The sequence below is a fragment of the Protomyctophum bolini genome (assembly GCF_963924005.1).
Source record: "Protomyctophum bolini genome assembly, chromosome: 12".
Lineage (NCBI taxonomy): Eukaryota > Metazoa > Chordata > Actinopteri > Myctophiformes > Myctophidae > Protomyctophum > Protomyctophum bolini.
The window spans coordinates 39,395,847-39,540,025 of record NC_137873.1 but is presented as its reverse complement, the minus strand read 5'-3'; the positions used below and the strand labels follow the sequence as shown (position 1 = coordinate 39,540,025).

The following is a 144,179-nucleotide window of genomic DNA, read 5'->3' as shown; positions in this document are numbered from 1 at the left end:
TTTATTTATATATATTTTTGAAAAATAGCCTACTGTTTAAATTCTAAAGTAGCCGACCTTAAAGCTCACAACGTTTCGAATTAATGTGAGCTTGATCAACAAGCCTTTAGAATAACCTTCCTTTTGAATAGCACTAGCTAAAATGCGGCTTTTAATATTACGTAAAAGCAGTAAAAAATATTTATTGCATATCACAATATATCTAGTCTCATATCACAATGTCAATTTAATGGCACCGATGCATTATTATATAATAACATAATATTACCAAACACACTATTTATGACGGGGCGTACTACATCTCCCACAAGGCACCGCGGTCCCCTGGCTGAGAGGGGACTCTTTTTTTCCTCTCAACAACACATTCTTCTTTCTCCAGCTGAGCTGTTGGAACAGGATCTGCTGCTGCTCTGAACAACCGTCAACGTTGACAAATCCCTTTACAACCGACTGACGTCGTTTTGTTCTCTCGTTATATGTATACACAACTAGCTCATAAAAAAGGGAACGTAGTTTTTAGGGATAGCAGCAGGACTGGAGCCCTCAGCCATAGGGTTCAGTTGTCAGCTCACGTTAGCACAGCACAGCAGCTATCGTTTTAGATTTGCAGCTTATCCGGGGTTGACCTGCTTGCTTGTTGTGTTCAGGATCCAGGACTAGTTATACCCCACCGGGTGGGGACAGACCCAGACCGAGGGCCATGCTGGGGTCACTTGACACCGATCATCCAATGTATCGATCCAGCTAAAAATAATAATAATAAGCTGCTCGCTTTTAGTGGAAAAGAAAAGACATTCAACAAAAGCCTTTGTCTGTCCGACTTTGTGCGCAGCAGCAGCTTCGCCAGGAGGATTGGCCTTGTTCATTGTACCCCGATCCACAAACACAACAAAGAGGATCGTTTATTTATTTTTTTATTTTAATAAGTCTTCGATCAGATCGAACATATCATCTTTTAGGGAAATCTTTTTTATTTTAATAGAATGGCTCAGCACGGAGGAGGTGGCGGCCCCACTCATGTGGCGAGCTCCCAGAAAGCTCTGATGTTGGAGATGAAAAGCCTTCAAGAGGAGCCCGTGGAGGGCTTCAAAATAACACTGGTGGACGAGGCGGATCTGTACAACTGGGAAGTGGCTATTTTTGGGCCCCCCAACACTCATTACGAAGGGGGGTACTTTAAGGTGAGAGGGAGACTTTGTTTATTACATGGTAATTAATTACATAACTGACAGGTGATCATATTGATTGATTACTTTATTAGACATAAATGTAAACAAGTGTAGTGCTTTATTAAATTATTGGGTCGTCCACTCACTGTTTGAAATGCTTGAAATGTACTGTAATTCTGCAAACTGTTAATACATACTTAAATCAATCAAAAACCAAAACAACAGTGTGATCATAATCATATGAATGTGTCTAAGCTAATTGTGTACTACACACTCGGTGAAGTTAATGTTACTATCGTTGTTTATTATTGTATGTCTTTAACATGTCTATATGAATTGAATGCATACACAGTCGGAACACAATGGAAACAACAAGCCCATGTGGGTCTTTGTGTTATTTTAGCACTCATTGTAAATCGTATCTCTGTACAATCCGCAAACTCTTCATAAAGTATTCAATCAATAATAATAATAGGCAACTGGGCATGCTGATTTTTGGGTGTTCCTGTTGAGTTTTGGGGGAGCATGAATAAGACAAAAGTCCATAGTCTCGGCTGCCACATCACAATGTCATGTCTGAAAGCCAGAGTTGGTGGGGCTAGCGCCCCTAAAAATGTAGTGACTCAGTGAGTTTCCGGCCCATTTGGTTCCATTTGTACACTGAGTTACACATTGATGATGGCATTACTGTGTGAGAACACATGGATTTACAAATAATACAAATGAATTTGATTAAAATACACATGGAACCGTTTTTTTAGGATATATATATTTATTTCTTTTTTGTCCCCTAGTCTCGGGTCAAGTTCCCTATTGACTATCCCTACTCTCCACCCGCCTTTCGCTTCCTGACAAAGATGTGGCACCCCAACATTTATGAGGTGAGTATATTCATTGCCGTCTGTCACTGTGTTAAGCTATTCTGAGCTTTGCTCTGTATGTAGAGCACTGTTTCCCTGCCCAAACAGTTGGGTAATATTTGTTTACAACATTTTGTTTTCAATTATTATTTCACAACTTTTTCAAAAATAATTCCAAAAAGCAACGAAAGAATTGATTAAAAATAAATAAATTCTTTCTTTTTTCAGTAATTTCACAAAGAATTAAAATAAAATAAATGGCCATAACAAATGTTTAAGTAGTACTAGTGAAAATAGCCGATCTGTTGTGAGCTTGTAGATCTGCTATTTTCACTATTTTCACAACATTTACACTTTCGAGAAAGGGGTAAAGAAAGAGGAAGACATGTCATATGTAAATGTTGTCTAATATCACTCATATAATATAAGCAGTGTCAACTGTCAAGTAGATACATAAAAAGGTGGAGTTTGAAATGGTAATAAAATGGGTCAGTTAAAAATAGCAGCAGATATGTAGTGTCACGGTGTCTTGTGCAGTCACCTTAGCAGCAGAGATCAAAAACATGTCCCGTGTACATGAGTAACATGTGCTTCAGTTCTTTTTTATTGGTTTATAATTTATTTATTTTTTCTTTGTGTCTTTCAGAACGGAGATGTGTGTATTTCCATACTGCACCCCCCAGTGGACGACCCCCAGAGTGGAGAGCTGCCTTCAGAGAGATGGAATCCCACCCAGAACGTTAGGTATGTACACCATAGACTGTACACACACACACGCCACCAACTACCAAGTCTTCATGTTGGATTAGAACATGGATTAGCCCAGTGGATCTCAACCTTTCCAGGCCGTGATCCCCCAAACATATTCATATTTGAACTGGGGACCCATGACCTGACAAGCACTCGGAATGTAGGACATGAGGCGTTACACTGTACATATACAGTAGTAATCTAGAACCATGCAAGACGTCACCTGTGGCAGATGCCACAAATATATATTATATATATTTTTTATTATTATATTTAAACTGTTTTTTTTAGGGGCATGTCACGTGGTGTACCTGCACAGCCTTTGTGATCTACTGGTAGATCGCGATCTACCTTTGGGTTTAGACTGATGTCAGGGTTCTTGGTTTACCAAACCAGGCTGTGCAGGTAGAATACATAACCTGCCCCTAAAAAAACCATAATTTAAATATAAAATATATATATATTTGTGGTATTGGCCACAGGTGACTGATTGACAACAAAATGGGACTTTTGGCTAAAATCCACAATGCAATACTTTGTTTCCAATCGTGTTGCATACAAATTTCAGTAGCAAGTTATATACAAAGAAAAAATCCCATTTGACCAATTCCATTTCCAAGTGAATTTGTCTCATGTAACGCCAACCCCGCTATTTTCAGCAATGGGTTAAGTGGTCATTTTGAAAAGTAGCTCTGGGCATTTAACCGAGAAAATATTGAAACCGACATTTAATCCCATGATCGAGAAGCGAGATTCTTTAACAAAAATGTGTTTACAATACATTGTGCACTTCTAGTGTTTGTACGTGATTCAATGACCAAATATTACTAAAAACATCAGCATACCTTGCTCAGAACAGAAGTGCATTTTAGACTTCTCCCCTTTTAATGCAAGTAACTCAGCCTCTGCGGTTTGGAAAGTGAAATCAATTGTTCATATCTTCAGCATTATAATTAAACTACTAATGGATGGGCGTGTTGCTTTGCCTCCAGGACCATCTTGCTGAGTGTGATTTCCCTGCTGAATGAACCCAACACCTTCTCCCCCGCCAACGTAGACGCCTCCGTCATGTACCGCAAATGGAGGGAGAGCAAGGGCAAGGACCGAGAATATGCAGAGATCATCAGGTAAAACACCCCCGCTGGAACACTGGTCCTCAAGGAGGTTCCAGGTGCTTCCCCAGCTAAATGATGGAGAGTTGGCAACCAAATGGACCCTTTATAGACCTTTAACTTGGAAGGGTCCATTTGGTTTCATTTCTACACTCAAGAGCACACGGTTGCGCTCGCCTGCATTTTAGGCAGTATCGGCAGCCTTTGTGATACTGCTATCGGTATCGGAAGAACTCCAGTTGCAGCCCCAACAACACAAGTCTAACCAATGACTACCGGTAGTCTAAACTAAAGTATGCACCCCAGGTAATGCATCAAATGCATATAAATAGTCCTCTAGGAAGTGAGCCAAAAACTATAAACATTGAAACTATAAACACTGTAGGATGCCAGGTCGTCTGTCTACATAACGTGCTATCTAAATTGCATTTTTAGCCTTCGCATAAGCCTGCTAGGGCAAGTGCTATACGGGCTCTGAATAGGCGAGTCTTCAGACTACTACAAGTGTGGGCTGACCCCTTAATTGCTTTCAACAGGAAACAGGTGCTGGCCACCAAGGCGGAGGCGGAGCGCGACGGGGTGAAGGTGCCCACCACCCTGGCAGAGTACTGCGTGCGGACGCGCGCCCCGCCCGCGGACGAGGGCTCCGACCTCTTCTACGACGACTACTACGACGACGAGGACCTGGAGGACGAGGACGAGGACGCCGACTGCTGCTACGACGACGACGACTCGGGCAACGAGGAGTCATGACGAGATGGAGAGTGGAATCTTCCCCCATCCAACCCCCACCCCACCCCCTCCTCAATCTAGCTGCAATACACACCCCTCCCTCGCCCCCCCCCCCCCCCCCCCCCCCCCTTTCCTTCCCGGCCGGGATGTCAGGGATTGTAGGACTATAAAAGCCTCATTTGTGCTCCGTTGGCATGACGGCGCCGCACATTGGAAACAGACGATGCACAATCTTGTGGACCGGCTATTTCTGACGCGTGGCGCACCGTCGTGCGACTAAAGTATAATGTTGGCTTTATCCAGAAATAATTCACGTCGCCTCAGTTTGGAGCCACTTGGACCCTATAGCGTACCCACCTATTCTGGGGCTAATATTGGGGGGGGAAATTTCTGGGACAAAGATATTTAGTCTTGAACGAAAGCGATAGGGGGCCTGGGTATAGAGCCCTGTCCATCTAAAGTATAGGGTTTAAGTGGTCAATTCATCAACAGCAAATGTTGTTTTTTGGTTTGCTGTTTTTTTCCTTTTTGCTCTCACTCTGAACTCTTCCAGAGACTAAAATCGGATGCATCAGCTGGACAGGGTCTGATCTGGTTAGGATTTTGCACCAGCATAATTGTGCACCTATAATAGTAATTGTTTTGCAAACTGTTAACTGAAAACATAAGGTGAGACGTAACAATTTAAAGAAGACAACAAAAGCACTCATGGCGAAAGTCCCTGGTGCTGGGCAAATACAAAATGGATCATCCTCCCATGTACAGTAATTTAGTTTAATTAAAGACCACCGAGGTCATTAATGCGGCTATGGCGGTGCTTGGCGAGCTTAACAAAGTCTAAAGTTTAAAGGACAACAATATTTGTTTTAATACTAGCTGTACTTAATTTGCTAGGCCCCGCCCACTCACTAGTCTGCCTAGCAACGCTGCGGCTCACTCTGAGTGAGACGCTCAACAAAGTTGATGTTGGTATGTTGGCTCTTCCTCAGACGAGACGAAGAGCTTCCTTTGACTGAAGAAGGCCTGGATTAAGACCTATGTTGATCCCGCTGGGGATCAGCGGTAAAAAACTGTAATTGGATGCCGATCCCCATCTGAAAATATGTTGTTCCAGGGAACCCCCCCCAGAAGATTTGAGTTAAAAACTTTGGCTCTGAAAGAATATATATTCAAAGATTTGCGCCACATTTTCATGACTTTTCAAAAAATAGCAGACCTACAAGCTTGTAGCGCGGCACAGAGTGCCGTGCTATGAGATTGTAGATCTGCTATTTTTCAATGGCTAAAGTATAACAATGCTTAAAACACCAAAAGGGGTTCCTGCCCAAAATGGGTTCAACTATGTATGGGAGCAGGATGATCCAGTGTGTGTGGACCGGGTCTTTCTACATCAGCCAACAGTACCATTCATAGCTATATCCTATTGATACCTTATCTGTGCAACGACGAACACGTAATCATGCCACTGTCAGAAGGAAACCTGTGGCCACTACACTGGTGCAAAGGCTTAACGAATCACGTCCTAATATTAAAGTCTCGCTGCGTAAAGGCCATGTTGGTAGTCTTTTTGGTTACATCCTCCGTTAGCTCCTGTTTTCCATTTTGAACCGCGATTCCCAGAATGCAGTTCAAAACTAAAACGGCAAAACGAACGCTGCAGGGGCCTGTAGTACAGAGGATATTTCATGATATAATATATTAACTTTAAAATAAATAAATACATTTCCGGCACGAACCTATCATGTGGTATGGCTGTTGTTAAACAATATATACCAGTAAAATAAAATAATTGTTCAATTGTAAAGGTTACAAGGTATTGACTTTAACAATTTCCCTGGATGGAACTGGGTCATGCACAGCTGTTGTCAGCATCTGTGATTTTCCAGGGACTAAAGACTGCAACAGCCTTTCTTTTTTGTGGGTAAACGATGCACTGCAAATATCAAAGCTTAACATCCCCAGGAAATACAGTCTTGTCTCCATTCTTTATTCATGACATGTAACGTTTGGACAAGGATATCTGCGCCCCTGCGTTTTCACAAGATACTCCTTGTGTCCTAGTGCATGTCTGAGTCGGACATCTCGGAATCGTTGCCGTTTGTTTTCGAGTTGGACTGTTTACCAATCTCCTCGTCTTGCTCAATCGAAGAGAAAGAAACAAAAAAATAAGACTTGTGATCGAGCATGTCGCAATGACTTCTCGGTCTCGGAGGAACTGCTGAAATGAGTGGAACATTGGGTTAAACCCGCATGTCAACATTTCACTGAAATGTGCTAGTGTGGCGATTAACTATCAGATCTGTTTTGTCTTCTTTTATTAATTGTAAAGTAGCTCATTTGCAAAGTTTCCCAGGACGTTTGGAGCTCATCAGGAGGGCAAAACTAATTACTGACTGACCGACCGGAGGTGTGTATCTCCGTAGTCACTTGAACCCTAGCATCCCTATTCCTTGGCTAACATTCGGTGATCGTCAAGCTCAGTGTGGCACGTTTTGAGCTTGTAGATTGGCTAGTAAAATATAAGATATTTTGGTGAAAACAGGAGAAGGCTTAGTAAAGAGCCCTTGGGAATCAGTTCAGCTAAGGTTTTAAGTGGTTAGAGCCCCTCTCTCATAGGCCTAGTGGAGGTATGTTTCTACCTTAGGGGCCCCTGTCTCTCATAGACCTAGTGGAGGTATGTCTACCCTACCTTAGAGGCCCCTGTCTCTCATAGACCTAGTGGAGGTATGTCTTCCTTAGGGGGCTCCTGTCTCACAGGCCTTGTGGAGCCAAAGACGGTAGACTATAGTAAAGGAAAGCCCAACACATTTAATGACTGAGAAAATGTTTGCTGTATTCTTTGTCTTATCTAAACAATTTACTGTCTTGGAAGCTTTATTTTTTATTTTTCTTCTTCGATTAGACATTATGCCCGTAGGGTTTTGAATAATGATTTGTAATGGTCTGTGGGATGAGGTCGCTGGGTTTTACAGACAAAGGTTTGTTTTTATGGAAGAAAAAAAAGGGGTCTTTGTTGAATAATATATGTGTCCGGTTCTAGAAACTCTTTGGAGAGAGGCCACTTAAAATGAAAAGAAAAAACATGTCCACTATGGTTTAATTTTAACATATTTATTTTTGTGTGTGTGCTGGTGTAGGGTGGGATGGGGTGATGCTATTGGATTTTAAGAGTATGGGTGTCTTTGTGTGTACTTCAACATTGTTTTTATTTCACTCAAATTGGACTTCAAACTTGCGATTCTCAGGACAATGTGTGGTTGGTGTAACGAGAGGAGAGAAACTGGTTCAAGTCCTTTTAGGTGGTCTGCAAAATTATTCGTTTACAGTTTCAACAGGAACCACAAGGTTTTATGAATGATAAGCTCACTTTATTTACCTGTATGTCTTTTATTTTTGGCTATTTAAAAAAGAATAAAGATCTTTATTGTGAATGAAATGAGTTCATGATTACTGCAATGATATCCATTGATGTCTATATTTTAAAATAGTTAAACAATGCCTGATCCATGAAACATTTTGCCTAATGATATCCCCAAAATGATCAATTATGAATCAATTAATTCATTAAATTATTGATTATCAATCATGTGCAATTTCCGCAATTTCCGTAATTTCCGCAATTTCTGCAATTTCCAATTTCTGCAATTTCCGCAAATTTCCACAATTTCCGCAATTTTCAATTTCCGCAATTTCGAATTTCCGCAATTTCGAATTTCCGCAATTTCTCCCCACTCGATGTCCCCATTGAGTGTGTCGGTGTCGACTTATCAACAGATGCGTTTTACTTTGATTTGTAATTTGTACCGCCATCCATCTGCTAAAATACATTTCTGCAATGTGAGTGATTTCAAAGTAAACGGGGACAGAAAAAAGGTCAGGAAGAATATTACTTGTGTAATTAATAGAAAATAAGTAATTTTGGGGGTTAACTAGTCCTTAACCTTGAGCAAACTACTGGAGTTGCTTAATGTCAACCACCACTCCAAAACCATAAATCTCTGTTCAACAAGTAAAACTAGAATACATCCATTTGAGATTGGGTTGAGATTAGGCATGTTCCGATCAGGTTTTTTTGGGGGGATTGATTTGATGCCGATCACAGATTGTTTTTTTCATGATCGTACAGCTGATCTTGTGAAATGTTGCATTCTTCTTAGCCAAGATCATCTTTCACCACAGGGGGGAGCCAAAGGAAAGGGCAAGGAATAACATTAGCCTGCCACACACACACACACACACACACACACACAGCTAATGTGACAACAACACAGCAACCACTTGAATCACATACCCAGTGTGTCTACAATTACACAAGTTACTTGCATACTACAATGCTGTTTTCATCCGATTAGCTCAAATAGAAAACATACAATCAAAGAATACAAAAACAAAACATACAAATCTGCCATATAACCAGTGTTTCTCAATCTTTTTTGGGGCCAGTGCCCCTATGCAATAGCCACCACAATGGGAATCACCAAAAATGTTTGGTCAAACTATGTGACTCCCAAAGCATTGTGGTGGCCTAAAAAAACTAACAAACGACCAAACATTTGCTTGATTGGTGCTTGGTGCTTGATGCGTGTTAATGAGTTGTGGTGTTTGGGCCAGTGCCCCCATTTAGTATCCCAGGTCCCTTACATAAAATGTAACCTTGTTTTCTATTGTGTCGTGTAGAGCCTCACCTTTAGGTCCTGCAGCAAGGGGCAACTGGTATGTGACTATAGTTTGACACATGCACATAATATTTCAATGTCCAAGAGTTGTTGTGTCTTCGTTGGATATGTCAATCCGTTTATGCACATGAAGCCATTCAGATAAACCTAAAACTCACTTGATAATATTACATTGAAGTGAACACTGAAGCAACACACAGTGGCAAACTGTGGCTACATTCTCCCATTGCACACCTGCAAGCCATCACACGCTGCCAGGCATGAATGGTAGCCATAGCAACCAGCCACCCTCTGATTGACATGACATGAAGGCATCACTGTTTAGCAAGGTCACACCATTCAATTAAATAAACGCAACAAAATAAAACAGTCAGGAAGGCAATTTGGCTCCAACAGTAGGAAAATAATTGTATCATATAATATAACATGTCATTCTGTTAAATGTCACAATACTATAACATATTGTTAAATAAATTGTTATTAGATGCTAAAGGGATGTTTGACAGGTTTATTGCAATGAAACATCATTCCATCATCATGTACTGTTTCCTTTACAGATCTATAGCAGAAATAAGACCATCATATTTTCATTATTTTGCACAGTGACAGGATTATCCAAATGTACTGAATCCAATAGTTCAGTAAATCTGTGAAATTCAAGCAACATGTATTTCTACACATTCAGCGAGTCTACATTTGCCCAAAAAAAAGCTATATGTAGAAATAGATTAGAAGCCAGTTAGACTATTTACATTTACAACAGTACTCATAAAACACATGCTAATCCTCTTCTATAAAGGTCACACACGTGCGATCATGAATTCTTATTTTAAAGAAATACGCAATTAGATTAAAATTATTCAGCTTCAATGGGAGAACATGCAGTGGCTGATCCTGAGGTGCTTGCTGTCTACCTCTGATAACACACCCATTATCAAGGGTCTACTGTCTACTCTGCAACATCCCAGCTGTGACTCAAGACCATCATTGTTTGTCTGAACTTCAGAGCGGATACATACCTCTTCAGACATGCTCCGAGTCTCGGATTGGCAGTGTTGCAGCCCAGAATTTGAATGTCAAGTGTTTGGCCATATCTACCACTGCTTCTGATGCTGCTTTAAGCCAGATTGAAATTCGTACATTTTGTTTGTGGAAAGATACTTTTCAACCTGTTCATAGACAATTTTTTCCATCACTTTCCGAGATGGAGCTAATGTTAATTCAGCCATTTGTACCTGGAGTAAATTGTGCGGCTGGCATGAAAAGCCTGATATGATGAAGGCCTGATGCTGATGGACCCAAACATTGGGTCTAATACAATTACGAGTTTAGTATAATCTACACATGATTATGTTAACCGCTCTCTTTGGGAGGAGTCAGAGTTTAGACTGCAGAGGAACCGATCACACCACTAGCAGTGATTGGTGGGAAACTCATACACACTCAGCCCGCGCTCTCATCCGTCTCTATGATTGGCGGGGCGCACAACCCCACACTATACTTTACTAAGCTGAATATATAAAAGGTCTCGCACGCCTCTACTCTAGCATATTTCTTCGATTGCTTATTATTCTAGTCATAAACCTAACCTACTACAAAATGAGTGGCCGAGGAAAAACTGGAGGAAAGGTCAGGCAGAAGGCCAAGACCCGCTCATCCCGTGCCGGGCTCCAGTTCCCCGTGGGTCGTGTCCACAGGCTGCTGCGTAAAGGCAACTATGCCCAGAGAGTCGGTGCCGGCGCCCCGGTCTATCTGGCGGCTGTCCTCGAGTATCTGACCGCTGAGATCCTGGAGTTGGCTGGAAATGCTGCCCGCGACAACAAGAAGAGTCGTATCATCCCCCGTCACCTCCAGCTGGCCGTCCGCAACGACGAGGAGCTCAACAAACTGCTGGGTGGAGTGACCATCGCTCAGGGCGGTGTGCTGCCCAACATCCAGGCTGTTCTGCTGCCCAAGAAGACCGAGAAGGCTGCCAAGAAATAAACCTGCTTCATTTCGACTAAATAAACCCCACAAAGGCTCTTTTAAGAGCCACCCACTCTTTCTATACGAGAGTCATTTCCAATATCCCCATCAAAGTAAGCGCACTTTATAAGGGTATCGCTATTACGCTTCCTAGTTCATAAGACTAAATGTTTCCTGTCAGTCTGACCATATGTCTACATCAACGGCACAGTGCGTTATTAATCTATTTGTTCAGTTGTAATTTAATTACAAGTAGGCCTAATTAATCAAATTACCTTAAACTGCTGTAGTTTTTTTTACTCATTCGAGGGCTCAATTGATGCCATGCTTGGATGACAAAATAATGCAGTTTGTCTTCTATATCTATAGCAGCATGAGCATTTAAATCACAATGATGTATTCACAAATTCGCACCTTAACTCGCGTGGATGATAACATTGGCCTTTAATACGCATTGAAGCGAATGCAATAGAAATAGGAATCTATTCTACATGTTCACAAGCTCCTCTACACAGAGGGAGGACTAACACTGTCTTTGTTACTGCATAATGTTCTCCCGCCCGCCTGATCTATTGTCCCGCTAAAATACAGACTATAGGGTAGGGATATATGATAATACACATTTAGAGTGAATCTATATTCCAATAGTTCTATTCAACGCTCCAAACTAAATCCAGTTATAACACACGTTATAAACTCTTATAATCTAGTCTATTGTATGCATTTGTGACAGTTTTAAAATATTTTGAAAACTCGGTGCAACATGTATTATGTAACATATGCAGACACTGTGTGTATAACCTCGATGTTATCTTTATCTGATGTAATGTCAAGCCTTGGCTATTATTTGTACTGTGATATTTTGTAAAATTGTGGAAAACCGATACAATTATTTGAAATGGCTGCTTATGACTTTGATTCTGCATAATTTTCTGTTCTCCCGCCAGCTTGCTCAGCTCTATTGTCCAGCTAAAATATTTACTATAGGGTAGTCAATGAGTAAATCTATATTTCAACAGTTCTATTCCACGCTCCAATCTAGTAGTCATAACACCAACTGGAGCTATTCATCCGAAATTATATTTCTATGACCCATGTTCCTGAACCATATATGTGATGAGTGGTCTGACTTCAGACCTAAACGTGCGTGTAAGTATGTGACATTAATTGGGTTGTGGGAGTGAATATGAACTCGTATAGTACTAACCTTTTACAGTCTATGGTACTAACAGACGGTCAGATGTCTTATAAGGACTACATCTGATAGTCAATTTTACTGCAGGGGATGCACAAGGCCCTATGCAAGAAGGGAATTAACTCTGTAGAGAAAACGTGGGCGGCTCTTAAAAGAGCCTTTGGGTTGTTGGTAGATTAGATCAAGTCAGCGTTATTAACCTCCGAATCCGTACAGAGTGCGTCCCTGTCTCTTCAGAGCATAGACGACATCCATGGCGGTCACGGTCTTTCTCTTGGCGTGCTCGGTGTAGGTGACGGCGTCACGGATGACGTTCTCCAGGAACACCTTGAGGACACCGCGGGTCTCCTCGTAGATCAGACCGGAGATACGCTTCACTCCGCCACGGCGAGCCAGACGGCGGATAGCGGGCTTGGTGATTCCCTGGATGTTATCACGAAGAACCTTGCGATGACGCTTGGCGCCTCCTTTCCCAAGACCTTTTCCTCCCTTGCCTCTTCCAGACATCGTTGATTCGGCAGTAGTTCAAGAAGTGAATGATTTGAGAAGCAGAGCCTTGCCTTTTTATGTGTGTTCTGAGGACGTAAGGGAGGCACAGAGAGACAGGCACAGAGAGATCTGCGTGGGCGTTGCCAATGTGCACTCCCCCCCACACACACACTCATACTCCTCCCCCGTTTTTACGTCACACATTTGTTTTTACAGTAATTGCTATTCAACTCTATAATCATATAATTGCTGTTATTTTTTGGCCACTACAATATTGCTTTCCCTGTTTTTATTGGTTTTATTCCTTGACATTTTTCTTCTTTTTAACTCCCTAATAAAGTTGATTTTACATGTTGCTTCTTCTTACCGTCATGTGTAAAGTGTATTTGGGTACTCACTACTCAGAAAAGGTTATTTTCCTATGCTGTACTCTCAATAATGTAGGCCTTTATGATTTGGAACTATATGTCATTGTCCACTATTCAATGTTGATTTAAACCAAACTGATTCATGGTTTAGCAAAATTAGGTGTGAATAGAAATGCCATTAGAACTGGCCTTTTAATAGTTGCGTGGTGTTTTACTTCTAGGTATAAACTGCCTGGTGCTCACATTGTAACAATTGCCCTTTAACACTTAAGGAAAACCATTAGCTAAGGAAAAATAAACAACAGGATCGTAGTTTAAGTTATTTATATAGAGAGGCAGAAAAGTAATACTGTCAAACAAACGGTGTTCACTTAAACCAATGCACCTAGCACACTGGCAGTGCGTCTGTCCATGTCGCTCTCCCTATAACATAAAATAAATAAACAGGCAAACAAACTGAAATCTACAAACAATATACTCTTTCAAAACCCCTCCCGCCCCAAACAGGTCCCGACCTTAGAGGTCCCGACGCTCTCTGTAGCGTCCTGCGCCACAACGTTCACAAACAAACAAAACAATAAACAATCCCCCCACCCAAAGTCAAGTGCGCAGAACCACGCTATGTATTAAATAAACTAGAATTTCGGCCCCCTTTGGGGGCCTCATCCCAGTGTCGTTGCAGCGTAATATGGGAAGAAAGAAATAGCGGGAGGTGACAGACTCCACTTCATGTTTCAGCTGTGTTTTTAAACTCAGTAGTGTGCCCTGCACACAGCGCACACTCGCAATTGCAGCTGGAGGGCGACGCGACACACACACACGCCAACACACACACACAGAGCGATGTGTGGATAAATCACTGAGATTTGGGAAATGTGTTCTGAATGGGCCTGAATATATGTGTGTAGGCTGCAACAATGATTTCATAAAGTGTAGTTTAGTTTGAACAGGCAACTAATGTAGTGATAGATTAATTGAATGGGCCTGAATAGATAGATAGATTTCTTTTTTTTTGTGTCATGCACCAAAGGCGCCCAGCCCACATGGGCTTACAGGACACACCATATCATTGCATTCAATATTGCATTGTGTACAATAAACAGATATGTTTTGTTGATATTCCCTTTTTTTTTTACACAAACAAAAGATTCCACTTCATGTTTCAGCTGTGTTTTTAAACTCAGTAGTGTGCTATGCACACAGCGCACACTCGCAATTGCAGCTGGAGGGCGACGCGACACACACACACACACACACACACACACACACACACACACACGCACACACACACACACACACACACACACACACACACACACACACACACACACACACAGAGCGATGTGTGGATAAATCACTGAGATTTGGGAAATTCGCACGCAAGCACAGAATGCACGGCGTTACAGGATTGTATAGGTCACCAGTTTTGGTGTGACACACACGGCTTCCACATTTAGCTTCATACTGGGTGAAAGTGTCGTTATATAGGCGAGTAATAATTGCGGCTGGAGGGCGACGCGACAGCGACACACACACACACACACACAGGGCGATGTAGTAAATATAGGCGAGTATTAATAATGTGCATGGATAGTGCGTGAGTTTGGGTTCAAATCTGCGCACACTCGCAATTGCAGCTGGAGGGCGACGCGCCACACACACACACACACACACACAGGATGTGATTTGGGAAAAGCACTGAAAGAACAAACGATGCACGGGCGTGCAAGCGATTAAGCACGCACAGGCAAATGTTTACACACACACACACACACACACACACACACGATGTGATTTGGGAAAAGCACAGAAAGAACAAACGATGCACGGGCGTGCAAATGATTAAGCACGCACAGAAGCACGCACAGGCAAATGTTTGGAGAAGCTGAGAAGCACACGCATGGAACATGCTGTGATTAGAGACTGACACGGGAGTGGATTTCCACTCCTGTCGTGTCCCACTCCCACAGAAAAAATCCTGTCCTGTCCCAATCCTGGACCAATGTAAAAATAAAATTCCTGTCCTGTCCCACTCCTGTAGAATGACTCCTGATCCCATCCCGCTCCCACTCGAGATGACTCCCACTCCCATCCCGCTCCTGTTTTTTTTTTTTTTTTTTTAAATACCGCATTGTGCCGATTATAGACCACTCCAATAATAAGATGACCCCCATTTTTAAAGACTAATTAGTGAAAAAAGTACATTGAAATTCAATTAGTCTAGTCCCCGTCCCCGATAACAAAATAAATAGTCTTATATTCAGCACAATATGGTAAGTTAGTCATTAAGGCAATGGATGGCGTTCTTTTTTTTTTTAAGAGTATTGTTTCATGCCATTAAACAATGTGGCACCAGGAACAGTTAACGTGGTAAATGTAATGTTATATTATATATATACCATACGGCATATAATTCCTTAATCCAGTGTAAACAACAATCTTCAAAGGCCCCAACACATAATACCTTACCATACCTTGCTATGGTGGAATGTATGTCAGTTAAAAAACAAAACATTGGTCAGTCACACCACGCCTATGGTAACAGTACCTTAGTTGAATAAACCCAAACATGGTATTTAATGTTTTATTTTATTAAGACATTGTTTCCTTCTCTCAGTCCCTGTCGCAGGGTAAACAAAACGTCATATAGCACATGGCTAATTGTACCGTGCCAGGGAGGAGGAGGAGGCGGAGCGGCTGTAACTTTCTCCAGGCCAATAATGGATTTAATCATTCCAAAAAGGTCTCTCCATTCATTGCTACGGTCGACATGCTCGTCTCACTGTAACTCGCTTTTAGTTTTGACTAACGCAAGCGCAAAGCAAAGGTACTGCTGCGCTGTGCAGAAGAGCCATTTAAGTTGAAGTGAATGCGCAAGATGTGCGACATTGAGGGGGCAGAAAACTGAGCGCTCGAGCACTGTTCATGCAGCCTGGAGTTCAGAGGAGTGGGACTATAGCTGGAGTTTGATAGTTGAGATTGTAGAGCTTGTAGATCTGTCTGTTTTTGCAGCTCCGGTGTCAGGGTAACAATAAGAAATTATAGGCAGAGATGAAGTGAAGTTGAACAGCCAAGCAGCAGCAAGCTACGCTACGCTAAGCTAAGCTAACATCACCACCACCATGGCTGGTGTTGTGTTAGCTTAGCAGCGAAGCCTTAGCTTCTTGCAATGCCATAGCGTTCTCACTGCGGTCTCACGGTTATGTGGGCTGCTGCTTGGAGAGGAGAGGGGTTTCTACAGGCGGCTCAGCGGCTGCTATATGACCGTCCGGTACAGTGGGTCGGTCACACACAGCACAGAGGAGCAGTGAAAGGGGGAGGAGGCTCTGTGCTGGTGGAGAGTTTGGCAAACATGACGATTTTGACGTCACAGAAAGTTGTCCCATGGGATCGTGTGGTGATGTAAAACAATATTTATAGAGTAATTAAGACATTTCTTTCAATTAAATGTAGCCTATATGTATTCTGGGAGTGTGCCGAATTTATTTTGCATATAGAGATGTGTGGTAAAAGTGTGTTTCGGTCGGAGAAAGCTGTTGGATAAACGGCCACTGTGCTTATGTACCCCTGTCTATTAGGGTAGCAGGATAAATAAAGTCCGCGTTCGTCCTCTCCTCTTCCTTAATGAAGCGCGCGCCCGCGGCCGTTTACAATAGTTCCTTGAGAGTTCCTATGTGTCCAAAGAAATATAAAATATCCGCTCCGAATAATCTAACGAAAAAACATATTAGCTTTTGTAAATGTTGTGATACAATATATGTCCACATGGACAGACATGGAAGTGTTTTGCATATCAAACAATGTGATAAAATCAACCAGTAATGCATAAACAGCAAGACTGTTAAACTACAGCATGTGATACCAATAGACATACCAATGCAACATTACTTTGATGAAATTGTGAATGAAACAAGTTAATGTCTAGGAGTGTTGAGGGTATTTCAACATAATCTACTGTATATGTAATTTAATTTGGGAGAAGGGTGCTTTTGGTTTGGTCTAAATTTGATCAGAGATAATAATTACTATAACTGTATAGTAATTATACAGTTATATAATTGTTAGTTATGCCGAAACCAAATGGATTGTGTGATCAAGTAGGCCTACTTGGATCACCTCAATCACTCAGGTACTCAGGCTCCACCCTGTGGGGGAGGGGAGGCATTGTTATCATTGTGTTGAACTCAACAAGATGCTTTTCACAGTTCAGACCAAAACCATTTGCAGATACTAAATATTCATAGTCCTGGAAAGAGACACTTCTGTACAAAACAAAGTTGTGGTGTAAATCTAATCAGCATGTCTATCAGTTGATAGACAGATTTGATTTGCATGTGGGTGTCAAAGCCACACCCCCTGTCAGACTCATCACACATGATAAAAGCTTCAGCTTCAGATCAAACCCACACACCTTCCAGACAGTGAGGACAGACTGTCCTTCCATCCACGACCCAGACCACTGGAACCTACTGCTGGCTCAAGGGACTTCAACAAGAACCAGGATCCACAGTGAAAGTCAACTTCAGGCTGAATACCTGTCTCAAGCAGTTTGCGGCTTCCTCCGAAGGGAAACAAAATGTCTTCAAAGTTTTCTTTTTCAGAAGAGGATTTCTTCTGTCCTGTGTGTCATGACATCTTTAAAGATCCTGTTGTCCTCGCGTGTAGCCACAGCTTCTGTAAAGCCTGCCTGCAGAGATGGTGGACAGCGAAGAAGATAGCAGGATGTCCTGTTTGTAAGGAGATATCTCCAACGTCTAATCCACCCTGCAACCTGGCTCTGAAGAACCTGTGTGAAACTGTCACACAGGAGAGACAGCTGAGAGCTTCGAAACACCGAAGACCGTCATCAGGGTCAGAGGATCTCTGCCGTCTGCACTCTGAGAAACTAAGACTGTTCTGTCTGGAATGTCAACAGCCGGTGTGCCTTGTGTGTCTTCATTCAGAAAAACACACCGACCACATATCCAGAACCATGTGTGAAGTTGCACTGGACCGCAGGGAGGAAGTCCAGAGATCACTGACACCTTTACAGAAGAAACTGGGGGTTTTCAATGACTTTAGAACAAACTGTGACCAAACAGCAGAATACATTAAGATCCAGGCCATGAACATGGAATGGCAGATAAAGGGGCAGTTTAAGAAGCTTCATAAGTTTCTACAAGAGGAAGAGGATGGTAGGATCGCTGCACTGAAGGAGGAAGAGGAGCAGAAGTGTCAGATGATGAAGGAGAGGCTTGAGGATCTGGACGGGAAGATATCAACCCTTTCACACACAATCAGAGACATAGAGGAGGACCTGAGAGCTGAACACATCTCATTCCTGCACAACTACAAGACCACCATGGAAAGAGTCCAGTTCACACTACCCACAGACCCACATATGGACCCAGAAGCAGTGATAGATATGGCCAAACACGTGGGCAACCTGACAATCACTGTCACCTACACTCCTGTCATTCTGGGCTACAACATTGCCAATCCGAGACTCGGATCATGTCTGAAGAGATATTTATCCGCTCTGAAGTTCAGACATTTATTTGAATAATTTTAATCTAATAGCCTATTTCTTTAAAATAAGGTTGTGGGTTTTCATGATTCATGATTGCACGTGTGACGTTTATAAGCATGTGTTTTATGAGTGCTGTTGTAAATGTAAATAGTCTAACTGGCTTCTAATCTATTTCTACATATATAGCTTTTTTTGTATAATGTAAAACTTTGCTTGAATTTCAAAGATTTACTGAACCATTTGGATAATCCTGTCACTGTGCAAAATAATGAAAATATGATGGTCTTATTTCTGCTATAGATCTGTAAAGGAAACGGTACATGATGATGGAATGATGTTTCATTGGAATAAACCTGTCAAACATCCCTTTAGCATCTAATAACAATTTATTTAACATTATGTTATAGTATTGTGACATTAGACAGAATGACATGGAGCCAAATTGCCTTCCTGTTTTATTGTGCTGCGTTAATTTAAATGAATGGTGTGACCTGTAATTCCAAGCCTTGATATGTACTGTGATGCCTTGTAATTTGTGGAAATTTAATAAAATACTTAAAATGCTAAACAGTGATGACATGTCAATCAATCAGAGTTTGGCTGGTTACTATGGCTACTATTCATGCCTGGCAGCGTGTGATGGCTTGCAGGTGTGCAATGGGAGAATGTAGCCACAGTTTGCCACTGTGTGTTGCTGCAGTGTTCACTTCAATGTAATATTATCAAGTGAGTTTTAGGTTTATCTGAATGGCTTCATGTGCATAAACGGATTGACATATCCAACGAAGACACAACAACTCTTGGACATTGAAATATTATGTGCACGTGTCAAACTATAGTCACATACCAGTTGCCCCTTGCTGCAGGACCTAAAGGTGAGGCTCTACATGACACAATAGAAAACAAGGTTACATTTTAACCGGATTTGTTGGTAAGGTAAGGGACCTGGGGTACTAAATAATAGGGGCACTGGCTTTGTACAGAAGTGTCACACTTTTGATACAAAGAAACATTTAGTTAATCTCATTTATTGTAAAGTCATTGTTTGCATGAGAGTATAGTAATATAGTAATAAAGTAAGAAACTACAATGAACAATCCTATTGAAACCTTATGTCCCATGGGGGATAAGAGGAGTAAGTAAGTAAGACGAAGTAATAGTTTATGAATATATAGATAAAATGGAGTGAGATGGGCATGTACAAGAGGTCATAATATAGGAAGACACTGCACTTTGAACATATTCAAAAATGAAATGGTTCGAATATGTGTTGGTAAATTGTTAATTCCAATCAGAGGGGGATTTAAATATGATGGTGATCATGTTGTGACAAAGCACATTTCTACGTTTTTCTGCTTTATTTCCCCTATACGTGTTATTGTTTATGAAGAGAAATGTAACATGTGATGCTGCATACTTAAGATAGTATTATTCTCTATTCACAAGAATGGTAATGGAACTGTACAGGGGTGATTGACAGCTGCCAGGGACTGATGGCACCACCCACACTAAGGTTTCATGTGGATAGAGTGGCACACAGGGAACAGGGGGAAAACTGCAAACAGAGGTGTGGGCCAGGCATTGTAGTGGAGCAAATGCAATGCATTTTGACAAAGTTCATACAAATGTTGACACTCACTTATACCAAACATTTGCTAGTAAATGAATGCGCAGTAATGAATTAAAGTTACATGCCCAGTATTAGCAGTTATTCAGAAGAGCGTCAGAAGACTGACCTGGACTAACTGGTTTAGCCTACAGGCCATTTGCTTATATAGTATTTGGATGAACTCTTTCTTGGAAAAGATGGGTGGTCCTTAAAAGGACCGTTGTGTTTAGAGCAGATGGAACAGTTTACTTGGAGCTGGTGTACTTGGTCACAGCCTTGGTGCCCTCAGACACTGCGTGCTTGGCCAGCTCACCGGGGAGCAGCAGGCGGACGGCGGTCTGAATCTCCCGGGATGAGATTGTGCGGCGCTTGTTGTAGTTAGCCAGTTTGGAGGCTTCACCGGCAATGCGCTCGAAGATGTCGTTGACGAAGGAGTTCATGATGCCCATGGCCTTGGAAGAGACACCGGTGTCGGGGTGGACCTGCTTCAGGACCTTGTAGATGTAGATGGCGTAGCTCTCCTTCCTTCCCTTTCTGCGCTTCTTGCCGCCCTTCGTGGCGGTCTTGGTGACGGCGCCCTTCTTGGAGCCCTTCTTGGGCGCTGGCTTTGCTACTTCAGGCATATTTCTATCTTCTCAGTGGAACGAAGAAGTGAATGTGATATGTGGTCGAGTTGCACCAGTATTTATAGCACGCCTATGCAAATTAAGTGTGCGGACTGTGCGACTCCCACTATATGATTGGCTGGTCTGATCCTGCCACAAAGAGGGTGGTGTCTTGTCTTTGTTCCTGCATACTGTTTTCCCGCTCGTGCAACATGGTGAGGGGTTAATATACATTTAGAGTAAATTAAGAATGTACAGATATTTTGAGTATTAGGCTATTATGTTTTTCCACATTGATAAAGGTCTATCTATTCTAGATGTTCATTAAGAAGTGGTTATTTCACAAAAGAACACAAATCGAATCTAAAATGGAAGGGAAAGGGACAGTTTGTTCAACCAATTGTTTATTGTTTAATGTTTATATGGATCCCCATTAGCTTTTGCCTTGACAAAAGCTAGTCTTCCTGGGGTCCGACACAGACAAACATTTAACAAAGGCAATACTTACAATTGTTTACAAACACTAACTCAAAATAAAACATAACATAAAATAAGAAATAAAAAACAAAGAAAAACATAGCAAAAAATCACTTTCAACACATTTTACATTTGAATTATTATTTTCCCAGGGTTACTGCAGTGTGGTTTACATAAGGTGTTCTTTTAACTTGATTTTAAAGATTAATTTTGTATTTGTATTGGTTATACACTTTGGTAGTGCATTCCAACCAAACAGGTCAGTGTCGTGCACAGATATAATAATAGAGTGTATGCGCGTGACATCATCATCATCAAACCCGAAAGTTATGCAGGAAGGCCTACTGAGTGGCAAAAAAAATACTTTCTGGTTGCATTAAACATCGTCAAACAATCGTTAAACAATGTTAAACTCACTTTGCCACTCGATTTGCCATTGACTTTATGCATGTGCATACCCTCTATAGCAGTGGTTCCCAAATTGTGCCATGTCAAGGACCCCCAAATTGACACTAATGAGCCCACAGAGTCACGGACCCCCATTTGAAAGATATATGCCTGGGACCTCCATAAGAGAAGATGATGACAGCTCTAGCATAGCAGCAATTTGCAACTCTAGATTTTACTCTAGAGTAAAACGACGTTAAACTCACCAACATTGCAGCTGTAGTACAAGCTTGAATTATCCTCTTTTAATCTGCCGAGCTTGTTTTTCATGAAAATCCACCATAGATATGTTATGACTCTGAGCTACTTTCTGTCAAGACATCCTCTGCAAGTGATTCTTTTTATAAGTGTTGCAGTTTGGAAGCACTCGTTTTTATTAACGGGTCGCGCTGCTGCCTCCTGCATTATGTGCACATTCGAAACAGGTTGAGCGCAGGGCCGTTCAGTGACATACGACGAGTGCTTCCAAACTCCAGCACTTAGAGAAATAATCACTTGTAGAGGAAAGTAGCTCATAACATCTCTACGGTGGAAAATAGAGTTGCAAATTGCGGCTAGCTCTAGCAGTGATTCTCAACCAGTTTAATTTCAAGGACCCCCAGTTTGACATGCATTAGTCTACAGACCCCCATTGAATGACATTTCTATCTCTGGGACCCCTGATTTATATTGTAAAATCAATGTTGATGTAACTCTGAGAGTGTACGAATGGAACCAACATGTCCATTTGGTACCATTCAGAGTTACAGAACCATAAGGGTCCATTTGGTTCTAAAATATCATTTAGCTGGGTACCCCCTCAAGGACCCCTGGGGGTCCCCGGACCCCACTTTGGGAAACACTGCTCTATAGCATGCACCCATAAGCAATGAGCCAACAGTTGAATAATATACAAATTACAATATCAGGTATGCTGCCAAATCTATAATGTAATGCACAACTGTCACAATTCAATATTGAGAATAAATTATTAGGTTTAATTAAATGTCACAATTCAATATTGAGAATAAATTCTTAGGTTTAATTATTGACAGTAAACTTAATTGGAAACCGCGTATAAATAATCTAAGGACAAAATGATCTAAAACCATTGCTATAATGTATAAAGCTAAATCTATTCTAAACCAGAACTCACTATATATGCTGTATTGCTCCCTCGTACTCCCATACATCAATTACTGTGTGGAGGTATGGGGGAACAACTACAAAACAACTATCCAGCCAATATTCCTACTGCCATAAGAATTGTCACCCGATCTGATTATTACGCACCAACCAACCTATTATTCATTCAATTAAACAACCTAAAACTCCAAGATATAGTAGATCTAAATACCGCTCCCGAGCTGTATCCAAGAGCTGTTCTGGCCTAGAGAGAGCCGCCTAGAGAGAGCCGCTACAACCTAATGAAGAGGCACTTCCATATTCAAACAAACAAATGCTAGAATAAACATCAAAGAGAGGTGCATATCGGTCAGAGGGGTCAAGCTGTGGAATGGATTGGATGACGAACTAAAAAACTGTAGTACAATAAATAGATTAATTAAGATAATATAGAACATTGATGTGATGTTTTGTTTTCTCGTTTTGTTGTTTTTGTCTTGTTCCTGTTAACTGTATTGTCCTGTCTGTCTTTGTTTTTGTTTTGTTTTCTTGTTTTTTTCCCCTTCTGTTTGCTTTGTTGTATTATTTTACCTATGAAAGCCATTTATCTGTTAGAAGGGTAGGCACTATAAGCTTAGGCTTCAGCCTACACCTTTTTGGTCTGTTTCTTTTGCACAACAAAAAGCAGGCACTGTATTGATTTGTTATAATGACCAAAATAAATAAACTCTACTCTACTAATATAGCATATAATATATAAACACAATATAAAACACACGTCAGTGAAATAATAATTATATATATATATATATAAATTTAGTTTAGAAGATTTAGCCACGCCCCAAACATATCTTCAGAGAACTGTATCCGAGTACAGCGCACTGCAACAAGTGACCTGACAATATGAAAATACTCTCATTTTAGATCATACAAAACCCATGACAACCCATAGATACATATAGCCTACAAAACGAACATATAGGCTTACCAAATGACCAAGTCAGCAGCCGAGCATACCTCTCATCGTGATGGGGTTGTGAGGACCCACAACTGACGTCCTGTCAGCTGCCTGTTCAGAACACCCTTAATAAACGTCTCACTCAGGACTCACCTATTGTATTATTGCACAGTAGTTCATTAAAAAAAACACCTAGTTTTATCATTGTAATTCAGATTAGCGTGAGACGGTTTATCTGACAGGCTCTGAAATGACAAATGTATTTGGATAGACAGTTTAATTGGAGCTCGTGTAGTTAGTAGACATGGCGTGCTAGACCTCATGGGGCAGTTCCTTTAGTTAATAAAGTACAAATATAGCTACACGTTACATTAATTTATAAATACTGTAGTTGCTATATGGTATTATCTAATATAAGTGTCTGAATAAACTCTTTAAAGAAAACGTGGGTGGCTCTTAAAAGAGCCTTTGGGTTGTTGGTAGATCAAGTCAGCATTATTAACCTCCGAATCCGTACAGAGTGCGTCCCTGTCTCTTCAGAGCATAGACTACATCCATGGCGGTCACGGTCTTTCTCTTGGCGTGCTCGGTGTAGGTGACGGCGTCACGGATCACGGACTGTGATATTTTGTAAAATTGTGGAAAACCAATACAATTATTTGAAATGGCTGCTTATGACTTTGATTCTGCATAATTTCCTGTTCTCCCGCCAGCTTGCTCAGCTCTATTGTCCAGCTAAAATATTTACTAGGGTAGTCAATGAGTAAATCTATATTTCAACCGTTCTATTCCACGCTCCAATCTAGTAGTCAGAAAACCAACTGGAGCTATTCATCCGAAATTATATTTCTATGACCCATGTTCCTGAACTTCACAGACCTATGAGACATTGGGTTGTGGGTGTGAATATGAACTAGTATAGTACAAACAGACGGTCAGATGTCTTAGTCAATTTTACTGCAGGGGATACACAAGGCCCTATGCAAGAATGAAATTAACTCTGTAGAGAAAACGTGGGCGGCTCTTAAAAGAGCCTTTGGGTTGTTGGTAGATTAGATCAAGTCAGCGTTATTAACCTCCGAATCCGTACAGAGTGCGTCCCTGTCTCTTCAGAGCATAGACGACATCCATGGCGGTCACGGTCTTTCTCTTGGCGTGCTCGGTGTAGGTGACGGCGTCACGGATCACGGACTGTGATATTTTGTAAAATTGTGGAAAACCAATACAATTATTTGAAATGGCTGCTTATGACTTTGATTCTGCATAATTTCCTGTTCTCCCGCCAGCTTGCTCAGCTCTATTGTCCAGCTAAAATATTTACTAGGGTAGTCAATGAGTAAATCTATATTTCAACCGTTCTATTCCACGCTCCAATCTAGTAGTCAGAAAACCAACTGGAGCTATTCATCCGAAATTATATTTCTATGACCCATGTTCCTGAACTTCACAGACCTATGAGACATTGGGTTGTGGGTGTGAATATGAACTAGTATAGTACAAACAGACGGTCAGATGTCTTAGTCAATTTTACTGCAGGGGATACACAAGGCCCTATGCAAGAATGAAATTAACTCTGTAGAGAAAACGTGGGCGGCTCTTAAAAGAGCCTTTGGGTTGTTGGTAGATTAGATCAAGTCAGCGTTATTAACCTCCGAATCCGTACAGAGTGCGTCCCTGTCTCTTCAGAGCATAGACGACATCCATGGCGGTCACGGTCTTTCTCTTGGCGTGCTCGGTGTAGGTGACGGCGTCACGGATGACGTTCTCCAGGAACACCTTGAGGACACCGCGGGTCTCCTCGTAGATCAGACCGGAGATACGCTTCACTCCGCCACGGCGAGCCAGACGGCGGATAGCGGGCTTGGTGATTCCCTGGATGTTATCACGAAGAACCTTGCGATGACGCTTGGCGCCTCCTTTTCCAAGACCTTTTCCTCCCTTACCTCTTCCAGACATCGTTGAGTTAGCAGTAGTTCAAGAAGTGAATGATTTGAGAAGCAGAGCCTTGCCTTTTTATGTGTGTTCTGAGGACGTAAGGGAGGACAGGCAGAGTGAGAGCTGCGTAAGCGTTGCCAATGTGCACCCTCCCCCACCCACACACATACTCCTCCCCTTGGTCACATCACCCATTTGTTTTTACAGTAATATTGCTATTCAACTCTATAATCATATAATTGCTGTTATGTTTTCCACTCCAATATTGCTTTCCCTGTTTTTATTCCATGGCAATTAATCTTCTTTTTAACTCCCTAATAAAGGAGATTTTACATGTTGCTTCTTCTTGCCCCTCATGTGTAAAGTGTATTTGGGTGAGTACCCAAATACACTTTACACATGAGAATACACTTTACACATGAGGGGCAAGAAGAACCTGAAAAAAGCGCTACATAAGTTTGAGATATTATTATTAAATATCAAATTGTATTATCATGAAAGAGACAATAAAGACAATCATTTATATGTAAACATTTGTAGAAACCCTTGGAAAGCATAAATAATAACATTACATGACTTTATGGCTTATTTTCCTATGCTGTACTCTCGATAATTCTAAATACTACAGCATGCAGAGGAGAAGTCATAACAGATCTAAATACTACAGCATGCAGAGGAGAAGTCATAACAGAACCATCTAAACACTACAGCATGCAGAGGAGACGTCATAACAGAACCATCTAAATACTACAGCATGCAGAGGAGAAGTCATAACAGAACCATCTAAACACTACAACATGCAGAGAAGTCATAACAGAACCATCTAAATACTACAACATGCAGAGGAGAAGTCATAACAAAACCATCTAAATACTACAACATGCAGAGAAGTCATAACAGAACCATCTAAATACTACAGCATGCAGAGAAGTCATAACAGAACCATCTAAATACTACAACATGCAGAGGAGAAGTCATAACAGAACCATCTAAATACTACAACATGCAGAGGAGAAGTCATAACAGAACCATCTAAACTACAACATGAGGGCCGCTAATTGGGGAACCCGTCCTTTATTTTGATTTATTTGGAACTACCGTATGTCATTGTACACTATTCAAAGTTGATTTGAACCAAACTGATTCATGGTTTAGCAGTGTGAAGATAAATGCCAGATTAGAACTGGCCTTTTAATAATTGCGTGGTGTTTGACTTCTAACAAACAGGTATAAAGTGCCTGCTGCTCACATGAACACCATTATAGTGAGGATAGGATACTCTTATAAAACAATGTGGTTGGCTCTTAAAAGAGCCTTTTGTGGGTATATAAATATGGAGCAGACAGTTTACTTCTTTTTGGGCGCTGCCTTCTTTGCTGCCTTGGGTTTGGCAACCTTCTTGGCTGGAGCTTTCTTGGCTGCTGCGGGCTTCTTAGCCACTTTCTTGGGGCTCTTGGTGACCTTCTTCGGGCTTTTAGCTACTACTTTCTTTGCGGCAGGCTTCTTGGCTTTCTTGGGTGATTTCTTGGCGGCTGCGGGCTTCTTTGCTACCGCCTTCTTGGGCGATTTCTTAGCCGCTGCGGGTTTCTTGGCTGCAACGGGCTTCTTTGCTTTGACTGCTTTCTTAGCTGCAGGCTTCTTTACCTTCACCGCTTCTGCCTTGTTGATCTTGAAAGAACCAGACGCGCCGGTGCCTTTGAGCTGGACCAGGGTGCCTTTAGTGACCAGGCTCTTTACGGCGGTCTTTACGCGGACCTTGTTCTTCTCCACATCGTAGCCGCCGGCAGCCAAAGCCTTCTTGACCGCAGCGAGAGACACACCGCTCCGCTCCTTGGAGGCGGACACAGCCTCGACGACCAGCTCAGCGACGCTGGGGCCGGTCTTCTTGGGTCGGGGAGCTGCCTTCTTCTTAGCGGCCTTGACCGGCTTGACCGGAGCTGGTGCTGGAGCGACTTCTGCCATTATTCTCTCGGATAGTAGGTTGTTGCTCCTGTAATACTTTACATAATACATAATGTATGCTGTAATACATAATGATGCTGAACGCTCTGAAGGGGCTGGACTTAAACACCACATGAGAACCATGTAGACTCAACACACACAGCAGCTCTACTGAAGTATCTTAATGTGACACTTTTGTGTTTTCTCCTCGATTAAAACATCATATAACTATCTACTGGGTATATTATGTAATGGAACAAAGAGCTGACCAGTTAACACACATGTTCCTTTTTTACATGAATACATCTGAGATGAAAACGGCACTCTAGTTTTTAAGTTATATGATAAAAACGCCACCCTTCCACAGTCCGACACCAGCGTTTACTAGACAATTTGTCTTCTAAAACATTTTAAACTACGATAAATTAACAATGTTACTCAAACTCGTCTTAGCAGACATGCATGGCGACGCAATAACATAAACTATACTTTTGTTTTGTCTTCCGTTTTCCTACAAACAGAAGGTTTTCTGACACAAGTAAACACACTCCAGTTGAGAACAGCATGGTGGAGTTGATACTAACTTCCAATGACAGAGGTTGTACACTTGGTCAATTTGTGTTCAAAAACGTATTGCTATCAAAATACAGAAAACTACACGTGTTTTCATCTTCAATCAACTGCATGTATTTGTGCATGTTTATTTATTTGGTTATGGCACACATTACCTCACTTTCACTGATATGCCTACACTCCTTCCATGCATTACCACTAAAAATAATGTGATGATGTAGGCAGACAAATGTGACTTTGGAACATGATGTTGTATTTTGGCATGAATTACTTAACTTAAACTGGTGTGTACAGTAGACTATACTTTTGTATTAATACGAAAGTATTTGTTGTATTGTCACATTATGGACAACATGGAGACTATAATGTATTTTATGGACACACTAGTCACGACTTCATATGTATTATTTTCAGAGCCACCCACACTTTCAATATTTATTCAGCTAAGTTTCATGATCAATGAGGCCAATAATTAACTACTTATATGTAACCCGTTCTCAACAGTGATAGTAGTAATGGATGAATTGATTACAGAGGTGGCAGTGCATATTTAGGTGAGGAGACTTTGAGACAAGCTTGGTTATGGTTATGGAGCCTCACACAGCTGGACTCAAGTTAACATTATATGAATTGCAGTGATCAAACTGTTTTCTTTCTCCAGTATTGTGCCAGTTCAACATACGAGTCTGAAAGGTTGTGATTATTTGGGTCAGGATGTATTTTTTCCCCCTAGCAATGCTGATAAACAGCACCAACATCACTTTAACCATATTTTTAAATTGTTTTAAGAATAGCAGATCTACACGATTACACATAGTCACAGACTTACAGTGTTGTTGTTTTTTGAGGGGATGTCAAAGACTTTGGTATGCGTGTAAACACAAACTTTGTCCCAATACAAACATGAAATGTCATTGACAATGAATGGCCAGTTCTGAGTGTTTGTGTTAAGCCATTGACAATGAATGGAGAAATTAGGTCAAGTGTCTGCCAAATAATGCAGAAATTCATTCGTAATGAATGGACTCATTCGAGTCATCAGAATAAGAATGTTCAAGACCTCAATTTTAATAGAATATCCCATTCCGGTAGGCCTATAGATCACCACACTTAATTCCGAATGCTACTGGGAGTTTGGAATACAATTATTATTTTACACATGTCTGCCCTTAGTAGACTATCGTGCTTTATGTCCATGCAGAAATGCGCTATTTTACCCATTCGAAAAATACACATATACCAGTTTTCCCCATAATAAAATGCGCTATTTACAAACCCATCAGCGAATTACAGTGCCATTGCCAATTTCAGTGTATGGAACTATGGATGCTATGTTTTTTTTCGTTCTGGGTGGAGGCCGTGTGTGGTTGCAGGGACTGCGCTTCAAAATATATATTTTATCAGATAATAGCCGTTAGTTTATCGGTTATTAATTTCTTAAGGTATACCGGTTATGGGTTTGCCATCTCTATAATCCAGTTATATTAAAAATTAATCTTGGTCATGTTAACAATTGAGGATAGGAATACTCGTATTCAGGTTCCATGTAAACAGCTGGGTATGAATCTGTTCAGAATGAACTAATTAATTCTGAATACATTTTGTGCATTTAACTGCCAGTGTACCGATTTTAAAGTAGGCTACTTATTGCCTAAAATAGTCTGCCTCAGGACTGTAAAAATATAGGGGAATAATAATCTTTTTCAAACACATTTGGTGGCTCTTAAAAGAGCCGTTTTTGGGCTGCGACAGTGACGGATTTGTTTAAGCACGTTCTCCACGGATACGACGAGCCAGCTGGATGTCTTTGGGCATGATGGTCACCCTCTTGGCGTGGATGGCGCACAGGTTGGTGTCTTCAAACAGACCGACCAGATAAGCCTCGGCGGACTCCTGGAGAGCCATGACGGCGGAGCTCTGGAAGCGCAGGTCGGTCTTGAAGTCCTGGGCGATCTCCCTCACCAGGCGCTGGAAGGGCAGCTTGCGGATCAGCAGCTCGGTGGATTTCTGGTAACGACGGATCTCCCTCAGAGCCACTGTACCGGGACGGTAACGGTGAGGCTTCTTCACTCCACCGGTGGCCGGCGCGCTTTTACGCGCTGCCTTGGTGGCGAGCTGCTTCCTGGGCGCTTTGCCACCGGTGGACTTACGAGCTGTCTGCTTAGTTCTTGCCATTGCTTATACTATCAAAGCTCTGACTAGTAGAATATTTTTCTCAGAGCAAACTGCTGCGTTTTATTAGCGCCTCGATGACGCCTTCGTCCTCTGATTAGTCAGTGGTCAGGAACCTCCTTGTTTGGGGAGGTACCATGCATCACTGGCACCGATTGGAGGACAACTCTTACGGAATAGTAGTTTCCACTGCAAAATAAAATGCATTGCTCTATCTTGTATGACACGGCGCAAATAAATAAACATTTCTACTTGTGACAAAAATCTTGTCTTAATCATAGACTGTAAAAAGGTCTTAATACATAATTAACACTCACAACATATTAATGTGATCAAACTTTGGACGCTTTTGGCACACAGAAGGGATGATGATGAACTAAAATGTGCCTTGCACTGTCTTGAATGCAGCAGTTTGCTACCCTTTTTGCAACAATACAACTTGTTTAAAGAGAGAAAAAATTGCAAGAACCAAGCAGACCTAAATGATTAAGATGCCTCAGCTGACTGCCTTAGTGCCTGCCGCCTTAAACTGACTATCTTAATATCATAACTATAAGGCAATTGTATGTTCATACTTTATGTACATTTAGCCTACAACACTACATTTAGTCTCATATTGCATGGATAATATTTTATCCCACTTGCTCTGACTCTGAGAGACGTGCGGTCAAGAACCTCCGTCTTTGGGAAGAGTCACAGTGTTGCCAACTCTCCAGTAACGGAAGTAGCTAGTGGCTCCTCGAAAAGTCGCCAAAAGTCGCCAGGGGTGGGATATGCGCGCGCGTAGCGCGCGCCGCCCCTAGCGACTTTTTTGCGTCCCTAGCGACTTTTAGGCGCCCCTTAGTGCACTTAGTTTGTATCATCTCTTCATTTGATAACACATCGTTTAAACTCATTGTAATATTAAAAAAAAACATACCTCAATTTAACTAATGTTTAGAACGCTATTTTGTTCCGATCCATACAGGAATTAGAAGGTTAATACTTTATGCATCCGAGTGTGTATTTTATTTTTTACTAGCAGACTAAACTGAGCTGCCAGTGCTTCCTCCTTTCTTGCTCTGTCGAGCTCGAGGGGCGCGTTCGGAAATACCGCACCGGAGCGCACTCGCCTAGGCAGAGCAAGAAAGGAGGAAGCACTGGTAGACAGTCTGTGCAGTGTGCACATAACCGAGCCAAGGAAGCCACTGAGCCTGCTGTGACCTGTGAGCCAGACCAGACGCGCCGACCACTTTTAGTTTTGCCAATTTCGCGGATTTGAGGCTGAGAAAAAAAAAAAAAGATTTTATCTCTGGCGCATATCTGGCGCCTGTCAACACGATTTGTCCCCAATTCACCAGGGGAAAAAAGCTAGATTTCTCGCCAGAAGCTTTTCACTAATTCAGTCGCTAGGGGGGTCTGGAAAGAAGCTAAATATGACGACAAATCCGCTAAGTTGGCAACACTGAAGAGTCAGAGTTTAGACTGCAGAGGAACCGATCACACCACTAGCAGTGATTGGTGGGAAACTCATACACACTCAGCCCGCGCTCTCATCCGTCTCTATGATTGGCGAAGCGCACAACCCCACGCTATACTTTACTAAGCTGAATATATAAAACGTGTCGCACGCCTCTACTCCCGCATATTTCTTCGAGTGCTTATTATTCTAGTCATAAACCTAACCTACTACAAAATGAGTGGCCGAGGAAAAACTGGAGGAAAGGTGAGGCAGAAGGCTAAGACCCGCTCATCCCGTGCCGGGCTCCAGTTCCCCGTGGGTCGTGTCCACAGGCTGCTGCGTAAAGGCAACTATGCCCAGAGAGTCGGTGCCGGCGCCCCGGTCTATCTGGCGGCTGTCCTCGAGTATCTGACCGCTGAGATCCTGGAGTTGGCTGGAAACGCTGCCCGCGACAACAAGAAAAGTCGTATCATCCCCCGTCACCTCCAGCTGGCCGTCCGCAATGACGAGGAGCTCAACAAACTGCTGGGTGGAGTGACCATCGCTCAGGGCGGTGTGCTGCCCAACATCCAGGCTGTTCTGCTGCCCAAGAAGACCGAGAAGGCCGCCAAGAAATAAATCTACTTAACTCGACTGAACGAACCCCCACAAAGGCTCTTTTAAGAGCCACCCACTGTTTCTGGATTAGAGTAATTTCCAATATTCTAAGTGCGCACTTTTATAGTTTAATTATTTATAGCTTCATTTCTTCAGTTGGAATGGGAAAAAAATAAATGAACCCACACTGCTTGTCCATTCATTTCCCGCTCTATTCTACATGAGGCCCTAAAAATGTCTCTATGCTCCAAATGCTGTTCATGTAATGCTTGCATGATATTTAGTAATATTCATCTATACACATGTCTGAGCACATGAACACAAGACTCGGACTAACTGGTATTGGTTTAGCCGACATGTAGTGGAGTAAATCTGATGTAAATGAATGCGCCGTACTGAATTAAAGTTACATGCCCAGTATTAGCAGTTATTCAGAAGAGCGTCAGAAGACTGACCTAGACTAACTGGTTTATAGTATTTGGATGAACTCTTTCTTGGAAAAGATGGGTGGCCCTTAAAAGGACCGTTGTGTTTAGAGCAGACAGAAGAGTTTACTTGGAGCTGGTGTACTTGGTCACAGCCTTGGTGCCTTCAGACACTGCGTGCTTGGCCAGCTCACCGGGGAGCAGCAGGCGGACGGCGGTCTGGATCTCCCTGGATGTGATGGTGCGGCGCTTGTTGTAGTTAGCCAGTTTGGAGGCTTCACCGGCGATGCGCTCGAAGATGTCGTTGACGAAGGAGTTCATGATGCCCATAGCCTTGGAAGAGACACCGGTGTCGGGGTGGACCTGCTTCAGGACCTTGTAGATGTAGATGGCGTAGCTCTCCTTCCTTCCCTTTCTGCGCTTCTTGCCACCCTTCGTGGCAGTCTTGGTGACGGCGCCCTTCTTGGAGCCCTTCTTGGGCGCTGGTTTCGCTACTTCAGGCATCGTGGTTGTATTCAAGAGAATACTTCAGTTGCAGTGAAGAATGTGTAAGATGGCGCTCTCGTACCACTATTTATACAGAGCCAATCCAAATGAAGCGTGTGACTCCTAGCATATGATTGGCTGATCCTGTCACAAAGAGTCTTTGTTTTCTGTATTATGTTTTCCCGCTCCTGTGCTCTATTGTCCCTGTAACATTGTGAGGGGCTAAATATAATAGCCCCTTTAGGCTTTATTATTAATATGTATTGTAAATGTATAATTTAAAGCCCCTTTTTTGACACCCACATTTCCCCATTATAAAGGTATATCTATATCTATATCTGCAAATTAATTTGCCACAACTTAAACTAACTTTGCCTAACTATACAGGGAAACACTGTATTCTGAATATTGCAAATTAAGATAATGAAACCGGCCTGCTGAAACCAGGAACCGGATTAACTACTACATTCATTAACATGTTCTTTATTGGCACCAAAATGCATTCATCCAGAGAGAGTACAAGCTTTACCAGAAGTAATAGAAACTGTTTTGATAGTTGTTTTTATCCCTTCCTATAATGTTTGTTTTAAAAAGGGATAATTCATGTTTGTTTTTAGTTCAATGTTTTAAAAACACCAATGACAAAGATAACGTTTTGTTGATTTTTATACAGAGCGGTCCAATGTTATACAGAACATCCACATTCATAGTTATGCAATGATGTTTTACAATAAACTTGATTGAGACATTCAGTCAGAGGCCCTTAACCTCTATATTTGGAAGGTTGAACTTGGAGATAGAGTTGGCTATGTACTATAATGTTCTCCTCCACCCTGTCTGCTCTTAATGCCCTGTAGGCCTACATCTGTTTCAATGTGTTGCACTGTCAGCTTGTAGATCTGCTATTATGTTTTCTATCCTAACTATTGTATTCGTTACCCCTCCAGGGGCAATTCGTGTCTGTGTGTGTAATGTTTAACAGCACACAAAGCCCTTCATTAAAGGCCAGAGGATTTGTGTAAGTTTCAACTTTCAATTATTCCAAAGTCGTTGTTCAACAATACTATACATCTATACTATGCTATACATATGTACTATGACGTGCTATGACTACATACAATGCAATTATAGTGCTGTCTACATAACATGCTATAAGTCTGTATCAAATGCTATCTGACGTATTATAGCCTTCACACAATACATGCAACTCCAATGATATACAGTATTTGTATTGTTTTTGTTGTGCTACGGATCTCCCATGAGTGAAATAAAGATTGAATATACACTGCATAATCTGCATTAGTCTCCCACAATGCAAGGGTTACAAATTGATGAATGAACCCTGAGGGTTTTACTGTGCACATGTGAGTTGGCCAAATTGAAAGTAATACACATTTAACACAACTTTGAACATTCCCCCAAAAATACTAGAAACATGCTCAACCCCCACCTCAACTTTGAAAGGCCAACGCTGATAAATGTTGATTAGGATTTATACTAAAACTGTGTCTCTTACCAGGACTATGAATAACTGCTGGTTTTGGTGTAAACAGTGAATTCTGTTGAGATAAACACAATGGAACAATGCCTCCATTCCCCACAGGGTGGAGCTGAATTATTCATGCATATTAACAGTCACTATATACATGTACATGATCAAGTTACAGAATATTTTGCATACACTATAAATTGAGTATGTGCCAAGTTAGATACTGCAACAATGGCACTTTTGGTCGGCACACATTACAAAATGAAACCATTTCATTAGCTTCTGGCTCATTGTGAAGTCAGTTTTAAGTGCATAAGCAGTCAATATCAAAGGATAATAGCTCTTTAAATAACACATTTGGTGGCTCTTAAAAGAGCCGTTTTGGGGATGGGACAGTGACAGATGAGTTTAAGCACGTTCTCCGCGGATACGACGGGCCAGCTGGATGTCTTTGGGCATGATGGTCACCCTCTTGGCGTGGATGGCGCACAGGTTGGTGTCTTCAAACAGACCGACCAGATAAGCCTCGGCAGACTCCTGGAGAGCCATGACGGCGGAGCTCTGGAAGCGCAGGTCGGTCTTGAAGTCCTGGGCGATCTCCCTCACCAGGCGCTGGAAGGGCAGCTTGCGGATCAGCAGCTCGGTGGATTTCTGGTAACGACGGATCTCCCTCAGAGCTACTGTACCGGGACGGTAACGGTGAGGCTTCTTCACTCCGCCGGTCGCCGGGGCGCTCTTACGAGCTGCCTTGGTGGCGAGCTGCTTCCTGGGCGCTTTGCCGCCGGTGGATTTACGCGCTGTCTGCTTGGTTCTTGCCATTGCTTATTCTCTCAACGCTGCGAGAAGTAGAATATGTTCTAAAGGGAAAACTGTTGCCTTTTATTAGCGCCTCGGAGACGCCGTCGTCCTCTGATTGGTCAGTGATCAGGAACCGCCTCGTTTGGGGAGGTACTATAGGCATCACTGGTACCGATTGGAGGGAAACTCTATACAAACGTCAACTGGACTGGGGCTGCTGTAATAATAAATAATAAGTGGACGTTTATTGTCTTAATGCATGTTAAAGCCAGGCACTGTAACCCATGCAATGTGACACAATGTAGGCTAATATAACGGATCATTATGACTACATACAATGGTGTATGATGACTCATCATCACTGACAAACTTGATGTGGCCAACTACTTGAACATCTTCTTTACAAAACTAAACTATACTTGGAGTGTTACTAGATCCTAAACTTTATTGGACTAAACAAGAAGAAGTATTGCCGTAACCAGGAAATGTTCTAGCTACATAACACTAAACACTAGGAAAGCAGTAATTCAAGCTCCAGTGTTATCACATCTTGAGTATTGCCCAGTAGTCATCTGGTCATCGGCTACAAAAACAGACATACATAAATTACAAATAGCTCAAAACAAAGCTGCCAGATTAGCTCTCCAGTGTTCCAACAGGACACACATTGCAGAAATATATCATGGTTTACTGTTGAGAATAGATTACATTCACGTATTCTTACGTTTTTCAGAAATGTATTAATGGACAAAAAACCACAGTATTTCTTTGAACAGGTAACACATGTAAGAGACGAACATAACCATATGACTAGACAAGCCAGTTCGGGTGTTTTGGTGGCACCTAAACCAATAAAGAACAGATATTCTTAAATCTTCTATTATCTATAGAGCAGTAATAGGTTGGAATGCACTACCAAAGTGTATAACCAATACAAATACAAAATTCATCTTTAAAATCGAGTTAAAAGAACACCTTATGTAAATCATACTGCAGTAACCCTGGGAAAATAATAATTCAAATGTATAATGTGTTGAAAGTGATTTGTTGCTATGTTTTTCTTTGTTTTTTATTTCTCCTATATGTTTTTTATTTTCTTATTTTATATTTTATTTTACTATGTTTTATTTTGAGTTAGTGTTTGTAAACAATTGTAAGTATTGCCTTTGTTAAATGTTAAATGTTTGTCTGTGTCGGACCCCAGGAAGACTAGCTTTTTTCAAGGCAAAAGCTAATGGGGATCCTTATAAACAATAAACAATAAACAAACATAGCAACAACGCTGGTTAACAAACTGCCCTCCCACTCTGGGACATCAAAACCTTCTACAGAAACCTAGGTGTAAAGACATTTAAACTAGTTATGGTAACAACTGATGAGGTACTTAAAATTAAAAAAAAAAATTGAGTGTCCTCCAACCCCAAGGCCAACCCCATGACAATATTCCCTCCAAATTTCTCAAGATACTCGGCCATCTCTATAGCTCCAATCATCACCCACATAGTAAACCTCTCCATCAAACAGGGATATTTTTGTTTTGTAACTTAATGTAATTTGCAAACAATTTTCAATAAAGTATATAAAAAGTGAGCTAGCAACCGTGGGATGTGAGGATTCGAGACGCTGTCGTAGACTGTTCGCCGCTCTATTGTGCCTCTGTATTAAATTGACTAACAGCCTGAATTCACACCAACTTGACTGTCAACACTATCCCTGATTCAGTTTGTGATATGACAGAGAGCCACTCACCCCAGATGTGGTGGTCATAGCTGTGTTAATGTGCGTTAATGATATTAAAAATTACTCTCATATTGAAACAGTGGGTGGCTCTTAAAAGAGCCTTTGTAGTTTGTTCAGTCGAATTGAAGCAGGTTTATTTCTTGGCGGCTTTCTCGGTCTTCTTGGGCAGCAGAACAGCCTGGATGTTGGGCAGCACACCGCCCTGAGCGATGGTCACTCCACCCAGCAGTTTGTTGAGCTCCTCGTCGTTGCGGACGGCCAGCTGGAGGTGACGGGGGATGATACGACTCTTCTTGTTGTCGCGGGCAGCGTTTCCAGCCAACTCCAGAATCTCAGCGGTCAGATACTCGAGGACAGCCGCCAGATAGACCGGGGCGCCGGCACCGACTCTCTGGGCATAGTTGCCTTTACGCAGCAGCCTGTGGACACGACCCACGGGGAACTGGAGCCCGGCACGGGATGAGCGGGTCTTGGCCTTCTGCCTCACCTTTCCTCCAGTTTTTCCTCGACCACTCATTTTGTAGGTTTAGTTATAGAGTAATAACAGCTCGAAGAAATGTGATGAAACACAGGCGAGCGAGATCTTTTATATGTTCAGCTTGGTAAAGTATAGTGTGGGGCTGTGCGCCCCACCAATCATATAGACGGATGAGAGCGCGGGCTGAGTGTGTATGAGTTTCCCACCAATCACTGCTAGTGGTGTGATCGGTTCCTCCCATTCTAAACTCTGACTCCTCCCAAAGAGGGAGGTTCCTGACCACACATCTTCAACAACACTGAAAACTGTGCCTCTCAGAGCTACAAGTTAAGTTACACGTCAGTACAACTGCTTTACAGAGAGAGAAATGTCAAGAACCAAGCAGACCACACCTAAATAAGAATAGATTATTTATTTATTCTTGTAAGTAAGCATAATTGTATATTGTATTGTAATGTACATAATAATAGATAATATTGCATACATTGTATGCAATAACAAGTGCAAGACCCCGTTTTTTTCATTGACATTGAGTATTTGACTGCATGTGTACACGTAGGTTTATCTGATTTAAATTATTACACCATTCCAAATTTCCACACATACAGCTCCCCAGCTCCACCCTGTGGGGGAGGGGAGGCATTGTCCCATTGTGTTGAACTCAACAAGATGCTTTGATTTCAGTTGTTAAAATGTTTTACAAATATAGTACATTTGAGACTTTGAGCCTTTTGGCCTACACTTTCTACAGGGCTATAACTGACAACAGGTTTCTGAACTGAACAACCGATGGCCTTCATTCTGACGACAGAGGGCTTTCACTGTGATAAATGAGAACTCACATTTATTTCTGGAGTTTTTATTTGTATTGATTTTAAACAGAAAAAAACACGTACATGCTGGCATCATTACAATAATAACACCCAGATACTAGGAAGTTGGAACAGATGTTACATGAAATAGATTTCCTCCATATTGTTCTGTTCACAGACCTATAGATTAGTGCAGTAATGTACAGTCTAATCATCACATCATTGAATCACATCAACATAATAGTTACCGGTAAGCAAGTAAAATAAAATAAGCAAATGAAACACAATGTAAAAATACTTTTGAATTCAGTAAGAATCGTATAATGTTATATGATCGCTGTGCCCCAGTTGCAAGTATTATGATGTGTTTATGCATTGCATTTTGAAGAGAGCTTTTTTTTTTTTACTGCTCGGGTCTCTCTTGGAAAATGTATAGTTTTCATCTCAATGTGCCGACCTGATTAACTAAAGGTATTAATGCGGTGACATACTCTTACCCAGCACCTACTTATATATTGAAAACAAAATATGTATTTTAAGGTCATTCATTAAAGCTCCTACTAACTGACGTGATAAACGAATTAATTAATGTGCTAATCACCAAGTGTGTCCTGTTGTTCATGTTGTTACAATCATGAACAACAAGTATTACAAGTATTCAGATTGTCATGCTAGCTAAGTTTGTATTCCCCACTGCCATCATTTTCACTCTGCATTAGTAGACAGTGCCGTGAGTGCCTTCATCAGAACATTGTTGGCATCAGTTGCCAGGTCATCCAGACATTTATTCAACATATAGTATGTGCTGCTAAAGGACATACTAGCTGCTATAGCGGAACCAATTAAAGGGATCAGGCTGAATAGATACTCAGCAGTACTTTCCGCAGCCGCACATGTTGAATAGGCAGCAAGAAGTTGTGAAACCGCTTTGGGACCAAATTCACTAAACTTAAACTGTGGTGCAAATTTCATTTCAGCCTTCAACTCCTCCACTGGCACACCTGATCTGTCTGCAAGTTTCTGCAGGCTCTCATCATCAAGGTTGAAAGCCTTATAATAGCTCTTAATCTCTGACACCAAAATGCCCAAATCCACAGCGATTGAGAGGCCTGGGACTGGCAGTGCAGCCCCAAGTCCAGACACAAATGATACCTTCCAGATGCGTGTGTGTAGGGCTTCCTTCTTCTTCTGGAGGATCTCCATGGTGATGGTGGGCACAGCGAGGAGCAGCGCATGTTTCTTCTGGTTAGGGAGATCCTCTTCTATGTGGCGAAAAAGCCGGTCGAAGTCGTAGAGACCAAGGTCATGGCAGGAGATCAGGAAGACATCGGCTACTTTGGTTTGTCCAAGCCCTACAATAAATGAAACATTAAGACAAAAAATTGAAATCTTTTAGACAGTAAACAAAGTAAACACACTTATTCACATTCTAATCAGACTCTAAACCGAACCCTTGCATTATTGTATTTGTTAAAATTGTTTATTTATTAGTGCTGGAGGTGGGACCAAACACAACACAGTTTTTCCTCATGCCTCCCATACATGAAATGGATTCTTATATAGGCCTACAACTAAATTAAAAATAAGGCCTGTCCGTCTGGACATTAGTTAAGCTCATGTAGATTCACAATGGAAGCTCTGAGAGGTTTACAACTTGGCATACTTGAAGCCAGGACATGCATCCCTCTACATTCTAGGAAAATAATAATGTCAATGTCATTTGAACACAATACAACAACACAATGTAAGTCTATGAAGAATGTATTTTTTACTTTGTAGTGACTCTACCATGGATTGTCATAGCACATATAAGGGCTTGTCCAGCAATACCAATTGAAGTCAACATAAAACTAATGTTTGATACTGTAGATAGATTGAATTATGACTGCCACCACTTTTGTAGTAAAGTATTTTTATACAAGAATCAATTTCATGTATGGGAGGCCTTAGAGATGAGGAAAAACTATGTTTTAACTTTTTGACTGTTCGTCACAAGACTATATGGTATATGGTGCAGCTGCAGCTGACGATTTTAAATACTATAAGCATACTTAGTGTAATCTAAGAGAACTGTAATCTAAGAGAGTAAAACAGCCAAACCTTTGATGCAGTCTTGTCGGATGGATTCCAGTACACTTCTCTCATTGAATCCACGTTTCCTTTTCTCTGCCCTAATGTCGGTGTCAATCTGATTGCGTATGAAGTAGAAGTTCTTTTTCATTTTCTGAATCTCACGGACGAGGTCAACATTACATTCTCTGAAGCGTTGCGATGCGACAATGATGAAAAAGTCATATCGTTTAAATTTAACATCAACAAGGTATCGGTCTGCTTTGAATGCAGATGTACCAATGCCAGGGAGGTCCCACAATGTGACATTTGGGTAGTCAGGGTGCGGATATGCTTTTGGCTCCTTGGTGCACTCCACAACGTCAGTCTGGGCAGAGCCGGGGTCATCATCCCGCAAACGGCGGAAGGCGTTGATGAATGATGACTTTCCAGAGCCTGACTCCCCTGTGACGGCGATGTTCAGCTGCACTTTGTTTATGTTTGCTAAAAACTCCTGAATCTTTGCCACTGCTGAGGCCGAGTCCTGATTCTCCAAGGCGTCTTTCATGGCTTTTACTTCATCCACATTAAATTTAGCCATAATTGTGTGTAAAAAAAATCAAAGAAAAAAAGAAAAGTTGAATAAAGTTGAAAAATATAATAACAGATGGAAGACAATTGATTCCTTTTTCCCTTGTGGAGGAGCAGGAGTAACCAGACTGGATACAGAAGAAAAGTTATTCTGTGAAATCTAGGCTTTAGGTCTATGGAGTTGCAACAGTCTCAGATTCTCCTTACATACTCGAGGCCGAGGGGCAGTCCTTCATGGTTCCACCCAGTGGAGTAAAGGACATTTACTTATAAGTGCTGTAGCCTACTGAATTACAATCTTGAGGTATTTGCACTTTACTTGAGTATTTCCATTTTCCAATACTTGTCCATGGCAATACCCGGTCCCACTACATTGATAAACTTTGGTTACTATAGTTACTTTTATTATTATTATTACAAAACACAGCCCGATATACATTTTGGCCATTTGAAAATAGCCGATAAGCTCACAATGTGATGCATTGTGAGCTTGTAGATCTGCTATTTAATTTCAAAAGCTTTGTATACATTGGAAAACGTGAAATGGGACATTCTGCATAGTGAGTATGTTCTACTTTTGGTCAAGAGGCCAAAACCTTTGTACTTTTACTCAAGTAAATTTTTTTATTCCTTTTTCTTGTAACGGAGTAAGTTCTACATTGCAGTGATACTTTAAATTATAAGTAAAACTATTGAGTACTTGTTTCTAACACTTGCAGGTGGATTCCTTCATGACCAATCAAATGATAGCTTTTCATTGTGAAGTGCTCAGTGCAACAATTCAGGTGATTTCAGTTTCAGTTTGACGAGATCAAACTGTCCTTGTGTGGAAAGGGCAGAGTCAACATTTTACAACAGCAGAGTCAACATTGTACTATTCTGCTTATCTCTAGCAGGACGCCCACACCCTCACTGCGTTGGTTCCCAAACTTTTCCATGCCAAGGACCCCCAAATTGACACTAATTATCCCCCATAAGAGAAGAGTTTTACGGCTCTAGCAGTAATACTAATAACAATAATAATAAACTTTATTTTTCATGACATGAAATGCAGCTCAAAGTGCTTACAGAGCAATGGAGGGGGAAAAAAGAAAAGCAAGGCATAAAATACATTAAAATAATAGCAGTGAGGACATGAATAACAAGGATTTAAAAGCTGTGCTTTAAAAATGTCTCCAGAGGCTGCCTGTCGAAGGTACAGTGGGAGTTTGTTCCACGCAGGCATTACATTTAAGACAAATGCACTTGGAATGGGAAATAGAGGGGGAGAAATTAAATAGTTTTTTAATTTGTAATTCTACCAACAATCGGTTCGGTAGTGTCATATCCCTAATATGTATGGCATGGTGTAGTACAGTTGAGTTTTGGTTTTGCACCCCAGCCTACTGACAGGAAATATGCTGAGCTGTGTATCGGACGGTTATTCTCTTGAAACCACATGGTTTCATGGAAATCATCCACCCACATTTCTTATCTCTTTACACAACTAACAGTAATAAAACAGGGGAGTAAATTATGCCTCTCAGTCACACATCATGATGATATCAGATTATCTAATTGTGAAAGTACAACAGAGGTTAACGTTATGCGATAACCAGCATTGCTGTGTCTACCTGTTATTACTTCATAAAAGATAACAAACACTTTCAGTTTCATGATATGGTGTCCTGACTCAGGAGCATCCATCCCATTTCGGTCACTGGAGGAAGACCAGGGTGTGGCAAGTGAGCTTGGTTCCAGACAAGAGCTTGATAATGGGAACTGTAATGACGATTTCCTGTATTAGCAGGTAGCTGTCAGTGGGCTGGTGTAAGTTTGGGGAGGGAGTCGAATGCTTGAGCCCAGTATATTTAGGGTACCTCTTTTTATATTGCTTGGAAGTATATTATTATATTATATTATTGAAAAAACAAACTGTAGAACATATGAAACACATCTATTCATACTGTACAGCAGGGGTGCCCACACTTTTTTGATTTGCGAGCAACTTCAAAATGACCACCTCAACAAGATCTACCCACCAAAAGAAGTGGTGAAAATGTATAGCAGCGCATTTGGGATGGGAAATAGAGGGGAGGAAATGGAATTAGTAGGGTTTTTTTAAAATATATAACTAACTTGATAATGCAACTGACGTCTGTGCTCAACACTCTTAACAAAGTATTGCATTGTGGGTTTGAGCTGACAGGCCCTTTTTTATGTCAATCAATCAAGTCACCTTAATTCAAGTGTCAGATGCCAATTCTTTTTTTAATTATATTTATATATTTTAGGGGCATGCCATGTGGTCTACCTGCACAGCCTTTGTGATCTACTGGTAGATCACGATCTACCTTTTGGGCACCCCTGAATCGGTCTACAGTGTAGACCGATTCAGAAACGGGTCTCATGGCAACGCATGTCCTAGGCGGAGACAACATATCTGCAGTGTAAACAGTCGGCTCTTCTACTACATTGAATGGGAAAGTGACTAATGTTAGTCTGCTCAAACGTTACTCTTTTACCTAACACTAACTTTACAATGATGCCCAGAACATCGGGATGAACCTGTGTGGGGTTATGGCTGCGCCAACAGTAGTGGCCACATTCTTTGGAGAGAAACGGAATGTCAAACTAGATAAAGTGCCCCTCAGGGCACAGGTCTCCTCTCCACCAGGGCAGGTCAGGTTGTGGCCTCCTGGTGGCGCTATAATAGGCCAATGTGAAAAGGGTGCCATTTCTTCTTAAGCCTTTGATGACAATTGGATGATTTGAGGCATTTCTTTCCCCCAAAAATGGGTTGGTGGCACTATAACAGGCCAATGTGAAAAGGGTGGCATATATTCCTCAGCCTAGTTGGAAAGTCTGTGAAAGATTGCACGTAAATTGCACGATGCGTTCATGATTTGAGGCTTTTTGTTCAAAACGGGAAACCAATCCTGCTAAATTTGAAAGCCAATGTTAGCCTATTAGGATGGAATAATATATGAAATATCGGACAGATCCGTCTTGAACACATGACTATAGAGATACTGTGTAACAATTTGCGGGATTTTTGCTCAGAATCTGGAGGAGTAAAAATTGTTAAGTCGGCCTATAAAAAGTCGGCCTCCTGAACAGGCAGTTCTGGAAATGTTCTAGAGGAGGTTCATCGTTGGCATCCAGGGAGTGTGTGTGCATCGACCAGGTTTTTTAAGGATGCTATATTATGCAGATAGGCTACAAATGTAAACTACTTGTTCATCAAAAAATAGGAATTTTTAAAATTCCAAAAAGGTAGCACATCCAAACATTTTTTTAATGTATACTGGATTTGGGTTTGGCACTCCACTGAAAACCATTGCTGATGCACAACCTCTTTTTCTCATTTACTTTACTGTTCATATTTGGAAGCCTTTGGAATGTCCATAAATCAGCCGTGAGGGCCTGATGCAGATTGCAGGCATGCCCAAGCCGAGAGCTATACATAAGGCATCGGAAAATTTCTGTTTAGTGTCTGCAATAATTGACAATCGCCATATACAGTATGGAGAAGGCGATGCTTTCTGTACCCGTGATCTGTATCCTGAAGCACTTGTCGAGTTTTCCAAGTTCCAAGCACGTGTGTGTGTGTGTGTGTGTGTGTATGTGCGCATATGGTCAGTGTGGACTTCCTTTGCAAAGGATCAGGCCATTTTCAAGAAACGCCCACACGTGTGTGTGTGTGTGTGTGTGTGTGTGTGTGTGTGGGAGGGGAGGGGGGCATTTCTTGTAAACGGCCTGATCGGCTGTAAAGCGCATTCACGCAGCCAGGGGCGCGCACAAAAGAACTCAGGCAAGCAGCCAGGGCAGCTTCAAACACCCTTCCCTCAAAACAAACAAATCACTGGCTTCCTTTAAAACCGGTCTGAAAAATCACCTTTCAATGTCAGTCTCAGAGTGATTTATGTGTATTTAGATTTTTTGGTACTTACACCTGTAAATAGTTATCATGTTTTTGAGGTATCTCGATTACTGTCATCATTGTGTTGTGAATGAATGCATGGGACCCGAATGGAAACAAGACCGCAAGCCGCAAGGTCTTTTTTGACTGTATACCATGTACTGTTTTGAATTTGTTATTTTCTAATAAAATAATCAATCAATCAAAAGCCAGGGAGCCAGTCACCCAAAATTGGACAGGACCTGTGATGTCATGCGGTACTTTTTATGTGTGTTTGCCCCTCCTATATACTGTCAGGAATGCATTACTGGTGGACCCAAAAGGCAACAGGATGCAAAGCAGACTATCTTCAAAGTGTTTATTTCACTAAACCAAGATAGGGCAAAACAAAGGCACAGCAAAACATGTACACTGACTTGACAGAGGTCTATATGGACCAACAAGGACACACTGCAAACAAAGGGCTTAAATAGACAGGGGTAACAGGACACCGGTGAACTAAAAATACAATCAAACACAGGATAGGCTAGGGGACTAAAAGGACACAGGTGGAAACACTGACAAATAACAAGGTAGGATAGACAAGGTAACTAACAGTAACTAGGAAGACAGGACACACTAGGAACAATACTACAAAATAAGATACACTAAACTAAGGCAACAACAGAGTAACAGAAAACCAAAACCAACGAGAAACAGTCAGGAATACATGAGCAAATACATATAAATGACAGAAATATAGTCCAAAAACTAAATAAGGACAGTCAAAGTTCACGGTCCGAGGAGCGGACCGTGACATATACAGGTTTAATGTTTGTCTTTACCAGGGTTACAGGTTTAATGTTTGTCTTTACCAGGGTTACAGGTTTAATGTTTGTCTTTACCAGGGTTACAGGTTTAATGTTTGTCTTTACCAGGGTGGAAAAAGTACTCAATTGTTTTACTTAAGTAAAAGCACCAATACTGCAATTTAGAACTACTTTGTTGCAAGTAAGTACTAAGAGTAAAAATATTCATATTGCAGAATGTCCCATTTCACAAGTATGTAAAAAAAATCTATTGAAAAAGCCGATCTACAAGCTCACAATGCGTCGAGTTGCGACACATTGTGAGTTTGTAGATTTTCAAATGGCCGAAATGTATAGGGTTGAAGTGGTTAATGTATGTTTTCTAATCAAAATTTGAATCGCCAAAGTAACTAGTAACTAACGTTTTAAAATAAACTAATTTAATAAAGTAAAAGTACAAATTTTGGCTCCGAGATGTAGTGGAGTGTAATGTTTGTTTAATAAACGCCATTGACAATGAAGGGAAAACTTACGTCATTTTTTTACTCATTACGTCATATTGTCTTTTTATTGTTAATGGCATTTAATGTTTGTGTTTGCACCGTTTGTTTTACATCTGCCATTACATCACCTAATCAACATGACCATAAGTTAGACTTTAATATATTAGCGCCCCTCACTTCACACGGCGTGATTTATATCTATTAATTTGGTCATTAAGGTCCACAGAATGAGAGGCCTGCTCTGCCGGAAACATCACGAAAACAAGTTAAGTTATGGCCATTTTTGTATACCACACCATAGACAACCAATATAACACCACACCCATATAATAATATAATACCACACCATAGACAACCAATATAATACCACACCATATAATAATATAATACCACACCATAGACAACCAATATAATACCACACCATATAATAATATAATACCACACCATAGACAACCAATATAACACCACACCCATATAATAATATAATACCACACCATAGACAACCAATATAATACCACAACATATAATAATATAATACCACACCATAGACAACCAATATAATACCACACCATATAATAATATAATACCACACCATAGACAACCAATATAATACCACACCATATAATAATATAATACCACACCATAGACAACCAATATAATACCACACCATATAATAATATAATACCACACCATATAATAATATAATACCACACCATAGACAACCAATATAATACCACACAATATAATAATATAATACCACACCATAGACAACCAATATAATACCACACCATATAATAATATAATACCACACCATAGACAACCAATATAATACCACACCATATAATAATATAATACCACACCATAGACAACCAATATAATACCACACCATATAATAATATAATACCACACCATAGACAACCAATATAATACCACACTCACACCATAGACATACATAAAGGCAAAATTCCCCAAATTTCATCATGCTTTAATTCTCCCAACCCTCCCTCTCTTCTTCCCTGTCTTTATTTTATTGCTTGGAAGAATGCACAAAAACTAATTTCACCCACTTTTTCACCTGTAAAAAACAAAGATGTGACAACAAAGGTGATTCAGATTCTGAACAGCTAACAGGCACAATAAAGCACTCCGAGTCAAACTCCAGTTGTAATATGCCAGTAGCAGCAGCACTGTGTCCTGTAGCATGCTCAATATGGCAATGATTAACCACACTGACTATAAACGAAAGTGAAAATGCCCCAGGCTGCAAAGGTTAGTAATGACCTGAGACATGATGTTCTCTTTTGTCTGACCCTTCCTCACCCAGGAGTCACCACAGCTCCTCCAGACAACAGTCTGACCCTTCCTCACCCAGGAGTCACCACAGCTCCTTATCTGACCCTTCCTCACCCAGGAGTCACCACAGCTCAGGTATCTGACCCTTCCTCACCCAGGAGTCACCACAGCTCCTTATCTGACCCTTCCTCACCCAGGAGTCACCACAGCTCCTCCAGACAACAGTCGTATTGTAGCCTCGGAAACCCAGACGTTTTTATTTCCAGGGAGAAAAAAAAAGTCTGAGTCCACTTCAATTCGGCATAGAGTAGCGCAAACATTGCTCACTCTCTGCTGATTTCTGATTGTCTGCACCTTTGTAAAATTGACATACACACGCACACACACACGCTCCTCTCTCTCTCTGTCGCTCTAAGTAATTAGTCTCATGTCACGCAGCTGCGCATATATTCTCCCGGCGGATCCTGCCGGGAGCTGCCTATGCCATAAAAAGCATAGGTGAGTTCCAGGCTAGTCGTATTGTAACTCCCTCCCTACTAAGTTACTGGCCTACCGGCATGTGCACTTAATAAGCCTCTCCAACTGATCCAAAATGCCACAGCTCGCCTGGTCTTTTAACCAGATAAAAGCCCCTCTCTCTCTCTCATAACACAAAATGGACACACAAAGGGCTGAGACACAATAAATACACTTGCGCGCGCACACACACACACACACACACACACACACACACACACACACACACACACACACACACACACACACACACACACACACACACACACACACACACACACACACACACACACACACACACACACACACACACACACACACACACACACACACACACACACACACACACACACACACACACACACACACACACACACACGTTCAGTCCAACTCATCCGGTTCCGGTTCTGCTAACTTTGACCATAAACAGCTGCTCCTTTTGAAAACATACCGATAAAAAAATAAAATACAATACAAATAGCCTACAAGCAAATGGGGGGCGTGGCCACGGGATGTCAGGACGATATTAATGCAGAAAAAATAAATAAATAAAGCCCCCAAATGTTCATCAGCAACGTGTTAATGAAAGACAGATGATGTCATCTGTGTTTTAGAGGTGTTCTCAATGACAGCTTCTCTGTGTGACAACCACACCTACAGTACAGCAGGTGTCTGGCGCCCTCTAGCGGCCGCAATAGGCCCAGTCAGTCTAAGATTTGACCCAAAACAGATTGCAAGAGTAATACATCGTTCAAGGGTCATCCTAATAACATATAAAAAATTGATTATTATATAAACTAGACCTGTATGTGCCCGTCGCAGTCGGCCACCGGCCTACTTGGGAACGATGCAACCTAATGATATTGTAATAAAAGTGGGTTTCCTATGTTTGCTATAAATTGTAGCTATGTCAGAACCTGGACAGACCACAGACAAGGGATTTAAATATATAACAGAGACATCTTTATTAAAGGTAATACTCAGTGGATTATAGAACAATAAAAGAATGAGGCAAAAAGGTGATAAACTACAACAGGACATTTCATATATGCAAAGCACTTAATGATAAAACCACTCTATAAAATACCAGCATGTATTGTATTGCATGTACACATGGCTGTGGAGCCACATTTTGGACTTGATTTATTAAAAGAAAAAAAGTGTATGTAGGCCTACAAAACAATATCACACTCTTGTACAGTAGGTGGCGGTATGCGCCTTTACGTTGGTTGCGAGCCGCCAATAAACCGAAAGAAGAAGAACCTGACTGTGACTTTCATGCTATGCTTTCATGTTGTGATATTGTTTTGTACATACACTTTTCTTTTAATAAATCAAGTCCAAAATGAACGTTATAAGATATTCTCTTCTTCAGTTACGTGGAGGAGTGACATCTTTAAGCAGGTAACTATATCAATCAAATCGCCTGTTAGTTAGAAAGGTCAGCAATGTATATGCGTCTATGCTATGCTAAGTTTAGCAAGTTAGCGTTGCTGAGTTTTGGTGCTCTGCTCACTGTCGTGTCAACCTCTCTCCCTAACCCAAAAAGAGAGAAGAGACTCATCTGATTCTACAGCGATGTACACAAGCTTATCACATGATGCTGGATGTGTGTGTGTGTGTGTGTGTGTGTGTGTGTGTGTGTGTTTGGATTCAAGCACTGAGACCATAGACTGAGACACATGATGTTACAAGACAAGTGTGTGGGATATCAAAAGCAACTGAAACATATGTGCCCTTGATCATGTATTTTATAAATGTGGACTCAAATAAAGAAATTGAAGTGTGTGTGTGTGTGTGTGTGTGTGTGTGTGTGTGTGTGTGTGTGTGAGTGAATGCAACATTCTCTTTCAATGCTGCCTGTTCTCAAAATCTAGAACGTTTTACATACAGACTATTAAGCAGAGTCATTTATAGTGCATATTATGTTCTCTCAACAGCATTGCTACACCAAACAGCAGCGCTTCCTCCCACCATAGACTTCTCAGCAGCTGGGTCCTCTCCAGAGCTGCTCCAGAACCTCTGACTTCTTCCAGATGTGCAGCTCCCGGGGGGGTATTCCAGCAGCTTCTTCCTTGGCACTACCAACAGGTCCGGACGAAAAAGCGAGGCTCAGAGTACCAGCCCAAGAACATAAAGCGGATCAGCACCCATGGCTGGCTCAAGAGACTCAGTACCAAGGAAGGCATCGAGGTCATCCTGCGACGCATGTTGAAGGGAAGAAAATCCCTCTCGCACTGAAAAGTGCCCAAATGGGAAAGTCCAAAGACGTTGTTCTGACTTGGCAATAGAAACTACTGGTTGTGGAGGTGTTGACCAACCTGACAACAACTTGTTGTTATAATTGCAGTGGCATTTGATCTATTGTACGATACTGTATGTCAAGTAAAATATCCTTGCAAAGTTGCCCTTGTGTCTCAGCAGTTTTTTGTTTCATTTGGAGGGAAAATTGATACTTAATTGATTTAATCTGTTAATCAGTTTGTGATAAAAAAATATATATTTTCCAAAGTTAGAATAAGAAGTCTGTCATGTTTGAGTAAAACAGACAATGTCGTGGTCATGGAGCTTTATCACATTTTCAACTTCAAAGTGTTTAATGACCATGTCATATTATACGGTCTGTAGCAAAAGTCTCAGCATTGAATGATGACAAGGACAGTGCCTCAATTTCACCAATGTATGTTTCAGCACCATATGCTGTGGTACCATTTTATTTTGTATGGTAAAATAGTAATAAAGGAGAGATACACACATACACTTCATGTATGTCTGTACATAGCACTCCTGGGGTCTGATCGATTGATTTTTTTATTTCACAGTATGCCGAATATGCCGAGGTACATCTCAAAAAAAGAATCAATGAGTCTCAATCTCAAATAAAGAATTGAATTGGGATTGCACTGTAAAAATGCTGCTGTACAATACATAATGTTTCTAGGTCAGTGAGTGAGACAGTGGTTAGGATGCTAGTAGATGTAGGCATAGAAAGTAGGGAGATGTTTCCATGCCACAGTCTCTGGTGTATTTACTTGCTCACCAGCCAATGAGCCTCGGCCCTCTCAGCCTGGGACCGAGGCTAACCAATGAGCAGACTTTCTCTGCGTGTTTACCATGTCACCAACCAATGGTGTCGTTGGATCAGCTGAAGGTGAGCGCCCACAGAGACGAACAACAAAAATGGAGTAGATGTGTGGAAGAGCATCAAGGCAGCGAGAGAGAGAGAGGAAAGAAACCAACCTTGAGCATTTGTTGCAACTAATTGGGACGGTTTAACTAACTGTGACGAAAGTGTTTGTGGGTGACATAATAATGTGATAAACATCAAACAAATATTCGGGCCATTTATTGTTACAAAACGCAAGAATCGGAATTGGTAAACAACGCTTTTTGTTTTTGACGACAGCGTTTAGCTAGCAGTTGCAAGCCGTTAGCGACTGTTCCTTTTCAAGACTTTCAGGTCTCATTTCTTGACCAAAGGATCTTAACCAAGACTTGGATATAAAATATGGACAAGGTAATGTATAATTTGCTAGATTTTATTTATTTTTGTACTATACAATATGTTTTTAAGTTTCTACTATCGTCGATACGTTTGTGTAGTAAGCTGTATGTCGTCGGAGGAGCGAGGTGGTAAACTGTACTGGTTTGTTTACATTTATTAAAGCCGTGTGCCCGTTCGCAAAGTGGGATAATCACTTATACATGTTATGTGTGTAGCCCAACATTTGGACTCGTTAGATGTATCTATCGATTCTGACATTGTCAATCTATGTCAGAATCGATAGATACATCTACAAGAGTCCAAATGTTGGCAATGTAGTGGGAGAGAGGATTGGCATTGTCTCGATTCGTACTGTCATTTAGCTCCCTTTACTTACACATTTATTTATCATTTAGCCTTAGCGTACGTGATCAAGTATAGTGGACAGCAGTTGTTTACATTCCTTGTCATTTCCAGGCAGATTTCTTGAAAGGGCTACCTGTCTACAACAAAAGCAACTTCAGCAGATTCCACGCAGACTCTGTGTGTAAAGCTTCAGTAAGTGTGCTTGTGTTTCAAAGGTTACAACCTTGATGGGGGGGGGGGGGGGGGACTGTACTTGGAATAATCCCAGGCAATTTAATAAAGAAAAAAAATGCATGTAAAATGACATTTCTATCCAGAGAAGTGAGACTTTTTTGCCTCAAAAAGTTAATGTTCTTTTGTTTCATTTATTTATGTAGAACCGCCGGCCATCAGTGTATCTTCCAACTCGGGATTATCCCTCAGAACAGAGTAAGTGTGTCAAGGTTGAGGATGTTAAAAGGCAGGTGAGCTACATCAGCTTGGTGAAAACGTTGTTACATACAGTTGGCACATTATTCCACATACAGTAGCCATAGATCGCCTGCACCCGCTCCTGGAAGATTATGTGCGGCATAAATGTGATAAATGCTCCGTTTGTACTCACCCATTAAATAATTCCAAAGACATGGAGTGAAATATTGTCCTTTAGTTTCATATCCATGTGAAAGATCTGGCACAAAACGTTTATTTAGACAATTATCTCCACTTTTTCACGAGCTGCACCCAGACGTCTTTCTCTCCGGACAAAGGGGCCCGGAATGACAGCTGGACTTCATTTATCAAACCTTCCTCTGATCAGTTCAGTATTGTATTTGGAGTCTAAAATCAATCATCAGGGTCAGGAAGAGTAAAATGTTTGCAGAAGAATGGGGATACAGTGATGTGCACCTCACTGACTGGGACAAAATGGCTGTGCTTTATACTAGGGTGTGGTGATGATTGCTGATTGAAACTGGTGTGACTGAGTGAGTGAGTGATGAGCTGTGAACTGATGCAGTACCTGTGACCATACAAATGCATGCATACTGATGCATACAACCAGATACAAATACAGACCTACAATAAACCTGGGTTACAACCACAAACGTCATCACCAATTGACCAGGGAAGCGCAAATGTTTGGGACACACAATTGGCAGGTGCATTGTGATAGGTGCTGGGTAATTAATCACACCACCTGCCAATTGTGTGACCCAAACTTTTGTGTTTCCCTGGTCAATTGGTGATTTTGACGAATTTACAAAGTATATGAATGATCACAAACATTCTAGGTCTAGAAACTGCTTAGCCCTAGAATGTCTGTGATACATTTCATGTATTCTCAATACACAGACATAGATCGGTGCCCTCCACTCGTAGTTAGCGGGACATGCGGTCCGCACTCGTGCACATCGCCCAATAAATAATCCCTAAGACTTGGAGTCAGATATTGTCCTCTAGTTTGGGCAATACGATGTAGCCTTCACTCTTTTCGTAAGTAAATGACATGTGATTGACTGATTGTAAGTCGCTCTAGATAAGAGCGTCTGCTAAAATGCCAAATTGTAATCTGATTGTGTTTTTTGTGTTTCTCCTCAGTTATAGTCACAGAGAAGACAAACATCTTATTGCGTTATCTTCATCAGCAGTGGGATAAGAAGGTAAAGGACTTCTTCTCATTGGATGTCTTGTCATACACACAAATCCCAGATTAGCGGGGCCGGCGGGGGGACTGGAAGAACTGCAAGAAGTGGTTTAGTATCGCTTTCAAAAAGTTAGTTTACATAATTGAAGTAATGCCATATTGTAAGGCAAGTTGGACACGAGGCATTGCATTGTGTTTGATTGTACAGATGACAACCACTGCTTTTTTTTTTTACAATTGGAACATCGTTCTGTTTTTGTTTGTCTTGTACCCCCCAGAATGCAGCCAAAAAGCGAGAACAGGAGCAGGCTGAGGGAGAGAACGCAGCACCTCCACGAAAGATTGCGAGGACTGACAGTCGGGAGCTGAACGAGGACTCGTAGAGCACTCATCCAACAAAGACGGACTAACACACTTGACATGCGCATACACAGGCAACAGTCACGCACACTCCTTAACTCAAACGCAGATGCAAAATATATATGTTTGCAAAGCAGAAGCCTTGACGGGAGGAAAGATAACTGTAAATGCAGGCGGTGTAGAACCCTGCCGCAGCAGTGCCGGTATGACTCAACAATGAATTCAGTGAAGAAGACATGCTCTTTATCTTAAGCCTAATTTATCTAGTATACTCGAGTCGGTTACATGATTTTCGGTGAGCAACAACGTACAATTAAGTATAAATTGGGCATTAACTACAGGAACCTGGGCATGTCATAATAGGTGAACATTCAGCAGAAATATGCAAGAATTCGGCAAAATAATATCATAACTACAAGCTTGCAACATTTGGTGCAGTGGGAAAAGAAGCGGGGGGCTCAGTACAAACCCCTGGGTGACCCCGTTAAACAAAAAAAAAGATATAGGTTATAAATGGTTTTGAATGTCACAATTATAATTTCTTCCTTTTGCAGTCATTTCTCACTTTTAATCTGTAGGCCATACCTTTTGTGCACATTCACTTTTCAGTAGAGAGGTCCTGCCTTTCCTGATGCAGCAAACCCTGACCACACACATCTGCTTAAGCATCTGTACTTCTGTGCTTTCAGTAACTTGGCATAGGTAGTGAACAGACAACGAAAAATGCCTACGTTTTCATTCCTCTTATCTGGTTTACATTGATACTGTGCTCAAACATGTTTTTTTGTTTGTTTTTTGGTTCATGTGCATTCAGCACATTTAGTGCTCTGCTGTTGGGCGGTCTACAGATATATTAATTCATACAACCACCCACTCAAGATATGCATGTTTTATGTTAAAGTCCATGTAATTAAGTTGCATGCCACCTTATTGTGGTTTACTCTCTCCAATTAGGAGTGTTTTGGTTTTGAAATGTGATGACGTGCTTTTTCATTGCGCTTTACGCCTTCTTAGATCACCCAGCATGAAGTTGTGGAATGGAAAATACCCAAGATGACAACTCCATTGTTGTAATTAGGAACTCAGGTTATTGTTGTGGACTGTGTTTGTGCTATAAGACTTAACGTCCCAAAGGAAATGTTATGTTTTCTCTCCCTTCAGTTGAGTGATCGATGAGTTCTTGCCTTAAAAAGTGAAAGGGAGTGTTTTCTGACCACATCATAGAGTGCTCCATTGGTTTACGGTGTGTGATAACGCGTGAAGAATTGTATACGATCATAAATTTGTGTGGATCTAGCGTCTCCTTCTCCTAAACTTAGGACACATTGATTTAGGCCAATACTAAAATAGTTTTTGTATGACCTTTTGTAGCAATATTTTAAAGCATGATGTTGAATGCTTTGCGTTGCATCAGTTTCTGCAGTGCTTGCATCTCCCCTCTGAAGTGCAAGGCTGTGTCACATCTGATGTTGATTGCTGTGGAGAATGCTCACTAGACTGGTGAGACCGACTGGTGGTGACAGTAGTACTGTAGCTGTACAGGAACTTATTTGGTGGACATGTAGCCTGGGCACCGTTCCATTTCGGGTTCATGAACCGGTCGGGAGCGGATGATATCGCTACGTCATGTTGTAGTATTGTTTTGTAGTCGGCAATCTTCCGGAACTTACTTTTCCCTCAAACCGATTTTTTTTTCTCAAAAGCTAAAGGCTACGAGAGCTTTTATTGTTATTCTTCCGGTTTGAGGGGGAAAGGGAGGTTCCGTTTGATTGTTCCTGCCTGATGACTACAAAACAATACTACAACATGACGTAACGATATCATCCACTCCAGACCGGTTCACATGGCATTTTTGGGACAGAGACCAGGCTTTCCTCCGAGGTGGAAAGCCTGGTGAGGCGAGGTTAGTGGACATGTAGTTCAATTGTGCAAACTTGTCATAAGTGTGCCCTTCAAATTTTGGTTGAATTAGTCATCCAGATAAGGAATGATGTTTTAATGAGGACAAGCACAATTGTGTTTATTGGATTGGATAGCATGGCTGCCGATGGAACATGAAGGAAACGGAGTCTCACTCTTTCTGCTGCTACTTGTGAAGTTGGTGAATTGTATTCACAATAACTTTCCAAAGTTTGTATATTTGTACAGTGTGTAAAGGTTTGCTTGTTCTGGCCCCTTTTATCAGGTAATGATGCATCAAGGACATCCTCCGAGACAGCCATATTTTGTTTGAAAGGCTCCTCTTAATCTGATGTTGGTTTAACCCATTTTGACCTACACATGTCTAAATACTGAGTTTTCTGATGAACCCCATGTTTCTATGTCAGTCGTTCTCAAACATTTTCATGTCAAGGACCCCCAAGATTATATGTAATTGGCCGCCGAACCCAATCTCTAAATATGTTGTTCCAGGGACCCCCGCCAGAAGCAAAGATTTGAGTTAAAAACGTTCGCTCTAAAAGAATATACTGTATATTCAAAGATTTGTGCCACATTTTCACGATTTTTCAAAAATGGCAGACCTACAAGCTCGTGGTGCCTATTTTTTAAAATTCGAAGAACGACTGACATTTTTAGAATCTGATCTCAGGTCAGAATGGGTTAATCAGACCAGTGTGTGTCCAGTGGAAACCTCGTATGAATCTGATCTCAGGTCAGAATAGGTTAAATTGTTGAATACGGTATATGTTAACCACAACATCAAATGGCAGATCTCAACACGTGTTTGTCGTACAAAGAAGAAATGGTTACGAAAATGTCGTCCTGCTCCCCTACAAATCAAATCCTAATCATACATATTATTGCTGTCGGGTGGAAACCTTGTATGTCTAAAACGGTTCCTTTTTTAAATTATTTTAACCCATTCTGAACGGGAACCCCTTTTGGTGTTTTAACTAAGCATTGTTATACTTTAGCTATTGAAAAATAGCAGATCGACAAGCTCATACGTCTGCTATTTTTGAAAAATGCTGAAAATGCGCCCATAATGGGTTAAAATAGTGAAAATATTATAGTGAAAATATTATTTTCACTATTTTAAATATTATTTTCACCTTTCCTTCATACAATACCTACCTACAAAACTATCAACTATAATGTTTTGCCATGTCCAATCATTACATCTGTCTAAAGTATGTTTAACATGAAATGTTCACAGGTACTTAATTGCTTCAATAAGCCTGGACAAGTATATTTCAACTTCATTTTTAAGCCAGGGCAGGGACAGATCAGCTTTGGTTTATCGTTGTGGATGTCATGGTGGTCATTATCGATTTCAGATGTTTTTCCTTTGTTTCATGACTACATGTGTAACTTGTGATAAACATAAAGTTCTCTTTAATTGACTTAGAATGGAAATTATCCTCTCACAGATGTGTTTTTATGTTTCATTGCATTTTAATCTCTTTGGATCCTTATTCTCAATAAATTGAGCTACGGTAAATCCGTGTGTACGGTGTCCTATTGTCCTAATGCAGTGATACTCAACCTCAGGCCCGCGGGCCACCTCAGGCCCGCGGGACCATTATGACTGGCCCACCAATGAAAATATAAAAAAAAGAAGAAAAAAAAATCTGGAAAATGAAATAAAAATAAATAAATCTGAATGAAGTTATCTTTAATTACATTATTATAAGTAATACTATTAGAGTTGTACTATTACTCGAACGAAAATAAAAGCTTGGGGGGGGGGAGATGCAATGCAAATGAAAGACATATACTGTGTATCCCTATTCCCTGACATAATTTTATAGCTAAACGGACAGAATTCTATTTTATTTGAATGATGAAACCCAGCTGCCATTAATAGTTGGAAATGGAAATGGAAATTGTGGAAATTGTAATTGCGGAAATTGCGGAAAAGGTGGAAATTGCGGAAATGGAAATTGCGGAAATGGAAATTGAGGAAATTGCGGAAATGGAAATTGCGGAAATGGTAATTGCTGAAATTGCGGAAATTGCTCTGCACTTATAGCTATCTATTTTCAGGTAGATTGTTTTATTTTACTCCGTCAGCCATATCACTACTCATTTTTTTTCATGAAAAAGGTCATAGCTGGGTAATCTATTTTCAGGCAAATTGTGTTTATTGTATTTTATTTTACTCAGCCATAACAATTTATTTTCTGTTAACCAACTTGCTGGCTGGCAGGCAGGCAGACAGCTACTACTTGATACATTTTGCGAAAATAAAGCAATTGAAAGAGAGAAGTTATCAAGTATCATTAATGTCGTAATTTTATCTACTGGCCCCTGGCCCCTTGCCATTTTTGTAATGTGGCCCACAGGTAAATCTATTTGAGTATCCCTGTCCTAATGTGCCGTTACCTGCGTTTATATTATGCTCAATATCAATCTTATCACTGATCCAAAAAACAAAAAAACCTTTCCATCGTCTCATAATGGGTATTTTATTCAAGTGAGATAATGTTTGCATCACTGGAGACAGTACATTCACAAATTTATGTAATAAAATAATTCATAGAAAATCAAAGCTAAGAAAAATATATTTCTCACGTCACAGTGATTATAATCTGAGCTATTGCAAGAGGAATAGAATGGCTTTCAAAGTGCTTGACAACTGAAAAGACATGGCGTTACTTACCGCTGAAATGCTTGCAGATGATTACAACATGCATTCAAGACAGGCATGACGAAAAAGTAATGTAGTTGGTGAAGTACTATTCACAATCTACATCCTTTGATTTAGATTAAACAGGCTAATAGTCCAGTTTCAAACGTTCTTTGCACAGCTATAGGATCATTCTTTTGCCGTGGCAAATAGCAATTGGAAACCAGTTCAGAGCCACAAGTCATGCAGCACTTTAACCTTAGTTACAGGGCTTCATTCAAGGAATTACACATACTGTACATTTGAATATTTTTTTTTACATGGAAGCCATAGAGAGCAACGGGAGAATAGATACAGTACAATGCTTTTTGTGCAAAGCAGTTTGCATCAATGGTGAAAGTCTTAATCCATTCTGGGTCGGGAACCCCTTTTGGTGTTTTAACTTATCATGTTATACTTTAGCTTTTCCAAAATAGAAGATCTACAAGCTCATAGCGTGCCACTCGGTGGCTCGCTACGAGCTTGTAGGTCTGCTATTTTTTAAAGATCGTGAAAATGTGGCACAACATTTTTAATATATATTCTTTCAGAATACTTTATTTATTTCGCCGTCAGGCCTAAATGGGTTAACACTTAGCTGACCTTACATTTTGGTCCTCTTCAACTAAAGTTTCTGCCACCGTTACAAGACAGTGCTTTTGAAGGCTCAGAATGTTTGCCCACGAACATTTGTACATTGCACAGTCCCATCTTTACACGATAATGGAATGTTTTTAATAGTCTTATTTTATTGACTCTTTGAGCCAGGGTTATCTGAATCACTTGATTGTCTCGTTTCTCCTCCTTTATCGGAATCGTTGGAAGGTAATTCCTCCGGCGTTGTATTTAGGTCAGTATCGCCTGTTCTGGACGACGGCCCGTTCACGCACACCACAGTCCCCTCCGACTTGCTGAAATTGAACAGTTTCCCGGGACTGAATGTCCTGTTGGGAGACTGTGACCTTTCCTGGCCGCCCCCGGGGAGCGCGGCAGCAGCCGAGGCATTCGCCGCCGCCGACCCTTGCGTTGCTCCTCCTCCTCCTCCTCCGACCGCCACCAGTTCCTTCTTCGCCTCGGGCGACTTCAGGAACTTGAAATTCAGGAAGCCGGGGAGCAGTTTGGCCTCGCCTCCCGTCGGGGACTGGGCGGGGGTGGAGGAGCGCGAGGAGGAGGACTTCCCCTGCAGCGGGATGATCTGCTTGAGCTTCATCACGTTGTTGTTGCCCAGGAGAGAGTTGGGCCTCTTGGGCTTGTTGTTGTTGTCCCCGGGCTTGCCCCCCCCGCCCGAGGTCTTGTCGTGGTGGTGGTGGTGGGCGCCGCCGGCGGCGTCGGCCTTGTGGTACTCGCTCTCCTGGCGAGCCTCGGCCTGCAGCTCGGCCTGCCGCTGCATCTCCTCGTCCTCGCGGCGGCGGCGGAGCTGCTGCTGGAAGTGCTGCTGTGCCTGGCGCTCGTGTTTCTGCGTCCGCGAGAGAGACAGACCGAGAGGAGTGAAGAAGAGGGAAGAGAGTGAGTAGAGCACGAAGGCAATAGAGCACCGAAGAGCATATCGGCCAAGAAGAGCATATCGGCCAGTGTTGTTTTCGTCGAATAATACTATGACGAAAAATGTTCGTCGACTACCTTTTTTTTCTCCACTGACGAAAACTACATAAAAAAACTAAGCCACGATGACTAAAACTATGGCTAAATATACTGACAATTTCGTCTGCAAATAAAAACGAGGGGGTGGCTGTATTTGTATTTGTATTTATTTATTCAGCACAGTATAAAAACAGCATAGTGAACATATAAATATGAGAAGGGTAGGGTGCTAGGCTGAGGCAAAAAAGCCCAAGGGGCTTATACGAGGCCTCTACCTATATAAATTAAAATGAAACATTGTATATGAGATATAGAATATCCAGAAAACATGATTGCAGTATATAAAACATAAACAAATCAAAACAAAAACACAACAAGAACATGATTAGAATTTTTGGTTATTTACATGATTAGAGAAAATAATAGATGATACAAAGAAATATAATTATAATTAGGTGATCTGGTCAATTAAGTGGGTCCTAAACTTATGTTTGAAATTTTTTAATGAAGTAGAATTTGATGAGATTGCTGTATAGGTGTTCCATAGCTGGGCCCCCCTGTATCTGATGGAGAACTGACACAGAGCAGTACGGAACTTTGGGAGATGTAAATGATTTGACTGTCTCGTATTGAAGTGGTGCACATCACTGTTGAACTGAAAAAAGTATTTACATGGCAAAGGAAATGAAACTGGCTGGAACAATACTTTGAAAATAAAGTTGCAGGTTTGGTATGTATTTAAATTAAAGATTGGTAAAATATTGAGTTGTTTAAAAAGAGGGGCAGAATGAGCAGACCAGTCACTGTATGTGGCAATCCTGCAGAATCTTTTTTGCAAAATGTGGAGTCTGTGAAGATGTGTATTATAAGTAGCTCCCCAAATGATATTGCAATATATAAGATATGGATAAATTAAGCTATAATAAAGAGTTGGGAGACAGTTTTGATTAACCAGACTACGGAATTTGCCAATAATGCCAATGGATTTTGATATTTTCTTACAGACATGGCTAATGTGGTTTGTCCAGCTTAGTCTTTCATGGATGATTACACCAAGGAAGGTTGTTGATGTAACCTGAGAAATTGGATCATCTCCTATAGACAGACAGGTGTTAGAATTAGAATACTTTTTATTTTTTGATGTAAATATAATAAAATTGGATTTTTTTATGTTCAGAGATAATTTGTTTAATTTAAACCATTTTGAAATATTTTCAAGATCGTGATTAGCCTTTGCCATTAGAGCTGAGAAATCAGTATGTGAAATAAATAAATTAGTATCATCTGCAAAAAGTACAGGAAACAAGAAGGACAAAGCTGCGGCCAAATCATTAATATAAATCAGAAATAAGAGTGGTCCTAGTATAGACCCCTGGGGGACCCCACATTTTAAGGTTGCACTCTCTGATGATTTACCGTTGATGATAACAAATTGTTGGCGGTTATGAATATAATTTAAAAACCATGTATGAGTGATTCCAGCAAATCCATAGTGTAGTAACTTTTGAAGAAGAATATCATAGTTAACAGTATCAAATGCTTTAGATAAGTCGAGAAAAATTCCTAGAGCGTATTCATTATTATTGAATGCAGTATGAATTTTATCAACTAATTGAAGAATAGCCATTTCTGTAGAATGATTTTTCCTAAATCCATATTGGTGTTTGTACAGTATGTTATGGTCCTGCAGATGTTCGATCATTCTGTTAAAGACTAATTTCTCCAGAATCTTTGAGAAACATGGGAGAACAGAAATAGGGCGGTAGTTACTAAACACACTATGGTCTCCAGATTTGTAGACAGGAACTACTTTGGCAATTTTAAGGTCATTGGGTATTATTCCAGTTTCTAGAGATTTGGTGAAAATATGGGTCAGAGGCTTAACAATTGAATTTCTAGTTTTAATGATTAAGTTAGATCTGACCTCATCATGACCAGCAGCTGAGTCTTTCATGCACATAATTATGTCCATGATTTCCTTCTCTGTAGGAGGTTTGAAGCTCTGAATAGAAGGATGGTGACCTGTCAGAAACTCTGATGGAGACCCGGCTGTAGGACTTATCCTCTCTGATAGAACTGTACCAATATTAACAAAATAATTGTTAAAAGCATATGCAATGTCAGATGGGTCAGAGTAAACTCTATTGTCATCAACAAATTGAGATGGAAGAGTGGCTGTAGCCTTTTTCCTATTTAGAAGCTGGTTGATGACTCTCCAGGTGGTTTTGATGTTATTTGAAGCCTCATTAAATTTGTCTGAAAAGTACTCTTTCTTAGCAGTTCTAATAAGATGGTTGTAATTGTTGCGATATTTCTTATAATTTGCTATATTCATTGGGGATGGATTACAGATAAATTTCTTATACAACTTATTCTTAGCTTTCAGAGACTTGTGGAGATCTGGTGTAAACCAGGGTTTTCTAAATGCACAGACCTTGTTTGCTTTTTTACTGACAAGAGGAAAGCACCTGTTGAATATAGAGTTAAAGTACTTTAAAAATGACTGATATGCTTGTTCAACATCATCATGGGTGTATACATCATCCCATAGGATTTCATCAATCAACTTCTCAAATTGGTCAACATTTCTTTTGTTAAACACTCTAAACCTTAGAACTTCTGCCTCCTGGTGGTTAACTGAGGCTTTTGATGAGAAGTGAAACACAGGATAATGGTCAGATATATCAGAATGAAAGACACCAGATTTCCATACATTATTAAGAGAGTTAGTAAATATGTTGTCAATAAGGGTTGCCGATGAGGAAGTCACTCGAGTAGGTTTAGTAATTAAGGGGTATAAGGAGTTTGCATACAGAGTATTCAAAAATTCTGCAGTGAGTGAAGAGGACTCACTGTTAAATAGATTTATATTGTAATCGCCCAAGAGGAAACATACTTTACCTTCTCGGTTAATTTTGTCTAGTACACATGTAAGACTAGAATTGAAATGTGCAATGTTTGAGTCTGGGGGCTTGTATATGCAGCCTATGACAACATGCTTACCATCAAAAATGTCACAAGAGGGTATTTCAAGAAACAGTGATTCAACATCATGACTCTCAGAGTTGAGTGCTAGATCATCTCTATGTTTGAATTGATATTTATTGTGTAGGTATATGGATACACCTCCACCAGATTTAGCCATTCTACAATGGTGTAGAGCATTATAATTTGGAATGTCAAAGACAGATGTCAACTCATCAGTCAACCAGGTTTCAGAAAATGCCAAGACTGAAAATTCATGATTTAACAAAGACAAAAAATGAAAAAGTGCCTCATGATTTTTTGAGAGACTACGGATATTTAAGTGAAAAGTAGAGAACTGCTTTGTTTGGGGCTTTGGAATCTCAAGTAGTAGACTATGAAATTGATCGATACTAAAATAGTCACAAGATAGTGACTCAGGAGTTAAGGAGCTAAAGAAGTTTGAATCAGGATCAAGGGGGTCCATAAATTTAGAGTCACTACGTAGGCTCAGATCAAAAGGATTGAAATACATAGGACTTGAGTCAGTTATTAACCTAAACTTGCATTTTAAATCCTCAACCAATCCAACATCATCAATATCATGATATGGGAAAATGGAGATACACTCAGAACAAGTCCAAGAGCTCCATTCATTCATTTCATGTGCATTAATAGGTGTGCATCTCAGATGGTAAAACTCTGTACAGCAGGTACAACAAACAGTAGGGTTAGATAGGATATTATGGCAGTGATGACAGTGAGAGCTGTCCATTATAGAGTGTGAGATATGTAATGTATCATGTGCAAGGGTTAAAATCACTGGCATTTTCAGTTCACCTAGACATCAGGTGCAGGTTTCTGAGATGGTGGGTGGACAATGAGTTTGTCATACCGCAGGTAGGCAATGTCGCCCTTCTCCCTGGCAGCCCACATAGCTGGAAGGAGATCTTTTCGCTTCAGTCGAACAGCTTCAGAAAAATCTTCATTTATGTAGACATTTGAACCTTGCAGGTTCTTGGCTTTGCTGAGCACCTCCAGTTTGTCCTTATAGCGCAGAAACTTGACAACAATGGGCCTGGGCCTGGTGGAAGATGGAGAAGGTTTTCCAGTCCTGTGGGCCCGCTCCAGCTCAATGTTGCGGCTGTCCAGCTTTAGCTTCTCTGACAGCAGCTTCTTCACTTTGACCTCAGAATCAGACCATTTCTCACCCTCTGACTCTTTAATGCCATCTATAATGATATTGTTTCTTCTTGATTGACTTTCCATATAATCAAGTTTATCTTTAAGTGGGATAAGACTTTTTCTGACCGATTCCACATCATTTTTCGTCTCCTTGCAGGCATTTTCCCACGTCTTACAATAGTCTTTAAAATCTTGAAGTTCTTTTTGAGTGAATTCCAGACTAGCCTTGAGGTCATTAATGAGTTCCATTCATATTTGATCCAGCCGGTTTCTGGAGAAAATGGAATTACTGTGGCCGCAAAAGCCTTGAAACTACATTATGAAAGCAATGTCGCTACTAATATACGTCACGCCCAGCTGTCAACACATTGCGTTCCTGAGATTCCTCATTGACGTAAACTCAGCTGGCGGTGATTCGACTCGTACTAACCACGAAACATTAAATATATAAAAAAATACACGAACCTGTGGACTGGCGCCCTCTACTGACAGTGACGTCAGGACTTTGGTGCTGAGTCTATGGTGACTAAAACTAAGACTAAATATACTATCGATTTTGTCAACAAATAAAAACTAGACTAAAATGGAAGGGACTACAAGAGATCCAGTATAAGTCATTTTACACTTGGTTGCATGCTGAAAATAGCCGATCTACAAGCTCACAACACGTCGCGCTGCGTCGCGTTGTGAGCTTGTAGATCGGCTATTTTCAGCAAGTGTAAAATCAGCCATTACGACGGCATCAAGGCCCTCAAAAATACATTTTAGTCGAACTACATCAACTGTAGATTTAGTCGACTAAAATCTTATGATATTTAGTCGACTGAGTCAGTGACTAAAATGTGACTAAAACTAGATTCGAGAAACGTTTCAAGAGACTATGACTAAAACTAAAATAGAAATTTGCTGGCAAAAACAAACACTGGAGTGAGCAGCAATAAGGACTGAGTTGTAGCTCATTGTTTGAGGGGGAATTGGCATTAGGAGTTTTTTATTTGACGTACCATACAAAGACCAAGGGGCACAAAATAAGACACACTCACAGGTGACACACACACACACACACACCTCACAAAGTAGAGCAAGCTTTCAACTTTTTGTTCGAAGGTTCTTTCAAGCTATAAGACGTCTCTACAGTATACCTTGAAAGCTTCCCTTCGTCGGTACTCTAGCTTGGCCATCTCGTCTGCTACCCAGCCAGGGATATCAGGGATGGCAACATGGATGACGTACTTTAGGAGAATTGCAAAGTGCTGTAAAACCACCGACAGCACAAAAGGGACAGGGATGAACAGACAAGTTCCATACAAAAGCAAACAAACAGTCACCAATGTCCAAACAAAAGTAGAGCTCTTAAACACACAAAGGGCTCCATTTTCGTCACCCCTTATCCCTAAACGTAGTTGCCTTTTTTTTTTTTTTTTTTTTACTATTTTGCAAAACATTTTTGAATAGTTAAAATGGCCAGTCGACAAGCTCACAACGTGTTAAAGTTGATTGGCTAGTTGAACTATTCAAAAATGTTTTTCAAAATAGTACAAAAGGCAAAGACGTTTAGGGATAAGGGGTTTAGATTTGACGAAAATGGAACCCAAAGTCTCCAGAGGATTTGCATTTGCTATTGTTGCTGCAAACACACAAATCAGTGTCAGTTTACAAAAAAAACACAGCTACAAAAAACAGATTGATTTGATTTTTTCATTTGCAACAAAGCCAGACAACGGACAATAACATTCAGGTGAGCTGAGCACTCTATCCACAGTACCGCTATGTTTCGTTCAGTGCGGTCTCAACATTGACTAATTAGTGTCAATTTGGCGGTCCCTAGTGTGGGAACCACTAGCTTACATAGCCTCGATCGTACTGCTGGTGGACACATTTACAGTTACACTAGCATATGAGCATACCTCTAGCAAGACAATGCAGATGATGGTCATCTCTGGACTCAGCCAGGGGAAGAGCCGTTGAAGCTGCCCGCATTGACCAATCAGGTAGCAGTTCACTATGATGGCTATCAGTCCCATGGCCTCCATCACTGTCTGTCGATGCCAAAAAGCGAGGGAGGAAATATACAGGTGGTCAACTTAAATACATTTGTATTATTAATCCATTCGGGACGGGAACCCCTTTTTTGGTGTTTTAAGCATCATGTTATGCTTTAGCTATTGAAAAATAGCAGATCTACAAGCTCGTACGTAGCACGGCACTCAAGCTTGTAGGTCTGCTATTTTTGAAACATCGTGAAAATGTGGCACAAATCTTTGAATATATTCTTTCAGAGCGAACATTTTTAACTCTAATCTTTGAATATATTCTTTCAGAGCAAACATTTTTAACTCAAATCTTAGAATATATTCTTTCACAGCAAACGTTTTAACTCATATCTTTGCCTCTGGAACAACATATTTTCAGATGGGGGGTCGGCGGCCAAATACATATAATTTTTGGGGTCCTTGACATGAAATATTGAGCACCACTGACATAGAAACGTAGGTATTTCAGAAAACTGTCAGGATTTTAGAAAATGGGTTAATTTAGGCTTCAAATTACATTTCCATAAAAGTGTGCATTTCTTTTCTCAGGGCAAAGAAACAAAAGATACCGACCGACCTGCCATCGGCCAATAGTGTCCACCCTTTGTCCAAAGGGCCTCTGCAGACCCGTGCAGAGCTTCAGGCCGTCGCTGCGTATCTCGATGATGTTGTTGATGAGAGCACACATGGCGGCCAGAGGGAAGGCCGAGGAGAAGAGAACCACGTAGCCAAACTGGACGAACATCTCCTGGTAGTCCTGAAGGGTGTCCTGTCGAGGTCAAAGGTCACCAGTGATCTCATCAGTGGTGGTGGAAAAAGTACTGAATACTGAAATGTGGAAATGCTGTTACAAGTAAAAGTCCGTAATTGAACATTGACTTGAGTAAAAGTACAAAAGCATTGACATCAAAATGTACTTAAAGTACCAAATGTGCTTATTGTGCAGAATGTCCCATTTTGCAAGTTTTAGGAATGTATACAAATCCTTAGATCGGCTATTTTCAAATGGCCAAAATGTATATAGTGTATTGTACTCAAGTACAGTACTTAATTAAATGTAGAGATCAGATTCATACGAGGTTTCCACGGGACACACACTGGTCTGATTAACCCATTCTGACCTGAGATCAGATTAAAAAAATGTCAGTCGTTCTTCGAATTTTTCAAAAATAGCAGACCTACAAGCTCGTAGCGCGCCACTCGGTGGCGCGATATGAGCTTGTAGATCTGCTATTTTTCAATAGCTAAAGCATAACATGATGCCAACACCAAAATGGGTGCCCGGTCAGAATGGGTTAAATAAGGCTGGCCTGATAACTGAACACCCAGAACTAGGTCACACTGTGACAATACATTTTGTGTGTGTTTTTTTTCTTCTTTTCTGTGAGGTTCAACTCCTTCTGAGAGAAGAAACAAGGTGTTTGTGGCTGATATTTGAGTTATAGGCCATCAGTTTATGCCACAGGCATTCAATAATATGCTATTTAAGCAATTTCTTCACAAGTATTTTGGAGTTGGTTAACTTTATAACCTCCCGATGTGCTGGTTGGTGCCTTGCATGGTCTCTGCTGCCATCGGTGTATGAATGTGTGTGAATGTAATGCACACTCTCTGAAATGCACCATTTACGATTTAATAAATGACAATTTTCACAATAAATATGAGTTTTAAGCAGTTTCCTCACACTTGATTTAAATTCTGATTATTTAATTGGATTCCCCATATATGAAAACATAAAAAGTCACTTCAGTCTATTTTCTACCTTTGTTTAGTAAAAATATAGGCGTTTTATTATGTTTCAGCATAGTGGTGGCCACCATCTTTAAAAGGTCCATTTTGAGGGCTTAGCGGCCATTTTTGAGCTTGGCATACAGCAGATTTGGATTCAGCAGACCTTAATACCCCTAGAAAACATGTATGCCATAAATTAACACGATTTGCCTTCAGGACTTTAAATAAGCACATATTCTGAAATGCTGCCTATGTTGGAATTAAGGAATGACTATTGCAATTGGTGGTGTCATCTTTCATCATTGCTGACACTGGAATATGCCGGAAGTTTGATGGAACCAATACAGTACGAGGTTCATATTGAGTGTGATCCTGCGGGACAACAAAATCATATATGCCCTCAAGTTGATTGGCTAATTTATCCTTGAATGTATTCCGCCGACACAGAAAAGAAGGTGGTACAGCTAGAGGAGTATCTCGAGCTATTTCACAGTATCTGTCCCACACATCTACAAGATCCAATATATCAGCTTGCTTTGCTGTCTGTTCAAGCTCTTGGCAAAGCCACACTAATGGCATCTCTGTGCTCTGGAGTGACATACTGGCCATGCGATGAGCCCTATACGTTCAAATAAGACAAAGCAACTCCGGTGATAACTTCCATCTGCAGCAGTAAGATCATTTCCACAAGATAGTCGAACTCTTAGGAATTGATCATACTTTGCTGATTCTAATAGTCAATCAGCGAGGCAGAGGTACTGTAAGGGGTTAGGCAAAAATCGTAGTTTAAACGAGCAAGAGTCAGAATCAGTTCTTAAAGAAGGATCAGCAAAAATGTCTTGAGAGCTTGAGTGAGTCACAGAAACAATCTGGCAAACACTGAGCAGGGAGAGGGCTCTGGCTTAAATAAGGCTGGCCTGATAACTGGTGATGGTCTCCAGGTGTGTTCACTCTGGCAGAAGCTCCACCCACACCCAGAACTAGGTCACACTGTGACAATACATTTTGTGTGTGTTTTTTTCTTTTCTGTGAGGTTCAACTCCTTCTGAGAGAAGAAACAAGGTGTTTGTGGCTGATATTTGAGTTATAGGCCATCAGTTTATGCCACAGGCATTCAATATGCTATTTAAGCAATTTATTCACAAGCCATTTTTGAGCTTGGCATACAGCAGATTTGGATTCAGCAGACCTTAAAACCCCTAGAAAACATGTATGCCATAAATTAACACGATTTGCCTTCAGGACTTTAAATAAGCACATATTCTGAAATGCTGCCTTGACTATAAAGGTATATACCGGTAAGCTAGACATTAAAATGTTCAAATGTGTCCCCTTACTCTCCTGGAACTGTACCACCCGTAACACAATTAAAGTTAATAATAGAAATGTAACAAATGCCCAACATCACCCGCCTGTTTACCAAAAAAAACCCAATTCAAATGCTCTCCTCAGAGTCAATGTAACCAACACTTGTTTGGAAAAAATAAGGGAGAGAATACTGCAGTGTCTCACCTCGTATGTCTGCATACAGCTCTCAATCTCAGCCTGGCTGAGGGTGACAGTTCTGGGTTCTTGCGGCGGATCGATCCAAGACTTCTTGTCCTCTTTCCCCTGGCTTACATTTTTCCTTCGCTTACACAGAGAATCACATCCATTCAGCGAAGCGGTAGCACTCTTCTCCCTGGTTTCCTGCTGAAATGCAGATTTAGCATTAGGATCGTTGTGGCTGTGAGCTTGTAGATCGGCCAGTTTTGCTATTTTGAAGGGCGGAGGGTGAAAATGAAAGTGGTCTGTCCACGGCAGGGTTAGGGTTCCCCAATACATTTTCCTCGAGGGCCATATTTTGACTATAGGGTACCAGGCTGGGGGGCTGAGTCCGCACGGGCGAAATTATTATTAATATAAATATATTATTTCATGAATTAATTAAGCTTAGAATAGATGTAGAACAGTTGTTCTCAACCAGTGGTCCGGGGACCACCAGTGGTCCTTGAGTGGGTTCCAGGTGGTCTCCAGCTAAATGATGGAGACCAAATGGACCCTTATAGATTTTTAACTCTTGAGAGTGTAAAATGATTTCATTTTCAGGGAAGACCCCGTTTGAAAACATATGGCACTCATCTTTTAATTTGAAGGATGCCCAGTTTGACATGCAGAGGCTACTGACCCCCATTTAATGCCATTTATATGTGGGACTGGGACCTCAATTTATTATAACTTTTATTCATAAAAGTCAATGTCAACTTAGCTCTGAGAGAGTACAAATGGACCTGTTATGGTCCATTTGGTTCCATTTGTACTCTCTTGAACATGATGGCAGGGCTCTAGCAGTGATTCTCATAATTTAAAAAAATCACACCTGTGTGAACCGAGTGGTGCAACTCCCCTCTCTCCCCCCCTCCTCTCTCTATCTCTCTCTCTATCTCTCATTAGCAGGCAGCAGGCACAGCATACCCCTCTCTCTGTTTCTGGCTCCCCCTACTGGTATTAAAAAGTCACATACTCGTGTTGTTCCAATTTCACACATGCGCACACCACTCGTGCTCATGACAACAGGATACAGGTACACGGACAGTGCTGGTTGTAGGAGTGGTTGCACCACTCAAAAATAAATAAAGAAATGTTTTTTTGTTGTTGAAATTCTTCCAGGGGCCACAAGGGGGTGCATATTGGGGAACCCTGGTCTACACACAGACACACACACACACACAGTCACACACGACACACCTGAGACGGCGCCTCGCAGTCGCTGTCGTCGTCGCAGCTGTCGAACATGCTCGCCGCGTACATGGACCCTTCCTCCACCAGGGTGGGACTGTCCTCCAGGGAGCCGCCGTCGGCCGCCGCCGCCGCTGCTTGCGTTTCCGCCGCCACGTCCCGATAGTCCACCTTCTCGGAGAAGCCGACCTTCCGCTGGCGCAGGGCCGTGTCGCTCATGTCCCACTCCTCCTCCGTGAGCCGGAACCCGGCCTTCAGGTCGCCCCTCTTCTTGGGCTCCCCCCCCGCGTTGCCGTTGGCCCCGCCGCCCCCTCGGCCCCGCCCCCTCGCCCCCCCCAGGAAGGAGTAGTAGGCCGTCATGGACGTGGCCTGAGCCTTCCCCAGGGCCAGGCGGCCGTATTTGAGCGCGATGGCCTGCAGGAGCTCCCACAGCACCCGGGGCGTGAAGACGCCCAGCTTGTGGTGCTCGTACAGATACGGCTGGAGGACCTCTTTGATGTTCTGGAGGAACTGGCGGAAGATCAGCAGAGTGGCGAGCATCTGTGGAGAGAGTTGTGAAGGAGAACGGTGAGTGCATGCACGTCCAGCATGTACGACGTGTTGTAGATACTCGTTATCTACATTAGTTATATTGTTGTAGAACGGGGATGGGCAACCTTCACTTAACCCTTCACTCACGTCAAAATCTAAAAACCTCATGTTTCTGTATCAGTGGTGTTCAATATTTCATGTCAAGGACGCCAAAAATGATATGTATTTGGCCACCGACCCCCATCTGAAAATATGCTGTTCCAGGGACCCCCCCCCCGGAAGCAAAGTTAAAAACGTTCTCTCTCTGAAAGAATATATATTCAAAGATTTGCGACAAATGTTCATGATTTGTTCAACAATAGCAGACCTACTACAAGCTAGCCTACAAGCTCCTAGCTTGTATAGATCTGCTATTTTTCAATAGCTAAAGTATAACATAATGCTTAAAACACCAAAAATATTATTGACTTGCTAACTTTAATTACTTAGTAGCTTTATGAGTAGTATTAAAATGTTACTGTCTTTTTTTTTTATGTCCAATGTATTTGTATTTCGTTTATAAAGTTAACAACTATAATTAAAGGCATTTGAAAGGAATTTGAAATTAAATAAAAATGATACTTTTCAGGATTCCAATTGAAAAATTGCCAAAAGTTATTCAGGATTTCAATTCAAATAATAGCAAAAATAGCCGATCTACAAGCTCAAAGCTTGTAGATCGGCTATTGTAGATCAGCAATTTTATTGCTAAGACAGTAATATGCAATGTGGCCCTCTGAAGTGAGTGTGGAAATAATAGTGGCCCTCTCCATCGTCAAAGTTGCCCACCCCTGTTGTAGAAGCCCAAGATACAAAAGTAGCACAATGGCTAAATTATGTATGATGTTGTCATTTTGCCGAAATGTAAGGCTTTTTGTTTGTAAGGTTTGTTGAAAGTGTAACATCAGAAGACTCTCACAACTGACGAACAGAAATGTATTTCAAAAGAAAAAGCCTCTAGCGTCTCTCCGATTTAAGTATCAGCTGTGGTTACCTCCTTCAGTCGCTCCATATCCTTGAGGTAGAATCCAATGTAAAAAAGGCTAAGGTAGGAGTTGATGAATTCAAACTGTGGAACAAAGAGTAAACATTACAACTGCATAAAAGAACCATACATCATCAATACCAGTCCTCTCTATTGAAATATAAAGCAGCAAAACAAAATGCCTGACTTACAAAAACCATCTTGATGATGAGATTATTCTCATAGGCACTCTGAAGTCTATAGTTCTCTGGAAAAAAGACCCCAAAACAGGTTCACAAAAAGTATTATTCGGTGTGCAGGTGAATAGTGAAGAGTGAAATGAGAGTAATGGCAGTTCCCTTGCCATGCGACTGTTGCCCTTACCTTTGCTAGAGAAGCCAGTTACAGGCAAGGGAACATCACAGTTACAGTTACAGTTCCTTCATCAGTATGCATGTGGCTATATATACATAGACATTGTTCTCCTCCTCAAACTATTCCACACACTAACAATAACAAGTTCCCTAGCATTAGCAGCTGTCAAATGCAGCTTTGTTTAACCACTTAAAGATGGAGTGCCATGAGTTTTGTATTTTTTTCCTCTCCAGTTTTTCATGTGTTTTATGAGGTGACAGTACTTCATTAGACCCCGTGGGGTTGTTTGTTGTGTGCAATAATGTCTTCCCTTTGTATTTAGGGTTTCTTCCTGTAGGCTGAAACCTTGACAGTCAAACATGCCAATGAAAAAAAACAGTGATATAGTGACATCACAATATCATCCCCTCCCCCTTTATCATACAACAGCTGTGGGGGGCGGCTTCAGTTTAGATGGACCCACCCATCACCACCCACCAGGCAAACCAGGCATACTTAATGAACTGGTGGGCGTGTCCACATAAAAAAGATTTTTCTTTTAACAAATACTGTACACTTTTTTTAAAATAAATATTATATTATATAATAATACCTGATGATAATGGTTTAGGGTGGGGGGAAAAAAATCATGGCACTCCATCTTTAAAGGTAGGGTAAGTGATATTTTTTGATTGAAACAGGGGTCTCTCCGGCTCCTTAATAAACAGGAGGTGGGTTGCAAAATGTCAGCCTATCAGGAGAGAGTAGTAGAGTAGTCGCCATGAACGAACCAACATCGTCAATGTATCGTATCGTCAACCGTGTATCGCGGTGCGTATCGTATCGCTGTTAAAATGTAACGTTACGCCCCAATAGAGTCGCACTCTCGGAAATAATTCCCCACTCATTTTTCACATTTCAAAAAGTATTAATTTAAAGACCTTTAAAGCCTCGACCAAAACCAACAGCCCGAGTTGACAAATCATAAAAATAAACACATTATGTTTGAGCCGAACAAATAATTAGAAAGAAGGGGGAAAAAACTGCCCTTTTTTTCATCTTTCTAATTATCTATTCCGCCCCCCAATTTCTTTTGTTTATTTTCATGATTTGTCAACTCAGCTGTTGGCTTTGTCCAAGGCTTAAATGTCTTTAAATAAATACTTTTTGAAACATCTATGGGGAAAATGAATGGGGAATTATTTCCTCGTGCACTCGTCGTTCTGAAAGGGGGGACGAGACTGCGACGCTTATAGAGTACACATTTATCGGTTTCATTTTTTTATAGCGTTCCAGTTCCAATTTTGTCAGCTCATTTCTTTGCGTCTAGACTCATTATTTGTTTACAAACTTTGAGACTGACCTGAAGACAGGTGATTGTTTCATCATGTAATAATTTCCCAACAGATCCCCAAACCTGTGGTTTCGCGGAGCGCTGGTTTCAGTTCATTCAACCTCCTTGTGTGTTACAATTTACCGGTAGGCCTTTGGCAGACACTCTTAACCCATTCTGACCTGAGATCAGATTCATACGAGGTTTCCACTGGACACACACTGTTCTGATTAACCCATTCTGACCTGAGATCAGATTTAAAAAAATGTCAGTCGTTCTTCGATTTTTCAAAAATAGCAGACCTACAAGCTCGTAGCGCGCCACTCGGTGGCGCGCTATGAGCTTGTAGATCTGCTATTTTTCAATAGCTAAAGCATAACATGATGCCAACACCAAAATGGGTGCCCGGTCAGAATGGGTTAATCCAGAGCGATTTACATTCAGCAAGAACAAAAAGCATGGCAATACATTACATACATAATGTGTGTTGACTAGTGAGGCACGCCCTACAGAGAAATTATTAAAGGTATATTCAGTGATTTCACTTAATTCAAATATCACTTATTTTTTTTGTTTGTTGTGATAATCCCCTCTACTATAGAGTGTGCTGACCATATAAGGAGTTCCTCCCTGTCCCCAGTTAACCCCTGGGGGTCAAAAAACCTTAGGTTTAGTTTTTGACTCTCTATCCTGATTGGACGAAGGCTTAGGTCTCACAGCCAAAAACGAAACCTAAGGTTTTTTGAGTGAAATCACTGAATATACCTTTCAACACTAGGGTAGCTTGGAGGTCTGCCAGAGGCAAATACTTCTTATAACTGTCAGGGGTGCAGCCCCCCATGGTGCTGGAGTTTTTACGTGCAGCTGCTGCTGGTCAAAATATTCTCCTAAAACTTTTATAGTTCCATTTTTAAGCCACTGTGTTGTTGTTGTTGCCACCGTTTAGTTCGTTGTGATCCGTGAACGCATCGTCGGCACAAAGCCAACAACAAAGCACCCCCACCTTTGTCATGTTCAGGAAGATTTCTGGTACCACCAGAGGAGGGCCTTGGTACCAGTGGTGGCACTAGTACCACGGGTTGAGAATCAGTGCTCTAGTCTATAGCAATGAGTACCATCAGAATATAGAGCTGGGCAGGAACCCCTTTTTGGTGTCTTATACCCCCTAAGGCCGGGAACCCATATTTGGGTTCTGTACAGTATGTACAGTATTCAAAAATTACAAAAGAAATGATGCTGCTATATACATATTTGAAGTTTTTCAGAAAACTTAGGTCAGGCTTTAGAAGGCTTTTTTTAGAATCGGCCGTAGGCCTAAATGGGTCAGCACCAGCAGTCCAACACCTGTTTTAACCAAAGGAAATCACTTACCCTAGGCCTTCTTCAAAAAAAGAATAACCAAAAAAAGTTCCTTTATTATTTTTTAAATAGCCGCAATCTTACAAGCTCACACTCACAATGTGTCGTGTTGCAACACGTTGCGAGCATGTCGATCTGCTATCTTCAAAACATTTTTTACAAAAAAATGGGCATCCATTTTCACCTATATCGACATGCCCAATATAGGAACACCAAAGTCAAAAGTGGTTCATTGATCTTAATGGCTTATTTGCTATTATTGCTGCCTAGCAAAAGGGGCGTCCAAAAAGAAGCAACACATGAGCACTGACTGACTGCTTGATAGTTGTTGGTGTTGAGTTGACTGTTCAAGTGTGTCTCCAGGCTCTTACCCATGTCGTTGAGCCAGTAGGCGATCTTCTTGTACACCTCATCACATATGGTCACAGTAATGGCCAGGATGATCTTAGGAATGAATCTGGTGATGCCAGGAAGTTCCTTGATGTCCATCACCACCTCCTGTCAGACACATCAAGGGTATGAGACACAATAATTGTTATTATCCCATTTAACCCGTTCTGACCTGAGATCAGATTCTAAAAATGTCTTCTACATCCTGGACAGTTTTCTGAAAGAGCTATATGTTTCTATGTCAGTCGTTCTTCGATTTTTCAAAAATAGCAGACCTACAAGCTCGTAGAGCGCACTATGAGCTTGTAGATCTGCTATTTTTCAATAGCTAAAGCGGCAAACAGTCGACGCCAGCGTACAACGTGTCAATGTAGATTGGCTATAGTTGAACTATTCAAAAATGTCTTTCAAAATAGTAAAAAAAGGAAAAGAAGTTTAGGGATAAGGGGGTTTAGCAGTGACGAAAATGGAGCCCATAGTCGACTAAAACTGGACTAATACCATTTCAGGTGACTAAAATGTGACTACAACTAAATGAAACTTATTCAAAAGACTATGACTGAAACTAAACTCAAACACTGCTTCGTTGGGCTGTATTTTTTTTGCTTTTTGCATCACTAACCTGCAGTTCCAGACAGAGCAGCATGGCCATGAAGACAAAGCAGAGACAGAGCAGGCATATGGGCAGGCTGACGAGCCACCGGAACAGGGTCCTCTTCCAGGGGGGGTAGTAGAACTCCTCACAGCCCGTTATGGGACTGCACCGCTTCACCCCCTTTTGGGACAGAAGGTGTGGATATTTGTACTTTAATTAACATGTAAATATGAAATAAATGCTTAAACATGTAGCTAGGTGTAATGTTAAGAGTCCACAGAAGTGAACCTTTCAAGTCTGTTCTCTCAACTCGCTGTTATCTGCTGTTTTCTATAAGCTATATCTCCAAAAACTGGTGGGTCAAACTGAACAACCAATATGGTAATATTGACGCTATGATTCCCTGCTTTCATATGACATGACAAAACGGAAAATTTGAAAATCAGAAACGGTCACATAAATTGGCATTTACGTTGGAAGCCTTTGTGAAAAATGTGCTTCCCTCCGAGTCGAAATCCAGCATTTATCAGGCTCAACACCAATTCCTAACTGATGTGTTGTTCCGTGTTCGTCGTTTGGTAAAATAGGTCACCGTTTTGTGAATACATCATTATTTAATCTTTTGCATCTTTCAGTCACAATTACATTTCCTGTGGTTATTGTTGGTTGAGGTTAGGAAAGAACGGCAGTTGGTACAGTCTACAGATCAAGCATAACAAAATAAACTCAACCTTCACAAGAAGAATGCATTGATTATCATGAATAAATACAGAAATAAGCATTAATTAACATTTAGTTACTAATGACATTTAGTTAACATTAGTTAACGGTCTACATGTTGATTAAGGTATCAAACGAACATCAGTAAACAGTTGATCAAAATGTTGGTTTCTATTTTGTAGGCCTCAAGATCAGGTAGATTATAGTTATTAACTTATAGTCACCATCACCAATGTACACAGTTTTTAAATGTACAAATATTTATTTCCAATACAAAATAAAATAATAATAATAATAATAATATAATAGGTAGTTAAACAAGTCGACTAGTAAACTAGTCAACTAGTAAAAATGACTAGAAGTGAATACCCTAGAATAGGCATAACGCTCTGGTTGTTTATGCATCTCTGGTCTATAATCCATTATATAAGCATACTAATACATAGGACACACGAATAGTTAGGCCTGACGTTAAAAAAACTGTCTTCTAAATTCTGACAGTTTTCTGAAATACCTCATGTTTCTGTATCAGTGGTGCTCAATATTTCACGTCAAGGACCCCCAAAATTCTATATGTATTTGGCCACCGACCCCCGTCTGAAAATATGTTGTTCCTGCAGGAACCCCTCAGAAGCAAAGATTTGAGTTAAAAACGTTCACGCTGAAAGAATATATATTCAAAGGTTTGTGCCACATTTTCACGTTATTTTTCAATAGCTAAAGCATTTTCACGTTATTTTTCAATAGCTAAAGTATAACATAATGCTTCAGACACCAAAAGGGGTTCCCGCCCAAAATGGGTTAAGTACTCTTCCTATAGGCTCTAGGTTCATTATCCTCACATCTAATTTAACAAGGCTTAAGTTGGTCACGTGCCAAAAGCGGTGGACAGAAACTGTGGACATTATGCTGTTGCCCCAACACCGGCAGAAACAAGGCCTTTTAACCAGGCTACTTACACACACTACAACTCGCTTACAATTCGCAAACCTGGCAACACTGCTCTGTGTTCTCATAGGCCCACCAGGCCCGCCCCCACACTACTTCTTTCAGTCTCACAATCAGCCATCTTGCTTTTTAGGGCCCTCGCAGGATAACAGAAAGAAGGAAGGGGAGAAATTAGTGCTTATCCCTTCTAAATCCCTGTATTTACAAAATAAAACACTCAGCGAATCCCTTAGTTAAATCAACATTGTTCATTGTCACTACTTGGATTGTACCGAAATATTTACATTACACGTATAGCTGTTGCTATTTTCGCCTGCCAGCCCACCGCCGACTACACACGCCTGCACACACACACACACACACACACACACACACACACACACACACACACACACACACGCCAACTACGTTCACTTAATGGGGCCAGTCCTTCACAGTGACACACGCGTTAGATGAACCACGCGACCGGGATGGTTTCTACCCCTCAATGTCGTGCATTTGCTGCGCCCTTCTAATGCTGCGCCACGCCTACTCTATACTGCTCCATGCGACTCGAACAGCGTCAGCAGCAGCAGCTCCGAGCCTCCGTCAGAAAGGCTGCCCACAGCACTGCACAGCCCCACACCCAAATGAATCGAATGAATGAATAAGGCGCTTATCTCGCTTTTGCTCAGTGGATGGGACATTTACATTAAAAGCAATCGGATGGACGCGTGGATAACGGCATGGCTGTGTGCAATCGGAGGGAAAGCTTCCATAATCCATATAGCTTCCATGCTAGCTGCTTCAGACACAGGGGAGGGGAGGGAGAAATAGTGCGAAATAGCGCTTATGCAACAATTACCCTAAAACACAAACACCTCAACTCGATGTCATTGTGAATAAGAATTTCGAGCGAAATAATAATTTTTGGAAGGACACTTTCACCCAGTATCAAGCTAAATGTGGAAGCCGTGTGTGTCACACCAAAACGGGTGACCTATAGATTCCTGTAACCAGCCTCTCGCACTGCCTGCGAGTTGGCTCCGTCTAAGGCTCCGTCTCATGAGCACATTTAGAACTTCCGGTCTGAGAGCTAGCAGATTTAAGACATCCGGTTGCTTTCAGAATAAAATAAGGTTATTTAATTCGTTAATTAAATCATTTTTACATTACATTATTAGTATTATTATTACATTACAGTTATTGTAAAGACACACATTATGTTTCTGTGTAAAAATAAGTAATTAAATAACATAAAAAAGTTATCTAAATGGATAAATGCTATTCACTGGAGTGCATGGACTTTATAAAGTGGACACTGGACAAAAGACGGCTCCGCCAGGCAACTATCTGGACATACCCACGCGTTTGGGAAGATGTCCTCTACCACCCCACAGTCTCCGCTAAGCGGGAGAGGTGTAAAATTCACAGCAGCAGAGCTTCTACTGGGGTCAATGCAAAAAAATGTACCGTTTCCGGACCCAGAATGGACACTGGACAAAGAGGCCTCCGCGAGGCAACTATCTGGACATACCCACGCGTCCGGGGAGATGTCCTCTACCACCCCACAGTCTCCACTAAGCGGGAGAGGTGTAAAATTCAGAGCAGCAGACCTTCTATTGGGGTCAACACTCAAAAAAGTGCCGTTTCCAGACCCAGAATGGACACTGGACAAAGAGGCCTCCGCGAGGCAACTATCTGGACATACCCACGCGTCCGGGGAGATGTCCTCTACCACCCCACAGTCTCCGCTAAGCGAGAGAGGTGTAAAATTCAGAGCAGCAGAGCTTCTACTGGGGTCAATGCAAAAGAAATTACCGTTTCCGGACCCAGACTGGACACTGGACAAAAGACGGCTCCGCGAGGCAACTATCTGGACATACCCACGCGTCCGGGGAGATGTCCTCTACCACCCCACAGTCTCCGCTAAGCGGGAGAGGTGTAAAATTCAGAGCAGCAGACCTTCTATTGGGGTCAACACTCAAAAAAGTGCCGTTTCCAGACCCAGAATGGACACTGGACAAAGAGGCCTCCGCGAGGCAACTATCTGGACATACCCACGCGTCCGGGGAGATGTCCTCTACCACCCCACAGTCTCCGCTAAGCGAGTAAATGGGTGCTTATATTTCTATGTGAAATGTGGTGATGCTGGCATCACAATAGATGCCAGCATCACGCTGCCTCCGTCTAATAAGCACATTTACAACTTCCTGTTTGGAAACCGAAACAGATGCTTCTGACATTTGCCTGTGCGTGCTTAATCGTTGTACTTCTGAACACATTTCCCAAATCTCAGTGATTTATCCACACATCGCTGTGTGTGTGTGTGTGTGTGTGTGTGTGTGTGTGTGTGTGTGTGTGTGTGTGTGTGTCGCGTCGCCCTCCAGCTGCAATTGCGAGTGTGCGCTGTGTGCAGGGCACACTACTGAGTTTAAAACCACAGCTGAAACATGAATTGGAGTCAATTCCCGCAATTTCCTTCTTCCCATATTGCGCTGCAACGACACTAGGATTGAGCCCCCCGAAGGGGGGCGAAATTCTAGTATTGTACAGTTGATATCACACACACACACACACACACACACACACACACACACACACACACACACACACACACACACACACACGTAAGTACGTACGTACGTATGTACGGGGGTAATTATATTGCGGGCGGGATGCTAATATCATGCACAGTGCCAGTGGCACTATGTGTTTGATGGCTTGAATGAGCTCAACGGCCACACGCACGCACAAACTCACTCAGTATCTCATGCACTCACTCGCGCGCCTCGATTAATATTAAATCCACGATGATCCCACTCATGATCGCAAGCAGCGGCGTTTCCTAATCCAGCGCTAATACAACGGATGACAGGCGGAGGGAGAGACGGACAGAACTGAAGACTTTGTTTACGTCAACATACGGTCAGTGTTGGAAAAAGTACTCAAATGTTTGACTTAAGTAAAAGTATAAATACACACACACACACACACACGTAAGCCCATGCCAATAACACTACAAAGCAACAGCTGTGCGCGGTAAGCTATTCTGAAAATTACCGCGCCCCAATATTTTGTACAACCTGGCAAAGCACAACATACTGATTGTTTGGAGAATGAAAATCTCTTTTTATCAATGTTCAAGGTGTTTATTGTCACACAGATGTACAGGTGCAGCATTGTGAAAAACTTACGTTGGGTGTTGCTCCACAATACACATAAGTAAAATAGTAAATTTAAATAACAATACTAAGTATAAAAGCTTTTAAAAGTTTTAAAGGACTCAGATCAGTATACAAGGCCGTAATACCACGGAACATGACATAAGTCAAAGGTCGCATTCACACTAGAATGTTATACTGCGAATCCTGCTGCGTGTTGTCGGAAAGTGCGCTTCGTTTGGTGAAGGCTCATTCGAACTCTGATGCGGATTAAACAACCGCATTCTACTTTGCCAAAAGAACGGTGGGTTTCGCTTTGCTTCCAAGCGCGCCTGACTTCGATTCACTGCAGGTGTGAACGCAATCCGAATCAATGAAAAGGAAAGGAAGCAAAAGATGTCCCGTTATAGCCCATTACCGTGGATAGACGTGGTCAAAATGAGGAGACCGAAGGGCCGTTACCGTTGATAGACGTGGTCACATGATGTCCCGCCAGGGCCGTTACCATGGATAGACGTGGTCAAATGAGGAGGCCGAAGCCCTCATCGAAATTTGGTCAGACGAGCACATTAATCAATTGCTTAAGGAAACACATAAAAACACACTGCCGTGTACAGAATATTCTGTCTGTCTTTGTGTAAACATGGAGGGCTGTCACTGTGTGTGGGGATCCGAGTGGAGACTTTCTTCATCTGGTTTGAATATAAATACTTCAAAATTAAACACATGTTTCGCTCAGCATGATCTATAAACTGTACAGCTAACGTGGCATATGCATAATAATTGTATATGGTGATCGGATCATCAATGGGATCCTGGGGGCACAGATTTTAATTTTGAGCTCCCGTCTGCGCTGTGGGGTTCCCAAAAGAACACGCACGCACGCACGCACGCTGTGTAGTTTATGAATATTGAACACAGTGATAACGTTCCCTGCTGCGTTTCCTTGGTGCGGTTTGACACAGCGCAGTGTGAAGGCAAACGCAGCACATTAAATAAGCAAGAATGATGCTACGAGCACAGTTGTCGTGGCCGAGTGGTTGTGTGTGTGTGTGTGTGTGTGTGTGGTTTCCACCACATGTTGTGTGCTGTGGGAGCACAGTTTGTCTTCCCTTGGGAGCGGGGTCTGTCTGTCGGATCTAGTTTTAGTCATAGTCTTTTAAATACAATTTCATCTAGTCATCTGAAATGTCTAGTTTTAGCTGACTAAAAGTCATAATATTTTTGTTGAAATCTACAGCTGATTTAGTCTAACTAAAATGTATCTTGGCGGGGCAGACGCGAGGTGTTGTAATGCCTAATTTATAATTAGACGCATTGAGCTCTTAGATCTATTTTGGAAGGACAAAACCCGTGCACCACCAGGCATAACATGTGTTGTCGTGGCCGAGTGGTTAAGGCGATAGACTAGAAATCTATTGGGATCTTCCCGCGCAGGTTCGAATCCTGCCGACAACGAACTCCTTTTATACGGGCAGCTGTCCCCAGTTCGACCCTTGGCTCGCCCGGTCGATGTGTCTCTGAGCCAAAACACTGAAACCCTAACAGATCCCTGGGTGCTGTATTAATCTGCTCCTAATTAGGATAGTTAAATTTGACAACAAATATTATTATTCATTATTGCAGTGTTAATTTTGACAGTCTTTTGAATACAATTTAATTTAGTCATCTGAAATGTCTAGTTTTAGCTGAGTTTGAGTTTATTTCGGTCATTTTTACAAAACAGATAAACAAAATAGGTTTAAGCAATTTACATTGCTTAATTTACATTACTTAGTCAACGCAGTGACTAGTTCTAACCGAAAAGGTATGGGCTGAAGAATAAAGCTTATTTTGCCCACCTTTTTATATAATACAAATAATACTAATAATAATAATAGTCTGTGATCAATTATCAAAGTAGCATAATTTATGAAAAACACAAATTAAAAAAAGAGTAATATCATAGAAATATTACTAAAACAGAAAAGGAAAAAGAAATATAACAAAAGTAAACAAGATGTTGATTTACATTTGTCCTTATTATAACATACTATAATATAAATATAAATATAAACATAAACATAAACATAAACATAAACATAAATATAATTATAAATAGATTTCTAAATATAACCATAATTATCTAAATGTCTATACATGAAAATGTATACATATTTTTTTTTTTTTCCTTTTTACAAACATATACAGCCAAGCACCCATTCAACCGTTTTCTCATTTTGTTTGTTCTGCTGCTATATATGTATCAATTATCTTTGCTTTAAATAATTTCTTGTATGTTTGTATTGAATTTGACAATTTAAGCTCGTTATCTAATGAGTTCCACAGTTTTACTCCTATTACAGTTAGACATCTCCCCATGGTGTTTGTCCTTGCCTTTGTTGTCTTAAATATAGCTGTTCCCCTGAGGTCATATTTGCTCTCTCTTGGCTTGAACAGCTCCTGCATGCAGCTTGGAAGTGACTTATTATGAGCCTTGTATATTATTGCAGTGGAGTTGAGGTTGACTAAATCTTGCAGTTTCAGTGTACGGTTTTCAATAAAAAGTGGGTTTGTTGGTGCATAATAGTCAAGACAAATTTACAATTCTAATAGCTGACTAAATATCATAATATTTTAGTTGAATATATATCTACAGTTGATTTAGTCTAACTAAAATGTATCTTGGCGGGGCAGAGACGAGGTGTTGTAATGCCTAATTTATAATTATCCGCTTGCCGAAAATAGCGCATTTGAGCTTTGAGCTCTTAGATCTATTTTCGGAGCACAAAACCCGTGCACCAACAGGCATGACATGTGTTGTCGTGGCCGAGTGGTTAAGGCGATAGACTAGAAATCTATTGGGATCTTCCCGCGCAGGTTCGAATCCTGCCGACAACGAGTTCCTTTTATAAGGACAGCTGTATAGCTGAGTGGACAGACCGCCCATTCGCATCGAGTCTACCGGAGTAGAGGTGTGCTGTACTGGACGGACACAGAGAAGACACACGTAGCTGCGTTGGAGCTGAGGCGTCGCTCAAAAAGTGTCCACTAAGGTCGTTTACGGTCGTCTATCGAATGTGCTATGAAATGTAGTCCAGGCTGCTTTTCCAGCACCTGACAGTCGCCTTGTGGTTAGAGAGTGTCTGCCCTGAAACTGGGAGGCCGGGGGTTGTGAGTTACTAAAGACTGTAAAAATCACACCCGTGTGAACTGAGTGGTGCAATTTGGGATCTATTTTCGGAGAACGAGACCGGTGCACCACCAGGGATTACATGTGTTGTCGTGGCCGAGTGGTTAAGGCGATAGACTAGAAATCTATTGGGATCTTCCCGCGCAGGTTCGAATCCTGCCGACAACGAACCCCTTTTATACAGGCAGCTGTCCCCAGTTCGACCCTTGGCTCGCCCGGTCGATGTGTCTCTGAGCCAAAACACTGAAACACTGAAACCTTAACAGATCCCTGGGTGCTGTATTAATCTGCTCCTAATTAGGATAGTTAAATATTATTACTCATTATTGCAGTGTTAATTTTGACAGTCTTTTGAATACAATTTAATTTAGTCATCTGAAATGTCTAGTTTTAGCTGAGTTTGAGTTTATTTCGGTCATTTTTACAAACAGATAAACAAAATAGGTTTAAGCAATTTACATTGCTTAATTTACATTACTTAGTCAACGCAGTGACTAGTTCTAACCGAAAAGGTATGGGGTGAAGCATAAAGCTTATTTTGCCCACCTTTTTATATAATACAAATAATAATAATAATAGTCTGTGATCAATTATCACAGTAGCATAATTTATGAAAAACACAAATTTAAAAAAAAAAGTAATATCATAGAAGTATTACTAAAACAGAAAAGGAAAAACAAAAGTAAACAAGATGTTGATTTACATTTGTCCTTATTATAACATACTATAATATAATAATATAAATATAAATATAAATATAAATATAAATATAATTATAAATAGATTTCTAAATATAACCATAATTATCAAAATGTATATACATGAAAATGTATAAAATATTTGTTTTTGTTTTCTTTTTACAAATATATACAGCCAAGCACCCATTCAACCGTTTTCTCATTTTGTTTGTTCTGCTGCTATATATGTATCAATTATCTTTGCTTTAAATAATTTATTGTATGTTTGTATTGAATTTGACAATTTAAGCTCGTTATCTAATGAGTTCCACAGTTTTACTCCTATTACAGTTAGACATCTCCCCATGGTGTTTGGCCTTGCCTTTGTTGTCTTAAATATAGCCGTTCCCCTGAGGTCATATTTGCTCTCTCTTGGCTTGAACAGCTCCTGCATGCAGCTTGGAAGTGACTTATTATGAGCCTTGTATATTATTGCAGTGGAGTTGAGGTTGACTAAATCTTGCTGTTTCAGTGTACGGTTTTCAATAAAAAGTGGGTTTGTTGGTGCATAATAGTCAGACAAATTTACAATTCTAATAGCTGACTAAATATCATGATATTTTAGTTTAATATATATCTACAGTTGATTTAGTCTAACTAAAATGTATCTTGGCGGGGCAGAGACGAGGTGTTGTAATGCCTAATTTATAATTATCCGCTTGCCGAAAATAGCGCATTTGAGCTTTGAGCTATTAGATCTATTTTCGGAGCACAAAACCCGTGCACCACCAGGCATAACATGTGTTGTCGTGGCCGAGTGGTTAAGGCGATAGACTAGAAATCTATTGGGATCTTCCCGCGCAGGTTCGAATCCTGCCGACAACGAACTCCTTTTATAAGGACAGCTGTATAGCTGAGTGGACAGACCGCCCATTCGCATCGAGTCTACCGGAGTAGAGGTGTGCTGTACTGGACGGACACAGAGAAGACATACATAGGGACACACGTAGCTGCGTTGGAGCTGAGGCGCCGCTCAAAAAGTGTCCACTAAGGTCGTTTACGGTCGTCTATCGAATGTGCTATGAAATGTAGTCCAGGCTGCTTTTCCAGCACCTGACAGTCGCCTTGTGGTTAGAGAGTGTCTGCCCTGAAACTGGGAGGCCGGGGGTTGTGAGTTACTAAAGACTGTAAAGATCACACCCGTGTGAACTGAGTGGTGCAATTTGGGGTTGGTTTGGCCTGGTGGGTGTGACAAGCAGCCATTGTTTCCGCTGTCCAAAGAGATGTCTTTGCTGTTAAAAAACGTAATGACTTTGCTGCTCTAGTCTTGGTTCATCCTCACCCTTTCTGTCCCCTGCGGTGGTTTGTCTCCAGCCCAGTAGTATACTTAGGCTGGTTCCATTCCATTGGCAGACATTCTTTTATAGCGACAGTTCACAAATCTTGCTGCTGTGTTCGCACATTGTTGTATTTCTCCCAATAGGTATTGGAGTTTTTTGTCGTTGAACATGTTTTCAAACTCATTGTGTGTGTGTGTGTGTGTGTGTGTGTGTGTGTGTGTGTGTGTGTGTATCTTGGCGGGGCAGATGTGAGGTGTAATGCCTAATTTATAACTAGACGCATTGAGCTCTTAGATCTATTTTCGGAGAACGACACCGGTGCACCACCAGGCATAACATGTGTTGTCGTGGCCGAGTGGTTAAGGCGATAGACTAGAAATCTATTGGGATCTTCCCGCGCAGGTTCGAATCCTGCCGACAACGAACTCCTTTTATAAGGACAGCTGTATAGCTGAGTGGACAGACCGCCCATTCGCATCGAGTCTACCGGAGTAGAGGTGTGCTGTACTGGACGGACACAGAGAAGACATACATAGGGACACACGTAGCTGCGTTGGAGCTGAGGCGCCGCTCAAAAAGTGTCCACTAAGGTCGTTTACGGTCGTCTATCGAATGTGCTATGAAATGTAGTCCAGGCTGCTTTTCCAGCACCTGACAGTCGCCTTGTGGTTAGAGAGTGTCTGCCCTGAAACTGGGAGGCCGGGGGTTGTGAGTTACTAAAGACTGTAAAGATCACACCCGTGTGAACTGAGTGGTGCAATTTGGGGTTTGTTTGGCCTGGTGGGTGTGACAAGCAGCCATTGTTTCCGCTGTCCAAAGAGATGTCTTTGCTGTTAAAAAACGTAATGACTTTGCTGCTCTAGTCTTGGTTCATCCTCACCCTTTCTGTCCCCTGCGGTGGTTTGTCTCCAGCCCAGTAGTATACTTAGGCTGGTTCCATTCCATTGGCTGACATTCTTTTATAGCGACAGTTCACAAATCTTGCTGCTGTGTTCGCACATTGTTGTATTTCTCCCAATAGGTATTGGAGTTTTTTGTCGTTGAACATGTTTTCAAACTCATTGTGTGTGTGTGTGTGTGTGTGTGTGTGTGTGTATCTTGGCGGGGCAGATGTGAGGTGTAATGCCTAATTTATAACTAGACGCATTGAGCTCTTAGATCTATTTTCGGAGAACGACACCAGTGCACCACCAGGCATAACATGTGTTGTCGTGGCCGAGTGGTTAAGGCGATAGACTAGAAATCTATTGGGATCTTCCCGCGCAGGTTCGAATCCTGCCGACAACGATCACCCTTTTCTAGCTATTTCAAATGAACTGCATATCTTTTACTGTATTTTGTTTTTCCAAAACGTTGTGTGTGTGTGTGTGTGTGTGTGTGTGTGTGTGTGTGTGTGTGTGTGTGTGTGTGTGTGTGTGTGTGTGTGTATAATGACCCAAAACTTAGGAAAGCCTTAGCCTAGCCCTAGACTGCAATAGAGAAAGGCCGCCACAGACAGACCCCACTCCCAAGGGAAGACAAAACTATGCTCCCACAGCACACAAAATGTGGTGGAAACAGAACCACACTTTCTAACCACCTGCCCACTATAGCAAGCTATCAGAGACGGACACTTCACATAGATTGCACACACACAAAATTGCACACACACACACACAAAACAACATGCCAAACATCATCATCCGTGATTTGTAAGTTGAAAATGTGCTACAGAATGCAAGGAAATTGAAGGGCACGGGTAAAAGGCAAATCGAATTCAGAACACTTGGAAAAGGAACTGTAATAATGGTATGGGATGTAATGGAAGGTAATGATACGGCTGATTTGATTTTTACAGTCTTTAGTATGACGTCGACCTCCCAGTTTCAGGGCGGACACTCTAACCACAAGGCCACTGTCAGGTGCTTGAAAAGCAGCCTGGACTACATGTCATAGCACATTCGATAGACGACCATAAACGACCTTAGTGGACACTTTTTGAGCGGTGCCTCCGCTCCAACGCAGCTACGTGTGTCCCTATGTATGTCTTCTCTGTGTCCGTCCTTCTGTCCGAGCGAGCACGGACAGCTGCAACACATAATGTGGCCAGTAGAGTACATCACAGAGTAAAGTGGCACAGAGTACACTACAGTACGAGCCCTGGGCCGTTCCTGGAGGTCTGGATGTTCCGGGGCCCCCAAACTGACCCCCCCCCCCCCGGGACCCCCACACGGTAACTATCACTTCTCAACCGTTTCGGACACGGGCGGCTCGCCGGAACTGGGCTGGACGGATAATTCCAATTCGCAGCATGCTACAGGTTTGAAACTTGGTGTGTGAACTTAGACCACCAATAGAGGGTATGCGCATGCATGCTTAAAGTGAATGGCACATCGAGTGGCAAATAAAGTGGCAAAGCAATGTTTAACATTGTTTAACGTTGTTTAATGCAATCAGACAGGACTTTTCTGTTTGGATGCATGGGTTGTCAAGGCCAGAAAGTAGTTTGTTGCCACTCAGTAGGCATTCCTGCATAACTTCCGGGTTTGATGATGATGTCACACGCATACACTCTATAGGGACGGACTGTGATTGCTGAAGCCACACCCCCTCTGTGTTCCTATTGGCTGGGGTTTAAACAGCTATAACTTCAGTTCGCAGCATGTGAAAGTCTCAAAACTTGGTTTGTGGACTTAGACCACCAATAGGGACTGACTGTCATTGCTGAAGCCCCGCCCACATGTGTTCCTATTGGCTGGGCTTTAAACAGCTATAACGTCAGTTCGCAGCATGTGACAGTCTCAAAACTTGGTTTGTGGACTTAGACCACCAATAGGGACAGACTGTGATTGCTGAAGCCCCGCCCCCTCTGTGTTTCTATTGGCTGGGGTTTAAACAGCCATAACTTCAGTTCCCAGCATGCTAAAGGATTCAAACGTGGTAGGTGGTCTTATGGGATGGGCTGTAATTGCTGAAGCCCTGCCCCCTCTGCTTTCTTTTCCTATTGGCTGGGGTTTAAACAGCCATAAGATCCCAGAATGCTACATACAGGTTTCTGCCATGAAACCTAAACATGGTTTCTGTCATGACACCCAAACACTCTGAGGGCAGTGGAAGGTGTAACCCAGAAAAGACAACAAAGCGAGTTAAAAGTACCCTAGAGAAAAAGTGATTATATTGAGTAAAAGGTTATTTGAGTTAAAGTAATCAAAGTGAGTACCGAGGACCGCGTGGCCTAATGGATAAGGCGTCTGACTTCGAATCAGAAGATTGAGGGTTCGAGTCCCTTCGTGGTCGGTTTACTGTGTACAAGTCAAAGTTCCGTGGAATGAACCATTTTGACTATATGGAAGTGTCTATTTGTACGTGTCTATATGTTTTGATGAATTGAACAAGGTGGACCCTCTTGTAAACAAGTGTAATGCTTAATTGGGTCGTCCACTCACAGTTAACAGTCTTTGTATTGAGTTTGTACTTGAAATGTACTGTAATTCTGCAAACTGTTAATAAATAAATCAATCAATCAAAATAGCTTTCTTTTTCTTTTAAGCATGTTAATACTTTTAAATGTATATTCCATTGATTTTGTAATTTTATGTACCTTCTAAAGGAACATTCTGCTTAAATAAATCTAGTTCTAATCTACAACATACTTTGCAGGACTTTTATAGTTACTTTACTAAAGCACAGACCTTTATTATAGAACCCTGAACCCTTTATGTCTTGTGAGTATTGTTACAAAGCACTATGACTATAAGTATAAACATATTATAATGCATTATAAGTATGCCTAGGATGCAAAATAGACATGGGATATCCTACATAACAAGTGCTACCCAATTGTGTGGCTGAAAGAAAAAGGAATGCGCCCAACGTGGGGCTCGAACCCACGACCCTGAGATTAAGAGTCTCATGCTCTACCGACTGAGCTAGCCGGGCATACAGCATGCGCTCACCCATCCCCCCCTACATCCTTGTTCCTTTCACTCTGTTCTTTCTAGACTGAGCCACGTGGTGTGTAGCGGGGGTGGGGTGACAACACATTGCGGTATGAATGGAAACCTCTGCCTTACTGCTGGAATTTCGCCTGCGGGGGGACTTCAAGACTACAGATCACATTACTCACTGCTGCGCAAACATATCACTCCAGTCTGCCACCGATTCACAAACACTGATGATAGTAGTACTTGGACACTGGATACGCTCTCGGCCGGGGCACAAAGTGACTTGTAAATAGGGGTGCCTGCAGTATTATCCAGTTGTCGTGGCCGAGTGGTTAAGGCGATAGACTAGAAATCTATTGGGATCTTCCCGCGCAGGTTCGAATCCTGCCGACAACGAACTCCTTTTATACGGGCAGCTGTCACCAGTTCGACCCTTGGTTGATTTAGTCTAACTAAAATGTATCTTGGCGGGGCAGAGACGAGGTGTTGTAATGCCTAATTTATAATTACCCGCCTGCCGAAAATAGCACGAGCTTTGAGCTCTTAGATCTATTTTCGGAGCACAAAACCCGTGCACCACCAGGCATGACATGTGTTGTCGTGGCCGAGTGGTTAAGGCGATAGACTAGAAATCTATTGGGATCTTCCCGCGCAGGTTCGAATCCTGCCGACAACGAGCTCATTTTATAAAAGGCAGCTGTCCCCAGTTGGACCCTTGGCTCGCCCGGTCGATGTGTCTCTGAGGCAAAACACTGAAACCCTAACAGATCCCTGGGTGCTGTATTAATAGCACAGTCTGCTCCTAATAGGATAGTTAAATTTGACAACAAAAAGTGGACACAAATATTATTATTATTCATTATTGCAGTGTTAATTTTGACAGGAAATGTTTATCTAATTTAAATGGGGGCTCGTCCGTACATAATTCATTGATTGATTGATTAGATTGTTTGGTTAAAGCAGAAATAACGTGCAATTTAAAATGTTTTTTTTTAATAGTTTGTCTATGTCCCTCAAAGTTGTTACTTGTCACGCCTCGCTCCTCTGCCTTTGAATTTGAGCTTTGACTCATTATTATTATTATTATTAGGTTCAAACCACTGGACTGATATTTGGCTTGACCTTAATGCTTATGTGGTTGATGTTCTGTATTTGCTTAAGTCAAGAAAGGAAGTTGTTGTTACTATTCTTGCCTTTGTACTTGTTTACTAATACTGCAGTCTAATGTTTACTAATACTGCAGTCTAATGTTTACTAATTCTGCAGTCTAATGTTTACTAATACTGCAGTCTAATGTTTACTAATACTGCACTCTAATGTTTACTAATACTGCAGTCTAATGTTTACTAATACTGCAGTCTAATGTTTACTAATACTGCAGTCTAATGTTTACTAATAATGCAGTCTAATAAAACCAGGCTTGTTTCCATTCCATGCCAGCTTGGAAAATCAACAATGGTGGACATTGTAAACAAAGTGGAAATGCTAATTTGGAACTGAAGACTGAAGGAGAGGAGGAATTATACAAAGTAGGGTGACATTGATGACATCACCATGAGGACAAAATCAGTTGAGCTGTTCCTGAGAGCAATTTCCATTAAAGCACATACTGTATAATATGATTGTTCAAAATTGGTTATTTGTGGGGATAGAAAACACACATGGGAGCCCCAAAAACACAAAAGAAATGGAAAAAGTAGAATTTTATGTTATAGGTCCTTTAAGGGTTTAAATAAAAATAATAATTATAATTATAATATATTTTTTCCCCGTTTATCTTGGTTGGGAGTTTCACACTTGAGTTTGCTTGTTTGTTTTTGGTTAGGAGCCGGACAGAGAAAGCATTTGGCCCCAGTTTCCAGCATAGAGTTACAACAAAGGTAAGTGTTGTGATGTGTTTGCAAGTGTTAGTTACAGGTGTTTTTAGTTGGAACAAATCACTTAGCGACCGGCACCGTTAGGGTCAGTTGTTTGTTCCTTTCTTTGATTTACTCTTAGTAGAGTTTTGGTTAGCGGCGGATCTTGGGGGTAGGTGGCAGGAGGGGAGAAATCCTCATGCCTGGGTGCCGATGGTAGGTAAAGATAGGTAAGTTAGTTAGGAATAATAGGTAAGTTAGGGGGGGGTTTGTTCCATTTTGATTAAGGTTACTGTAATGCACTTTGTAATGCACAGCCCCAACACTTGGTTTTGTTAGGGTTTTTTGTTGTAAATTTCATACAAAAATAAATGACTTCAGCTACAGATAATTTTAATAAGTCTCCGTCAGTGGGGTTACTCGATATTTGTTCGAAGGATCAGATATTGGTCATTGCTAAACATTATGACATCACAGTGACAGAAAAGCTCAAGGCAGCAATGAAGGCCAGTAAAATCAGTGGTTAGATCTCTCAGATCTATTTTCGGAGCATGAAACCCGTGCACCACCAGGCATGACATGTGTTGTCGTGGCCGAGTGGTTAAGGCGATAGACTAGAAATCTATTGGGATCTTCCCGCGCAGGTTCGAATCCTGCCGACAACGAGCTCCTTTTATAAAAGGCAGCTGTCCCCAGTTTGACCCTTGGCTCGCCCGGTCGATGTGTCTCTGAGCCAAAACACTGAAACCCTAACAGATCCCTGGGTGCTGTATTAATAGCACAATCTGCTCCTAATAGGATAGTTAAATTTGACAACAAAAAGTGGACAGAAAATATTATTATTATTCATTATTGCAGTGTTAATTTTGACAGGAAATTTTGATCTAGTTTTAGTCATAGTCTTTTGAATACAATTTAATTTAGTCATCTGAAATGTCTAGTTTTAGCTGACTAAATATCGTAATATTTTAGTTGAATATATATCTACAGTTGATTTAGTCTAAATAAAATGTATCTTGGCAGAGACGAGGTATTGTAATGCCTAATTTATAATTATCCGCCTGCAGAAAATAGCACATTTGAGCTCTTAGATCTATTTTCGGAACACGAAACCCGTGCACCACCAGGCATAACATGTGTTGTCGTGGCCGAGTGGTTAAGGCGATAGACTAGAAATCTATTGGGATCTTACCGCGCAGGTTCGAATCCTGCCGACAACGATCTCCCTTTATAATGGCAGCTGTCCCCAGTTCGACCCTTGGCTCGCCCGGTCGATGTGTCTCTGAGCCAAAACACTGAAACCCTAACAGATCCCTGGGTGCTGTATTAATAGCACAGTCTGCTCCTAATAGGATAGTTAAATTTGACAACAAAAAGTGGACACAAATATTATTATTATTCATTATTGCAGTGTTAATTTTGACAGGAAATGTTTATCTAGTTTTAAATGGGGGCTCGTCCGTACATAATTCATTGATTGATTGATTAGATTGTTTGGTTAAAGCAGAAATAACGTGCAATTTAAAATGTTTTTTTTTAATAGTTTGTCTATGTCCCTCAAAGTTGTTACTTGTCACGCCTCGCTCCTCTGCCTTTGAATTTGAGCTTTGACTCATTATTATTATTATTATTAGGTTCAAACCACTGGACTGATATTTGGCTTGACCTTAATGCTTATGTGGTCAAGAAAGGAAGTTGTTGTTACTATTCTTGCCTTTGTACTTGTTTACTAATACTGCAGTCTAATGTTTACTAATACTGCAGTCTAATGTTTACAAATTCTGCAGTCTAATGTTTACTAATACTGCACTCTAATGTTTACTAATACTGCAGTCTAATGTTTACTAATACTGCAGTCTAATGTTTACTAATACTGCACTCTAATGTTTACTAATACTGCAGTCTAATGTTTACTAATACTGCAGTCTAATGTTTACTAATACTGCAGTCTAATGTTTACTAATAATGCAGTCTAATAAAACCAGGCTTGTTTCCATTCCATGCCAGCTTGGAAAATCAACAATGGTGGACATTGTAAACAAAGTGGAAATGCTAATTTGGAACTGAAGACTGAAGGAGAGGAGGAATTATACAAAGTAGGGTGACATTGATGACATCACCATGAGGACAAAATCAGTTGAGCTGTTCCTGAGAGCAATTTCCATTAAAGCACCTACTGTATAATATGATTGTTCAAAATTGGTTATTTGTGGGGATAGAAAACACACATGGGAGCCCCAAAAACACAAAAGAAATGGAAAAAGTAGAATTTTATGTTATAGGTCCTTTAAGGGTTTAAATAAAAATAATAATTATAATTATAATAGTTTTTTCCCCGAGTTTGTCTTGGTTGGGAGTTTCACACTTGAGTTTGCAACAAAGGTAAGTGTTGGGATGTGTTTTCAAGTGTTAGTTACAGGTGTTTTTAGTTGGAACAAATCACTTAGCGACCGGCACCGTTAGGGTCAGTTGTTTGTTCCTTTCTTTGATCTACTCTTAGTAGAGTTTTGGTTAGCGGCGGATCTTGGGGGTAGGTGGCAGGAGGGGAGAAATCCTGATGCCTGGGTGCCGATGGTAGGTAAAGATAGGTAAGTTAGTTAGGAATAAAAGGTAAGTTAGGGGGGGGGGTTTGTTCCATTTTGATTAAGGTTACTGTACTGCACAGCCCCAACACTTGGTTTTGTTAGGGTTTTTTGTTGTAAATTGCATACAAAAAAAATGACTTAATCTACAGATAAGTTTAATAAGTCTCCGTCAGTGGGGTTACTCGATATTTGTTCGAAGGATCAGCTATTGGTCATTGCTAAACATTATGACATCACAGTGACAGAAAAGCTCAAGGCAGCAATGAAGGCCAGTATAATCAGTGGTTAGATCTCTCAGATCTATTTTCGGAGCATGAAACCCGTGCACCACCACGCATGACATGTGTTGTCGTGGCCGAGTGGTTAAGGCGATAGACTAGAAATCTATTGGGATCTTCCCGCGCAGGTTCGAATCCTGCCGACAACGAAATCCTTTTATAAAAGGCAGCTGTCCCCAGTTCGACCCTTGGCTCGCCCGGTCCATGTGTCTCTGAGCCAAAACACTGAAACCCTAACAGATCCCTGGGTGCTGTATTAATAGCACAATCTGTGCTAATTTTGACAGGACATTTTTATCTAGTTTTAAATGGGGGCTCGTCCGTACACAATTCATTCATTGATTGATTAGATTGTTTGGTTAAAGGTTTAAATAAAATAAATAAAAAATAAAAAATAAATTTTCTTTGTTTGTCTTGGTTGGGAGTTTCACACTTGAGTTTGCTTGTTTGTTTTTGGTTAGGAGCCGGACAGAGAAAGCATTTGGCCCCAGTTTCCAGCATAGAGTTACAACAAAGGTAAGTGTTGTGATGTGTTTGCAAGTGTTAGTTACAGGTGTTTTTAGTTGGAACAAATCACTTAGCGACCGGCACCGTTAGGGTGTCAGTTGTTTGTTCCTTTCTTTGATTTACTCTTAGTAGAGTTTTGGTTAGCGGCGGATCTTGGGGGTAGGTGGCAGGAGGGGAGAAATCCTCATGCCCGGGTGCCGATGGTAGGTAAAGATAGGTAAGTTAGTTAGGAATAATAGGTAAGTTAGGGGGGGGTTTGTTCCATTTTGATTAAGGTTACTGTACTGCACTTTGTAATGCACAGCCCCAACACTTGGTTTTGTTCAGGGTTTTTTGTTGTAAATTTCATACAAAAATAAATGACTTCAGCTACAGATAAGTTTAATAAGTCTCCGTCAGTGGGGTTACTCGATATTTGTTCGAAGGATCAGCTATTGGTCATTGCTAAACATTATGACATCACAGTGACAGAAAAGCTCAAGGCAGCAATGAAGGCCAGTATAATCAGCGGTTAGATCTCTCAGATCTATTTTCGGAGCATGAAACCCGTGCACCACCAGGCATGACATGTGTTGTCGTGGCCGAGTGGTTAAGGCGATAGACTAGAAATCTATTGGGATCTTCCCGCGCAGGTTCGAATCCTGCCGACAACGAGCTCCTTTTATAATGGCAGCTGTCCCCAGTTCGACCCTTGGCTCGCCCGGTCGATGTGTCTCTGAGCCAAAACCCTGAAACCCTAACAGATCCCTGGGTGCTGTATTAATAGCACAATCTGCTCCTAATAGGATAGTTAAATTTGACAACAAAAAGTGGACACAAATATTATTATTAATCATTATTGCAGTGTTAATTTTGACAGGACATTTTTATCTAGTTTTAAATGGGGGCTCGTCCGTACATAATTAATTAATTGATTGATTAGATTGTTTGGTTAAAGGTTAAAAAATAAATAATAAATAAAAAGTATAATATATTTTTTCCCCGTTTATCTTGGTTGGGAGTTTCACACTTGAGTTTGCTTGTTTGTTGTTGGTTAGGAGCCGGACAGAGAAAGCATTTGGCCCCAGTTTCCAGCATACAGAGTTACAACAAAGGTAAGTGTAGGGATGTGTTTGCAAGTGTTAGTTACAGGTGTTTTTAGTTGGAACAAATCACTTAGCGACCGGCACCGTTAGGGTCAGTTGTTTGTTCCTTTCTTTGATTTACTCTTAGTAGAGTTTTGGTTAGCGGCGGATCTTGGGGGTAGGTGGCAGGAGGGGAGAAATCCTCATGCCTGGGTGCCGATGGTAGGTAAAGATAGGTAAGTTAGTTAGGAATAATAGGTAAGTTAGGGGGGGGTTTGTTCCATTTTGATTAAGGTTACTGTACTGCACTTTGTAATGCACAGCCCCAACACTTGGTTTTGTTCAGGGTTTTTTGTTGTAAATTTCATACAAAAATAAATGACTTCAGCTACAGATAAGTTTAATAAGTCTCCGTCAGTGGGGTTACTCGATATTTGTTCGAAGGATCAGCTATTGGTCATTGCTAAACATTATGACATCACAGTGACAGAAAAGCTCAAGGCAGCAATGAAGGCCAGTATAATCAGTGGTTAGATCTCTCAGATCTATTTTGGGAGCACAACACTGGTGCACCACCACACATAACATGTGTTGTCGTGGCCGAGTGGTTAAGGCGATAGACTAGAAATCTATTGGGATCTTCCCGCGCAGGTTCGAATCCTGCCGACAACGAACTCCTTTTATACGGGCAGCTGTCCCCAGTTCGACCCTTGGCTCGCCCGGTCGATGTGTCTCTGAGCCAAAACACTGAAACCCTAACAGATCCCTGGGTGCTGTATTAATATCACAGTCTGCTCCTAATAGCATAGTTAAATTTGACAACAAAAAGTGGACACAAATATTATTATTATTCATTATTGCAGTGTTAATTTTGACAGGACATTTTTATCTAGTTTTAGTCATAGTTTGAATACAATTTAATTTAGTCATCCGAAATGTCTAGCTGACAAAATATCATAATATCTTAGTTGAATATATATCTACAGTTTATTTAGTCTAACTAAAATGTATCTTGGCGGGGCAGAGACAAGGTGTTGTAATGCCTAATTTATAATTATCCGCCTGGCGAAAATAGCACATTTGAGCTTTGAGCTATTTTCGGAGCACAACACCTGTGCACCACCAGGCATGACATGTGTTGTCGTGGCCGAGTGGTTAAGGCGATAGACTAGAAATCTATTGGGATCTTCCCGCGCAGGTTCGAACCCTGCCGACAACGATCTCCCTTTATAGTTTTTCTAGCTATTTCAACTTAACTGCATAATGTTACTTACAGCAGTGATTCCCAACCTGTGTGTGCCGTTTGAAATGGCCAGGTTTGCCGTTTGATTTGATCAGAAGTAGCCTCTGTACCCAGGCTTTTACTTTCGTTAACAAGTGACTCCGACCATCCCCAGACAGCAATAGATACTGCAGGGCTCAGTGGGCTGCCATGAGGTCCGTTGTTGCAATTTGCATCATCATTGTTGTTGTTCCCATCCCCACCAGTCTAACGACCCTCGGCCATAGAAATGCTAATGTGTGGCTTTGTTTACATGAGGAGATCACCTACTCGCCTGGCACGTACTGTATAAAAAACACAGCTTGCCTTGTGCATTCCTACCCTTGCGTCACCAGGCTTTCAGTGCGTTCCTGCTGGTGCGTTCACACGGGCAGTTGAAACGATGCAATACGCGTCGTGAGTTGATCATGTGGAGCCTGCTTTTTGCTGGTGTCGATCTTTTAAGCTGACACTGTGTTGCAAAAGCGGCTGTGGTGGACTTACAAATCAATCGCCGGGGCAGAGATACAATGCAGCTGCGCTGCATAACAGTAACGGCAGACGAGACGACATTCACGACAATAAAGAGAGAAGCAGAGTAGCCGCGCCAGGTCCTTCATGTTTCACATGTTTCATAATTATAGGCCTATAAGTTTCTCAAACTTAACTTTCGAGTGAACTTTATGGAAACTTTAGGGAGAAGTCTTTCTTGCCTGGCTGCGGTGAACAAAAACGTGTGATTCAGCGTGTCACAGACACTATTAGTGAAGACGTTCTTAACTTTCTGTGTGTGCACTGACTGTGCACAGCATGCACTCAAACTCTGTTGATCATGCGTGACGTGATGGAAGCATTTGTGCTCGCATTGGTAGGTCAGGAAATAAAATATATTAATATTAAAAATATATTTGTTAAATATATATATATAAATCTAGCCATTTTGTGTATATGAGAGCAAATATTATGTTCAGGTTACAAATACATTGTAGCAGCTGTATGTGTGTGTGTGTGTGTGTGTGTGTGTGTGTGTGTGTGTAAAAAGTATATCATTATTTTTTTGTTATTTATATTGTTTTTGTTATCTGTGCTTAAATTATTATTTTTGTATCCTACTGTTTATATCATGTCTGTATGTATGTTTGTTTTTGTATGTCTGTACTCAATTATTAATGTTATTTTTTTATATTGTTTTAACGATGACGATAACTGGGGGGAGGGAGAAAAAAATGGTATGTTCAAACTGTACTAAATTGTTGAAACCTATTACCAATAAACATATATTAAAAATATATATATTTATCTATTAGTATTATACGGCGACATTATTGGGCTTGTTTTGGCTTGTTTTTCGAGGGAATTGATTTGGCTTATTTCTCTCGGCTTGTTTTTGGAGGTGGGTTGGCTAAGTTCTCGCACAAGAGTTGGCAACACTGACCCTGAACTGCGGCCGCTGCTCCTCCAGGGACTCGGCCGGGGTGTCCAGCGTGCCCCATTTGTACGCCAGCTCCGCCTCGCGTCTCTTCCAACGCTCCAGGAAGAGTGTCGCCCACACCACGTTGAAGAGGGCGAACACCACGCAACAGATATCCTGACTGGTCTGCGTGTGGGCAGAGAGAGAGAGAGAGAGAAGACTCACTCACACACACTCACTGATGATGAAGAAGGAACAAATACTTGAAATGATTATTTTTATGCCACCCACGGTAGTTTCCACTTCACTTGGCTATTTAAATTATGTTCGTAAATCCTCAGAATCCATCCGTCCTATTCGCTTTTCCGTATTGATTTAAATGACTAGTTACATATGTTTTGTTAGGATTATCATGGCCAAAGTAATTAGCATTAACGGAGATTATCCCTTCAGTCATCAAAATGCTTAAACCTTAAAATGACACGTACTGGAATTACTTTAAATGTTGTTAATAAACAAACATTTGCACTGCATCATAGGACATTGTTATTGAAAAACAAATAACAAATTCGGACACTCGCCGATACCCAGCAGCACTGTAGGTAATCACACTGAGAGAGAAACAAATCCATTAATACTATACAATCCTCCATCGTCAGCTAAATTCAATCACCCTTATTAGAAACATTGCTGAACTATTAGGGCCGATTCATACTCCTATTTTTCCGCTGTTTCGGCGCTGTAGTGCCGAAAGAATTTCAGTAGCACCGAAGAGGCAACTTTAGGACGGTACCCCCCCCCACCGAACCTCAAATCAAGTCACATTGTAGGCTCTACAGCGCCGAACCGACTTTCTTTCGGCTCTAATATAAGAGTATGAATCGGCCCTTAGGCTCCGTGTGTGTACCTGGTCATCCTCTGCTAGTATCCACAGCAGAAAGCCAACAACAGCGGGGTACAGCATAGAGTTGGTGTAGAAACCCAACCAGGCAAAGTACATGGCAATTTTCACTCCAAAGTAGTCACAGATATCATCTAAAAACGCAGACAAACAATCAGGAAACCAAATCCTCTTCTTTTTTTGTATACGAATGTGTTAATCCAATCCAGTTTTCAACCCTTTTCATGTCAAGGTCCATTATTTATTCGGCATTTAAGCCACGCATGTGATGACACTTAGCCTTACAACTTTAAATATTTATCGTTGGATAAGATCACAATTCCATGCTGTATTGATGTGGTACCATTGATTGATTGAAATATTTATTAACAGTTTGCAGAATTACAGTACATTTCAAGCACAAACTCAATACAAAGACTGTTAACTGTGAGTGGACGACCCAATTAAGCATTACACTTGTTGACAAGAGGGTCCAAAGCATTTAGAGACACTTCTATATAGCCAAAGAACAGAACAGGAATTCATCATAAGAATTAGGAGATAACAGGCAAACAATCAAACTAACAATTCTTCTACATTCTCTAATTGTGTAGGTTTCTTGTAAATTAAGTAATTCAGATGTTTAACAATATAAAAGGTATAAAGGTATTCAGGCAGCCAGCAATGGGTAGAACGCTCCCAAACACAAAATAATTAGTCTCTGTGACACATCTAGGGGCCGCAATCTGCATTCAAAGATTTTCCTAGAAGCTTTGTCATTGGTCGATTTGCCTTCCTAAAATAATCTTTGGGAGCGTTCTACCTATTGCTGGCTGTCTGGATACCCAAAAAAAAGGTCATTAAAATGTTGACATATTATTGCTTATAGCAGAACCCATTCTGGACGGGAACCCCTTTTGGTGTTTTAACTAAGCATGATGCTATACTTTAGCTATTGAAAATGCGGCACAAATCTTTGAATATATATTCTTTCAGAATATTGTCCATTGTTTTACTCCTCTGTCCTATAGTGCAGGACATTGTGTGATTAGCTGGTGCTCAGTGAGCCTTATAGGCACACTTTAGATACCATGCGCGGACAGAGGAAGCTGTCTTTTGCGTCATTTCCCGTTTCTTTTAGACAGCTGTTGGATGGAAAAGAAGCTCCGACGACACGCGGCAGATTGCCGTGTCGGCCAGATTCCCGGGAAAAGCTTGCTTGTGGAGCTTCATTTCCAATCCACCAGCTGTCTTACAAAGCCGGAAGAGACCCCGGGAGTCAGCTTCCTTTGGCCCAGTCAGTGCTCACCCAGAGGCTGCCTTTCACAGACTGCCTGGACCCATGATGTCATCAGCTGGCTGAGGATCCTCTGCTCATGAAGGGGAAACATCTGATGGATCACTCCTCTAGCCACCAGCTCTGGGACTATAGGGTTGAATACACAGACAGTGTCAAAAAATAGCAATACTACAATTTAGAAATACTCCGTAAAAAGTCCGGAATTCTAAGTTGACTTAAATAAGAGTAAACGTACAAAAGTATTTGCATCAAAATGTACTCACTATGCCAAATGTTCTATTTTCAAATGGCCGAAATGTATAGGGCTGAAATGTCTAATGCATGTTTTGTGATAATAATCAAAGTAACTAGTAACTAAAGTTTTCAAATAAATGTAGTGGAGTAAAAGTGCAATGTTTGCCTCTGAGATGTAGTGGAGTAAGTAAGTAATAAAAGTATTGTAAATTGTAAATACTCACAAGTACAAATACCTCAAAACCCTAACCCTCAAGTAAATGTTCTTAGTTACTTTCCACCACTGGGTGGAATACATTCACCGTCAACACGGCACTGTCATGTTCTTTAGTGCCTGTTGAATATTTTAGTAGGGCATATGCTGCAGGTGTGTCAGCACTTAGTAGGTTATATGCTGCAGGTGTGTCAGCACTGACGTTTCTGCACTGGTGGTTTCATTGTCATGGGCTGTACGTAGGCTGCAACCAGGCTGAACAGAACTACGTTGGTATTCATAAATGACTGGCTGACTTCATATATTTTCAACCAAAATCATAATATTGTTCATTTTGTGAGGACAGGTTGAATATCTGACTGCTCACTGTGTTTTGTTGCCTATAATGAGTTGAGTTCCCTTCCCTCCCTGTAAGATTAATGTGAAAATCAGCAAAGTGGCCCTTTAGGTCAACATTATGTATAGACAATATAGATTATCTATAACTAAGGCTATGTCATAATGATGATACGTATACACTATAGATTATACAATGTGCAGTGACACATACAGCATTGAGTGCCTCAATGGAGGCATGGCATGCCTATAATGCAGATGTTTCGAAGATATTGAACTAATGAAAAGTATCAAAAACCACGTCGGAAAGAAGCTCTCAACTCCATCGCGGCCTCAACCCGTCTGTGAAAGCACCCAACTCCTCCCCCTCGAATGACGCATGCAAGTAACTGACAATGTACAAAGTCAGAATACTAACTTTGATGAGGCAGCATTGCTTTGTTTTCTTCATTTTCTGAAATTGTTACGTTTTTTTTTTAATTTCCTGAACAATGAACATGTTGGATTTAGGACGGTGGTGTATTCCAGCAGAGAGAGATATGGTGGTGTAAAGGACCACTTCACCACTTTTCAACCCATCTTCATATAATAGGTCCTCACTAATGAATTGAATCATGAAAAAAAATGGGACTCCGTCTGTGTCTCATAGGAGGGCTGTGGGCTTTTCAGGTTGAAAAGTGATGAAGTGGTCCTTTAAGTGGCTAAGAGGCAGAGCAAGGGGAAAAAAGCTCAAACATGAATAAGCAGCAGCCTACTGATTGGTTGTCCCTCCAGGAAGTGAATGTTGTGGAGCACCTCGCCATGTTTGGCTCGCAGGTTGACCAGCCAGTAATGAATGATGCTCTGCCGCTCCTGAAAACAGTTCAGAGTGGATGAGGAGGGGGAGGGGGAAAAAACGGATGTAGGATAATGTATTTTGACACTGAAGCCTGTGTGGTTCTGGCCTGCAGGGCCCACACAGTAGGGGTGTCCAAAGAAAAATTGCGATTCCCGTTATGAACGATTCAAAATCGATTCATAATTTCCAAAAAAAAATATATATATATTTTTTTCCCTCTGCTTACAGTAACAGTTTTCACAACATGGTGTTTGTGATATGAAATGTAAGCTTACCCTAATCACAGTAAACATCATGCCTTCAGTCATTTTCAAGTTACTGTAGTCAGTACTATAGTCACTTCAGATCAGCACAGCTTGTATTGCATTGTAGTATCGAATCGAGAATCATTTTGAACAGACAATTGTTTTGAATCTGGATTGAGAATAAGAGTTGAAATCGGAACGTCACCCCAAGAATCGGAAATCGAATCGTGGGACACCCAAAGATTCACAGCCCTGCCTGCCCAAGCCTCTCGAAACCCGCTTAACCCATTCGGACCCGAGATCAGATTCATACGAGGTTTCCACTGGACACACACTGGGTCTGATTAACCCATTCTGACCCGAGATCAGATTCTAAAAAATGTCAGTCGTTCTTCTTCGATTTTTCAAAAATTGCAGACCTACAAGCTCGTAGCGCGCCACTCGGTGGCGCGCTATGAGCTTGTAGATCTGATATTTTTCAATAGCTAAAGCATAACATGATGCTATAACACCAAAATGGGATCCCGCGTTCAGAACGGGCTAACCTCCTCCTCTAACCTGTGAGGTGAAGAAGCAGAGCTCGCTCTCTATGTTCTCATAGATGTTGTCCTCCTCGCAGGAGAAGCGCCGCGTCCCGCCTCCATACTGTGGCTTGACTGCCTTGTGCATGCCCATCTGTTCGGCTCCCCGCAGTAAGCTAAGCAGAGAGAGAGAGACAGAGAAAGGGGGAAATTAAGTGATTAAAAATGCGGGTTTAGAGGAAGAATTAAAAAACCGCTGAGAGGTTAGCATGCCAGCAGTTTGATCCTCTAAGTGTGTACTTATACAGTACTTACAGTACATACATGAACCCCACACACACACACAACTTGAATTCCAGCATACTGTACAATATGCCGCACAGAAATGTTTATAATAGCCGGGGAGCCACAGGCCCAAAAGCTCAACGTTTAAGGATTAACCCGTGATGTTATGACATACATTTTATCTGTGTTTTTTTTTCTTTTTTTCTATTCACTTGGTCATTAAGGTCCACAGAATGAGAGGTCTGCTCTGCCGGAAACATCGCGGAAAAAAAAGGTTTATGGACATTTTTGTATACCACACCATAGACAACCAATATAAAAGGCAAAAGCAAAATGTCGTCATACTTTAACCCATTCTGAACGGGAACCCATTTTGGTGCTAGCATCATGTTATGCTTTAGCTATTGAAAAATAGCAGACCTACAAGCTCGTAGCGCGCCACTCGGTGGCGCGCTACGAGCTTGTAGGTCTGCTATTTTTGAAAAATCGAAGAACGACTGACATTTTTAGAATCTGATCTCAGGTCAGAATGGGTTCATCAGACCAGTGTGTGTCCAGTAGAAACCTCGTATTAATCTGACCTCAGGTCAGAATGGGTTAAAGTACGATGACATTTTGCCTTGTATTGGTTGTCTATGGTGTATGCAAAAATACAAAAATAGCCATAACTTCTTTTTGCGATATTTCCGGCAGAGCAGTCCTCTCTCCTTCTGTGGACCTTAATGACCAAATTAATAGAAATAAATACAAATAAAATGTCATGACATCACAGGTGCTCTCAAAATTCCGGATGGCTGGCTCCCCGGCTACAAAGCATGATAAAGTGTGATATTTTGTTGTGGAAGATTTTATTTGTGAATAATATATTCCTTTTGAGTCCATTTAATGGTGAGTAGGGAGGCACAGCCAAAAATCACAGCCACCCTAAATAATTCAGAATGAGGAAAAAAATATTCTCACATCTATCTTTTGAAAGTGCAGAAACGCCACACGTGCGTATGCAAAGAACTAAATAGACCCAGCAAGTCACTTCACTATTACACCCGAATCCATGCCGGGTACACAGGCATAAGCAATAAGCATACAGTATAGGCAAGGGCAACATAAGCGACTCACACGCACAAATCATTGTCAATGTCTTACTTCTCAAAGGTAGTAGTAATGAAGAAGGCATGTCCCTGGGTGTGTTTGTGTTGTCGTATCTGAATGTTCACCTGTGGGATTCCAACGCGGATCTGATTGAGCAGCCACAACAACGTGTGGTCATCTATACTGTCTGGAACAAGAGAGAGAGGATCTGGTTTTAATAGCATATCAAAAAAGTAACAAAAAAGTACCCATTTCGACCTTCTACAAATGCCTTCTAAAACAGCTTTCTGAAAAACACATGTTTCTATGTCGGTGGTTCTCAAACTATTTCATGTCAAGGACCCCCAGAATTATCTGTATTTGGCCGCCGACCCCCATCTGAAAATATGTTGTTCCAGAAACAAAGATTTGAGTTAAACACGTTCGCTCTGAAAGACAACATCATATATTTTTGTTGTCATGGACACCTGTACAAAACATTAATAATTCTACTCGATTTGGAAGCATTTAAGACCCATTTTAACACTCAATGGCTTCCTTTCTGAAAAATAACGTCATTGTAAAAAGATTCACGCATTTAGATATTCTATTTACAATTAGATGCAGACGGGAGCTGGAGGGTAAAAGGCAGGGTAAGTGATATTCTTTGGTTAAAACAAAAGGTTTTTTGTTAATAGGTTAAATAACTATTCTGATATAGTATTCGTTGCTATATAAAGTGTTTTGATTGATTGATTGATTGATTGAAATCTTTATTAACAGTTTGCAGAATTACAGTACATTTCAAGCACAAACTCAATACAAAGACTGTTAACTGTGAGTGGACGACCCAATTAAGCCTTACACTTGTTTACAACAGGGTCCACATTGTTCAATTCATCAAAACATTTAGAGACAAACAAATAGACACTTCTATGTAGTTAAAGAACAGAACAGGAATTCATCATATAGGAAGCGAAAAGGGAAAAAAAGTATATATACAGTGAGGGGAACAGGGGGATAAAAGAAAAGAAAACGAAAGACAGAGTGTAGGGCGCCTGCACACAACACCATGCGTTGATGCCATGTGTGCATATGTGCAGGCACCCAACACCACGTCCATACAAAAACATAGTACAATCCATAGTACAAAGACAGAGTGTAGGGCGCCTGCACACAACACCATGCGTTGATGCCATGTGTGCATATGTGCAGGCACCCAACACCACGTCCATACAAAAACATAGTACAATCCAGATAAAAATTCAGCTTTTACAGTAACAGTAACAGGGGTCTCCCTGTCTCTCCAGCTCTTTAATAAACAAAAAAAACATGACAATATTTCAGCCAATCAGGAGAAAGTTGCCATTTAATCAGCTTCATTTTTATATTGTGCCAGTTCCAATTTTGTCTGCTCATTTCTTTGTGTCATCACTTACAATTCCACGTGTTTAATCTGTATCCTGACTGAGTTCTTTATCCTGGTTGGATAATAATCGGTACCACGACCTGAAAATGCAATTTCTGTTTAATCCATTTTGGTGTTAGCATTATGTTATGCTTTAGCTATTGAAAAATAGCAGATCTACAAGCACATAGCGTGCCACCGAGTGGCGCGCTACGAGCTTGTAGGTCTGCTATTTTTGAAAAAAAATCCTCAAATTTGGAATATATTTTTTCAGAACGAATGTTTTTAACTCAAATCTTTGCTTCTGGAGGGTCCCTGGAACAACATATTTTCAGATGGGGGTCTCGGAGGCCAATTACAGATCGTTTTTGGGGTCCTTGACATGAAATATTGAGTGATATAGGCCTAGAAAACTGTCAGGATTTAGAAGACATTTATTTTCAGGCCTAAATGCGTCAATAAGAAGCTGGAGAGACTTTTGTTACTGAACAAACACTCTATATAGCAATGAGTACTATCACCATATAGAGCTTACACTTATTTTAACCAACGAAACATCACTTGCCCTACCTTTAAAGTCTCTTGCTAGCTATTTTACAGAGATGATAGATTCAACCTCTTGACAAGAGGAGCCAGAAAACTATTGTCAGGCAGTGACACAGAAAGGTCAGTTCAGTTAGAGCACTGGGCTAATTATGCAAGCAAAACATGTCTTGTACTATTTGAAATGATCGGCACAGTCAGTGACTGCTCCTGTTATTATGAGGATATACTATTAACCTATTTAGTCAAAATAAAAAGAATGTCTTCTAAATCCTGACAGTTTTCTGAAATAGGCCTACCTGTGTTTCTGTATCAGTGGTGCCCAATATTTCATGTCAAGGGCCCCAAAAATGATATGTAAAAGGCCACCGACCCCCATCTGAAAATATGTTCCTCTCAGAAGCAAAGATTTGAGTTAAAACGTTCACTCTGAAAGAATATAATATGCAAAGATTTGTGCCACATTTTCACGATTTTTCAAAAATAGCAGACCTACAAGCTCGCTATGAGCTTGCAGATCTGCTATTTTTCAATAGCTAAAGTGTAACATAATGCTTCAAACACCAAAAGGGTTCCTGCCCAAAATGGGTTAACAGATGATTTTGAAATGAGTCCTAATGGAACCAATTTGCCACGCAAAATATACACAAACATTCATTAAAAAGCGTATGTCATTTTTGCCTCAGCTTCAGTATAAGAGGACTAAAACAATACATACATTTAGATGTGTGCTCGTATAAAAGTGTTATCTAACCATCTTACAAGCCTGAATGTCAAAATGAAAACAGTAGCGGACAAGTCTCCAGACAAGCAAATACTGTAAATGGATTAGATCTAGGACTATAATGTCCCCCAGGATCGCTCCGGGTCTCGGCTATGTGTCTGAGTGGTTGGCAAATGGCCAACGTTGTCCTCTCTGTAATGGTTCATTGGTCAAAAGGAAGAATGGAAAGGAAAGGTTGACCTCAGCTTACCTGGGAATGTCATCAGGATATCACAGTTCTCAGTGGGCACCATCTTCAGCCAGGACCTACGGGACATGATGTACCGTCTGGCTTGCAGGAGGCGTTTCCCGAACAATTTATCTGAGGGGAGAGACGTTTCGGGAGAAAAGGGCAAACATTAGGGGGGGGGGGGGGAGGGCCCAGGGGAGACTGTCAGAAAGCGAGGTCCAGAGATAGAGTGAGTGTTCATTGAGAGAGAAATAATGGCCTGTGCGAAAGGTGTGTCACAGGATTGAATGAATGGCGCTGCCGCGTGCACACGAGAGAATAGAATGGACCAGATGGTAATATTTTCTCATCAGAGTGATCAGGGACACGGCTGACAGCTTTAGTGAAGCAGAACTTGAACCGATCTGCCACTCTTGACTGTTACTCATCGACAACCATGCAGCCATTTGGCCACCAACTGGATGTTGTTTTATCAATTTATCACCTCTCAGACAGACTATACTTCTACTTCTCAACACATAACATTATTGTTCACCGTCCATGACGGTGAACTGCATCAACATGTCTCATCCAGCCACTCCTTGTCCTACATGAGCGAATGTCGGCCTCCGTCAAATCATTTCATCACATGACCTCGTCACTGCTGTCAGTGGGACTTAGTGCCTACCGTAGAGCTGCATCCATTTACACATTGTAATTACTTTCAGGGCTCTTCAGAACTACTACCAACTTGGTTAAAGCACCACAAATTTGCCACTTTTCAACCCATCTTCATATAATTGGTGGTCACTAATGATCACGATACAATATCTCCATTTCTTTCTACTCAGTCTGTGTCTCATGGGAGGGCTGTGTGGGCAGTTCAGGAACCCATCCATCAGTCACATAGTCGAAGGGGAAACCGAGCTAATAGGCAAGGCTTTCTATTCCTTAAAAAAAATATGACAAACTTTGATGTCACTGGTGGACGGGTTTCTGAACTGCCCACAGCCCTCCTATGAGACACAGGCAGAGTAGGGGAAAAAAACGGTGAAAGAACTGGTTAATAACTATACGTGCACGCACGCACGCACACGCACGCACGCGCACACACACGTCACAGAGCACTTTTGCAATTAATCACTTTGTCCCCATGTAATGTCGGAACACCTTCTTGGCCAAGCATTGAAGCATCACTCCAGCACGTTCACAGTCTGCAGCATTAACTAAGCTGCCCCATTGGATCATTCCTGCACAAAGCCATATCGTCGATCACCTGGACGCCAGCGCCACTTCATGTCCCTGTTGTTGTACCCTTTAATAGCATTATAAATCAGCATGCTATACCAGCAACAAGTACAATGAACTATAAATTAACTATGGCGGTGGTGGCGAAAGGGGCCAGGTTCCTTTATTATGTTCTGCATGCAGTATGGTAGGAGATGTATTGATTAGCTAGGACATGCTTTAAAGACAACATTTACTTTGGCGTGTGTGTGTGTGTGGGTGTGTGTGTGTGTGTGTGTGTGTGTGTGTGTGTGTGTGTGTGTGTGGGAATCGGTTTTATTGTCAGATCACAGGTTTACCCGTGTAAATCAGTGGTTGAAATGCGTTTTTGTGCAAGCTATTGATAGGTCCTCACAAAAACACGAAGGGATCCATAAGAGCGCGTGCGTGCGTGCATGCGCGCCCGCTTCTATGGGAGGATATGGGTGTGTCTTTGATTCTGTGTTTTTTCCTGTACAGAACTTCTGACCGCAGCAATAAGTCTGGCCTCGCTATAGTGGTGCAATTTAATCCACCGTAATACGTGATTCCATCTCCGTCCTACGACCTATCCTACAAGTGTTGGACCTCTAGAACTGATGCTTTAGAGTGAATACCTTCACTGACTGACATTCATTATGTCGAGCCTTTTCCAAGTAATTTGCTTCAAACACTTTGTTCCAGAGAAAAGGCCTGGATCTGCATTTCTGCAGTACAGAGGAATTCAAAACAATACCAACATTTTAAAAATAGGATACTCCATGGCAATTCTACAGGCCAGCTGCTGTGTGGAGCTACTGAATGTACTGTACAGCAGTGGTGGTGACTGTGGAACACTGCTCTCAAAATTAGCAATACAGAACAAGATGAGAGGCGAATATAACCATTGCTGAGGAATTGCTCATTCGTTTTAAACAATGAGGCGAAACAACTTGCTACATAATTCTCATTATTATGCACCTAAAAACATTATATTCAACACATTTTGGGGGCGGGAATCCCTTTTGGTGTTTGAAGCGTAATGGTATACTTTAGCTATTGAAAAATAGCAGATCTACAAGCTCATAGCGTGGCACCGAGTGCCGCTCTACGAGCTTATAGGCCTGCTATATTTTTTTTAAACGTCAAAATGTGGCGCAAATCTTTGGATGTACTTTCAGAGCGAACGTTTTTAACTCAAATCTTTGTTTCTGGAACAACATATCTTCAGATGGGGGTCGGCGGCCAATTACATATAAATGTGGGGGTCCTTGACATAAAAATGTTTGAGAACGACATAGAAACATGGGTTTTTCATGAAACTGTCAGGATTTAGAAGACATTTGTAGAGTCGTTCCCAGGTCTAAATGGGTTAATGGAGTGTGGCGCCTGTTTCACCTCGTACAGTAATGTACAGTCATGTACAGTAAGTAGAGTATCTGAAAGCAACACCTTGGTGCTGTTGCTTTGAGCGCAAGCCTCGGTAACTGGCTCCCATCTCATCCACTCATCAAGGAGATGAGAAAGGCCCAATTACCCTTTGAAGTTTAACCAAATCACGGTTCATAAATACAGAGGATAAGTTTGACCCCACCACTCGTTGTCTCACCTTCACATGCTATCCTTCCTTCCTATTCTGTGGCACAGACATATTCAGTAGCAATTCAAGTGAAGTTTGGTCCTGAGACCTAAAATGACTTGACAGCCTTTTCTAAATTATAATTCTAATAAAAGTTTGTCATGAGTTGTCAACTTCTGTGTGGGTGTTGTAGAATGAACAAAAGCAGAAGTAAGTGTAGTCACTTGATCTGTAGTGGTGGGATGATGACACTGTGAGGCGAGCTAACAAGACATCAACACAATATATCCATGACTCATCTGTTAGGAGCTATATACGTAGGATATTGGAACTGTCTGTCTGGATCCTTTCAGCAATGAGCACCATGGTGATCTCAAGTCCAAAGATAGGGAAAGTGGTTAAGTAAGAGAACATCTCAGGGCAACATTTGATTTACGCACAAATGAAATGAAAATCAGTTATTCTTTAAAAACAGGTGTTGTGACAAACTGACAAAGTATAGCCTTTGCTATAAATTAGGATAGAATATTCCCACTGTGCTCTTTTACCAGGTCAATGGGTTACTTTTTACCATGCCTTACATAGCTTAAGATGAAAGGATAGTAAAACAGGATTTCAATAATTTGTTTCAGTAACAAATTACAATTGCAGCCAAACCAAACATTCTGTTCATGTTGTGTTTTTGTTCACTAGCAAATGCAATTCAAACCCAATGCAAATACAGTAGCTTACAACGTGCTAGCCTATACGCGTATACCTGCATTTTTTGTGAAAACAAGTAAACCTGCAGCCAGGATTTATGCACCTGTGGACCACTTTAATATTGGGCCTCTCACTCTATCACTCAATCGGAATGCGTTATTGCGTAGCCTATGCAGCAAAGGGACAATGAATTCTAACCAAAGCTCAAACCACTGACCGCAAAATGCCCAGTAGTATTGTACGGGTTCGATTCGTAATAGGATCGAAATTAATAGTCTCCGGAGGATATATCCTTGCCCTGCACCATCGTAAAAACACAGACACCGTCACACCCGCTCTCTCTCCCCCCCTTTAATTTCACAAATCAACACTAATAGCCTAGATACATTATTATTATCTAGTCCCCAACGGTGATCTGCGGTGCATGCAATAACAGTAGCAAGGCAAATGCACGGGTTTATTTATAGTTTACGTTCGTCGTGATCACTCACCGAGCACGCCGGATGGCATTGAGGAGCTGTGCTGCTGCTTTTTGGTCCCGTCCTGCTCGGTTGGCACGCTTCTGTCCATCCTCTCCCCTCCTGCTGCTGCTGCTGCTGCTGCCCCGTCGACGACGTCGGTGGGAATGCTTCCACTGTTTACATGAGCATCAGCTGCAGCCAGCATGCTGCCTGCTGCTGCAGAGATCTATGGGGAGAAAATAGTGGTGGTGGTGGTGGCGTGGAACTGGAAAATAAATAATGCGCCCTGGCTGACTCGGCTGAGGAATGTATTTTTATTGCATGATCGCTCTGTGTTGAAGCGCGGCCGGGGAAAGCCCTTGATGATGATGATGATGATGCTGATGATGACTGTCACGGAGGAGGAGGAAGATGGCCATGTATGACTATAGTGCACATTACGCGTTCCAGACCAGTTGACTCGTGGTGACGACACAACCGTTGGAGGGGACACCGCCGGTCCCACAGGGAGGGGGAGGCAGGCTGATCAACCGACAATCATAACACCCACGCTCCGTTTATTGGGTGGGCAGTGGCAGTGGCACTATACTAATTATGACAATAGATAAGTGAATAAGCAGCCAGCAATTGATGCATTACTAGCCAAGTAAAAATATATAATATCTGCAACAACACCATGCAGTAACAAAAACGGTTGACAGTACACAGCTTCGATTAAAAAAAAAGGTAGAGAAGGAGATCAGATCGATAAAGGTGCATCGTCTCTCTCTGGCTCCCCCTACCTACACCTAATTACATGATCAGGTAATCTAACCTAATTAATTACACTTCAAACACACTTGTGTAGCCAACATACAGTACATTCAATCTGAACCCACTTGCCCAAATCATAGCCGTCTGGGCAAGTTTTCTTTAGCCAAAGGAGTGTTATTTGTACAAAACGAATGCTTGGAATGGATTCAGAATCATGAACAACCCTAATGGGTTTGATGTCACATCATGCTACTTAAAGCATATTCAATTTTGATTTTTTCAGGGAACTTCAAAAAACGTGCCAATTTGGAGCCTCTACAGCGGTGCCCTCCTTGGAACGATGCAAGATGGAAATGAATGCCCCACCCAGATATATTATGTCCCTTTTATGTCCATATATGGAGTTCTTTGTCAGGCATGCCCAAATATGAAATCTATGCACACAGTCATTTTTAATATGTTATTTTGGGTCACACCCCCCCCCCCTTTTAGCTTAGATTGACTGGCCTATGAGGGCAGAACCTCTTTTGACTATCTTGAAACCCAATCATTCTAATTGCTTAACTCTAGTCTGTTTCTACTATGGCCCATCCCACACTAGCCAAGAGGACCGTTCAAGCATTAACAAAGTGTTATTGAATGAGGTGTCCAGCAAGAGTTTTGAGAGCACTTAATTCTGTTGACAAAAGAAGGACATTCTGGCCAAAAATCTTGTTCTTTGATTGCTTTTGATGCAATCTTTTCACCTCTCCGTTTGTTGTCAAGAATATACAGCCCAAATAGGTAACCTCTTCTTTGCTTGAGATTACTATCTTCAACTCTGACCTTGAAATCATTTGCATAATTTACATTACTGAGGTAATATTTGGACCCAAAAAGAGAGACAGACGTACCTTTTTCAGTTACGCATCAGGGGAAATGTAGTCGCCGAAGGTAGTATAGGCCTACAGCAGGTAAGAAACACAGAGTAGGAAAGGAAGAAAATATTAACTGTATCAATAAAAAAAAGGAACAGTAACAGTATAAATTCAGTGCCTGTAGAGTAGGCTACAGTAACAGTAAATAGAGAAGAGAAGAGTAGGCCTACTGTAGCCTATCGGCTTTCAGTACTGACAATATACAAACTTCCAACTTAGAGACCACAAACAAAAAACGTTATCAATACAGTAACGGTATATAGACCAGAGCAAAAAGAACACCAGAGTGTATGGGTGCGTGTGAGTGCAGAGGGACATTAACCCATTCTGACCTGAGATCAGATTCATACGAGGTTTCCACTGGACACGCACTGGTCTGATTAACCCATTCTGACCCGAGATCAGATTCTAAAAATGTCAGTCGTTCTTCGATATTTCAAAAAATAGCAGACCTACAAGCTCGTAGCGCGCCACTCGGTGGCGCGCTATGAGCTTGTAGATCTGCTATTTTTCAATAGCTAAAGTATAACATGATGCTAAACACCAAAATGGGTTCCCGTTCAGAATGGGTTAAACCACGGGCTGAGCACAGCAACCATGTGCTGCTTCAACGTGCATTCATGGCACGTAGGATAGGCCAAGTCTATCTATCGTTCTTCTGCAGGTTACTGTTGCTAAAATCTATTCTCATCATCTCTTATAGGATTTTTTTGGTCATGGTCATGCCCCTTATTCAAACAAGTCCAATAATTTGCCATGAGTTAAACTAATTTCCTATTCAACTCATTTCCCCCTGTCTCACAAACTGTACAACTGTAGTGCTACCTCTAACTCTAGCTACTACGTATCCCAGAAGTCAGTGCGGTGTGACTTTTTGATGTCAGGTTCCCAATCCTCAATGGCAGTGCCACAGTATGACCACTAGGTAGCAGTATTACCCAGTAAATCCATGATGTGTTCCTGCAGTGACACCAAATCTGACCTAGCAACACAAATCTTAATCCCAGATAGAAAATAAAATAAAACAAGAAATAAATGACTGAAATCTCAGCCATATGCATTTGGCTAATTATTTGTCTCATCAGCATTTTGAGTGCTCACCTTTTAAATTAGAGAATCATTTAGAAGACTTTTTGAAGATACTAGATCAAGTTATGTAGATGTTCACTAGACAAGTATACTCAAATAAACTTGTATATTGGCTATTTGAAAGTGGTTAATTATATAAGATTTAGAAATTTGGATTCCAAAGGTCTCGTCCTAGAAATAGTTCAGGCAAAAGTACAATATTTCTATGTTGTACTTCTAGGTACAATCGGCTACTGATGTAAGAGAGCTGTAACTGTAATGTTTTATATAATTGAAAAAAATGTCAATAAATATATTGTTTAAAAAAAAAAGTAGTTACTGTCCACCACTGCTCATCAACAGTTCTACCAGTTTAAAGCCGTTAAAAAAGCGTTGTCACTTAACAGTTTGGTTCGTTGTTTGTTTCACTTTTCCAATATTGCCCACTAGGCACCTATTCCATGCCGGACCCTATTATCTGTTTAAGGACTTTCCCAGGGTTTCTTCCTTTCTGCTAGCCTGACTGATGAAAGACAGGGATGTTATTGCTTCCCTTTGTTAATATCTTGTCAATAGTTGCTTGCCTTTGTAAAAAGAGAAGGAAAAAAACATGTAGCAATAAAGCAGTTCCTCTTTTTCTTTCCTTTTTTAACATGGCAATGTGTGAGGAATTCCTTGTCAACATGGTGCTATGATGTGTGTTTTTTTTTTAGTCACGTCATTTTCTCTTCACATTCATCAGTGTCTATATATATTCAAATATTGCAAGTGAGTCTCTTGTTGATAATTATGGTACTTTCAACAGGACAAAAACGAAGTAAATGGCGAAAGACCTGACATAGATTACTCCTTCAATGCTTGGGGAAGTCCTGACTCATAAACATTCCTCTAGCGCCACCATTAGGCCAATATTTCAATATGTCCACTTAAACACAACTAAGATATCACAAAGTCACACATACATAAGTAAGTACCTTGTGGGCCACAAGCCTGTAATAAAGTTACAGATCCCCCTGGGACGCCCAGTCAATGAAGGTTTAAGTGGTTAGAGTTTACACACTGTGCAGCTAGCTCTCTGGCTCACCCACTTTGAAAAGGACAGCGCCCAACGTGGGGCTCGAACCCACGACCCTGAGATTAAGAGTCTCATGCTCTACCGACTGAGCTAGCCGGGCATGTGGCACATGCTGATGAGTGCCCCACATCTACCCTTCCCCCCAACTTCCCAAATTCTTTCAAGAGCCACGTGGGGGGTGGGGTAGAATGGTGTGGGGAGGGTTTGAACCAGGGCCAGTGCTAGGGGGGGAAGGGGGAGCCTGCCCACCCAAACGTACGTCCTGCCCACCCAACGTTATGAGAAATATTCATTTTTAGCCAATATAGAAAATACCACAAAAAACCTGTGCCATTTATCACTTCTGATTGGGTGGGCAGAACTTTTAAGATAAATTTAGACCCAAACACCATCGTCTACCATCAGTGCTGTTAGCCGACAGGGTGCTGATGGAAATTGGGTTAGTGTTGGTCAAAGAAAGATGGATAGATTACGATGATAGCCTAGTTTTTATATGCATTTTGGGCGTTTATGGGGATATGAGCCCCCCAAAAATGATTCGTCGTGCCCACCCCAGTGGGGCAGGCTAGACCCGGCCGTAGTAGTTTCTACACACATTTCAAAAAGCACGTGGAGGGTATAATGAATGGAGACGTCCTCCTTCCAGCTAGGAATGTAACACATGGTGTCTCCAAGGCCACAGATCACTGTCTGCATATAATCATAAATAGTCCACCTTATCTATGGAATATAATGTTCCGCCACTGAATAAAATGTAAGAGAATTGTTGTATTTTCTCTTGGGGTTTTGTCTTGACAATTCTTTGACAATTCTGACTTTTTATCTGAGATTTCTGAGTGTTGCTTTTGAGTAGAGATGTCCCGGTACTGTCCCGGTACTGTATCGGTATCGGAAAAGTATCGGATCGGCCCTTATTTGGTCATATCGGTCCATATCGGTATCGGCAAATATGCCAGTCTAACCACCGATCCGACACAGGGGTAAGGGGTTGACACTATGGCAGGTAAATAAAATGTTGGGCCATGTGGAGTTTGCTTTGGAGTTGCCCAAACTGCAAGTGCACATTTGAGTGAGGAGTCTGCTATAAACATAACACAAGATATATAGCTAGATAGCTATAAACACTATTCCCGATTGGTGGACTTCAAAATAAGACATTTCTTCTTTTTGTGTTATTATAAATATTATTCTCTGGTATTGGAATTCGGTATCGGCTAACACAGAAATTGTGGTATCGGATCGGAAACGAAAAAAGTGTATCGGGACATCCCTACTTTTGAGGGGCGCTCCTATACCCAGCTTTGTCTGTTTGTGTGAACACAAACACGATGATTTCATTGGCTGATCGCCCCATAGCGATGATTTGATTGGCTGAGCAAAATATGGATGATAGGTCGTTTGCCCCAAAAATAAATGAACGTTACTCCTACCTTCACTTTTTAAGTGTTCCGCTATTATTCTTCCATAAGTACATTGTCCTCAGTCCAGTTCTGCTCCTGCAGAAAATGTCAAATTAAAAAAGTAATTAAATAAAACTCTCATTTCATGTTAAGCAAGCTGTCAATCTGGGGGAACCCATCTGCAAAAAAGAGGAATTTGCTGCTAGGCTGAATATGTATTAAGAGTTCATTATTAACAGTTTTCGGTTTGATTGATTGATTGATTGATTGATTGAAGTATTTATTAACAGTTTGCAGAATTACAGTATACATTTCAAGCACAACTCAATACAAAAACTGTCAACTGTGAGTGGACGACCCAATAAAGCATTACACTTGTTTACAATTAAGAGGGTCCACCTTTTCAATTAATCATAACATTTAGAGGTACAAATATACACGTCAATGTTAGTTCAACGGGTCCATTTATGGTTCCATTTAGCTGGGGACCCCCTGGAACTCCCTCAAGGACACCTGTGGGTCCCCGGACCCCACTTTGGGAACCACATGGTGTATCGAACCCATTGCAAGACACTGTACTCTGTCGTCAACCCAAGCCATTCCAGCCTGTCAAAGTGGGAAAACTATGAATAGGCCTTTTATAGTTTATATAGAGCACACTTTTTGCACTACACTAGTCCTACATCTTGCAAAAGGTTGTTTGAGCCAGGTGGTCGCTGAGGGCTTTTGACATACTTCACGAGAAAACACATACTTAAGTAGCGTGGCATGCTTACTTACCATAGCAATTAGCAGCTGTGCTGTGTGAAGTTTTCTCGTCATGATGAATGGTCAAAACGTAATGCAATGTTCACACAAACGTACAGGTAGGTATATGGACAGTAAAATACCGGTATTGTTGATTTGTTGTTCATAGCCGTGGGAAGTAGGGGTGCTGCGGGTGCTGTAGCACCCCCAGTGGTTTGGAGAGGAATTGTTTGGAATTGTTTGTATTATATATATTATTATTATTTGAATGGAAAAAATATATACCATAAACCATTTTAACTAAAATAATTAAAAACAATGTTTTGCACAATGTGTATGTTGTTGTTAATTTATTTATTTGTGGGGGATTTAGTGCAATTACAAAATATAATGAATTCACGTCATCACGGGCCGCGGTGCACGCTGGACAGGTGTATTTCCTGTTTACATCCGGGCAACATTGTAGTGTAGATGAAGTTGGGCAATATTCAAATGTCGGCGACTCACTAGTAAATTAAGTAAGTAACCGTTTATTATGTCCTCTATGATTATGTCTCAAAAACGCATTTCCGACTGGTTTGTAAAACCGGGCTCCAAAGCCTCCAAAGAGAAGGAGAAGCTCAAGCTACTACTAGTAGCTTACTAGTAGTGGTGCTGGCGCTGTTGATGATCTTCCCCGACCCACGGCCCCTCCTGTCACGGTGTCAGTGCCACCGCTGCCCCCCACAACAGCACCTCTGCTCCCGCAGAGACTAATCTTGGTCCCGCGGCCGCCGCCGCCAACATCAACAACATCAACAATCCACCACAGCCACCCCCGCCAGCCAAATACATTTGTTAATGGGGGATTTGCAAACTGCCGTAAAGCACAAGAAAAGTTCAAAGAACATGAGAAATCAGGGTTGCATTGTCACGCCGTGGAGAAGCATGTTTCATCACCTTTCACTGATGCATGTCCACTCTAACATTCTCAACGATGACAAGAAAGTGGATTTAATCGAGCTCATGAGGACATTTCTCTCCATTACTCCCGAGCGCAAATCCACGTTTGGGTTACTGTGAACGTGACATTTGGATTAGGATTACTGTGACATTTTGGGTTAATGTAGCTCTGATCCATAGCCTTCTACTGCTTCTACGATTCTGCCCTGCGCAGTACGCTCTAATGCAACGCATTAGAGCTATGGAACAGAGCTAGGGTTAATGTAAATTGGATTATTCATAATCATTATTGTGATTTGTGACTTTGTGGAATAACATTTCGTTAATTCGTTTGGATCATTATTGAACTCGACCTGTCACCTGTAGCTGCTCACGTCACCTCACGGTATGTAAAAAAAAATGTTACTTATAGGCATAATATTATAAGAAATTGCCATGCTGCCGCCGAGCAGTTGTGAAACTTGTGATTGATTGATTGAAATTATTTCAGTTTGCAGAATTACATTACATTTCAAGCACAAACTCAATACAAAGACTGTTAACTGTGAGTGTTGTTGTGTTCATGTGTTGTCAGTGTGAGTGCAGAGTGCGAAAGTTGCCTACAGAGTTGTTCTATATACATTTGTCACTGTATGTCTGTCATGATCAGATCTATATGTAGTGTTATAAATTAAGGGATGATATTGTCATTGTTATGCGGCGCAGGTCATTCTTTGCACGTGCACGCACATTTTAACATGTGCACGCAGCCCCCCCTAGTGTAAAGTAGTAGGGGTGCACTAGTAGGGGTACGTGATATTTCTCCTCTAATCGTAATAATCGTACACACCGTGTGTACGATTATTACGATTAGAGGAGAAATAGAAAGAGCTGCAGCAGACAGTAGGCTAGAGATCATAGAGAGGTTGCGAGAGCGCCCCCTGCCGTTTGGCAACTCATATTAGCTCTGGTCCATAGCTCTAATGCGTTATTGATTGATTGATTGAAATATGTATTAACAGTTTGCAGAATTACAGTACATTTCAAGCACAAACTCAATACAAAAGAGCTGTTAACTGTGAGTGGACGACCCAATTAAGCATTATACACTTGTTTACAAGAGGGTCCACCATGTTCAATTAATCAAAACAATTAGAGACGTATATACAAATAGACACTTCTATATAGTCAAAGCTATAGCTATGGACCAGAGCTAAACTCATATTAACTGATAGACTGATTTGTATCTTATATGTATTGGCCTATAGTAGACGCATGTGCACATATTATTCTATCGCCTGGATATGGTTTAATTATTATGCCTTTTTTGTAATATTGTAGGGAGTATACTGTACTAATATTCTGTTAAAGGACCACTTTTCAACCTATCTTAATAGGTCCTCACTAATAATCATGATAAAATTTGACAATTGTTTCCTACTCAGTCTGTGTCTCAAAGGAGGTCTGTGGGCAGTTTAGAAACCGTCTTCCAGTGACATCATCATTAGGCATATTATAAAAAATAAAATAATAATAAATAAATCTTTTAGATTTTCATTATTGTGAGAACGATGGCTTCCATTTTCGCATTGCAACTTTTCAGGACGAGAAAGCCTGCAGTTCTTATTAGCTTGTATTCCCCATCGATGATCCATCACTGGAAGACGGTTTCTGAACTGCCCACAGCCCCCCTATGAGACACAGACAGAGTAGAAAAAAATGGTGCCATTTTATCATGATTATTAGTTGAAAAGTGATGAAGTGGTCCTTTAACAGACTGAACTAAGTAGGTTCAGTCTGGGCCAACTCAAAAAGGCGGTGTGTCATCCAGCTTGGCAAGCATCTCACAAACATGATTTTCACAAAATCTAAACTTAATCCATTTAGGTCTGACGTCAACATTTAAAAATTGTCTATATCACTGGTGCTCAACACTGTCAAGGAACCCAAAGATTATTATGTAATTGGCCGCCGACCCCCCCCATCTGAAAATTAGTATTCCCAGGGACCTCCCCAGATAGCAAAGATTTGAGTTAAAAACATTCGCTCTGAAAGAATGTATATATTCAAACATTTCCATGATTCTTCAGAAAATAGCAGACCTACAAGCTCATAGCGCGGCACCGAGTGCCGCGCTATGAGCTTGTAGGCTTGTAGATCTGCTATTTTTCAGTAGCTATAAAGTATAACACGATGCTTTAAAACAGGGGTTCCCGCCCAGAATGGGTTAAAAACAACAGCCGGGTGTTTGGATTCCGACATAAATAGCCCACTTGGAGCTTCAATGAAAGCAAACCATTGCCACTGTTTATATCTCATATTTGTCTCTGATATCCTGCGTTTGTTGGACTTCTTCTTTTTTTTTAATTCTGAGATCTAGCTGCTCCTGGCTATACCTTGATGAAATACTGCTTCCTCTCAAGACGAGGGTTGGCACGCCAACAATGCCTGGCAGGAAAAAAAGGTCCTGACTCTTGCTCTCTCACAGACACATTTCTGTACGTGCGTGCATGTGTGCTTGCATGCACACACATGTGCCTGTGTGTGTGCGTGCGTGCGTGCGTGTGTGTGAATGCATGTGGCTTTACGTCTATCTCTGCCTCCAGGGAGCCACTGTCAGCTACTACCTACGTCATGGTGTTGGATTGAGACACGGCATCAAATAGGCCGCTGGAGGAGGAGAAGGAAGAGCGTGTGCTATTGCCTTCCTGGCCTGCTGTGCACCGGATAATCCTGTTCATGATCCCATAAAGATTCCATCATTAAGGGCAAAAATTGGTGCATCTTTTCCAGCCTGCACATCTTGGAATGGGGATGGCATATATACACAAAAGAGAGTCAGAAGCAGCACTGTGATTTGTCACAACATGGTTGGTGTGGGATTCCTATTTTTGATGGAATTGCCAATAATTGTGATCATTTGTGTTAATTGCGTTACATTATGTTTAATGTAAAGTAATCTTTTCATCAGTCATTGCCATCATGAGATTGAGAGAGAGTGTGTGTGTGTGTGTGTGTGTGTGTGTGTGTGTGTGTGTGTGTGTGTGTGTGTGTGTGTGTGTGTGTGTGTGTGTGTGTGTGTGTGTGTGTGTGTGTGTGTGTGTGTGTGTGTGTGTGTGTGTGTGTGTGTGTGTGTGTGTGTGTGTGTGCGTGCGTGCATGTGTGTTCGAATAAACACATTTTTCATTGTGCCATGTGTGTGCTTTTTGTGTGCCCACACCTCTGTAGTCTGTACTGTATTTTTAGGCCTACTGTATGTGTGTGCTGTTATGTTAACCCCTCTGTATAGTGTGTGCTGTTATTTTGACCCCTCTCTGTGTTGTACGCTATGTATGTGTGTGCTGTTATGGTAACCCCCTGCCGCGGTGCGGATTTGTGAGGGCAGGCAGAGACGGAGGAATGAAAGAGGGGAGGGAGGGGGGAGGGGGGGCCGAAAGCCAGGATGGAGTCCTGCCGATGCATGGGAAGTGTGTGGCCCAGCAGTTTATAAACTCCGCCGTCGTGTTTACACCTCGCTCACAAATTACCTGTTCTCACGATAGCGCAGAGCCACACAGAGGGGAAACGTCTGACTTCACTTCAACAGCATTGAGGTTTTGTCTGCGGAAGCTGCACTGCACCGACCCAGGAGAGGAGAGAGGGGGGATATAGTTCAGCAACTATATCTGCAACTCGGTTTATCTGGAAAAAGACACTGCAGACCTCAGGTGGTTTTATCTGAAGTATAATTCAACACCGCGTTATCAGTTCATCTGGCATTTGATTTGGGGAGAAGAGACCCCCTTGAGCTTGGAGACACCAGTCTTTGCTCTCTCAGTGGGTTTTTTTTTAACTGGACTTGGCATTTCAGAATCCAGCAAACTCCAGGACATGGAGTATTCAGAATAGTCGGAGCCCTCGCCTGCACGGTTTCCAACTGGAACTTCTCTGTGTTCTCTGCATCTGAAAAAAAAGCACGGTTGAATCGCGTTCATTTGCAGGGGATTGATTGATCTCACTGTGTGAGCCATTGTGCTCTTCTCTGGAACTTTTGTGTGTGGCGCTGTACTGACGAGACTTGATTCCTGTGGCTCTCTCTCTCTCTCTCGTCATAGTAAATCCATGTACAACAACAGCTACGCGCAGGCCGCCAAGCTGAGGCTGGAGGCCCAGAGGAAGATGCAGTACCGCTCGAAGGGCAAGGGCTGCGGCTACTACCTGCGCGTCATCTTCTTCTTCTCGTCGCTCATCCAGTCCCTCATCATCGTCAGCCTGGTGCTCTTCCTGGTGTACGGGAAGCAGCAGGACGCGGCGTCCAACGCTCGCATCCTGGACCTGGAGGAGAGCTTCGGCACGCTCTCCCTGAAGAACCAGGCCCTCGAGCTGCGGAACAAGAACCTCACCAAGAACCTCAACCTCACCCTGACCGCCAAGTACCGCGACGACTGGGAAATGGAGAGACTGCGCTTCATGGCCAACCGGTCCATCTACTACATCAACGATTGCAACAACAAGCTGGTGAGCATGGGGGCCTTTTTGATATGCTTAAATGAGCAAATTATTAACACATTATTTTATTTCATGAGTTATGATGCCAGTTTCGGTTGTGTGAACCCCAAAACCTTTCACCTTTAAAGGAGAATTCCATGCTAGAAGGCTTTTTTTTTTTACCTTTCTTTGTAGTTGTTATGTCCCCACCAAAGAGGTCCAGGTGTTATTTTTGGCTATTTCCCCTACCATAAGCCCTCAATGAATTGAATTGCATTGAAGTGAATGGGGCATTGGGGTATATCCTCTCTTCATAATGTAAATAGTATCCCAAGCGGCACACTTTACTACTTATTTCGATGGAAATAAGCGAATTAGCACAAAAACCCAACCCCCATTGAGGGCTTATATTAGGGGAAATAGCAAATAATGCACTTTTGCACAAAATAACACCTGGACCTCTTTGGTGGGGACGTAGGTGAATAAAGGTAAGAAATCCTTCTAGCATGGAATTCTCCTTTAACTATAGAAATCAAGCCATGCATCAACATTGCCTACTGCTGGTATAGTCATAGTACTATGTTCATTTTATTTGCCTATGGATTCTTCATGAATGATGTTCCATGCCAGGATTGTTGATTCAGTACTGTATGTGCAATGTGTTCTATAATCAGATTCCTCGGCTTGAATTCACATCGTTGAGTCCTTATAAATACTGTTGAAATATCTAATCACACATTTTGTAGAACCAAAGGAAAGGGTTATGTTTATGCTATGTATATATATATATATATATATATATATATATCTATATATATATATTAATACTATAAGGAGTAAAGAGTCTGTGGCTGATCGGATATCAAGATACAAATCCTAGAATAGTAGTTTATTGACAGGACAACAAAAAAGATCTGCTTATAAAACCTGCTTATAAATAATCATGAAAATGTATTGTAGCCTTACAGAAATGTGTACAGAAAAGTTTGATCAATTATTAATAATAATAGTAATAATCAACACAACCTTGGCTTATGATCAAGTATGCCAAGTTGACAAGCTACAACTAAACTCCAATATGTGCGTGTGTGTGTGTGTGTGTGTGTGTGTGTTGTATTATGAATCATATAACATATACATAACTACATAACATAACATGGTAAGATAATTCTTGAGAAGTCAAAGGGTAAAACCTACAATTTGGAATGTCTCTCAGCCCTAGATTGGCTTCCTGCCTGTGGAACAATTCACAATTGATACAGTATGCAAATAGACTTCAGTTTAAGGGTTTAAGGCACTTTGGTGAGACACTGGAGGGAGATCAGGGAGAAATGGCTTGCAGAAGTTAAATGTATATGTACAATTATGACTAACCAATAACCATGTAGTTATGAATATGCTATATGATTCATAATACACCACACATGCGCACGCGTGTGTATATACGATGGCAAAACAAGTGTGGTGTTAATTATTAAAAATCCTTTTCACTCTTTTAAACAGAATCAGTGTATCAACCCGGCGAGGCCCTCCGTACCACATTATGTATGCCCACGGATCAATCTAAATGGTAAGTGTGACATTCATTTGGACTGTAAACCCACACCACAGATTGAAGCAATCTCAATACCATGCACTGTTGTTTTTGGCAGCAAATTTTGATTTGATTTTAGTTTCAGCCATAGTCTCTTGAATAGTCTTCATTTAATTTGAGTCACCTGGAATGTCTTATGTGTTAGTCTAGTTTTAGTCGACTAAATGTATTTTGGTGTTGTCGTAATGACTGATTTTACACTTGCTGGAAATAGCAGATCTACATGATAATAAATAAATAAAGAAAATAAAACTAGACTAACACTAAAACATTCCAGGTGACTAAAACGTGACTAAAAAGAAATAAAGTTTCATTCCAAAGACTATATGACGAGACTATAAAATAGAAATTTGTGCTGCCAAAAACAACACTGGTTCACGGCACGCTCAGTTAGGATCTTACAGGGTATAGGTCCCTGCAGGGGCAAAGAATGAAACATCAATAATGCACGTCAAAATGGAGGCCCCTTGAAATTAAAACTGATTGAGAATTATATACTTTAAACAAGACAGCTATATACCTTTTATTGAAAGGATAAGCCCCTTGAGATGTCGCATCTCATTTTAGAGGGGGTCCTCAACACAGATGCATTGTACAATACAGTTCACAAAGCAATACAACAATACAACCATACACACAGACAGGACAAAACAGACAGGACAGAACAAAAGCTCTCCCAAAGATAGCTCCCACCCCACTGTTTCAACCCTAAATAGCAGAATTCATATGGGGGAAGAAAAGAAAAAAAAAAAAAATATATATATATACCCTTTGCACAATAAGACCATGTTATTAGGCAAAAACAAAACAAAAGCAAACAAGCAGTTTCAGCATGCATAATGTTATAATAATGAGCAGCAGCATCGAGCCAGCAGGGAACACATATGAAGGTACATACAGATCGGTCGGTATGTTATATTTATGGAAAACAAGGACAACTGCCAGTATGTTAGTTTAGAAGAAGCTGTGTTTATTCTGTTCCCCCCCCCCCCAGGTGATTGCGGCACGCAGGTGGAGCAACTGAGGGCGATGCTGGAGCTGCTGCAGACCAACTTCACCCAGATCGCCCACTCCATGCGGCTGGAGAGGGACCAGGTGGCCAAGGACCGCGACACCGTCAACCTGGAGGCCATCCAGCTGCGGAGGGACAAGTCCATGAAGGAGAAGGAGCTGGCCAACTACAAGCACAAGTGCAAGGAGGACTTCACGCGCTCCCTGAGCGGCATCTCCAACGTCTCGCGCACCTTCCTGAACAAGATCGACGCGCTCTTCCCGCAGCACATCCCCTTCCAGCTGAGCTGCGTCAAGCAGCGGGACAACCTGGAGCAGATCCGCAACAACTGCACCAGCCTGTCGCGCGACGTGGAGGACAAGTTCCAGCGGTACCTGGACGCCGTGGGGACCCAGGTCAGGGTGGCAGTGTTGCTGTTTTATATCGTCGGAAAATGTTTCGTCGACTAATAGGCTATATACCTTTTTTTCCACTGACGAACTTAATGGAAACTATACATGGAAAACTAAGCTAGTATGACTAAAACTAGACTAAAATGTTAGGAAGGGACTATAGAAGACAAGAGATCCAGTATAAGTCATTTAATACCTGCTGAAAATAGCAGATCTACAAGCTCAACATCTCTGCTTGACTAAAATCAACTGTAGTTTTAGTCGACTGAAATCTCATAACATTTAGTCGACTAAAAACGACACTAACACTAAAACACATTCCGGGTGACTGAAATGTGACTAGAACTAAAAACAAAAAAACAAAAATAAAAACTATAAAAATCTAACTTTGCTTCCCCCAATTAAAGGTTTTATGACATTCATTTTCATTTATTTGTGTTTTTCTTTTTTCTTTTAGGTTTTATGACCTCAATTACACCCAAAAAACCTGAACTTTGAACATTCAGTGGATTTTCTGTGGTCTGAAGTTTTCTTTGGGGTTCTGGAAGCCTTTTGAGCTACAATGAAAACACAGTGAAAACAGTGACATCTGCTGGCAAATCCCATTGACATATATGGGATTTGCAGGCTCTTACATCACAAACTGCCGGCAAATCAGAGCACCTGTTTGAGCCAGAAAACCCCAGATCACAGAAAATCTAGTGAATGTTAAAAGTTCATGTTTTTTGGGTGCAATTGAGATTAGAAAACCTAAAAAAAAATAAGAACAATTCCCAAACCTTTTTTTTAATGTCACAATCCCTTTAAACAACACTTTGCCCCACCCGCAGGTGTCGCAGATCCAGGCCGAGAACAGCCGCCTGAAGGTGGAGAACGCGCAGCAGAAGGAGGACTACGACTGGTGCAGCAGGAACCGCTCCAATCTCATCTACCTGCACCGGCAGGGCGTGGAGAAGGTCAGGCTGACGTACGACGACGAGAAGGAGAAACTGCTGAAGGAGAAGGAGAGGCTGAGGGGAGAGAAGGACGTCATGGAGAAGAGCATCAACTATAAGGACGGGCAGGTCAAACACCTGGAGGAACAGGTCAAGCTGCTCAACTCGTCCTGCAACTATAGGGTGAGAGGAACTTTATATCTCTGCTGTTGTTGTTGTCGGGGAAGGAAAACCTTGTGACTCCAAAATGTTCATTTTTTCCTGGACATTTTCAGGAAATTAAGAAAATCTTGCATTTTTATAACAAAGCAATACAGCCTTATCAAAGTTGGTGTTGTAACTTGTAACGTTATATATTGTCAATTACTTCCATGAGAGGGGGAGAGGTGGTGGAGTTAGTTGCTTTAGCAGACAGTTTGAGGGTCCAATGGATTTAAGAGGTTTTTTCCAAAGCACTTTTTACTACTTTCCATTGGTTCAATATTTTCGAAACAACACACAGACGTAAAGGGTGTTCAATAGCACTGAATGAAACCTCAAAAATGGAGTTATGAGGTTTCCTCCCGACAGCAACGAAAAAGAAAGAAATTATGCTTAAATGACTTAACAAGAGTAAAACAGCTGCATTTCAATCTTATCAGAAACGTGGAAAATGGCACCAAAACAGTTTAAATAAGGCTGAGAAATAATGCCAATGAAAGGCATTAAAGACATAACTACTGTGCAGTTAACTCACAGAAACACACGCACGCAATATACGCATTAATTCACTGCATCGTGTCAGTTGTCATGTGTGGCATTAATGTGACACATGCTTGACACTTCCTTGTTCCCCCCCCCCCCCCCCCCCTGCAGTCAACAACTCCTGCTGCATCAAAACGACAGTTTTGCTTGCATAATACCCACAGGAACACCCTGGGCATATGCAAAAGACATTTGTCATATAGGGCATTGGACATGTTCCAGGTCTTTTAGGATATAGGTGTAGGGAAAACATCTGCCAGTAACAATGGCTGCAGAACAAGAGGGCAAAAAGGTGTGAATTAGGTAAACATCCTTTTCAGCTATACAGGTCGGCCAGCAGTGTTGTTTTTGGCAGCAAGTTTCTATTTTAGTTTTAGTCATATAGTCTTTGGAATGAAACTTCATTTAGTTTTAGTCACGTTTTAGTCGCCCCAGAATGTTTTAGTGTTTAGTCTATAGTATTAGTCGACTAAATAGCATAAGAATTTATGGTTACGGTTGATTTAGTCGACTATTTCGGCGGGCCTTGATGCCGTCGTACTGGCTCATTTTACATTGTAGATCTGCTATTTTCAGCATGCAACCAAGTGTAAAATGACTTATATCAGAGCTCTTGTCCACTAGTCCCTTCCTAACATTTTAGTTTTAGTTTTTATTTGTTGACAAAATCGACAGTATATATTTTGTCATAGTTTTTAGTCATCATGGCTTAGTTTTTATGTAGTTTTTGTCAGTGAAAAAAGGTAGTCAACGAACATTTTTTGTCATAGTTTTAGTCGACGAAAACAACACTGCAGTTGGGCAGAAACCTTGTATGTCCCATTGCTGTTAGTTTGTTCAAATGGATCCAGTTAAATGCAGTTATTATTGTGTGTTACTACTTTTCATTGCAGTGTTGTTTTCGTCGACTAAAACTAAGACGAAAAATGTTCGTCGACTACCTTTTTACACTGACGAAAACTAAATGGAAACTAAATATTGAAATTGTAAATATACTGACAATTTCGTCAACAAATAGAAACTAAACTAAAATGTTAGGAAGGGACTATAGTGGACAAGAGATCCAGTATAAGTCATTTTACACTTGGTTGCATGCTGAAAATAGCAGATCTACAAGCTCAACAACGCGTCGCAGTGCAATTCGTTGTGGGCTTGTAGATCGGCTATTTTCAGTGTAAAAACGGCATCAAGGCCTGCCAAAATACATTTTAGTCGACTAAATCAACTGTAGATTTAGTCGACTAAAATCTTATATTTCGTCGACTAAAACATTCCAGGTGACTAAAACGTGACTAAAACTAAATAATGTTTCATTCCAAAGACTATGACTAGACTAAAATAGAAATTTGCTGCCAAAAACAACACTGTTTCATTGGTTAAATATTGATAAAACCTGCAGATCTACAAGCTCCCGAGTCCCGATGCGTTGCACCATGACGCGTTGTTAGCTTTTAAAAGCTTTTGACATACTTTTGCATAACACTGTCATATATGATGACATGATGAAGTATAAAATGACCAATAGCATTAATTTAAGAAAATATATATGGAGATACAAGGTTTCTGCCTGTCTGTTATGTTAGGATGAATATAACTCAGAGAACCCAGTTGCCAGTTGTCCTTGATGTGTTTTTAATGAGGAGGGTTATTATTATCTGCATTCCCATTGTAATTCCTTGACAATGCTTCTTTTAACCACAATACCAGACTATAGATGCTGTTTACAATGCTTACACCACATGCCTGGGGATCTCGCCCTGTACACTGGCTATATATGGACCATATCTTGAGTGTACAGGGTGCGATGAGGTCAGATCAAGATATGGAATGTCAGAACAGGTCAGATCCATATATGGAGATTTAAGGTTAAGGGTGGCAGTGGGGGAAGTGTATTGAATATACAGGTTTTTATGAGGGCCCGGGTATAGGGCCAGGCCTTAATTTCCGGGCCAGTTGAGAACTCTAGTTTTCTCCGGCTGCCGGGCGCGGCTGTACAAATAGGCAGAGTTTAGAGTCTAGAGTTTAAATGTATCATTCAAAAGGGAGACATCGAAAAGGAAGGATGGATGGGGAAGGATCAACATATGGAATGTCAAAACATTCTATTCTGACATATATCCATATACTGATATTGACGACATCAGGGATCTCCATATATGGGCTTAATTGTGACAGCAGGTCACATTTACTATGACATCAGATTTTGCTGCTTTCTTTCGTTTTAGGAATGTTAGCTCTTTTTGACAGGGGGCGGGGGCATTCGAGCATGGGGCTAAATATGTATTTCTTTACAACGTTTTATGGTGATTTTTTTATTTTATTATTTACTATAGTCCTAATAAACCCCAGGAAATTACATCTGACCACAGAAGATCACAGGATCTACCGAATGTGAAGGTAGCCTACTGGGGGAAGGCTTATACTGTGTGTATAGGCTCAATATGTCAGTTTGTCACATTCAATATATCCTGTGATCTTTTGTGGCCAGATGTAATTTCTTGGGGTCTAGTAGGACTATAGTAAATAATAAAAAAATAAATCGCCATAAAACTTTGTAAAAAAATACATATTTAGCCCCATGCTCGAATGCCCCCGCCCCCCTGTAAAAAAAACAGTGAAAATCCCTAAAACAAAAGAAAGCAGCAAATGAAAAGAAATTAACAACAACCTAAAACATGAACCTTGGTTGAAAAAAAACTAAAGTTTTAATACCACTTTTCTTTTCCAAAAAAAAAAAAAGATTTGTCAAGAATGTGAAGAATGCATGTTATTCTCCAAAAACAATAATGAAATGCCCCCAAAAAATGCCAGTGATGAAATATACCATTGGTCCGATATCTCAAACCCTCACCCTAACCTCCCTCGGGGCAGCGCACCTAAACCTAACCATAACCCTCTCCCAACCCTTAACGCACCCCTCACCAACCTTAATACGGTCGTCTTAACGCACCCCTTAATCCGGTCGTTTTAACGCACCCCTCACCAACCTTAATCCAGTCGGACCAATGCTATGTCTAACCAAAGTATATGCCTCCCGCCAGGGATATCATATATATTAATAGTTTAAATGATGGGACCCAGTGCCTCCCTGCTTGACACTCAGCATCAAGGGTTGGATTGGGGGTGGGTAGTGAGGACGCTGGCGTCGACTGTTCGCCGCTTCACCTCCCAATGTATGAATGAATGAACCATTGTAAGCGCTTTGAGTAGGCACATATAGTGCATAGAAAAGCGCCATAAAAATTAATTATTATTATTACCAGTTTTGATAATATATATCCTGTGTCTCATTTCAGACAACCGGGTCGACCGGATCAAGTTCCACAGGATCAAGTTCTAACTCTGGAGGGTCATCATGGGGGAGCAAGTTTGGCACTGGTGGGGGATCCTCCAGCACGTCTACCGGCAACACAGGCAGGACGGGGTCGTCCAGCTCAAGCTTCGGGTCGGCCTTTGGCTCCGCGAGTAAAACGGGGTCCAGCTCGAGTGGATTCGGCCTGAACAAAGGGTCCTCTAGCTTCGGGTCGTCTAGCTTCGGATCCAACAAAGCGACCTCGGGGTCTACCGGATCCAGCTCAAACTCGGGCTCAACCGGGCTAGGGTCGAGTAAGTCCACTTCGAGCTTGAGTAGCTTCGGTAGCAAGTCTAGTTCTAGTCTAGGCTCGAGTAGTTCGTCGAGCCTGGGCTCGACGGGAACAGCGAAGAAGACAGGCTTTGGTAGTAGTAGTTTGAGTACAGGCTTTGGTAGTAGTAGTAGTAGCAGCAGCGCTAGCGGGAGCAGCAGGAGTAGCAGTTTGACCAATGCTGGTCAAGCCGAGACAGGAAAGCCAGCTTCCACTGGTTTGGGCTCAGCTGGTACTAAAACAGATCCCAAGGCGGGTTGGTCCTGGTGGTCAAAAAAAGAATCAGAGAGCGCCGGCGGGAACACAGGGCCGGCGGCATCCACGGCACTAGGTAACAGGGGTTCGACTGCCGGGTTTGGGACCAGTGGACTGAGTAGCAGGGGACCAGGAGGTGGTACGGGACTGTTGGGGTCCAGTTCTGGAGGAACGACGCCAGGGCAAGGAGGTGAGTATCTAATTAGAAGCTGTAGAGTTGTCTCAGAATAACATCTGCTTTGACTTTGAGGTGGTCATTGACCATAATTCCCACGACCACATTTTACCTGTGAGGTCCCCCTTGTACCCATCCACGCATGCGCGCACACACACACACACACACACACACACACATACACCTCTGAGTATTACGTGAGAGAAGAATAGCCATTATGTGAATATGTTCAATGACCTGGTAATGGTTGGTATGTCCTACGTCCTACCAATTGTCCGACATATGTGGCCGGTTAAGATTCAACCGGACCTCCGACATACAGTATGTGGCCGGTTAAGACCAGGGGGGCAGTCAGACAGATATTTCGTGAAGCCACTAAGGAAATAGGGACTTCCTGAAAGTTCATATAATGGCCTGTTGTGGCGCTGTCATTGGGCCCAAAAAAACCCATAGCTCCATAGAGGCCCATGTATTTGGGCCCAACTTCACCTAGACTGTATTACCTTAATAAACATGGTCATGAATACTTTCTGCTTCCAGTCACTAGTTTAAAGTCTCATTTCTCATGTCATAATATTCTTTTTGGAAAACTATGGTCCCATTTATTAAAAAAATGACCATAAAGTCGCGTATGTTCTGAGGGGCGTGGCTACCGTTACAGTCTATGAACGGGAGCCACCCCCCGTTCAGTCAAAATAAAAACCAACGAAGAGTAAGGGGGGAAGTCCCGCCTCGTTGTCTGTGCCAGCCAATGGCCAGCTGGGCCCAAACGGAGCCAGCCAATGGCCAGCTGGGCCCAAACGGATCTAGAAATATGGCGACTTACAGTGCAAGGAATTACAGGCTTCATTTTACGTCCATGTTAGACCCGGGAAACGCTTTGTCCATATTTTTTACAGTCTATGGTTAAGACTCAATAGTAATGACATAATCAACAAAGTAATGTCTTCTCTTGTTTCATCAACAGCAGCAGTCCGACAACACCTTCAGGACCTGGAGCGAGCTGCCAACCCGACTCTCGCAATGTGAGTAGGCTATATACTCACATAATGCTATTAGCTATTATTTATTGTTGCAGTGAAAAAGGAGATAAAGAGATAGTCTTCATTCTGACCATTTACCACACATTTGCTGGGCTCGTGTTGTTGTTGTTTTTCCTCTGTCTCTGACTTTCCCTCTCTTTTGTTTTGTCTCCCTTCCTTCCCTTTCTCTACCTCAGGGAAAAGGAGAAACAAGAGAAAGAGAGAGATCCGTTCAAATCATTTTTTGGTTAGAGAAAAGGAAAACAGTGTAAACAAAGTGATATGTCCTTCACCTTCAGTCTAATACATCCTTCAGTCTCTATCTCCACATCTATCGCAGTCTCTATCTATCTAATCCATTCACAGTCTCTCTCTCTGTAGTCTGTATCTACCCACAAAGCTAATCTCCTCATATTGTGTGAATAAAAGTATGATACACTTTTATCAACATTCTTTTTTAGATTATGTTTGTAACATCTTCATTCTACAGGATTTGAATAACGTTTTGCACTTTTTAGTTTTTGATGATAATGTGAAGTGAATGTGCTTGGATGTGACAAAAGTGTATATAAATTTGCGCAATAAACATTGTAAATACTTTAAATAAAAACACAGTGACATTATACTTCATCGTGTAAGGTTATCTTTGTTCTGTCTTGTTTATACATCCTGTAGTTAGTACAGTATATACACTTGTTTGATAAATGATTGTCTGTCCCCAATCTGCGTCACCTATTGTGTTGGTAATTGTCCTATAAATGACGTTCTGTTCCATGCTTTCATGTTCCACGACTTACCGGCACCTCGATTAAATCCCTGACATGTTTATGCTTACCTGCCAACCTGTCAGCAGGCCAGTAGTGGCGGATGGGAGGGGACCGGACCAGTGCAAAACCACACTGCAAGACTGGGTATATCCGGAGAACTCGCCAGTTTACCAACTCGCACACTTCATCTAAATTGCATTGAATTGAGCGAGAGAGAGAGAGGATAGTTGTTCAGAGTTAACACTAGATGTTAAATGATAGTAGGAATGATGAAGTTTAAACACCAAAGTACCGAAACAATGTAATTCATTAGTAATCAATTCCTGAAATGGTAGGCCTTACTTATCATTGTTATTCAACTCATCTAGTATCATCATCTAGCTGACCATTTAATTGCAGAAATGTATTTGATCACTTTGGAAATAAACCACATCTGTGAGTTTGACATACTACACTGACTGTAAATGACCCAAGGCACTGTGTGTCATACTTTTATTTTGAAAGGGTTTTTTGGTTTGAGTTCAGTGTGGCCTAGAGCCTGGTAATTTTCCACTGGGGGTTGCATTGATTAGGTATTGCACTCACCTGGCTGCTCAGGATCAGATCAAGGAAATGTTTGAGGAAGCAGCAGCAACAGTTTCATATCTTAGCACCCAGCTAGAACGGGAACAAGGTATTGTGTTTGTGTTTTATTTTCTGTGCAATTACTTTGCACAGCTCATTTTTTCTTGTTTCTTTTCCTATAGTTCCAAAAAAGGTGTTTCAACAATGAAAAATAAAACCTATTGGAAACATCAGTACGCTTCACCATTCTCTGGCTTGGGTTAGCTACACTGACGAAGACAGCATGTTAGCATAACAACGAAGACATTGATGAAGAATTTTAGCCGCAGCGACTTGGTAAACTGGCGAGTTCTCCGGTATCTGTAAAAAGACTCTATCAGTCTAAAAACGGATTAATGTCCAATCGGCATGTTTGAAAGAGGACATTCCACTTAATCGCATGAAACATGCCATCCCTGACCCTATATTCTTCTGGGGTGAACATTCGGCAAAAAATAGCAGATCTACAAAGCGTTGTGTGATGTGTATGAGCTTACTGAGGGAGGAAAGGATGTATATCCAGGTCTCCGGTGGTGTGTCTCCAGGGTTTTTGCCCATAAGCAGCCCTGAAATAGCCCTAGGCTTTCTATCTATTGTTCTACCGTAGCTTGTATGGTCTATGTATGGTATAAACAACTGGAAATAGCTGTCCAGCAATGATGGTCTTATTATGGACCATGATGTACACATGGACATATCTTGATACAAATGACTATAGTGAGATGTTTACAAAGTATTGCAAACCGTTCGGTAAAATGAGAATATCACCAAAGCACTCACTTAATAGCATATAGCTCCCAGGATGTTATATTTAAAGTCTGAATTAAAACTCTAACCGTCATTAGAACCAGTACAAACATTGCGTTGAGCTCAAACGCGGAGCAATTAAGTCAAACAAAATCACCTTGAGAAGTAAACAAACATCCTGTTTGGTGGGGGGGGGGGGGACTGTTAATCTATGAACCAAAAAATGTATTGTCTGGGTGCCAATAAATAAATAAATACTTAAATAGTCAGACTCGGTAAAGTGAGACCCTCTGTCACGGATATCCTTTGTTTAACACCAAAGTGTATTTCCAGCAAGAGCCACTTTGTAGGACGAGCTTTACTTTGAGAGAAAACGGAGGGGACTAAAGGTCACCGCAGGACGGATGGTTCCGACAGCACCACAACAAGTCCAGCACACTGACCACCGCGACAAGTACTCACTTGTTTTACTTCTGTAAAAGTACCAATACTGCAATTTAGAACTATACCTTGTTCAAAATGTGTAGAAAATCAATTGAAAAGAGCCGATCTACTGTAGCTCGGCTCTTTTCAAATGGCCGAAATGTATACGTAGGGTTGAAGTGCTTAACCCATTCTGACCTGAGATCAGATTCATACGAGGTTTCCACTGGACACACACTGGTCTGATTAACCCATTCTGACCTGAGATCAGATTCTAAAAATGTCAGTCGTTCTTCGATTCTTCAAAAATAGCAGACCTACAAGCTCGTAGCGCGCCACTCGGTGGCGCGCTATGAGCTTGTAGATCTGCTATTTTTCAATAGCTAAAGCATGACATGATGCTAAAACCAAAATGGGTGCCCGTTCAGAATGGGTTAATGTATGTTTTCTAATCCAAATTAAAATCTCCAAAGTAACTATAGTAACTAAAGTTTTCAAATAATTGTAGTGGAGTAAAAGTACAAACTTTGGCTCTCAGATGTAATGGAGTAGAAGTAAAAGTATTGGTAATTGGAAATACTCAAGCAAAGTACAAATTCCTCAAAAGTGTACGTAAGTACAGTACTTAAGTAAAAGTACTTAGTTACTTTCCACCACTGACTGCGACACAGAACAAGCAGTCCTGACTGTAAGTGGAAAGTATCTGACGATATTGTATAGTGTAAACACCCAGAGGGCCTTTTATTTCCTTCCACTGTACGTCATTACTTCATTGGCTTTGTGAAGTATAGCCAATGAGACGATGGCACAGAGGATAACCTGCACGACAACATAGTTGACACTTTGGTCGTTAACGTTAACTGCATGGGCGGGAAAAAAGGAACCATGTAAAGAAAGAATGTGGTTATATAAAGTATCAATTTCAATTCAATTCATCTTTATCAGCAGATTCAGCAGGCAATACAAATCATAAAATAATGTAAAACAAATACATAACTTACATAACTTAACCCACAGGCAGAACATACAGGCATTAATCTTGACGTGTAACGTGAACAGCTCACTGAGGGGCTTGAAAGCGCTACCATGATACTGTTTGTCGACACATCCAGCCTTTTCATAAACTTAAACATTCGATTTCTTAGAAGTGCTTTAAAAGTCCTCACTCCAGCAGTGCCAAACATCTGGCTAGCACTGCCCCCTCTGGGTTGTTTAAGGAGTATTCTCATAGCGTCATAATGCAACTTGCAACCTGTGCATTATTGTTTTTTACAATCAGACAAAGTCTGTCATCATGCATGCGCTATACTATAGCCTACTGTTGTTTACCGTGTCTGAATGACTAATTATTTACCTTATTCCTTTCCTCCCACTGGTCCAAAAGTTGACTCTTTCACTTCACTTAAAGGGACACTTCACCCTTTTTGCAAAAACATATATGTTAATGACGTTTAGAAGCTTTAGAACACTTTCCTGGGGGTATTTATGTGTGTAATATGTGGTTTTAGATATTTTAGATTGTAGCAGTGAGCCTGTTGTCTCTGATGTCATGGACACTGGGCTCACTTCCTTCCTGGACTACATGTTGTCTCAGTAAGACAGCTCTCCCCCCTATCCACAAGGAGGAGCAGTACACCAAAGAATTATGGGAATTGTAGTCCAGGAAGGTAGTGAGACCAGTGTCCATGACATCAGAGACAACAGGCTCACTGCTACAATCTAAAATATCTAAAACCACATATTACACACATAAAGACCCCCAGGAAAGTGATCTAAAGCTTCTAAACGTCATTAACATATATTATTTTGCAAAAAGGGTGAAGTGTCCCTTTAACATCATTGATATATAGGATTAGTTGTATTATATCTTTGACAATAACTTTGTGGGGGGGAAAGCATGTGAAAGTAAAATAGTTATCACAAATTCTATTAAAAGTTACATTTCTATTATCTACATACATACCTGTACAAGGAGGACTAACAGTAATTTGGTGTCTACCAAGTTACAGTATCAGTGGCTTATATCTCTCTTGTCCTCGTTGTTGGATTTACCTCAACACTTCACATATCTATATACAGTAGGTAGGCCTAGGTACCCAGCCTAATCAGACCAGACAGGTCAAGACAAGTTATATAATGCATATAGGCAGTATGGAGGCAACATGGCTTTCACACATCGTTATACAAGTCTTGGACATCTCTATGGCTCTACGAAGTTGTCACGTAAGTGTTCCGGAACACCACTAATCCCCACAGAGGAATGGCAGCGGGGCCACCGCGTCTGCCGGCCACTGTCACACACCCCCAGGCTGCCGCGTACCGTCTGTCCGTACCCCACTCGGCCAAGTCAGGAAAAGGAACAGGCGCTCATGATTACGACCTCCTTCCTCTCCTGGGTTCACGGAACTCTGACCTCTTTTGTCTCTGGCTGCTAATGCTCCCTCTTGACTCGTGGGTGCTAATTACGTTTCCTATTTGCCTGCATGCCCCCCCCCCCCATCAGTCCCACGGCCCGGTCCTGCAGGCTGGTAAAGACATCACAGGGTAAAGCGTTCAAACGTCTATATGGAGTAACACACGCTGGAAGCAGCTGGGAGGAAACACTGAGCCTATACGTACCCCTATGTGTACTTGCAGCGCTGACTTTCACCTTGGCCCTACTTCTCTAATAGTAGTAACGGTATAGAAGGGAAATGATGGGTATAAGGATATGAGATTATAGCCTTAGAATAGTCTGTGTGTTTGACATTATGGCTTTATGTAACATTTGCTTCGCGGCCCATTTGTGTCAACAACTTTACAATTATAGTCATCTCTGTGAGTTTGCCAAGTTTAAAGTCGATTGATCAAACAGGCCGGCCTTGAGATATGTAGGCGACAGAGACATACAGACAGAGTCAGACACAAAGGCAGACAGAGATTCTGAGCATCCTACTATAAATGTGCCACGTCTCTGCGTACGTGCGTGCGTACGTGTGTGCGTGCGTGCGTGCGTACGTGTGTGTACGGTTGTAATGCACTTAACTCGAGAACCGTTTGACCCACCGACTTCACATTCGACACACACGTTCCACACCCCCACAGGGAGTGCAGTGTCAGTGTCGGTCGGACGGACGCACGGTTCTCCAGAACCACCACAAAAGGCTCTGGTCAAGCTCTGCCAGTGGGTCTTGAGTGTACAGGGTTTGATGAGGCCATATATGGAGCGTGTCTTGAGTGTACAGGGTTTGATGAGGCCATATATGGAGCGTGTCTTGAGTGTACAGGGTTTGATGAGGCCATATATGGAGCGTGTCTTGAGTGTACAGGGTTTGATGAGGTCAGATCAACATAAGGAAGGACTTCTGTACTGGCCATATATGGAGCGTGTCTTGAGTGTACAGGGTCTGATGAGGTCAGATTAACATTACGGAATGAATCCTGTTTTGGAGCGTGCCGCGAGGCGTGACTGAGTGACGGGAGATGCAGTTTTTCATAATAAACATGTGACCGTAGTGTACCGTATAGTGGCAGTGAATCTGCAATGAATGAGAGTGATATATGTGGGAGCCCCTCACTTCACACAAGTGTGATTATTTTAGAAACAAGATGATTCCGAGGACGAAATCTGAGGATCCAAACATTTACATAATGCTGTTGCACGTCAGTCTGCCAAAGAAACCGACACGAGCCGAGAGAAGCGAGAGAGAAAGGTGTTTTTCCTTTGGTTTTTTATCAGTGTGTTTTATTTCATCAGCCAAGCTGCTGTAGGCAGAGGACAGGCTCATCCATCCACGCCATTGATTATCCATCACAAACCGGCTTTACTGGTGCTATACCAGATGCCAGGATGCAGGACGGATTACGGATCATGCAGTCAGCTAAGACAGTGGAAAGGGATTTTAACCCATTTTGGACTGAAGGCTTTTTCTCTGAAAAACCTGTGTTTCTATGTCAGTGGTGCTCAACCTTTTTCATGTCAAGGACCCCCAGAATTATCTCTATTGGGCCACGGACCCCCACCTCAAAATATGTAGTTCCAGGGACCCCCCCAGAAGCAAATATTTCAGTTAAAAACGTTCGCTCTGAAATATATATTAAATAATTTGCGCCACATGTTAACGACTTTTCTAAAATAGCAGACCTACAATCTCGTGGCGCGCCACTCGGTGGCGCGCTACGAGCTTGTAGATCTGCTATTTTCCAATAGCTAAATTATAACATAATGTTTAAAACACCAAAACGGGTCCCCGCCTAAAATGGATTAAGCCACTGCAGTGATTTAGGTTTGATCCCTCAGGGTTTCTTGGAGGAGGTCAGTTGCATGGTGATATATTATACACTTGCCTCGGTGCTAAAGAAATGTGCAGACAGCGGTTACATTATTAAGACTGTATACAGGAGGCGACAGGTGGCGACAGAAAGAGGAGCAGCCACGGTCAGCTACACAGGATATCCAGACGCTTAATGTCCTGAGACAACCCCATGTGTCCCAAGGAGATGTATATAGCCTTTTACTCAAGTAAAGAGTATTTCCTATGGAGGCTTAGAAAATGGGCCAGGAGGTTGTCAAACTGCACTACTGTAGGTCATTGGTCTTTTCGTGTGTGTAGTGTGTGTGTGTGTGTGTGTGTGTGTGTGTGTGTGTGTGTGTGTGTGTGTGTGTGTGTGTGTGTGTGTGTGTGTGTGTGTGTGTGTGTGTGTGTGTGTGTGTGTGTGTGTGTGTGTGTGTGTGTGTGTGTGTGTGTGTGTGTGTGAAAGGAATACAAATGATACAAAACAAACACTGCTACAGCTTTTCAGCTGAAGGATTTTCTCTTTGTTTTTGGCTTGAACATGTGGAGTATATCAATCACGACCTTACTGGAGATGAAGCACATTCAGAGGTCACTGAATCCTTTATGTAACATTGAAGAGCAAACATTTTTCTTTTAAAACTTGCTTTGTTTTATTGATTGATCAATTCTTGATGAAAAGAAAGCTTCGAATATAATGATTTATGCCCCAAAATCTATAAATCTCACTGTGCTGTTTACTTTTCTAGGTAGTTCACATTTCACCTAGTAGGCCCTATGTGTAATGGAGACCAATGTTCTTTTGCTTAATTAGTAATTCTCCTCACCTGGTAGCTTCACAAGGGTAGTTATGAGGTGATTAGTTTGGTCAGAGTCAGTTCAGTTCAAGCCAGCACACTGTCAAGAGCTCACTCACTACATGTTGAGTTAACCCTATTTCTATCAGGCCTTGGACAGAATAAATCTGTAAGTTTGTGTGTTTTTTGTTAAACTTCTTGGCTCTTAAAGCAATTTACATGTTCTTTTTGTAATCTTGTATGATGCATACAATAACTATGTTTGGTTTATTATTTTAGAGTTTATGACACCAATCTATTTTTTTCTGTATTGCAGTTTTACAATGTATTCTTCACTAAAGAACCCAAACCAAGTCACTGCCTTTGGAGCTTTATTGGGAACCTTGTTAGCTGTCTGCCAAGCCATACACAATGTACACCAACGTATAGTAAGGGCAGAACACTAGACTATTAAGGCAGGTTCCACGCGCTGCACAAGGTGCCCTTTTTTCACTTGAGCACCGGCCTGCCCCCCTAAATGTCTGTGCACGGCCGCACGTGCACTGGACATAATATACACACTAATCAATAAGCCTGAACTATGCAGGACAAAGAAAATACAAAACAGTATCCCACCCAGAGCAGCAACAACGACTATGTAAGCAAACAATATACAAACAATATACAATGTACAATAATAGGCTGTAATCACAGCGTCATTAATTACAGAATCCCACACGAAGCTGCAGGCAATTATACCATTCTGACCTGAGATCAGATTCATACGAGGTTTCCACTGGACACACACTGGTCTGATTAACCCATTCTGACCTGAGATCAGATTCTCTAAAAATGTCAGTCGCTCTTCGATTTTTCAAAAATAGCAGACCTACAAGCTCGTAGCGCGCCACTCGGTGGCGCGCTATGAGCTTGTAGATCTGCTATTTTTCAATAGCTAAAGCATAACATGATGCCAACACCAAAATGGGTTCCCGTTCAGAATGGGTTATACAATCAGACAGGCCATATATGACATCACAGGAAACACAGATTTTGCCACCGCCTGTATACGTACGGAGGTACGTAAGTACATTTTATTTATAGAGCACTTTTCAAAACAAAGGCCTTAATTAATTGCGGGTTGTGTTTTCCCCATAATATAACCAGGAGGACGCTCTATCGATTCGGTGCACCATGCAGAAGTTAGTTACACAGTGTCCTGGAATCCTTTGCTCTTCAGTCTGTGGAAAAGGCAAAGAGATGATTTTGAATTACCCTATTGTCGCACTTCCAAACATCAATCTTTCATCAAATTTAGAGGCCCTCATCTATGGAATTCCCTAGATGCTTCACTTAAATCCTCAATATTCAAGAAACATTCAAGAAATATCATATTTTTAAATGTATTTACTTTGATGTGTTATATTTTCTTTTGTGTGTTTGTATTGTATTGTTTATTTCCCCTTTTTGTGCAGTCTGTGTTTTTATTTATTTATTGCACAGCTGCCCCCCTTTGCCAACTTCTAGACTTTTGTATTGTTCTTAATGAACAATACAGCTTGATTCAGTTATATCTGGTTGGACCATATAATGTAACCTAATTCTGATCATTTTTTGGGTCTATTGTATTACGCCTCTTGTGCAGATCCAAATAAAATAATTCAAATGTGTGTGTGCGTGTGTCATTATTGAACCATGTAAGTACAGATACGTCAAAAAAAGAAAGAAAGAAGTCTGTTTGTCAACTCAGTAAAAACCAAGACTGGACTGCACCAAAGTGGCATAATTCACAATGAAAACAAATCAAGAACGTGCTTTCATACAAATGTATACTTCGTGCACACACGCACGCAACACACAGCACACACACAGCTGGTTCCAATTTACCATTTAGAGGTCATGGTGGAGAAGAAGAAGTCATGTGGACAAATTTAATGGCTTGATATTCCAATAAATGGTGGCTATAGCAGAAACATAGAAGGATCTCTTGAGTTGAACAGAAGCACATTTGCTGACCTAGCCTGGAAAACAGACGAATATGCCAGTGCGAAAAATAAACAAATACAAACAATTAGCCCATGCCCTTTCCACCAAAAGACACCTCCTGTCTACATGTCGAAGTGTCCTTGGGCAAGACACTGAACCCCAAATTGCTCCCGATGTGCTGGTTGGTACCTTACCAACCAGCACAATGTAATGCACAATCTATGTAAAGCCAAGGCGCTATATAAATGCACCATTTACCATTTACAGTTTTTTGTCCAACATGTTGAATATGTTGGCGAGTTTGATGGCGATGGTTGCAAGAATAATTATTCCACAAACAAGAGCAGAGACGTTGATTATCTTGGCTTTGTTTGATGCCTTCTTAGCCTCAGCTGGGTCACCGTTGTCGATTGCTGTTTGTGCCTTGGAACAAATTAAAGCAAAACAAAACATCCATTGAGTCTGATGTCTTCAGATTATGTGCTCATCAACGTTCAATTTGCAAGAAATATTATTGTCATTATGATTACTAAGAAATAAGAAGTATAGCCTACAGCAGATGTTACGTTTATTTTTGGTCTATATGTTATACATCAATAGTTATAGCATAACAACCTCACCTTTCGGGAGAAGACTATAGCTGCAATTCCAAGTGGCAGACAAGTTAGACAACAGCACAGAGTGCTGCAGATGGACCATCCCAGATAGGTTTTAGGCTCAAGGGTCTGTTGGCTTTCTTCTGCCATTGTGGACATAATGTAGCCTACTGTCTCGGTAGTTTGATGGGGGTTGGGGTCCCACATTTTATACATGTCATGTTGGACAATTGACCCCAGTACTTGAGTCCAAGTATAGATCCAAGTATAGCATCCTCCTGTTCAAATACTCAATACTCAACTAAGGCCTTGGTCTGTCAAATTTGTACATGAGTATTTCCACATCCCTCCCGGCCTTATACTGTGTTCACCCTACCCAATATCTTTATCTCAGTTTACACAAAAACAGGTTGTCTTAGCCTCATTAAAAATGTGGTTCCAGTTTCGGCGACATTTTA

General features: G+C 41.4%; 16 protein-coding genes and 1 long non-coding RNA gene across 23 annotated transcripts in view; 6 read left to right on the top strand and 11 right to left on the bottom strand.

The window, feature by feature from the left end:
• LOC308325971 (splicing factor Cactin-like) overlaps nt 1–394 on the bottom strand; it is a 14,888-nt gene extending 14,494 nt beyond the window's left edge. For both annotated transcript variants that reach the window (XM_080778762.1, XM_080778763.1), the window contains exon 1: nt 274–394. The gene's annotated coding sequence lies outside the window, so the exon portion shown is untranslated. The remainder of the gene's footprint in view (nt 1–273) is intronic.
• Nucleotides 395–983: 589 nt separating this feature from the next.
• Nucleotides 984–8,059, top strand: LOC308325972 (ubiquitin-conjugating enzyme E2 R2-like; the record flags this gene model as incomplete). Of its 2 annotated transcripts, XR_013965077.1 has the most annotated exons (6): nt 984–1,181; nt 1,964–2,050; nt 2,676–2,773; nt 3,772–3,906; nt 4,428–7,250; nt 7,298–8,059. XR_013965077.1 is itself a non-coding variant. In XM_080778764.1 (5 exons), 5 exons carry the CDS (start codon nt 984–986, stop codon nt 4,642–4,644), a joined length of 735 nt encoding a protein of 244 aa, XP_080634890.1. In that variant the 3' UTR covers nt 4,645–8,059. The 2 variants fall into 2 exon arrangements, 1 of the variants encoding a protein (XP_080634890.1); XM_080778764.1 differs by having other exon boundaries at nt 4,428–8,059.
• Nucleotides 8,060–10,898: 2,839 nt separating this feature from the next.
• On the top strand, nt 10,899–11,401 carry LOC308325562 (histone H2A-like; the record flags this gene model as incomplete). The annotated part of the gene is made up of 1 exon (XM_080778096.1): nt 10,899–11,401. One exon carries the CDS (start codon nt 10,899–10,901, stop codon nt 11,280–11,282), a length of 384 nt encoding a protein of 127 aa, XP_080634222.1. The 3' UTR covers nt 11,283–11,401.
• A 1,239-nt stretch (nt 11,402–12,640) lies between these two features.
• On the bottom strand, nt 12,641–12,966 carry LOC308325133 (histone H4; the record flags this gene model as incomplete). The annotated part of the gene is made up of 1 exon (XM_080777543.1): nt 12,641–12,966. The coding sequence occupies one exon, from the start codon at nt 12,964–12,966 to the stop codon at nt 12,655–12,657; it is 312 nt and encodes a 103-aa protein (XP_080633669.1). The 3' UTR covers nt 12,641–12,654.
• Nucleotides 12,967–20,679: 7,713 nt separating this feature from the next.
• LOC308325028 (histone H2B 1/2-like) lies at nt 20,680–21,057 on the bottom strand (the record flags this gene model as incomplete). The annotated part of the gene is made up of 1 exon (XM_080777407.1): nt 20,680–21,057. One exon carries the CDS (start codon nt 21,055–21,057, stop codon nt 20,680–20,682), a length of 378 nt encoding a protein of 125 aa, XP_080633533.1.
• A 4,593-nt stretch (nt 21,058–25,650) lies between these two features.
• On the bottom strand, nt 25,651–25,981 carry LOC308325799 (histone H4; the record flags this gene model as incomplete). Its single annotated transcript, XM_080778495.1, has 1 exon — nt 25,651–25,981. The coding sequence occupies one exon, from the start codon at nt 25,979–25,981 to the stop codon at nt 25,670–25,672; it is 312 nt and encodes a 103-aa protein (XP_080634621.1). The 3' UTR covers nt 25,651–25,669.
• Nucleotides 25,982–27,307: 1,326 nt separating this feature from the next.
• LOC308325988 (histone H1-like) lies at nt 27,308–27,922 on the bottom strand (the record flags this gene model as incomplete). The annotated part of the gene is made up of 1 exon (XM_080778787.1): nt 27,308–27,922. One exon carries the CDS (start codon nt 27,920–27,922, stop codon nt 27,308–27,310), a length of 615 nt encoding a protein of 204 aa, XP_080634913.1.
• Nucleotides 27,923–30,238: 2,316 nt separating this feature from the next.
• LOC308325009 (histone H3.2) lies at nt 30,239–30,649 on the bottom strand (the record flags this gene model as incomplete). The annotated part of the gene is made up of 1 exon (XM_080777389.1): nt 30,239–30,649. The coding sequence occupies one exon, from the start codon at nt 30,647–30,649 to the stop codon at nt 30,239–30,241; it is 411 nt and encodes a 136-aa protein (XP_080633515.1).
• A 1,672-nt stretch (nt 30,650–32,321) lies between these two features.
• Nucleotides 32,322–32,705, top strand: LOC308325088 (histone H2A-like; the record flags this gene model as incomplete). Its single annotated transcript, XM_080777496.1, has 1 exon — nt 32,322–32,705. One exon carries the CDS (start codon nt 32,322–32,324, stop codon nt 32,703–32,705), a length of 384 nt encoding a protein of 127 aa, XP_080633622.1.
• A 530-nt stretch (nt 32,706–33,235) lies between these two features.
• Nucleotides 33,236–33,613, bottom strand: LOC308325231 (histone H2B 1/2-like; the record flags this gene model as incomplete). The annotated part of the gene is made up of 1 exon (XM_080777687.1): nt 33,236–33,613. One exon carries the CDS (start codon nt 33,611–33,613, stop codon nt 33,236–33,238), a length of 378 nt encoding a protein of 125 aa, XP_080633813.1.
• Nucleotides 33,614–35,492: 1,879 nt separating this feature from the next.
• LOC308325090 (histone H3.2) lies at nt 35,493–35,903 on the bottom strand (the record flags this gene model as incomplete). Its single annotated transcript, XM_080777498.1, has 1 exon — nt 35,493–35,903. One exon carries the CDS (start codon nt 35,901–35,903, stop codon nt 35,493–35,495), a length of 411 nt encoding a protein of 136 aa, XP_080633624.1.
• Nucleotides 35,904–37,755: 1,852 nt separating this feature from the next.
• Nucleotides 37,756–38,139, bottom strand: LOC308326026 (histone H2A-like; the record flags this gene model as incomplete). The annotated part of the gene is made up of 1 exon (XM_080778836.1): nt 37,756–38,139. The coding sequence occupies one exon, from the start codon at nt 38,137–38,139 to the stop codon at nt 37,756–37,758; it is 384 nt and encodes a 127-aa protein (XP_080634962.1).
• Nucleotides 38,140–39,476: 1,337 nt separating this feature from the next.
• LOC308325790 (interferon-inducible GTPase 5-like) lies at nt 39,477–41,716 on the bottom strand. Its single transcript, XM_080778484.1, has 2 exons — nt 41,013–41,716; nt 39,477–40,264 (listed from the first exon to the last, which is right to left on the bottom strand). The coding sequence occupies exons 1-2, from the start codon at nt 41,560–41,562 to the stop codon at nt 39,618–39,620; spliced, it is 1,197 nt and encodes a 398-aa protein (XP_080634610.1). The 5' UTR covers nt 41,563–41,716; the 3' UTR covers nt 39,477–39,617.
• Nucleotides 41,717–49,817: 8,101 nt separating this feature from the next.
• LOC308325452 lies at nt 49,818–50,959 on the top strand. The gene is made up of 2 exons (XR_013965025.1): nt 49,818–49,957; nt 50,494–50,959. It is a non-coding gene; the product is annotated as an uncharacterized lncRNA (long non-coding RNA).
• A 775-nt stretch (nt 50,960–51,734) lies between these two features.
• LOC308325864 (DET1- and DDB1-associated protein 1-like) lies at nt 51,735–56,449 on the top strand. The gene is made up of 5 exons (XM_080778584.1): nt 51,735–52,070; nt 52,515–52,595; nt 52,781–52,832; nt 53,982–54,043; nt 54,306–56,449. Exons 1-5 carry the CDS (start codon nt 52,062–52,064, stop codon nt 54,408–54,410), a joined length of 309 nt encoding a protein of 102 aa, XP_080634710.1. The 5' UTR covers nt 51,735–52,061; the 3' UTR covers nt 54,411–56,449.
• Nucleotides 56,450–58,800: 2,351 nt separating this feature from the next.
• ano8a (anoctamin 8a) lies at nt 58,801–112,557 on the bottom strand. 2 transcript variants are annotated; one of them, XM_080777672.1, is made up of 18 exons: nt 112,480–112,557; nt 108,505–108,615; nt 105,655–105,787; nt 104,264–104,402; nt 103,378–103,474; nt 101,848–101,964; nt 100,566–100,693; nt 99,683–99,844; nt 76,801–76,953; nt 76,160–76,286; nt 72,955–73,010; nt 72,773–72,847; nt 71,218–71,748; nt 70,003–70,182; nt 67,337–67,528; nt 66,634–66,765; nt 65,869–65,979; nt 58,801–60,452 (listed from the first exon to the last, which is right to left on the bottom strand). In XM_080777672.1, exons 1-18 carry the CDS (start codon nt 112,496–112,498, stop codon nt 59,745–59,747), a joined length of 3,171 nt encoding a protein of 1,056 aa, XP_080633798.1. In that variant the 5' UTR covers nt 112,499–112,557; the 3' UTR covers nt 58,801–59,744. The 2 variants fall into 2 exon arrangements, with proteins under 2 accessions (XP_080633798.1, XP_080633799.1); XM_080777673.1 differs by having other exon boundaries at nt 70,003–70,179.
• A 10,281-nt stretch (nt 112,558–122,838) lies between these two features.
• Nucleotides 122,839–134,174, top strand: plvapa (plasmalemma vesicle associated protein a). 4 transcript variants are annotated; one of them, XM_080777582.1, is made up of 8 exons: nt 122,840–123,037; nt 123,425–123,827; nt 125,301–125,367; nt 126,386–126,798; nt 127,626–127,913; nt 131,771–132,542; nt 133,495–133,552; nt 133,747–134,174. In XM_080777582.1, the coding sequence occupies exons 2-8, from the start codon at nt 123,432–123,434 to the stop codon at nt 133,799–133,801; spliced, it is 2,049 nt and encodes a 682-aa protein (XP_080633708.1). In that variant the 5' UTR covers nt 122,840–123,037; nt 123,425–123,431; the 3' UTR covers nt 133,802–134,174. The 4 variants fall into 4 exon arrangements, with proteins under 4 accessions (XP_080633711.1, XP_080633710.1, XP_080633709.1 ...); XM_080777585.1 differs by having other exon boundaries at nt 122,839–123,827; nt 131,771–132,080; nt 133,498–133,552; XM_080777584.1 differs by having other exon boundaries at nt 122,839–123,827; nt 131,771–132,080.
• Nucleotides 134,175–144,179: the final 10,005 nt, after the last annotated feature.

Bases quoted from the DNA above. Each gene is read 5' to 3' on its own strand.
- LOC308325864 (XM_080778584.1), top strand. The intron at 52,596-52,780 runs GTAAGTGTGCTT...TTATTTATGTAG, and splicing joins ACTCTGTGTGTAAAGCTTCA to AACCGCCGGCCATCAGTGTA. The intron at 54,044-54,305 runs GTAAAGGACTTC...TGTACCCCCCAG, and splicing joins ATCAGCAGTGGGATAAGAAG to AATGCAGCCAAAAAGCGAGA.
- ano8a (XM_080777672.1), bottom strand. The intron at 104,403-105,654 runs GTAAGACATTGA...CTCTCTGCTTAG, and splicing joins ATTACTACTACCTTTGAGAA to CTTACTGCGGGGAGCCGAAC. The intron at 101,965-103,377 runs GTAGGCTGCTGC...TCAACCCTATAG, and splicing joins CCTGGAGGGACAACCAATCA to TCCCAGAGCTGGTGGCTAGA.
- LOC308325790 (XM_080778484.1), bottom strand. From the start codon at position 41,562: ATGGCTAAATTTAATGTGGATGAAGTAAAAGCCATGAAAGACGCCTTG. The intron at 40,265-41,012 runs GTTTGGCTGTTT...CATTTATTGTAG, and splicing joins CCGACAAGACTGCATCAAAG to GGCTTGGACAAACCAAAGTA.
- plvapa (XM_080777582.1), top strand. From the start codon at position 123,432: ATGTACAACAACAGCTACGCGCAGGCCGCCAAGCTGAGGCTGGAGGCC. The intron at 123,828-125,300 runs GTGAGCATGGGG...TCTTTTAAACAG, and splicing joins ACGATTGCAACAACAAGCTG to AATCAGTGTATCAACCCGGC. The intron at 127,914-131,770 runs GTGAGAGGAACT...GTCTCATTTCAG, and splicing joins ACTCGTCCTGCAACTATAGG to ACAACCGGGTCGACCGGATC.